The sequence below is a fragment of the Crotalus tigris genome, unplaced genomic scaffold, assembly GCF_016545835.1.
Source record: "Crotalus tigris isolate CLP2741 ecotype Arizona unplaced genomic scaffold, ASM1654583v1 scf7180000017644.4837335, whole genome shotgun sequence".
Classification (NCBI taxonomy): domain Eukaryota; kingdom Metazoa; phylum Chordata; class Lepidosauria; order Squamata; family Viperidae; genus Crotalus; species Crotalus tigris.
Genome location: NW_024096536.1, coordinates 1,681,211 through 1,825,389, shown reverse-complemented (window position 1 = coordinate 1,825,389; position 144,179 = coordinate 1,681,211). Strand labels below are relative to the sequence as shown.

General features: G+C 39.1%; 2 protein-coding genes and 2 long non-coding RNA genes across 5 annotated transcripts in view; 1 reads left to right on the top strand and 3 right to left on the bottom strand.

Moving 5' to 3' along the window:
* Positions 1 to 34,683: 34,683 nt before the first annotated feature.
* LOC120304671 lies at positions 34,684 to 57,261 on the bottom strand. The gene is made up of 5 exons (XR_005555789.1): positions 56,787 to 57,261; positions 51,871 to 51,943; positions 49,952 to 50,037; positions 35,769 to 35,836; positions 34,684 to 35,410 (listed from the first exon to the last, which is right to left on the bottom strand). It is a non-coding gene; the product is annotated as an uncharacterized LOC120304671 (long non-coding RNA).
* On the top strand, positions 55,522 to 107,419 carry LOC120304672. Of its 2 annotated transcripts, XR_005555791.1 has the most exons (4): positions 55,522 to 56,247; positions 104,249 to 104,440; positions 105,779 to 105,830; positions 107,102 to 107,419. It is a non-coding gene; the product is annotated as an uncharacterized LOC120304672 (long non-coding RNA). The 2 variants fall into 2 exon arrangements; XR_005555790.1 differs by lacking the exon at positions 105,779 to 105,830.
* Positions 68,360 to 104,664, bottom strand: FAM83F (family with sequence similarity 83 member F). The gene is made up of 5 exons (XM_039335525.1): positions 104,024 to 104,664; positions 91,795 to 91,962; positions 85,667 to 85,788; positions 74,744 to 75,432; positions 68,360 to 68,808 (listed from the first exon to the last, which is right to left on the bottom strand). Exons 1-5 carry the CDS (start codon positions 104,477 to 104,479, stop codon positions 68,744 to 68,746), a joined length of 1,500 nt encoding a protein of 499 aa, XP_039191459.1. The 5' UTR covers positions 104,480 to 104,664; the 3' UTR covers positions 68,360 to 68,743.
* A 16,765-nt stretch (positions 107,420 to 124,184) lies between the features above and the next one.
* GRAP2 (GRB2 related adaptor protein 2) overlaps positions 124,185 to 144,179 on the bottom strand; it is a 68,374-nt gene continuing 48,379 nt past the window's right edge. Inside the window, exons 5-8 of the mRNA XM_039335523.1 lie at positions 138,848 to 139,034; positions 131,675 to 131,797; positions 125,915 to 126,031; positions 124,185 to 124,433 (exon numbers count right to left, since the gene is read on the bottom strand). Of these exons, the coding sequence (XP_039191457.1) occupies positions 124,257 to 124,433; positions 125,915 to 126,031; positions 131,675 to 131,797; positions 138,848 to 139,034 (604 nt within the window). The 3' untranslated portion in view covers positions 124,185 to 124,256. The remainder of the gene's footprint in view (positions 124,434 to 125,914; positions 126,032 to 131,674; positions 131,798 to 138,847; positions 139,035 to 144,179) is intronic.

Sequence of the window (144,179 nt, the reverse complement as noted above, 5' to 3'; positions counted from 1 at the left end):
AAACATAATACAGAAAATACTCAAAATGCAAATACTAATGAAATCTGAAGCCTTTCTTCTAGTTATTATGGACAAATAGATAAAAAATAGTTTGGGATCTTATTTCTTTATATGGTGACCGCTGCAAGGATTGTCTTTGCCAAGTATTGAAAGAAAAAGGGATGCCAACTATTAAAGAATGGATGTTAACATTGAATGAAGTGGCTGAGATGGTTTAATTAACTGCATTGATTAGAGATAATGGATTAGATTAAATTCATACCAGATTAGAAGCTGTTTGTGGACTTTCTGCATGTTAAATACAATAACAAACTTTTAACAGAGGGCTTTGAAGACTAGTTTTTGGGGATTACCTGTTAACTTTTTTTTTAAGTGAGTAGATGATGGTGGATTGACCTGACATTAGATTGTTTTTTACTACTGTACTGGAGCTGCTAGGTCTTTGATTTACTTAGGATGTTTTGGAGGATTTTAGTTGGTTGTGTATTAGAGTGATGTCATGTAATTGTAATAATATGTTTGTGGTTTCTCAGATGTTTTTGGTGTTATGGCAGTGTTATCCTTTTCACAGCTTGTGTTGGTTGTGCTATATAGGGTTAAACAGTCATGCTCTTTTCCTGGAAGTTGGTTTTTTTTTTTGTCATAATAAAGGACCAGAGAACACACATGAAATGGTCATCATCTTCAAAGGAATAAAATTCACTATGGGAAAAGAAAACAATAACATGCTACTCTTCCTGGATATCCTTATCAGCAGAGATATTGATGGCATATTAGAAACAAGATCTATTTTAAAACTACCCACATCAACCAGGTGCTCCACAACCCTACAACAGAAGCTGTGCAAGAACACTATTTAGATGAGCACAAATGCACTACAGCAACCCTGAGCATTAGAAAAAGAAAATATATCAGCTATACCAGGGCTTTTCAACCAGTGGTACGGGTACCACCTGTGGTACACTGGCACCTGGCAGGGGGTACGCGACCATCCTAGAAAAGTGGTAGCGGGGGAGGGGAATGAGCTGAACCGGTGGCAGCACTGCACAAGCCTGAGCGACAGATGGCTGGAGCTGCAGGGCTGTCAGGGCTCAGCGGAAGCGCCAGGATCAATGCCGCTTTCCAGCTGATTGGCGCTTCTTCGGGGCTGTCAGGGCTTAGTGGAAGCACCAGGATCAGCGCCAGGCTCGAGCTGGAGCGGTGCTGATCCTGATGCTTCTGCTGAGTCCCGAAGAAGCACCAATCAGCTGGAATGTTGCCTTATCTCCAGGGTCTTGTGATTTACACTCAGATGCATGGCAACTGATTCATATTTATGACGGTCACAGTGTCCCAGGGTCATGTGAAGTGACCAAAACCTGCTACAACCACCCATCAGATGGGGAGAATAAAAACCATACACACCCCACCCCACCCCCGCTGCCAATCCTCAACAGAAATGCTCACAACAATGAAAACCCCAGACAGGAGGAAGAGCGCCGCCGGGTGGGCAGGCAGGTGTCTTGCTCGGCTGTGGCTTGGGGAGGCACTTTTTTCAGTGCCCTTATAACTTCGAACAGTCACTAAGTGAACTGTTTTAAGTCGAGGACTACCTCTACTTTATCACTTTTTTCTGGTTTTCTTTTTTTTTGGTCATCAAGTTTTTGACACCTTGCTAGGCGACTGATGGTACTTGAATATTGCCATATCCTAAAAGTGATACAATGGGTGAAAAGGTTTAAAACCCCTGAGCTATACAACATCTTCTAACAAAATGGATAGCCATACAATTTCATCAAAAAGTCCTCCTCACCAGCAATCAGCACCCAGATGAGCAGAGATTAATACCAAGATTTAGGCAAATAATCAAGGAGCAAACAATACTCCAATCAAGAAACTGCCAAACAAATGAATAGTAAACAACCTAATCAAGGAACAACCAAAACCACACTCCCACCAACACTGACAAGACAAGCCATATGAATATAAAATGAGAGCAAACATCACTCCCTACTAACACTGATGATGTTACCTAGTTTGGTAATGAAACATCTGCAAGAAAACAACCAAACTCAGAGAGCATTATGGACTCCACAGTTCATTCCTGAACTATAAATATTCTCTTCTATCAGTATACACAAATATATACAAAGGAAATGAGCTTAAAATGGATCAGCATCTTACAAGGCATTACAAAATGCACAACTAAAATCAATTCAAGCAAGGCTAATAAAAGAAAACAGAAAACAATATTGCTGCACAGGAATTTTTAATGAAAACCCAAAAGAGTATACAGTATATGGGAGGCCAAAGAGGCAGAGGCCACTAAAATGAATAAAGATAGCACAAATTTGTAGAGGTTTAGGGAAATGAAAGCTCAGAATGTGCTTAGTTTGGAAAACAGAAGAATGCTAAAAAGAACAAAATTATTTTTCAGTATGTTTAAAATAAAGGAGAAAAACCCCAGTATACCAGTTGCACAGCAAATGAGTTACAATTAAAGGCAGCTCCTAGTTTGATAGTCTTTTCTAAGAAGAAGATGTATATACCCCAGGAAAACGTCAAAATCTTGACGGCTAAGATTTCAGTTCAAATTTCATAGTATCTGGTCCTCAGTAGGTACTCCTTAGTTGTCTAGATAGGACAAGTGGAAAATATTGGCTAGTTGCTTATACATCCAGGCCCTATGTAATATAGAGCTTTATATGTAGTGCCAAAGCACCTCTCTTTATTAGCCAAGTCAGGCAGAGGTCCAGTGCACAAATGGTAGAGCTGAGAAGGCTTGAAACATAAACCAAGGTTTTCACTCATATTGACTGCCTTAAATCTTAAAACTGGCATATTTCCTGATTAAACCTCATATAAAAATTTGCACCTGAGAAACAAGCTATTATATTTAATTAGACGCAAAAGGATTTGCATGGGGATAACAAAATCAATTATTAAAATTGACAATGAATATAAATGGACATAAATGAAGAAATGTTGCTTCTCCGATAAAGTTTACTGTATTAAGTTATTCTGTGCATGTTATATGGATGTTTACTGATAATTTAGAAACATAAGGAGAAAACTTTTAAATAGTTTTTTGTTTAATGGTAAAGGTTAAATAAGTTTCCCATGTATCTTGCTAACTTTGGTTTATTTTCCTTTAGATCAGGGGTTCCCAACCGGGGGTGCGAGATGATATTCCAGGGGGTGCGAAAACTTGGGTTTAGAAACTTCAAAATTATAGTGTATATACATAATTCATTGCCATTATTTTGAACTTTTGTAAGGGATGCGAGAATATATCAGAAGCATTCTAAGAGTGCAGGGTATGGAAAAGACTGGGAACCGCTGCTTTAGATGAATCAAAGAGAAATTAGTATTAACTATTTCCCAGCCTTTAATATTAATATTTTTTCATCCTCAGACAACTGATATTCAATAATACTAATAAATAATCATGGAAAGTTTTAAATGCACCAGGAAACAAAAGTAAGAACTGAAAAATCACTGCAGCCATTAGGCATCACTATAGTCCTTGCTTTCCTGAAACTCCACGAAGAATCCTGTGTACACTAGAACAATAATCAACTTTTATACTTGTTTATTGGCTATCTTGTTTAGAGATCATCAAAAATCATTTCTGATAATGTGTGCATTTACAACCAAATTTTCTGTGCTGACTACATTGGCTGGCATGAAACCAGCATTGTCATAGTCATACAAGAGAACTGTATCCAAGAGCTTGGCAACCAGTGACCTTCAAGGCTTCTTTCTCTTAGTCACATGTTCACTTAATGATTTAGAGAGCAAATTGCAGTCAGTAAATAAGGAGGCTAAATTCCACAAAATTAAAGATCCCATGTTCAACATAGAGTCAAAACCACAAGTACCTAACATCCATCACTCCATCAAATTAAATCATATATTGACTGGGAAAATACAGAAATAGCAGAACAGTCAGAGAATTCCTTGAAGCAAAGCACTCAATTAAAGAAATCATTAATAGACTGAGTCAAGCTCCTGATTCAAACCATAAATAACGCAGAGGAACAATCAGAATACAACAAACTCCATTCCCACCTGAGAATCAATTGGTATTTCTCAAGATGCATCCAATCACCAACCAACCATACAGTCACAATGAGTTGGATAGCCTATAAAGTCTCTTAATTAAATCGATCAATCAATTTGTACAGAATTCTAATTCCATATATTCAACCTCAGCAGTGTTGTATGAACTTCAATTCTTAAAATTCCCCAGCCAGCATACTGGCTGAAGAATTCTGGAAATTGAAGTTCATGCATCTTAACGCTGAGGTTGAGTAACACTGCATAGATTTTATTTATATGGTGAATGCCTACTTCTGAACCATTGTGCTGAGAAAACCTTGTTGGAATAAAGGCAAAATATTTGCAAAAAGCATGAGCTGTACTTTAATATGTGATCTCCCTAATACTGTGGAATCCCCGCAACTAAAAGGGGCGTTGTCTTACCTGAACGCCTTTTCTCAGCAGGATGATGTAGAGTCCAATGGATGGGTTCTATGACAGCCTTCCTGCCCGGCAGACTGGGTAAAAACTTTGGCCACATCCCTTCCTCTGGGCGTGACCCCCGTTTTGACTTAGGCGAGAAACTTTGTTGGAATTAATATTGTAGCTCTTCATTATATACCTGCCTAGACCTAACCCCTGGGTGGGCTTGGACTCTACATCATCCTGCTGAGAAAAGGCGTTCAGGTAAGACAACGCCCCTTCTCCAGCAGGATGGCTGTAGAGTCCAATGGATGGGACATACCAAAGCCCTCATGTCCCCCTGGGAGGGAATGTCTAGGCTACCGAATTCTGAGTAGATACGACTTGCTGTAGCACTCTTCTACCAAAGGCAGCATCTGCTGCGGCAAGGGAGTCTAAACGGTAATGCCGGATGAAGACAGACGGTGAAGACCAAGTTGCGGCCTTGCAAATTTCTTCTACCGGCGCTTGTGTTAGCCACGCCGCAGATGTGGCTGCGCTCCGTGTTGAATGGGCAGTCACATGGGTGGGTACTGGCAGTTCCTGCGAGACGTAGGCCTGGGTTATGCAGGCTCTGATCCACCTACCTATGGTGGAAGAAGACACCTTCTTTCCCATAGTTGATGGCTGAAAGGAAACAAATAATGCTTCTGTCTTGCGGAAGGCCGAAGTGCGTTTCATGTACAAACACAGCGCTCTACGCACGTCCAGCTTGTGCCATCTATGCTCTAGCCTATGTTTGGGTTTTGGGCAGAAGTCAGGAAGAGTCAGTTCCTGAGATCTGTGAAAGACGCTGTTTACTTTTGGAATGAAGGCCGGATCTGGCCTAAGAACGACCTTGTCCTTGAAGAAGGTACACAGATCCTTCCTTACTGACAGTGCCGCTAGTTCTGAAATTCTCCTTGCTGAAGTAATTGCAACAAGGAAGGCAACCTTCAGCGATAGGTGATGAAGGGAACATGATTCAAGAGGCCCAAAGGGCGCTGACGTCAAGGCTAAGAGGACTTTAGGCAAGTTCCAGGATGGGTACCTGTGTATGACGGGGGGTTTTGTGTTGGTCGCCCCTTTTAAAAAGGCATTAATCGCTGGATGTTGCGCTAGGGAGGTTAAGTTGTCGCAGGAGAGAACCGTTGAAAGAGCCGATATCTGTCTGCGAATAGTGTTGACTGATAGGCCCTTATTAAGACCCTCCAAGAGATAATCTAGAATCTTGGGAATAGATACTGCGACTGGATCTAGGCGAAGGGAAGCGCACCACCTACAAAACCCTTTCCATGTAGCGTCATAAATCCTGTTGGTGGGCGCTCGTCGTGATGCTTGTATGATCGATATCACCCCTGCCGAGTAAGATTGCTTGGCTAAGCTTTGCCGCTCAAATGCCAAGCGGCTAGTTGTAGCCACTGGGGATCTGGGTGCACAAACTTGCCCTGGCTGAGAATTACTCTGTCCGGGGGAATCCTCCACGGGGGTGATATTGAAAGGTCCACGAGGTTGGCAAACCACGGGCGCCGTGGCCAATGCGGGGCAATGCAGACTATCTCTGCGCCTTCCAGGATCAACTTGCGTATGGTCGCCGGTATTAAGGGCAACGGTGGGAAGGCGTACAGGAGATGTGCCGGCCATCGACACCTGAGACCATCCGTTCCCTCCGACCCCGGAGACGGGAATCTGGAGAAGAACCTGGGGAGTTGTGTGTTCTTGGAATTGGCAAATAGGTCCAGATGCGGTTGCCCGAATCTCCGGGAGATCTCCTCGAACAGAGCAGGATCCAGGCGCCATTCCGACTGATCCACCTTGGCTCTGCTCAGGGAGTCTGCCTGGGTGTTTGTCTCCCCTGAGATGTGTTCTGCTCTGATGGAACTCACATTGGTTTCTGCCCACCGAGCCAGAGCTAATGCCTCCATCATTATTTCCGCTGATCGCGTTCCCCCCTCGTTTACGTGTGCCTTGGCTGCTACATTGTCTGTTAATACGAGGACGTGTCTCCTTGTTACTAGGTGTGAGAAATGGCGTAGAGCCAGGTGAATGGCCCTGAGCTCTAGCCAGTTGATGCTGTGTGAAAGGTCCTTCTGGTCCCACTGGCCCTGTGCTATCTGTGTTCCCAGGTGGGCTCCCCATCCGAACAGGCTCGCGTCTGTCGTGAGTGTGACCCTGTCTGGTTCCCTGAATATGCTCCCCTTGAGTACCATGGGGGATACCCACCATTTCAGTGATTTCATCACCTGTACTGGTACCAAGACTTTCCTGTTGGAAGTACTGAGGTTCCTTCTCTGGTAGGGTAGGAGGAACCACTGCAACTCCCTCGAGTGGAGCCTTGTCCATGGTATAATGCCATGCAAGATATCATCTTTCCCAGGAGTTTCGAGAGCTGTATCAAGGGCACTCTCCTGATTCTCTGAATTTGGTGAATTTGCTTGGATATGCTGATTTGTCGCTCCTGGGAAAGGTATACCCTGCACTGTGACGAGTCTATCACTGCGCCTAGGTGTTGCAGTCTCCTTGAGGGAGTGAGATGACTCTTGTCCATATTGACCGAGAATCCATGTCCCTGTAGGGTTCGGATTGTGGTCCTGAGATCTGCCTTTGCTTGTTCCTGAGATCTGGACTGAATCAAGATGTCGTCCAGATAAAACTGTACGCGAACCGGCATCAGCCTGAGATGGGCCGCTATTACAGCTAGGATCTTGGTAAATACCCTTGGCGCTGATGATAGCCCGAAGGGTAGGGCCCTGTATTGGTAATGTCGGCCCGCGTAGGCAAATCTGAGGAATTTCCGGTAGCTGTGATGAATGGGAATGTGTAGGTACGCCTCTGTGAGGTCTATTGAGGATAGGAGATCGTCTTCCCTGACGCTGGCTAGGATGGATTTCAAGGAGTGTATCTTGAACCTCCTGTATTTTATGTAATAATTCAGGCCCTTCAGGTCCAATATTGCTCTCCAACCTCCTGATGTCTTTGGGATGACGAAGAGGATGGAATAAAATCCTCTTCCTTCCTCTCCCTTTGGTACCCTCTCTATGGCTTGAATTGACAAGAGGTGAACTATGGCCAAAGTTAGCAACCTTGCCTTGTGTACCTTTCTGGAGATGGGACATCTGATGAACCGGCTTGGTGGGGGAGAACAGAAGTCTAAGGTCAGACCATATCTGATCGTCTCCAAGACCCAGGCGTCGGTAGTGGTCTGCTCCCAGACCTCGATGAAGTTTCCTAACCGACCACCGACGGGAGTGTCCTGTTTGGCGTCACTTGGTGCGCTTAAAGGATCTGCCTCCCGATCCCCTATATGGACGTCTGGGCTGGAACTGGCCTCTGGCTCCCGTGTTTTGGCGATCCTGGGGACGATCCTGTCTCGGGTAGAAGGATCGCGAGCCTCTGGGCCAGTCCCAGGATTGCCCTGACCGAAAGGGCTGTCTCCATTCCCAGGGGCTTCCTGGGCGGAAGCCCTGTCTCCGGAAATCTAGACTGCCTCTCCTATCCAACTTCTTTGATGGGTGTACTAGGATTTTTCTCTTATCTCTGCCTTCACTGACATGTGGGTCCAGTATGGATCCAAATAGGAATGCTCCACTGTATTTGGACGTCGAGAGACGCCACTTGGACCTCAGGTCTGTCTTCCAATTTTTGAGCCACAGTAGTCTACGCGAGGCCACTGTGGCCGCAATGGATCTTGCCGCATACTTTGTTGCGTACAGTGAAGCGTCAGCCATGAATTGAGAGGCCGTGAGGAGCTTGGCCAATGTTTGGTGTACTCTGACCTGATCTGGAGGCACCGTGCCTTGCAGTTCCCTCAGCCACATAATACAGGCCCTCACGAAGAATGATGATGAAGTGGCTGCTTTGGCCGCCCAGGCTGCAGCCATGTGGGAACAACGGAGGGAGTGTTCAAATTTCTTTTCTTCAGGTTTCAAGGCCTCCGCCATGTCTCCTGGAATCGCGGAGGTAGAAAATAATGAGATCAAGGGGTTATCTACAGTAGGAACCTCTAACATGTTCGAGAAGGAGGGAGATAGGTTGAAAAGCTTTCTTTCCACGCTATTGGGTGCCGGTGGGCTTACAAGGGAGGACCATTGTTCCTCTACCGTGGTCATGAAGACCTCCGGACATGGAATGTACTTATCCTGTGGTACCTTTTTGGCAAATAGAGGATTGGCCTCCTTACTTGTAGAGGGCTTCTCTTCCTGTACTGATGTCAAGCTGACCGTGGAGACTGCCTTTATCAGAAGTGATTTGAGGAGCGCTGGGTCAAAGAGGCCAGAGCTTGTCGCCTGCTCAGGTGCAGTGTCCTCATCCTCCGAAAGGGGCATGTCTGACATGTCAAGGTCTAATGAGTCACCCTCTCCTATTTGAGAGGAAGTCTCAGAAATGTTAGTAGGGGGCGGCCTACTTCGTCCCTTATGGGGTGTGTGAAAGGCCACTTGCCCCTTAGAAGCCATGAACTGGGAAAAGGCATCCTGCATGAATGCCTGAAATTGTGCCGACCATATGCTCTCCTGTGCCTTGTCACTGGACTTGGCAGCAGGAGGAGTGTGGTCGGGTGAAGAAGCTGGTGAGGAGGGGTTGGAGGAATCCAACTGTTCAGTTTCCCCGGGAGGAGACCAAGTTTTGAGAACCTCCTGTGCCCTGGTAATTTGTCGTTCTAAAGCCAAATGTCTCCTCAAAGCCTCTCGCTCAGCCGTTTTAGATTGTCCCTTCTGAGTAAGGTGCTTTGTTTTAGCCTTTCCCCCCACATCTGGTTCAGAGGATCTGCGTTTTTGTTGCTGTTGTGGGGGGGACAATTGAGGGACCTGTGTGACTGAATAAGAGACATTGTCTGCCATTGTGCCAGGTACCCCGAGTAGGCAATACCTGGAGTGGGGGAATAGGTTATGCAGATCAGTCGCAGATAATTGGGACTGAAAGTCCTCCTCTGCACAGACAAACAATGGCCGGACTGACAGGATCCTTGGACAAGAAGATCCTGCAAGGCGGTGACTAAAGGTCACAATAGGAACAGTTAGATAAAAATTATTCCTCCTCACCTCCTCACCTAAGTCCACTCAATGTAGTTAATATATCTCTCCCCAATCTGTGGCTGTGGCAACAGACCACAATCAGAACTGATGGCAGTTCTCTTCCTTTTCCCTCTTCCTTCCTCTTGCCCCAATGTGTTAAGGTAACCTCGGTCAGGCAACTTGCATAAAGGATCCTTTCTTTATATGCAGGGTAAAAAGGCCCGGATGGTAGACCCACCCACAAAGGAAAGGTGGCGGGTTGATCCGCTCGTTTAAAATGGCGAATGGGAGGAAGCCACACCTCCCAATAGTAGCTGGAGAAGCCACGAGGCTCAAACAATGGCGGATCTTTAAATCCAGCAATAAGGTATTCCCGGTTCAAACGATTCTTTTGGCCTTAAGGGGGCTGCGCCTCTCCGCTGAGGAGAAAGGACGGCTCTAAGGCTCTGCCGGCTGGTCAGGGCGTGCTTCTCGCGCCGCTCAGCTGATCGTGCCGAGCGGCGCCGCGGTTTGTTGTTTCCCACGCCGCTCGGCTGCTTAGCGCCGAGCGGCGCCTCGGCTCCGTCGGCCGAGTGGAGTCGGCCACTCAGCTGTTTGGCGGGCCGGAGAGCGGCGAGCAATCCGGTGTGAAAGGACCCCGCGCCAAACAGCTGCTTGGCGGGCCGGAGATCGGCGGGCGATCCGGCCCCAGCCCAAGCCTCCCCGGCTAGCCGCCCTGAAGCCCCTCTCACCACTACGACGATCCTGGCTGCGTGCCCGTCAAAGGTCCTAGTCCGCTGCCAGAGCTCCCTGCTTTTAATTCGGAAGGAAGAGATTTTTTTTTTTGGAGTGAAAATTCTTTTTGTTCTAAGAGCTGATTCTCGCACTTCTACCAGGCTTCGAGACTGAGTCAAAACTGGGGTCATGCCCAGAGGAAGGGGTGTGGCCAAAGTTTTTACCCAGTCTGCCGGGCAGGAAGGCTGTCATAGAACCCATCCATTGGACTCTACAGCCATCCTGCTGGAGAAGTACATATATACAATTTTAAATATCAACAAAATGCATGCAATAATTTGATAATGCTCATAATAATTTGATAATGCAATAATTTGATAATGCAACTTAAGAAGCAATGTACAGTTTGCTAAGGCAACAAAGCTTTAAAATTCTGGAAAATTTAATGGTTTGTATTATGAAACCATATTTAGAATATATGTCCCATATCTCCTGTTTCTATGAATCTGGTAAAATAGCATACCATTTTGATACATTAACTATAGCTGGGATAGATTAATTGCACTTTTAAATTTGCATTAATTTGTATTTAAAAGGGGCGTTGTCTTACCTGAATGCCTTTTCTCAGTACGGAGATGGAGAATCCACCAATGGGTTTTCTCTGTCTGCCTGCTCTTGAGACCAAGTAGCCAAATTAGCCACGCCCCCTCTTGTCAGGAGATCCAGTCTTAATGAGGACAAAGCGGCTGAAGATGAACTTGACGTTGGCTCTCAATTTCCTAGAACGGCCTAACTGACCCTAGGGTGGGTGTGGATTCTCCATCTCCGTACTGAGAAAAGGCGTTCAGGTAAGACAATGCCCCTTCTCCAGTACAGGAGATGGATAATCCACCAATAGGACATACCAAAGCCTCACTGTCCCGATGGGTGGGAAACAGATAAGGTCGGAATAGATTCCCCAGAGATCACTTGCTGAAGGACCCTCCTACCAAAGGAGGCATCTGCTGAAGCAAAACGGTCAATTTTGTAGTGGCATACAAATGGAGATGGTGAGGACCATGTCGCAGCCCTGCAAATCTCCTCAATGGATGCCTGAGTGGCCCAAGCCGCAGAGGTTGCAGCACTGCGAGTGGAATGGGCAGTAAAATGACTTGGAGGCGGCAGCGAAGCAGACTGGTACACTTCCGCTATACAATTTCGGATCCACCTGCCAATGGTGCCCGCAGAAACCTTCTGTCCCATGGAAGCCAATCGGAATGAAACAAAGAGGGTTTCTGATCTACGGAATGGCTCCGTGCGCTTGAGGTACCGTCTCAAAGCCCTGCGGACATCCAGTGTATGCCCCTGCCGCTCCAAGTCATGCGTCGGATTTGGGCAAAAATTTGGTAATATTACTTCCTGTGATCTGCGGAACAGAGAATTTACCTTTGAGACGAACGAAGGATCTATACGTAGGACAACCCTGTCACTGTGAAAAATGCAGAGGTCATTCCTGACCGATAATGCAGCCAGTTCTGATATTCGTCTGGCTGATGTGATGGCTATCAGGAATGCCACTTTTAGGGACAGGTGTTTCAATGAAATGGTTCCTAGAGGTTCAAATGGGGGTTTTGTGAGAGCACAGAGGACTCTCGGTAACTCCCAAGTTGGGTACCTGTGAACAACAGGAGGTCTGGTGTTGCACGCCCCTTTGATAAATGCACGAATCCTGGGATGGTAAGCCAAGGAAACCAAATTCTGACACGAGAGAAGAGTGGACAGGGCTGCTACTTGTCTGCGAATAGTCGCAGGGGCAAGGCCTCTGTCCAGTCCGTCCAACAGGTATTCCACTATTTGGGGGATGGTTAATTTGGAGATGACAAGTTGTCGCCTCCTACACCAAAGGCAAAAATTCTTCCAAGTGGAATCATAGATACGATTGGTCGCAGGACGGCGCGCAGCCTGAATCATGATGATGGCTCGCGGGGAAAATGATTCTTGTGCCATTATGCTACGTTCAAGCGCCAGGCGGTCAGTTGCAACCATTGGGGATCCGGGTGACTGAGGGTCCCCTGGTGCAGTGACACCTGATGCGGGGGAATCCTCCATGGGGGTGACTGGGACAGGTTCATCAGATCGGCAAACTAGGGTCTCTGTGGCCAGTAAGGGGCCACGAGTATTAGTTCCGCCCGTTCGTGAATTAGTTTGCAGATGGTCGCCGGAATGTGTGGTAGCGGCGGAAAGGTGTAAAGTAAGCCTTGTGGCCACCGGGTCCGTAAGGCGTCTGTCCCTTCCGCCTCCGGAAGGAAGTAACGGGAATAGAACCTGGGGAGTTGGGCATTGTCCTGTGAAGCAAACAGGTCGAGAACTGGGTGACCGAACCTGCGAGAGATGTCTGAGAACAAGTCCGGATGTAGGCCCCACTCCAAAGTGTCCACTGTGGTGCGGCTTAGGAAGTCCGCTTGTTCGTTGTTGACCCCTGAAATGTGTTCCGCCTTGAGTGACTCCAGGGTGGACTCTGCCCAGGTGAACAGGAGCCGTGCCTCGGACATGAGGGATTTGGACCTGGTGCCCCCCTGCCAGTTGATGTGCGCTTTGGCCGCCACATTGTCTGTGAGGACTAGAACGTGACGACCTTTGATCATGTGTTTGAAGTGTTGTAACGCTAAGTGGATTGCTCTGAACTCCAACCAATTTATATTGTTTCTCAGATCTGCGGCGGACCAACGTCCCTGCGTGAAATGAGAGCGTAGATGGGCTCCCCAACCGTACAGGCTGGCATCTGTTGTGATGGTGACTCGTTCCAGTTCCTTGAAGAGTGACCCTTTGGTAACTGCCTGAGAGCACCACCAGCGAAGTGTCCTTCAAATGTGAACCGGAACCTTCACCAGGCGGCTGGATGCGCTGGTATTCTGTCGCTGGTATGGGAGAAGGAACCATTGAAGGTCCCGCAGATGGAGTCTGGCCCAGGGAACTATGGCTATGCAGGAGACCATCTTGCCCAGTAACTGAGAGAGTAAGACCAGTGGAACTGTGTGTTGCCTGTATACCTGGCGAGCCAGTTCCTTGATGCTGACCACACGCTCCTGGGAGAGATAGACAATGCAGTTTGATGTATCTATGATGGCTCCCAGGTGCAGTAATCTGGATGAAGGAGTTGTCTGGCTCTTTTTGAAGTTGACTGAGAACCCATGTTGTTGCAGAACGTGAATGGTGGTCATCACGTCCGCCTGAGCTGTCTGGAAGGATGCTGCCTGTATTAAGATGTCGTCCAGGTAGCATTGGACACGAATTGGGATTTTCCTCAGTCTGGCTGCTACCACTGCCAGAATCTTCGTGAACACCCTGGGTGCTGAAGACAGGCCGAAAGGAAGAGCCCTGTATTGGAAGTGGTTGCCCTTGTAACAGAAACGTAGGAACTGACGGTGAGCTGGGTGAATTGGAATGTGAAGGTAAGCTTCCGTGAGGTCTATTGATGCCAGGAAGTCGCCCTGCCTGATGCCTCCCAGAATGGACTGGAGGGATTGCATCTTGAATTTTTTGTATTTTATAAACCTGTTGAGATTTTTTAGATCCAGGATGGCTCTCCATCCTCCTGAGGCCTTGGGAACCATGAAGAGGATGGAGTAAAACCCCTTGCCCCTGTAACCTGTCAGAACCTGTTCTATGGCTTGAATGTACAGATGTTGGATGGCCTCCTGCATAAGCCTGTGTTTGCTGGGATCCCGAGACACTGAGCAGACTGTGAATTGGTCTGGAGGTGTTGCAAGGAACTCCAGGGACAACCCGGACTGTATGGTCTGTAGGACCCAGTTGTCCGTGGAGGTCTGTTCCCTCTGGTGGAAAAAGTGGGCCAACCTTCCCCTGATTGGGAGATTGGAGTAGAAGTCATTTGGTTTTACGGAAGGGGCGGCCTGCTCCACAAAAAGGCTGTTTTGACTGGTTCTGTTGCCTGGGTCGATAACCTGGCCTGTCGTAGGGACGGTCATACGACCTGTCCTGTCTGGGGACATATGTTCTGGGGGGTTGGCTGGCGGCTGTGGCCGCCTGCTGATGAAAGGACTGTCTCCGAAAATAAGGTGTAGGCCATTTTTCAGCTTTTCTATTTAAATGTCCCATGACCTTACGTTTATCCTTATTGTCGACTAGGTAAGGTGTGAGGGCCTCCCAAAACAAATTGCTGCCTAGACAAGGAGCGGTTGCTAGGCGCCACTTGGCCTTGGTGTCAGCCTGCCAATACTTTAACCACAACATCCTCCTAGAAATTATGTTGGACGCTATGGATCTGGAGGAAAATATGGCTGACTGGAGTGTTGCGTCTGCCGCATATTCTGTGGCTGCCACCATTTTGGCCAGGTCCTGATGAGTGCGCATGTCCTCAACTGGGACCCTGGCCTGAAGTTGTTGCAACCATAAAAGGGTGGAGCGGACAAAAAAGGAAGCACATGTGGCCGCTTTGACGGCCCATGCTGCAGATTGATGTGTTTTGCGGAGTGTTTGCTCCCACCTCTTGTCATCTGCCTTTAGTGCCTCCAATAAGTCCCCCGCCATGGCAGTTTGGGAAACCAAAGGAGTCCAGGCTTCATCCACCTTGGGGACTTCTAGGGCATCAGAGAGATCCGTGGATGTGGTGTATAGCCTTTTGTCCGTTCCACTTACTGAAGGGAGGGAAGATGGAGTGTCCCATTGTTTCTTGATCCCCTTCAGAAACATGGCAGGACAAGGAACATGATGTTCAGTAGCCACCTTTTCAACAAAAAATGGCTGTGACGGGGTGCCTGTTGTTCCCTGCGGCTGAGGGAACTGGTCTGTCCCTATATTTGCCGTCAGGGTGGCCTTGCGAAGTATTGTTAGGAACAGGTTGGCATTAAATAAACTCCCTGAAGAGGAAGACTCCAGGGGGAGTTCCTCATCCTCCGAGAGAGTAATTTCCGGTTGCTCCTTCTCCTGAGGGGAAGAATATCCATTCATGGAGGACTGGCCAGGAGAGACGGGTTCCTGAGGTGCTGGGGGCTCAATAGGGAGCTCGTAGGGTGGCATGGTCGAGGTGGAGGCCTCCTGCTCGGAGTGGACTGAGCACTGAGCCAGAGCTCTGTCCACAACCTTAGTTAACAATGCCTCCAAGTGTCCGTCGGAGAAAATATCTCTGATGTCTGGACCCGAGTCCCGCTGCTGTGGGCGTGAATGTGGACTCAGGGTTGGTGCCCGGGACAGGTGTCGCTTGCTGAGCCGATGTGGAGGGCGAACCCAATGTTACCGGCATTCCCGGGACGGACCACACCCTTGAGATGATGTTGATGGGCCCAAGGGAAGTTCCATTTCGGTGGCCGCCATTTGATCCATGTCCAATTGGGCCTGCCTCTGTGCTCTGGAGAACTCCTTCTCCAGAGCCTGGTGCCTACGGCTGGCTTGTTTTTCCGCCAACTTGGATGTCTTCTTTAGCGTATGTTTTGTCTTAGCTTTGCACTTGCCCACCACCTTCTGTTCAGAAGGTTTATTGCAGCCGTAATTGGGTGATGGAGAGGGCGTGCCCAAGGTTTGAGGCAACGGTGATCCCTCCATCCCACTTGAGCAATCTCAGTAAGAAAAACACTGAGAAGGAGCTCTGGCAGACAAGTAGTTGGCGGAAGCGAAATTGGAGCAAATACCAAGACTGCTCCCCTGACCACCTGACCAAAAATAATTCTCTCTGACTATGGTCACGGTAAATGAGGCAGGTACCAAAGGCACATTTGGAACCACTCTCTGGGCTCCGCCTGGAGGCCTTAGGTGGCCAGGCAGTGTGCACTAGTAATAAAAATTTTTGCAAGCAACCCCAATTAAGGTACAAAAAAAAATATTTTTGAGCAATTGGAATTATTTTCAATTGGCGGCTAACGGATGGAGAACAGGCCTGTGATGGTGGCTTGTTTTTCCCCTGCTTCCCAAGCCGAAGGGAAAAACGGCGGGTAGATCCGCTCGTTCAAAATGGCGAATGGGGAAGAAACCACGCCTCCCAATGGTAGCCCGGGAATCCACGAGGTTCAAACAATGGCGGATCTTTGCATTTAGTAATCAGGGAGACTCCTTTAGTCTTAAGAGGGCTGCGCCTCTCCTCTGAGGAGAAAGAAATTTTAGCGCTAGTTCTGCTCTTGTCGGGCGGCTTCTCGCGCCGCTCAGCTGATCTATGCCGAGCGGCGCCGCGGTTTGCCGCTTCCCGCGCGGCTCAGCTGTTTCGCGCTGAGCGGCGCCTCGTTCTGTCGGCCAAACCACTCAGCTGTTTGGCGGACCCGGAGGGCGACGAGCAACCCGGTGTGAGGTCCCCGCGCCAAACAGCTGCTCGGCGGGCCGGAAATCGGCGAGCGATCCGGCCCCGCTCCAAGCCTCCCGTTAGTCCCTGACGCCCCACTCACGAGTCCGCCGATCCTGGCTGCCTCTCTCAAGTCTTATCAGCTGCCAGGAAACTTTTCTTTCAACTGGAGGAAGAGGGGATTCCTTTCCTCTCTTTTTTTTTTTTTGAGTTAAATTAGTTTTGTTCTGAGAGCTGCCTCTCGCACTTCTACCAGGCTTCGAGACTGAGTCAAAACTGGGGTCACGCCCAAAGGAAGGGGTGTGGCCGAAGTTTTTACCCAGTCTGCCAGGCAGGAAGGCCCTCATAGAACCCATCCATTTGGACTCTACATCATCCTGCTGGAGAAAGAAGCAAAATCCGGCTCCCCGGATCGTTCGGGCTTTCAAAATAGCGGCCACGACCTAATTCCGCCGAATTTAGGCTCCATGGCCTCCACGGGGAGATCTGGGCTCCCCCGAACAATTGGAGCGTTCTGGGGGCGTTGCGATGCGATCACGCAGGCCTCCGAATGCTCCCTGTGCTGTGCACCAAACAGGGAAAGTTAATTTCACAGCCGAAATTTTGGCTGTGAAAATGGCATCTGCGAGGGCTCTGGGTTGCTTATACAGCCTCCAACAGTCCAGATTCAAGCTGAATCCGAGGCAGGAGACTGTAATCCACTCCCAAATTGGGGAAGGAAAGCTGGGAGGGCATGAGAAAAGGCGCAGCAAGCAGTCTCTGCTATTGCCTTCTCTCCCCCCCCCCACCAAGGGCCCTGGGGAAGAGAGAAAGGGAAGGGAAAGGAGATGAGATTTACCAGTGTTTCACATGGTATTGATACCTATGGCCAGGCCTGTTAGGCCTGAATAGGCCTCCACATGGAGCTAAAATGGCCGCCGCTGTTAGAAAGAGGCCTAGTCAGTCGAGGGATGCAAAAATGACCACGAGGGAAGAAGACAAGGTTTGAGGAATCCTGCTGCCAAAACTGGGGAATTCCCCCCCCCCTTGGCTGTGGATTCCCCCCCCCGCTTATGGGAAATTTCCCCCCCCCACGCACCCCCACCTCTCAAATAGGTTTGAGATCAGAGCTGATCCCAGCCCTGGTGGGGAAAAAAATCAAAGATGACAATTTAGAGTTGCCAATAATAAAGAAATTGTAAGAATCCACCAAAGTAATTCTATCTAACCTGCAATTGATGAGAGCCAAGTCACAGAAGTCTTGCAAGAGCGGAGACCAAGTTAAGACTGGGTCTCCTGGCAAGAGGGGGCGTGGTTAATTTGGCTACTTGGTCTCAAGAGCAGGCAGACAGAGAAAACCCATTGGTGGATTATCCATCTCCTGTACTGGAGAATTACCGGATTTCAGAAGGAAATTTCAGGTCACTATAAGCCTATTAAAATATATGTATTAGCTTGGATCTCAACTACAGTATTTTTATTGATAATTTTTACAAGGCAGTGCAAAAGATTTAGTTCCATAATTGATCATGACACCAATTCAACGTTCAAATCTGTTTAAAGAAAATTCCACAGCATGAAAGCTATTCTTAAAGAAGTATGCTATAGATTCTAATGATAAACCAAAAAAAAAAAAAAAAAAAAACTTGCTACCCATGGAAATCTTTTAAAGAAAATTGTACATTTATAAAGATAGGTAACCTGGTCTAGACATTTAGGGATTAAACATCCAGTATTCTGAATGGGACCCAGAACTGTAGTACTAACCCATGCAGTTGATACAAAATCAGCTAAAATGATTGACCATCTAAGATCAGGGGTGTCAAACTGCCAGTCCGCGGGCCAGACACGTCATTTGGAAGCTGCGCCGACCCCATTACCAGCAATGGCAAAACGGTCCCGATACGTTGCGTAACGCCATGTGACGTTGCGAGTTTGACATGTCTGATCTAGATTCCATACCACAGAGGTCATCAACCTTTTCATTCTGGCGGCCTGGAGGGCAAGAGAGCAGCTGGGAAATTTGGGTGCATGCATGTGGAAACAGGGTCGCACACACCCGCTAGCGGCCCCGTTTGTACAGGCGCGCAGGTGCTAGCTGCCACGGCTGCTAGCACCTGCGCACAGGTGCAAACTGGCTGTGCAACCCATGTGTGTCCTAGCGGCCCTGTTTGCACTAGCACTGGCCACTGTTAGCCCTGTGCGTATGGACAAATGGGTACACCGGTGCTAACGTGAGTGGGGGTGAGTGCGCGCACTGTCCTGCGGCCTGGTAGTGGGCCACAGCCCATAGGTTGGAAACCCCTGCCATACCTCATGTTCCAGCTGAAATTTCTGAAATGCCTTCAAAAGCAACTCTACACAAAAACACATTATAGTAAACAAGACTGGGTTCTAGCAGATAGATATATAAAGCTAAGTATGTTTTTTATATAAAGACTACCACTGATATGCCAATAATATTTAATAAAAAGGCACTTGTGGCTACTGCTACCATCTCAGCTTCAATAGTAAGGAATCAAGAACTTACAAACTGGGCTTAATTCTACACAGGCAGTAGCATACCAACTAGTATCCGGCAAAACTCTTGAACCATTTAAGCAAAAGTTTCTTCAAAGTATTTTCATCTTGTCTGAATTAAATACTGATTCAGATATGCTAGTCTCACTGCCTCTGTACGCTATTTGGCAGACCTTGGAAACTAAATTTACTTAAATTGGACTGGGCTAGACTTGAATGGGAGAAACCTGGGAAATACTAGGGCTGTAACTAGATGAAATATAACTAGGATAATAATTATTTTCACATTGTTGCCAATAAAGCGCAAATCTCTCATGATCTTCCCCTCTCCTTCTTTAGCATGGTTCATCATCTATATCAGGCATGTCAAACTTGCGACATCACGTGACATATCACAACTTTTCCCCCATTGCCGGCAATGGAGTGGGTGTGGTTTCAGCGTGACGCATTCAGCCCGCGGGCTGGCAGTTTGACATGCCTGATTCTATACAATGAACTATGCAGGTGACAAAATGGAATATTTCAGTACCTCATAATCCAAAGACCGTAACATAAAAAAGTCTGCCATATTCATGTTTTGAGACTCAATTCTCAGACAGGATTGGCGCCCTCCTGCTACCCAAAGCCAATTTGGAAGGTTATTGCAGTGAATGGCATTGAGATGATTTGAAGAACTAGAACAGGGGTGTCAAACTGCCAGCCCGTGGGCCAGTTTCATCATACCGGAGCCGCGCTCACCCCACTGCCGGCAATGGCGAAAAAGCTCCGATATATCACGCGACGTCACGAGTTTGACATGCCTGAACTAGAAGGATCAGATTACCATGTCCTTTCCTTATACAGCAGTGGTTCTCAACCTTTTTAATGCCGCGACCCCCAACCGGTCGTAAGTTGAGGACTACTCAACCGGTCGTAAGTCGAGGACTACTCAACTGGTGCAGCACTGTTTGCAGAATGGGACTTTTGGCAGGCTCAGCAGGGCAGAGACAGCCTGGACAATTCCTATTGGCTTTTGAAAGCCAATAGAATTAGACTCTATTCAAGAGAGTCTATTCTATTGGCTTTCAAAAGCCAATAGAATAAAAGAGAGTAGCACAGCTAAGGAAAGGGGGGGGGAATGGCGGACTGCGTTGTTTGGCGACCCCCGTGAAATGGTCATTCGACCCCAAATGGGGTCCTGACCCACAGGTTGAGAACCACTGTTATACAGGTTGGAAGCAATCATTTACTTTCATCTCAAAACCAGACTTGTACCTGGATTGAAACGGATTCAGATAACCAGCACTCTTATTTCAGATAACCTGAAATACTGATGTGCTCTTTCACATACCAGAATGAAATGTTTCTGGGTTTTGTAGAAGTTTGATTCCCCTTTAAATCTGAATAGGATCTTAGTTTTATTGGAATTTGAACTAATTTTCTACACATGAGTAAGAAATAATGTACTCAAACCACAATATTTTAACACAATGTGAAACAAAAGGGAATCAAATAGTTTGTTTACACTAGTTCTTAAATAACATTTTGCTGATTTACAGCACATCTTGCTCAGAAAGAATTACCATCATCAAGAATACTTTTCCAGGTTGAAATCAGGAAATTATAAAAGGGAAAACTGTATGTTTGAAATGGAACATTATCAATAATTAAAATAAATGAAATGCAATTATTAATGAAATTATACTAAATCCACACATCCATTGTAGGAATTCTGCTAAACCCAGGTATTAAGTCATCACAAATGCTAGAATCTAGGAAGTAACATTTTGCATAGCACTACAATTATTTATTGAACAAATATTGCAAGCTGAAACTATATATGCAAAGAGTCTAAAGAGAGATCACTAAATTGATCAGAGTCTTCCTTCTAGTGAAAGGCTAAAGAGTTTGAGTGTTTTTTTTAATTTAAAAGGATAACAAGGGCAAGGGGGAAAAAAGGCATGAAAATCCTTTGGTTAGAAGGATTTTGAAAGAAATTTGAAAGAAGCCACAATTGTTGTGTTTGCCCATGGTAATTCAATGGAACCTCAATGTTCAAAAGATACTATGCCACCGAAAACTAATTACCGTAGAGCAATATTATAGTAGCACTATTACTTTTATTTTCTATTATGATCTCTGAGGAACCTGAATGACTGATAATCAGGACCCTGGAGCAGACATCAATCTATTTTTTATTCTATATTCTTTTTACAACACGCTCAGTAGGAATGTTTTTATTTAATTATAACTAAGTATTATGCATATTTGTTTCCATCTTATGACTGTGGACCAACTCTATCTATTTAAAAGATCTTGCTATACATTTCCTGAGAAATACATATTTCAATTTGGAAAACATTCATTAAGCATCTAGATTTTCACAGTACTGAAGCTGTAGATTTCAAGGGTAGACAAACTGTCCCAGTATTTTGACAGCATTCTGCAGCAATGTCAGCTGCTTTTCCAATTATTCTGCATTATACCTATAAAATTTATAAAGCCTCCGCTTAGTAGTAAGACATTTTTAAGTATTAAACCAACCAAAATGTATGCTTACTAAAATGATATTAAGTTACCATTATATAAAATCATCATTTTTAAATTCTTAACTGCTCAGACCACAATTTTTTGCATCTCTCCCAAAGAAATGACACAATTAAATTGTTAGGGTGATAACTTTTCTAGCTCGAAACAGTACCCATTATCTTTGTTAAGCTTCCACACATTGTTTTTCAAATGGTTTATTCCATTTTCATCACTAGAGTTAGTGATACAGAATTGTATGACATGTACTAGAAGCACACAAACTGCAATTTCATACTTAATATACTAACCCTCAAAACCAAACCAAGGATATTTGTCTTGAGTAAATCACTCATACACCTGCATGTCAATACATTATAACAACCTGAAAGAATAATTTCACTTTCAATATAATAGAGTGCTTCTCAATATAATAGTTTCAAAAACAGATTTTATTTTCTCAACACAATACAGACTAACTCAACATACATATGAGCAATTGTGGAATAAGCTCAAAATGTAATAAGATCCTTGTTTTGTGACATAATAGAAGTTTAATATCATTGCATGGGCTAGAATAAAATGTGAGATTTCAAGCAATATTCTGATAATTGCGGTAGAATCATTAGGATTAGCCCCACCTATCTTACAATATCACCATACAAATTAAATACAAGGCCCTTTAGAAAAATGGGAGAAATGTATGACAATCAAAATGTGCATTGCTCTATTCAATTCTATCCACAGAGAAATACATTATACATCACTCTCAGTGAAAAAAGAAAGGGCTTCCTTCACAGAAAGTAAATTTTAAAGTGCCTACTATTCTGGTCCCTTTGATGAGACATTTCATTTAAGAAAAACACCTGTTTGGGGGTGGGGAACGCCTCACTTTTCTTCCCATATAAATTTCACTTGCAATAGCATATTGTTTAAAATATATTCTTAAAATAATCTAAATTGCATTAGTATTTCACCTTGATACTTTTAAACTTAACCTTTCCTAGCAAAGGCCAACTAGTAACAAGAGTTTCCTCTGAACTCTGTCATGTTTATAGTGAACAAGCATTTGCTTCCCACTGCAATCCAAAACGTAAGAGAAGTAAAATAATTTTGGGGTGTGGATAAACCCAGACACAAGAGATATTTAGGTACATTTTGCCTGATAAGATTCTGAAATGTAAGCTCCTTCCAGAAAAACCCACAAGCTGTGTCATTAATTACTTCAAATCCCTTTTAAAAGCTGCAATGCTGCATTACTTGATTTTTGTAAATCTCTAGAATATAAAGCATTATAAAAATATGCACCTCCCCCTTCCCTGGCCAATCATAACAGCAAGAAAGAATATAAGCACATTTAATTTATGCTAATTTTTGCACCAGAGTTAAAAGCCTCAAAAGACACGAACGTTTGCAGAAAAAAAGAAAAGAAAAAGAGAAAAAATAAAAGTCTCAGATGAGATTAAGATTTAATATAACTAAGCACATTCAGCTAGTTATATTCAAAAGACTTTTAAAAGTCATTTGATGTTTCCAAAATTTGCCACGTATACCTTTTAGCGATCTTCTCCTAGATCTGGCAACTGCATTTGAACAAGATCAAACCATTTATGCGAGGCAAACATCGTGCTGCAAAATCAAATGAAGCAGCCACGCTAATCTGCACAAAAATCACATATAAACTACTGACCTCATAAAGTGCAACAGTGCTTAAATCCAGCAAGTTGAGGCATACAGGGATAAAAATGGAAGTGACGAGATCTCAAAATAATTCTGTTTTATTTCTATTTTCTCAAATTGAAACGTTCAAAAGCCAGCACAAGCTCCGGCGGCCATTTTGGGTTGAACTCACTCGATCACAATCGCGATTGCGCGGCCGCGCGCGCACAGAAGCGCGCAACTGCGCGCACCCTTCGGATTTCGTCTCTCTCTCTCTCTCTCTCTCTCTCTCTCTCTCTCTCCCCTCCCCCACACCCATTAAGGAAACAGCTTTTTCTGACCTTCAAATAGAGACAAATCATGTGACCAGCGTACACTGTCAATCAGGAAGAGGGTAGGAAATTTATAATCTTAAAGAGAACGCAGTTTACTTTTCTTTCATACGCTTCGTTTTCTACTACTTCTCACCAATATACCTTACAAAGCTCCACGTTTTAATAAAAATTGGCCACAGGCTGAAATTATTTTCTCTCAAATGAAACCTTTAAACTTACAATTAATAATCAATTCACACTTTTTCTATTTTTATTTTTCATTTAAATGGATGGAAAATACAGGCTATATCTAAGTAAAAATGTCTGGCAAGGCACAATAATATTTACCTGTCATTTAATGCCAAATGTAACATTAAATCTGTATATGCTGAAAAATTAGAGCTTGTTACTGTTGCAATCCATATTCTTACACATCCTGTCCATTAAAAGGAAAAGCAATTTCAGAATACTGTGCTACTGGTTTAAAATAAAAAGCAGGGCACATTTGCAAATTTAGAATTACAAACTCCTTAACAGAAACACTTAACATTAATTCCTGATTCAGTGAATAGAATTTAGTTTCTGTAATAAGTAAATAAATAATATATTCTGTAATACTATATCACTTCTGTAATATTAGATATGGCACACAACAGCTTGAAAATAAAGCATGCAATATTATAAAAATTACACAATCCATGTTGAATACATAAAAACAGGATGAAATATTACTAGCATAGCCTTATAATTTATTTAACCAAATTAACTGTTTAGCGCCCTTCATACTCAATTCAGGCTAGTGGAATACACTTATCTTCCTACAGTAAATCCCACTTTGGAAAAAACTTATTGAGCAGCTAGATTAACAAACTCCTTTCCTTTCCTTTCCTTTTTTTGCAATTATGTAACATTTATTTTATAGGTAATTTTCAAAATACTTGTGTCTATATTTACAGTTATCACAAGTGTCTCTTAATTAAGGAAATAAATCATGAGCTACAATAAAATTTGTAAATGAAACATTTTGAAACCAGGTTCCCTTAAAATATGACTATCTACTAATGTGTCTCTTCATTTGGCCAACAGAATACTGAACCAGGAAAATCTAGATACAGATTTTATTATTAACTCGAGTTAATGACCACAATTCAGCCCAAAATTTATGTTGCTAAGTGAAACATTTGTTAAGTGAGTTTGCTCCATTTTACAACTTTTCTTCCCACAGCTGTTAAGTGAATCATTGCATTTGTTAAGTTAATAGCATGGCTGTTAAGTGAATTTGGATTCCCCATTGATTTTGCTGCTCAGGTCGCAAAAGGGGATTGTGTTCTAGATCGTATAACTCTATGTAACCCTGACTAGAGCATGTAGGTTTGCATGTTGGAATATCTGGCATTTATTAGGTTAAGTGCTGTCTCCTTAAGAGATGGCTTATGGGAAATGTAGTTTAGCTAGTCAGTCATCCCATGTTAATGGGTCAGTGGGAGGAGTTTCTAAAGAGCATTGGGAGACTTCCTGGACACAAGCCAGATTGGAATGTCTTTGTCTAAAGAGAAGCATGGGCCATCAGATGTCACCCGATGACCCTGTTCCGCTATAAAGATGGTATGGAGAGAGCATTATCTTCTCACCTATGGGAATGAACAGAGATGTATTTTCCAGAAGCCACCAGCATAAATGCAAGTAATCTCTCTGAATAAATATATTTTTGTTATGAAATTATTCCTATTGAGTTTATCTATCTGACCTGGGTTTACAACGCAACTTAATTCTGGGTCAGAATAGATTGCATGACCCCAGGACACTGCAACCACTTGCCAAGCATCTGAATTTTGATCATGCGAGCATGGGGATATTGCAACAGTCGTAAATGTGAAAGCCACGCCCACCCCAGTGCCGGCAATGCAAAAAGAGTCACGACACGTCATGTGACGTGCCAAGTTTGACACCCATGGTGTAGGTCATCAACTTTAAAGTGTGTGGATTTCAACTCCCACAATTTCCCAGTGAGTATACAAGGTAGAGAACTTTGGGAATTGAAGTTGTGAAAACTTCATTGCAAATGCTCAGTAATGATGAGCACACATTTGAAGGAAAACTTGTTTCTGTCATTTGTATTTTTTTCTAAAGAGCAATAGGGATTCTCAAAAGACCCAGATTCCTTTTACTATGTTTTAAAGAGCATTTTAACCTGTTTCTAACACATAATAACAAAAACAATAATAAAAAAGTTGGACGGGGCCTTGGAGGTCATCTAGTCCAGGGGTGTCAAACTCAATTTCACTGAGGGCCGCATCAGCATTGCGGTTCCCTGGGGGGTGCGCGGGGGTGTGTGGCCAGAGTGGGTGCAGCCTACTGGGTGGGCGTGGATGGAGTGGGTGTGGCCTACTGGGTGGGCATGGCCAGTTCTACATCATTCACGTCAAGGGTGCCTATGGGGGCCTGGGCAGGAGTGGGACAGATCTGAGGGTCTCTGGCAGAAGGGGGTGGGACCGGGGCAAGTGCCAAGGCATGGTCCACCGGGGCAAGTGCCAAGATGGCCACCACAAAATTGTACATTGGCTCCCGGCTGGCCTGGGCCAGGGCCAAGGCAGTGGGTGCCATTCCCTCACTGTTTCCAGGATGGCTTTGCGGGCCAAATGAAACCACTTCACGGGCCGCATCTGGCCCCCGGGCCTTGTGTTTGACATGTCTGATCTAGTGCAACCCCCTGCTCAGGCAGGAAACCCTATACCATTTCGGACAAATGGCTGTCCAGTTTCTTCTTAAAAACTTCCAGTGTTGGGGCATTTACAGCTTCTGGAGGCAGGCTGTTCCACTGATTAATTGTTCTAACTGTCAGAAAATTTCTCCTTAGTTCTAGGTTGCTTCTCTCTTTGATTAGTTTCCATACGTTGCTTCTTGTCCTTGTTCAGGTGCTTTGGAAAATAGCTTGACTCCCTATTCTTTGTGGCAACCCCTCGTCCTTCTCTTCATTAAACTAGACATACCCAATTCCAGCAACCGTTCCTTATATGTTTTAGCCTCCAGTCCCCTAATTGTCTTTGTTGCTCTTCTCTGTACTCTTTCTAGAATCTCAACATCTTTTTTATATTGTGGTAATGTAAATTGGATGCAGTACTCCAAGTGTGGCCTTACCACGGCATAGTAAAGTGGTATTAACATTTCACGTGATCTTGATTCTATCCCTCTGTAAATGCAGCCTAGCTCTGTGTTGGCTTTTTTTTTTTTGGCAGCTGCAACACACTGCTGGCTCATATTTAAGTGATTGTCCACTAGGACTCCAAGATCCCTCTTACAGTTGCTACTATTGAGCAAGGTACTACCTATACCAGTGGTTCTCAACCTTTTTAATGCTGCGACCCCCAACCGGTCGTAAGTCGAGGACTACTCAACTGGTGCAGCACCGTTTGCAGAATGGGACTTTTGGCGGGCTCAGCAGGGCAGAGACAGCCTGGACAATTCCTATTGGCTTTTGAAAGCCAATAGAATTAGACTCTATTCAAGAGAGTCTATTCTATTGGCTTTCAAAAGCCAATAGAATAAAAGGGAGTAGCACAGCTAAGGAAAAGGGGAAAAAATTGGCGGACTGCATTGTTTGGTGACCCCCATGAAATGGTCGTTCGACCCCAAATGGGGTCCCGACCCACAGGTTGAGAACCACTGACCTATACTATACCTGTGCATTTGGTTTTTCTTGCCTAAATGTAGAACCTTACTTTTTTCACCATTGAATTTCATTTTATTAGATAGTGCCCAATGTTCAAGTTTGTCAAGATCCTTCTATATCTTAAGCCTATCTTCTGAAGTGTTGGCTATTCCTGCCAGCTTGGTGTCATCTGCAAATTTGATGAGTTCCCAATCTATCTCCTTATCCAAATTGTTGATGAAGATGTTGAATAGCACTGGGCCCAAAACAGAGCCCTGGGGCACCCTACTACACACTTCCCTCAATGCAGTTCCATTGAGGACCACACACTGAGTAGTTACTGTAATTTACTGCAGCATGATACTTACTTGCATGTACATCAGAATAATATAAAAATATATAACTCAAGGATCAGATTATAAAACATATTTTGATATGTAAAAATTCATGATAAATGCAATGATAAAATCTATTTCTTCAATAAATGAAGATGCAAATGGAAAAATATTGTCACTTACAACCACCAATTATAGTAGTTTATACTAATGCTCAAGTTAGATGTTTTAAATCTCTCTCTTTGGGAAAAAGGGAAGGAACATTGTTCAATAAAGCATGTCACCTCCACTGTGATCGTAATACCTTTCATATCTGAACAAAAGATGAGTGAGATACTGACATCTCTCTAAAGTGTTCTATTTTCAGAAAAAACATAATTCAATTGTACAGAACTTCCAAAAAGAACCCAGGTCCAATTCACAGCATAATCAAATATGATGGAAGTAATCTTCACTCAAATCCTTGAAATCTACTGCTATTAGGAGTTTCCAAGACAAAGTTGGTAGAAAAATTGCCGCACTATAAAGCAGGAGTTTACATTTGTCCATCTACATCAGGCATGTCAAACTTGCGACGTCACGTGATGTCATGCGACATATTGGAGCTTTTTCGCCATTGCCGGCAATGGGGTGGGTGCGGCTCCAGTATGATGAAACCGGCCCATGGGTGGGCAGTTTTTATACCCTTGATCTACATGATTGCTAGGAGTCAAAAAAATGATCTGAAGGCAGATAATCAATCAATCAATCAATCAAGTTTATATAAAAACACCACACACTTTTACTTAAAAACTGTATATGTATCTCTAGGAAAAGGCACCTACCTATCTATATTATTCAGGATTGTTTTTCTTGTAATTTGGAACAGTGAAGCCAAACAATGGAGAGATTTCTAAAATTAGTAGACAATGCTTGTTTGAGAAGCCACAAAGTGCAAACTAAGTTTTTACCTTACACAAAACAAAATAAGCATGATTCTGTTTGAGCAATCTAAACAACATTATAGAAAAATAAATTTAAGAATAGACTCACTTTAGTCTCCCCTAAAACCCCCCCCCCCAAGAAGAAAAGAAAGAAGAGTTTTAGTGCAGCTGAAAGCAAGCAAATAAGTGGTTATTGGTTGGTGTGGGCAGCATATGAAAACAGTTATGCTTTGCTATGAACCAGTTTCCATGGATTTTGGCTTGAGATATAACTGTCTAGGCCAAGCTAGCTACTTATGTGTAAACAGTAAAGTATTCAGACCTTTAAAATTAAAACTGTTTCACCATGTAATATGAAAGACTTAGTGCTGTGGACTGCTCTCATGTACCCTTACATATTAGGAGGAAAAGAGATACTTTACTATTAGAATTGCAACAGTTATAAAATGCTATAATTCATGTTAGCCAAAACCCAAAGAATATTGTATTTCCAGCATTTGCTTCCACAACACAGCAGCTTTGAACGAGGCTTACAATGCAGATAAAACATTTATTTCAATTTATGCTTGTTCAATCTAAAAATACTTAAGAGGTCTGATTAATTCTAATCAGGACAAACAGCTTTGCAGACAGATTAAACTATTATAAATGAATATTGAAGTAATATCAAACTTGCTTTAAAAATATTAGTACAATCCTTTTAACATATGCAGTAAAAATATTAAAAAGCTTCATGAGATATACACACCATCAGGCTAATCCCATCAATCAAAAACATTATTCAAAGAACAGAATAACAGTAGTAAACAAAAGAAATACAAGGGAAAAAATATATAAAACCTAGTTTTTACACCAATATTCTTTATTGTTCTTCTTCATGCTTATTTAACAATGCTTCTAGCATGTCCACATACTGCTTGATCCACTGCCTTAACTTCTTTAAACATTTCTCTAAGGAGCTCATTGACTCCATTCAACTATAGCTTTACTATATTTTCCCTTTCTTCTTATCTCATTCTCCCACTCTATATATTTGTTTGTGATTCAATTCTCATTCATTCTCTATCTAAATGACTGAACTAAAAATTCAATTCACCACCCTATCAAAAATCTGATAAAAACAACAAAGAATTTATATACTACACATATTACTATTGTAGATGGTTAGCAGCTGCAGGGAATGAATACTTAATTTTAACAGATTAACATAAAATCTCTCATTTTTAAACTAGCACTGAGTTTTTCTCCCCTTTCTCATTGTTTATTATATTATATTGAGTCACAAAATATCCCTAGGGATATTGTTGCCAGATGCTTCAGTTTTCAGCTGAGAACAGTTCTAGTCTTATTTGTAACTCTTGCAATCTATATCTAGAGAGAACCAAGTTGTATTACATTAAACAATTCAATGCAGCGAATTTCACAAGGAAGTTTGAATTTGACCATAATTATTGTTTTAAGTAAACCACGGGTGTGCCATTTTTCTTGGACCGAGGGCTACATCTGACCTTTGGCAAGCTGAGGTATATAAGTCAATTAGCAGAACAAGCTAAGACAAAATCTTAATTTCCTTAAATGATTTACAAAACTTTCACTGGAACCCTAGGTTATGATTTCTATGTGTGATTGATGTTTGAGTTCTACCATGATCACTTGAAAATTTTCCTCAAGGCTATACCTGTTGCTCACAAGCCATGGAGAAGTACGTTCCTGTTTCTAGACAGTATACACATTTTTCTTCTAATAAAAAATATTCTACACAGAATATTTCTCATCTGGAGAAACAGACAAGACCAGTGGTTCTCAACCTGTGGGTTGGGACCCCGTTTGGGGTTGAATGACCATTTCACGCTGTCCGCCATTTTTCCCCCTTTTCCCTAGCTGTCCTACTCCCTCTTATTGGTGGCCACACCCACTTGGGGGTCACCACAACATGGGGAACTGTATTATGGGGTCACGGCATTAGAAAGGTTGAGAACCACTGGACAAGACAGACAGATATGCTTTAACTTTGGAAATACCAACATCACCATGTTTAGTAAGAGGAAGGTGAAAATGGTGTTTTAGGAGATGAAATTCTATGCCTCCCTAAGTGTACAATCAGCATTTTTGCCCTTTCAAATAGACTGAGGCAATATAGATCTTCTTGTAGACACATGTAATCATAGAACTCATCTGTAGCTGGTTTATTTTCAGAAAGCCTAAAGGGAAGAGCATGTTTAAAAAAAAGGGAGGGGGGATTTGAACTGTACAGCAAGGCACTAATTTTTTTTTTGTCATTAAAAGCAGAAAAAAGCCATAAAGAGAATAGGATTGATGTTACAAGAATTCGCATAGGAAGAATGAAGCTGCTATCTATCTATCTATCTATCTATCTATCTATCTATCTATCTATCTATCTATCTATCTATCTATCTATTTTGGGCTTAGACGTTGCTCTTGTAGCAGATAACTATTGGCAGAATTTGGCAGATTTAGGAAAATAAAGCAAGAAAGCATAATGTACCCATAATAAAACTTCCAACAACTTTTTAATTAATAGAAGCCAGTATCAGCATGTGGTAGGATTTAACTGATCTTAGATGATCTAGAACAGAGTTCCCCAACCTTTTGGGCACCAGGGACTGGTTTCATGGAGAGAGGGTTTTCCGTGGACTGGGGGGGGGAGGGTGCGTGGTATTGTACGCTGCCTGCATCTCGTGGATGAGGCTTTGTTTGTTTGTGCGGACCGGTTGCTGGCATTCCGTGGACAGGGGGTTGGGGATCCCTGATCCAGAAAGCCGAACAGAAACAGATCTGGTTAGCATATGGAGGGGAACTACCAGGAAAGACTAGGTGATAGACTATTTTGGGAAATTAATAGCAAATCACTTCCACTTTACAGGTTTGTTATTATGAGGAAAATAGACAGGAACATTATGTATGATTCCTGGAGCTGTATACAATAAAGGCAGAACCATAACCTAATAAATTAAATTTAAAAATTGAATAGATATGTCAGTTAACAGGAGTTGTGCTTCACCTGAAGGCAATTTTGGAAGGAGGAGAAGAGGAGAAAATAGTATTTTCCAAAGATAAATACTGAGAAACAGAATGGTCTTCAGTAAGAATTTCTGCATATGCCAGGTATGACATGAATACATGGTTGTGCTAGTATCCAGACAACTTTTCTTAACTAGTGAGATTGAAAAAAACAAACGATTACTTGCATAAGTAATAGCATGCATACAAACACACACACACACACGTGTGTGTGTGTGTGTGTATGTCTTGAGTGTTTTTTGATGCACCTTGTTGGCCCAAATATGGGAGGAAGAAATCTTTTGCCTGTATCAGCCCAATCTAGGGCTATCCAAAGGCAGCAGTCGCTACTGCGACATCATTTGTTCGCTAAATTTTTTTGGGATTGCTAACAAAAAGTTAAAGGGGGACTGGGACAGCTATTTCGAGCTAATTAGCTCTCATCAGCCAGCCATACCCTTCTGAGACTCGAACCTGGACTGCTTGCACGCCTAGGGGTCAACACAGCTGCCTAATGTGCAAGCAGCCCAGGTTCGAATCTCAGAAGGGTATGGCTGGCTGATGAGAGCTAATTAGCTCAAAATAGCTATCCCAGTCGGCCTTTAACTCTTTGTTAGCAATCCAATTTTTTTTAGCATATATATATGTATGTATGTATGTATGTCTTTGGTTATTCGGGTTTTCTCCCGTGTAAAATTGGAAGTGTCTTGGCGACGTTTCGACGAAATCCCATTCGTCATCTTCAGGGTGGTGTTTTCAGCTTCGTGCTTCGAGAAGCAATCATGTTTTCAGCTTCGTGCTCCTCGAAGCACGAAGCTGAAAACACCAGCCTGAAGATGACGAATGGGACTTCGTTGAAACGTCGCCAAGACACTTCCAATTTTACGCGGGAGAAAACCCGAATAACCAAAGACCTACATACAAACACGCGCGAAAACCTCAGCATACATACATACATACATACATACATGAAAGAAAGAAAGAAAGAAAGAAAGAAAGAAAGAAAGAAAGAAAGAAAGAAATGAATGTTTGGAAGATACATGTTTCCAGAATGTGTTTTGAAGCAATGAAGCTTCTAAAACAAGCCTATTATATTTGAAAAGGAAACAAAGAAATTATCCTGCTCTTTGTATTTAGAATAGTTTGTAGTAAGTATAGAAAAAGTATAATTTATATTATTATTGGAGGAGAGATTATCTTAAAATGCTTAAATTAATCATTGTTTCAAAAGAAGAACTTTTAGACTGAAAAACAGAGTTATAGTATTGTGTAATGTCTACAATTTGAGTCTTTGATCAAAGAATAAGGTTCATCTTCCCCATCCAGACCTTAAAGTCTACTATTCTCTTTCAACCACATCTGTCTAGGAAGTTGTTGCAAAAAATAAAGTAAAATAAAATAAAATGGGAGTAACCTCTTTTAAGTCTGCTATTTTAAGGTAAAAGGGCAGCAAAGTAAGTGTGAATTCTGAATGAATTAATAAAATATATATCAGTTCTTTCAATATAATTTTGTTCTTAAAGTACAAATAATGGTCTTCAGATCTTGGTTTTATGAGTTTTGCGCTCTTGTTTCCATAAGCCAAACAAATTAAGTTTATATTTATATACTGCAAGACCTTTTATGACTTTTCTGGTCGAATAGAAAGTAGTCAAAGTAAACATGTAGGCAATTATTAAAGTTGTATGTATAACTTTACATACCTGTATTAATGCTACATAATAATCTAGTCACAATGTAGCAGAATTCTTCCATCAGTATCAGTAATTCAAAGATATTTTTAACATGCTAACACATGACAGTTTTTTTTATTTTCCATTTATTCAACGTATACAGCAAAATTCACTTTACAAAATAACCATAACCATAATCATAGGTGCCGCTTGCTCCTTCCCCCCACGCTGCATCTACCCTAATACCTTCCCTACTTCCCTCCTCCTTCTCTCCTCCCCACCTATTCTCTTCCCCTCCCCTTCTCCTCTTGCCATCCTACTTCCTCCCTTCACCTTCCTCCCCTCTCATCCCTCTCACAGGAATACAGCATAGGGGAAGTGCCCAAGCAGCACCTCTCTCGTAAATTACCATATCTATATTATCCTATTCTACCTATTTACCCACCCACCCACTCTCCCACCCACCCACCCTCAACCCCCCCTCACTTCCCAGAGCAGAGTACAGGGTTATTAACAATATACAATAAAGAAAAAAAAAGAAAAAAAGAGAGAAGAAAAAAAATCATACTTAGCCCTTAACTCCCCTTAAATTACATCATTATAAACAAGTCTGTTATACAACATTTACTATAAAATTTACTCATAAAATAAATGAAAGAAGTAGTCCCGTACTTCTTCTGAATATAATCTATCCATCTTCTCCATACAATAATATATCTTTCTTGTGTATGATCCTTTAAATAAGCAGAAATTTTTGCCATTTCTGCAAAATTAGAAACTTTAGATATCCATTCTTCTAAAGTAGGCAACGAATCTTTCTTCCAATATGAACCTACTAGTAACCTTGCTGCAGTTAATAAATTCAACATTAAAATAGTTTTTTTGTCATCTAAATCCACAAAAATACCCAATAGGAATAATTGAGGAGTAAACTTTATCTTCCTTTTAAAAATCTTTTGAATTTTCCACCAAATCATAATCCAAAAAGCCTTTACTTTTTTACAATTCCATCAAACGTGAAAATATGTCGCATCTGTATTACCACATCTCCAACATTTGGGTTGTAAGTTAAAGTACATACAAGATAATTTTTTAGGATCTAAATGTCACCTATAAAACATTTTATAAAAATTTTCCCTCAAATTTTGGGCTTGTGTAAATTTAACATTTGTGATCCAAATTATCTCCCATAAATCCAATGGGATCGGTTCCTGGATATTCTGAGCCCATTTAATCATACAGTCTTTAACCAATTCTGTTTCCGAATCTAATTCTATTAAAGCATTATAAATTCTTTTTATATGAGCCTGATTCTGATCTTTAATCTGAATTACCAAATTTTCATCTTCTAATGTAATTCCCTCTTTCTTATCTACAGTCCACCTATCCACTATTTGTAAATATTGAAACCATGACTGTAAAATATTTTCTTGCCTTAATAGATCTAAAGATTTTAAATGCCAGTCCAAACCTGACCAAATTAATAATTCTTTATACGAAATTTTTTCAAAATTCATCCCCTTAGAAATTCCCTCAATTGCATGTCCAGGAATCCCCCAGATAGGTATTTTATAGTTTAACCTATAATAATACTTTTTCCAAACTCGAAGTAGAGCATTCCTCAAAATATGTGATTTAAAAGCCCGGTCAACTTTCTTGTTAAAAATTAAATATGCATGCCAACCATACATTAAATCTCACCTTTCAAGAGGAAGAATATCCTTATTTGTTAAATTAAGCCAATCACTTATCCAAGTTAAGGTGGCTGCACATGACAGTTTTTAATTCAGTGAATTTCAGTTCACATGAAACTAAAAGTGCTAAAAGTATGGATTGATAAAAAAGAGTTTGTAGTAAAGATGTCTAGAAGGCATAAATTTCATTAACAAAACACTCCATATCCGATGGGAAACTAGAGACCAATATAATTGATGGAAAAGGAATACATAAGAAAGTGGACTTTAGACTGTGAGAGGTAAGCAAAAGCCTACTGATCGGAGGATATAATGTCACTACAGCTCACACTGATCTGAAATTCATTCAGTCAAGTCTTAAGATAATGATAACAAAAGTACTGAAGAATTGCTGTGAACTGCCTTAAAACAGTTGTTTCATGATGCAATACTGGGAGTCTCTTAAATAAATCAATACCGTTTGGATTACAGAATATGTCAAAAGAAAAAAATCCCATAACAATTAAATTTAACTGCATTATCTAAAGTAATTCACTATGATCTTTATGCACTTTCATTAGACCATAGTATACTGCTGCAGAGTAACACTATAGTTTAATTACAACTCCTAGTGCATATAATAGTACTTACTTGGATTTGTTCAGGACTGAAATGCTAAGACTCATATTTCATAACAAATGCACCTGAGATAAATATAGAACATTAATAGAGATCTTAGTTTGTATACTACTGCAATTCATTTTGCAAAAGGTGGTAGCTTTTCAATGCTGTTGGTAGTACACTATACTATCAGACTATATCAATCAAAAAACCGTTTGATGGTTTGTTCCAAATCTGATGCTTACTCAGAAGTAAACCATCATGTTCAATGATACTTACTTCCTGGTAAGTATGTTTAAAATTGCATATACTAGCAGTGTAAGTTTAACATTAAAATAGCTAAATAATGAATTCCTTAAAAGGGAAGTAAGAGTTCATCCATGTTTACTCACAAGTGCTTTATATCATATTCTATTCCCTTTTTAAATAAACATGACTCACTGTTTGTTTTCTTCACCAGGAGGTGGAGTCTTGCCATGCCCTTCCATTACAAAATCCTCATGTTCCATCTGCGAAGGCAAGCATTGTAGGTCAGCACGGATGAAGCAAAATACATGCTGTCCTATGTGTCCCTCTTTCTTGTCAGTCAGTTATTGCATATATGCATTACCCCATTCAAAAGACTGTTAATTCAATTTAACAAGATCCATTCCAACAGTCATTATACCAATATCATACATGGTTTTAGTTATGTTGATAGATGATACAGCCAATAATGCGGAATATTTTAAAGTAATGGATATAGAATTACACTTTTTCCATTATAAGGAAGGTATTCTTTTTGTTGTTTTGCAGCAACTATTACCTCCCTTAGCAATACCCAACAGAGAAAGAGCATGGGCAAACCAACAGTGCAGAAGTCTGGAAAAAATATAAAAAACAAAGATGGGATGGTACTAGTTACAAAAACACTGTATGGAAATGGATTGGGCTACAAGAAGAAGTGATCAGTGACAAAAATCATTTTCTCCATAAAAAAATTAAATCTTTTTCTTTGCAAACGCTCTGAGATCAAGTTCTACATTCTAGTAGACCAAGCTGCACTAATATCTAAGATTGACTACTCTGAATATTTTCTATATAGAACATTCTTTGGAATAGGGAATATTATGTAAAGGAAGAGCCAAATTTTTACCCCAATATTAATATGCATCAGGAGTAAATATATAAAATGTAATCATATTGCTTTTGATGTGTGCAAAAGTAAACAGTTTTCTCTCTTGCAATCCCTTTCTCTCTAATCTCTCTGTTCCACAAGGGTAGGAAATAATCAGGCAAAGGAGAGATTGTCTCCTGAAATCCTTGCTTTTTTTTCCTCTCCCACCACCTCCCAAACTGAGAAATTGGAGAAGAGATTTCAAAAGAGTACTGTAAGATTTTTGTATAGTGTGCCCGCAACTCCCAGCCCTGTGCTGCATTACTTTCAATGTGTATCAAAACAATACAGGTACATATCTATGGAGATTCTCAATCATCCAAGACATGATGGTCCCAAAGGTGGTTTTTCAAAATGCAACTGGACTTTCTTTTTTTTCTTTTTTTCTTTTCTTGAAGATGTTTTGCTTCTCATCCAAGAAGCATCCTCAGTTCTAACTGAATGCTGGGGAGTGGTGGGATTGATATTCCTTACAGTCATGTGGTTATTACATGTTCCTACATGTACAGGTACATGACTCAATTTACAATCATAACATAGCCTGTCCATTACAGTCATAAGTCATGTTGATTGTAAAATAGGTCATTATGTGACCAACATAAATTTCATGACCTTTCATTTTCTGGAATTGTCATTAAATAAACCCACTGTTCACTCTAGGTTGTTTTTGCCAAAAGAAAATGGAAGTAAATCACAATTTTTAACAAGAACATTGTAAATTGCAGTCTTGTGACTCTGGGATGTTGCAAATGGCTGTAAACGTGAACCGGATGCAGAGTGCCAGAAATGCAGTCATATGACAGCATGGGGAGCCTCTGTCAGAACTTCGGAACTAGGTCATAATTACCTTTTGAGGCATTCATAACTTTAAACAGTTGCTAAGCAACTGGTTTAAGTTGAGACCGTAAACAGGTACTGTACTTAAGTATTCCAAAGAGCAGTGAAGACCGATTAGTCTTGTTTCTTTCCAACCAAAAAGCACAACTAAGGCCATTCACACTTAGTGACTGCTTCGCTTAGTGGTGAAGTTGCTAGCCACAATTGCTTCCACTTGTGTGATTCAGTCTATCTAGATTTGTTATAGTCATTTCCAAATAGATGTTCCACTATGAAAATATGTTTTCTTAATATTTCACAATACTCTGCACAGAAAGGGGGGTCAGGAGGAGAAGATTACAGACAGAAATTACTTTTTTCTCTTCTTCCCTCCCTGATAAAGTGGAAAGATTGGAGAAAAAGACACTTTGAGAGAGTAAACTGTTATTTTACATATTGAAAACAATGTAATCATAGCAATGGAGGGGAAAAAATCAGGCAAAGGAGAAATTGTCCATAGAAATCACTTGCTTCCTCCCTTCCCGCAGAGCAGAGAGATTGGAAAGAAAGATATTTCAAGAGACAAATTGTTGAAATAATGCACCCATAGCTTCCAGTGTGATCACACTGCTTTCAATGTATAGAAGAGCAAGTAATTTACTTATGATCTCTTTCTCTCCAATCTCTCTCCTCTGAAAGAGGTTAAAAAAGAAGAAAAACCTATAGGTCCGGTACAGGGTAACATATACTGACTATAATGGTGATCACAACAATAGCACTTACACATCATTCCATAGTGCTTTACAGTACTCTGACAGTTTTATAATGTCAGCATATTGCCCCCAATCTAGATGTTTATTTTTCCAACCTCGGAGTCAACTTTGAGCCCTGTCAGAATCGAACTCCAGGCTGTAGGCAGTTAGCCTGCAATACTGCATGCTAACCACTGTACCAACAGGGCTGACTAGGTTCTACCATCATGACTAAGAGACATTGTGAAAATCTAAGTGGTTATAAATGGGCCATAAATTTATTTTTTTCAGCATTATTATAACTCTGAACAGTTGCTGAACAAATGGTCAATAAGTAAGGACAACTCATGTATATCTTAGATGTTTACACTCAATTTTTAATAGAAATTGAAATATCTTTTGATACCATTTTGTGGCAATAATTTTACATACCAAACTGATGTTGCTTAAAGAAACTGGAATTGCCTGTAGACTTCAATGAAGATCTATCCCATTCCACATTTAACTAGATATTAGCAAATTGTAAAAACAGTTCTTAAGGGAAACAGAACTTTTCTGACTAAATCAAACTAATATGGACATAGAGCATTGTACAAGTGCAATGCTAAAGACGGATTATGACAGTTTTTTTTTAATAAAGCACAGTAGTGTCCTTACTGGTACATTTCTGAAGAGATGGAATAGCACCAAGAGGAAAAAAGTAATAATAATTTCCATCTTCTTTTTTGCAGGCATCAACAACACAGCATTTGCAGGCACCATGGACATACGATTGTCCAGATGGTATTCATGGAACCCCATGAACAAAATTAATTTGAACCCTTTGTTTACAAAGTTTTACCAATTCATTTTCATGAATGTTAAATGATGTAAATAAATGCCCAGTTAATTTTGCCAGTGCAATTTTTAGATTACACACAATCTATAAATGGAAATAAAACAAAAGAAATACATGTAAGTGTCAGAGTAGTCAGATCTATTGTAGACTGTTTAAGAAAATGCAATTAAATGTGAGAATTACTAGAAACCAGAAAGCAAATACACATTACAGTATTTCTTCATTTTCTGAACAATGAATGGCTTTATAAACAGTTCCATTCTATCACTTACTTACTTACAAATTTTCACACAGTTCATTGGGCTACTACTTCTCTCACCTCTTCATCTCCAAGTATTGACAGAACTCTCAAGACTCATAAAGAGCTATGCTTTGAAGTCTAAGTTGTCGCTGAGCTTAGTGATAAGCCCTTATCTCCAGCAGACAAACATTATTTGGTTGTATAACATAAGATGGCTAATTTTAAACTCCTCTCTTACAGAACAGATGGGAAAATTGTTAAAAATGTTAAAAAGTTATAAATTAGAATCCAATTTATCTGAATTCACTTTAAAAGCAAATTCCAACATTCAAGGAATTGTTATATATGCAAGTGCATAGAAAAACATGATAAACATGTCTGGATACTTATTATGATAAGTATTTTAAAAGTGCTAAAACTGCTAGATACTATATATAAATTATATACCAAAATATACTCCAACAGTTTATCATCTGTGTTTTATAATATATTCAACACATAGAAAGAAGAATGTTAAAAGGGAAGGACAAGAGGAAAGGTTCAATTAAATTAAGATAAGGAGATAACATTTAAATATTTGAATATAAATAGAACAAAACAGTATATCATATGTAAGAGCATTTGAGAAGGAAGGAAAGACAGAGGGAAAGAGAGCAGACAGAGAAAAACTTAATTAGAAGACTGACTCCTGCAGAGTAAATTGCTTCAGGGAGAGTATTTAAAGAAAACAAGACACAAAAGAGCAAGATCAGTAATGTAGGGCAGAGATGATTTCATTTTAATAAATACTTTAATAAAAAAGATATAATTCTAGTCAGATCTAAAATCCAAATTATTTAATTTCAGGCAACTGTCTCTAAAAGCCAAATATTTATGAGCATAACCTTTAATATTTTTTCCTTAAATGCAAGGAAAGTACAATACATATTTTATATACACATATATAATATACATATGTTATGTATACATATTTTAAGACAATTTTCTGAAGGGAGAGGAAGGAATGAAGGGAAGATCATTCCAGAAATGCTTCCCTTTCCCAACTCCAAAGACCCATTATTATCAATTGACCTTTTATGTAACCTATAGGTTAGTTTGCTTTTAAATACTATTTATTATATTTTAAATCTCAAATGTTTATCAATGCTTACAAGTTGTTTTAGGAGGATTGCTATGTTGACAGATAATGTATAAAGAACTGTAGTATTAAAAACAAGAGTTGAAAACCCTACATCCCAGTACTAAAGGATTTATAATTTTATTCCTGAAACTCATACTTGCACAAAGAACTAGTACACAGAGACTACTAAACCAGTTAACAGTGACAGTTTTGATATGTATAAGAACAAGTATAACTGAAGTAAAAAATAAAGTCTCTGCAATTTTACAGTCAATGCCATTTAAAGACCTACACTAAAAAGTTAGTTAAATACTTCAATGAGTCTGCTAATTATCTTCCCACCTCCCATTTCAGAAAATACTTTATACTGTTCTTTGGTATAAATGTCTATGATAGTCTTATCACAAGTTGAGAAATGATCTACTCATTCTAGGTTTCAAAACAAGATAGCATTCTATTTTTGAAATAAAAAGAATAGATTTCTGTACATTGATCATTAATAAGACCTTCTGAAAATGAAAAAGCAGTTCACCTTTGCAATTTGATTGCATAATGAGCTATATGACTTGAAAGCTTTACTGTATTCAGCTAATATAATAAACTCTGATCAATTAACTATACCTTCAAAATTTTCAACTCTTCTACAGTCATGAAGAATATGTAATGAAATTAAACATTTGTATACAAGTATCCACTGTTCAACCAATATTCCTCTCCAACTTTTCTAGCCTTAAGTAACATTAAATGTGAATCTAAATATTATTTAAATACTTTTTATATCATACACTGATCTATAGCAATCAAAAGTTTTGTGATAAAATATAAAACTTGCACTTGCTGGACATTCTAACTGGAAATGTTATTGTTTTAACTCTAGTTGAGTTGGATTCCTGGTAACTTAAATCTAAGTCATTTTTGGCATGATTCATACTATTGCCTTCGAGGATATATATATATTTTACTATGAATTCAGACAAAATTAACTTGCTTCCTGCCTTCTTTATCTGAGATACAAATAGTCAACCCCAATGTAAGGCATTGTAGGAGTTATAGGGATGAAGGAAAGTAAATCTTTATACCAATTTTACTGGAAATGGGGAAAAGTCCTTAAATACAACACAAGAAATGTTCTTTAGATAAGTATTAGATTTTTAAAGCAAAGTAATCTAAAATCAACATCCAACTTGTTGATATTGTTTTAAGCCATTAATATATTTCAAAAATATTAAAAATATGCAATGAACAGCAAAATTTCATAAATTGGAAAAAGGGTGATACGCAGCATATAGAAAGCAAGTTATTCTCCACAGATTTTTAAAGAAAATAATGAACTGATGGGTAAAACAGATTTTGAACTTTATTTTTCTCTTTCTATTATACAGTATGGCATTTAGGCAATGCAAATGAATTTGCTTTTATTTTTCCAGGCTAACTGAAACAAAGAACTTTTGCATTATAGATGAAAGATATAGGTAGATAATTAAACTGGCTAGTTTGAAAATAAATTCTAGCAGGTCTGGATATCAGATAAAAGTATATTCTTCTAAGATCAGAAGAATGTCTAAAACAATTTGAAAAGTATTTCTATACTTTAAGCTGCTGCAATCCTACAATCAGTAAGAAGACACGCTAAATGATAGATTTCTGGTAATTCTCATCAGTGGCGCAGAGCAGAAGGAAAGCTGCCTATGTATCTTGCCCAACATCAGAGTTGTTATTATTGATATTATAGGCTTGATTGAGAGAAAGAGGCTAGCCCAAGTTACCTTTCACGCCTAGAACTCAGGGGTTCCTGGTTTCTATAGGTCAGCAGTTTAACCACTGCACTGAAATGGCTCTTCAGTTACACAAAAGACAGTACAGATAAGCTTCGGATCTGCAAGATTTAGTCCCCACACAATGATAATGTCAGGGAGAAATGATATTTGTTTAAAATATTTTTATTCCACTTTAAGTTCAGTTAGTTTTGTTTTAAATTAGTTGCCATCATTTCTCCCTTTCTCTGACTATGCCAGCAGGGCTTTAGATATGTGGAAATGTTCTAAGATTTATGAAAGAGTAGTTAACACTACTCTGTCTGCCAAGTGTTTGCCTCATTCATCTTAACAACTTAAGCCTGAGTTTATTTAACCAAATGAATTCCACAAGAATATTCAATTAACTGCTAAGAACTTTAAAACATGGCAACCCATACAGTGTAGCAGATAGCAATTATTTAACAGATAGTTGCTAGTAAAACTCTCCAGTTAGGAGTTGGGGGAGGGGGAGAGTCAGTGGTGGGATTCAGCCAGTTTGCATCAGTTCAGCAGAACCGGTAGCTAATTTTTTGTTGCCCAGGCCCAGAATGGACTTCCAGAAGTGGCATCCACAGAGAACTGGTTGCTCATATATTTGAATGCCACCACTGGGGAGAGTTGAACCTTCTAGTCAATGTTGACGTCTGGGAACTTCCTGGATAATTCCCTTCAGTTTTCTTATCTACATTTTTGGAAGTGGTATGTTGTTGCCTTCTTTGAAGCGTTTGAGAGAAAATGACTAGCCCAATGTCAGCTGGTTTTGTGTAATTAGAACTCATGTTCTAATTACACAAAAACTCAGTTTCTAGCCTGACACTTTAACTACTACAGGAATCTATATCTTAGGAGTATAATATGCAAATCAATTTTTAGATATCCAAAGACTGATGTACATGTGCATGTCTTCTTTCAGTTCCTTTAATGTAGTGGTTCTCAACCTGTGGGTCGCGACCCCTTTGGGGGTTGAATGACCCTTTCACAGGGGTCACCTAAGACCATCGGAAAACACATATTTCCGATGGTCTTAGGAACTGATTGGTGCGGCTCGAGCCCAATTTTTGAAATGCACTCAAATCAAAGGCGGCGACGTCATGAAAGCAAAGGCGGCGAGGGTGGGAGAGGAAAAGTCAGCGAGCTCCAGCCAGCAAGTAAGCTGAGCCAGCCAGCCAGCCGGGCTGAAAAGAAAGAGGCGGGGTCTCCCGAACCCCAACTTTTCCCCCCCTCCCCTCCTTTCTTTGCAACTTGCAATGAAAGGGACCCCCAGACTGAAGCCGGGAAGGCTGGAGAGCTTTGCATGGGATCCTGATTCCCCTTTGCTCCACCACCAGCACCGTCGCCAGACCAGCCAGCTGCTGGGGAGAATTTCCCCCGCCCGCTTCTCTCTCCCTTTTTTTTTAGTGCAAAAAAAAAAAGTCCTAGTCTCCTTATTTTTTCCTTTTCTTTCCCTCTTCTCGGCTTTTTAAAAATAGCAGCCGGGGGATCTTCAAGCCAAGAGTCGTTGCTGGGGCATTTTTTTTTTTTAAAAAAAAAGTCCTTCCCAGGCAGGGAATCCTGCACTTCTTCGGCTTCTCTGAGCCGGGGGAGGGGAGAGCTGATTGGAGGGGGGTCCTAGGAAGAAGGGAAAGACCCACCGGAGAGGTTTGGCTGCTTTTCTGCTCAAGCAGCCAGCAAGGAAAAAGCCCCGAAGGGTCGGGTGTCCGGGTTCTTCAAACCCTTATTAAATAGGCAAAGGCCTGGCCGTTTAATAGTTTGCTCAAACTTTTTAACCTCCCGGATTTATTACCTTCAAATATCAATGAATAAATGGCATATTAAAAAAAAGAAAGAAGTAAATCATAGGAAGAGCCCGTTTAGGAACGCGAGAGAAATAATATTCAAGAGGAGAAGAGTGGGTGAATTTGATGCCCCCTGACAGAAGGTGGGGGAGAAAAGTTGGAGAGCGGCTTGTTTTATTTGCTCAAAATGCTTTTCAAAGGCTCCAATATGCAAAAGAGGGGAGGGGGGGTTGTCAAAAGAAGGCAGCATACCCAGACTTCTGCCAGATTCAGACTGTGTGATCCCCTCATTTTTTCCAGCCCAGCCTCTCCCCACCTTACTTTTTCTGCAGAGAAAAACCAAGCCTACTTATTTTAGAAAATAGTTTCTTTCCATCAGGAAGAGAATGTAAAATGAGAAAAAGAGCTGACGAGTTTCAGGAAAAAACCCTTTGGAGAGGTCTGAGGGTTTAAGATTGGGAGGCTTTTGTTGAAATTCCCTCTCCACCCTCCCCCCCAGCCAAATCTATCCCACCTGGAGACCTTTACCTAAGGCAGAATCTCTTTATCCTTGAGGATTCCCTGGTAAAAAATGTCTTTCACATTAACCCAGTTGGTCACCGTCCGGGACAGGATCCTGCTGACTCTATTTGTGTTATTTGCTAAAGTTATTGGCCATCATTTTAGGCTTTAGGGTTTTTTTTCTTTTGCAGGGAGGGGATTAGATGCCGTGCAAAGCCAGACCCTCCCCTGCTTTAGTTTACTGCTGGATGCATTAAACCAGCGGTTCTCAACCTGTGGGTTGGCTTTTTACACATACTGTTGCAAAATGTAGCAATGTAGTTTACTGTTGTTGTATTAAGACTGTTACCCATGCTACACCATGCTTCAAGACAAAATTTCATTTATTTGTAATTAGAAATAAATATTTCACAATATATAAGTACATATTGTTTTTGTGATTAATCACTATGCTTTAATTATGTTCAATTTGTAACAATGAACATAATTAACAATCAACACCCTGCATATCAGATATTTACATTATGATTCATAACAGTAGCAAAATTACAGTTATGAAGTAGCAACAAAAATAACTTTATGGTTGGGGGTCACCACAACATGAGGAACTGTATTAAAGGGTCGCGGCATTAGGAAGGTTGAGAACCACTGCTTTAATGGGATTGGACAAGTCAAGAAGCAAGGAGTATGGGAAACTGTTATATGACCACAATTTGAAAAAAAAGAGCTGCAAACAATTTGTTATGACAAAATGGCATGAGCAAGAAATAGGTTTTAAAGTTTTTTAGATTCTACAAAAGTTGTTTTACTTTACCATTAAGGCTATTTTGTATCACATAATAAAATGTTATCTGTTCAAGTCTAGTATTTAACTTCCTTTAAAAGCTCTTCATTTAGTGGAATGGAAGTGCCACTGAGATATTAACTGTGTAGGTCAGAGGTCTTCAAACTTGGCCTTTTTATGATTTGTGGACTTCAACTTGCAGAATTCCTCAGGAGCTGAGGAATTATGGGAGTTGAAATCCACAAGTCATAAAAGGACCAAGTTTGAAGACCCCTGGTGTAGGTAGTCCTTATCTTACGATCACAATTGGGGCCAGAATTTTGGTTGCTAAACAATGCAATCATCGAGTCATCACATGACTGCGCCCTATCTTACAACCATTTTATCGTGGTTCTTAAGTGAATCACAAGGTTGTTAAGCAAATCCAGATTCCCCAATTGATTTTGCTTTTTAGAAGCTAGCTGGGAAGGTCGCAAATCATGATCATAGGACCACAAGACACTGCAACTGTCAAGCAAGCAAACTGTGATTGTGTGTGTTGCTGCAGTTGTAACTTCAAGGATAGATCTTGAGTCACTTTTTTTGAGGTCTTCATAACTTTGAATCATTGTTAAATGAATAGTTATAAATCAAGGGTCTATTGTAGCTTAGGTCTTGATCTTTAGTATTTGACTTCCAACACTACGCTGTCCTTAATACAATTTACTCCAGTTGGTGGACTACAGGAAGGAGTATTTTAATGAAATATCAATGCTTTTTAGTTAGAAAATCATTACAGGTTGTCTCGACTTACAACCATTTGTTTAGAGACTGTTTGAAGTTACAATGGCACTGAAAAAATTGGGATAAAACTCACTTCACGCCTTGCTTAGCAACAGAAATTTTGGGATCAATTGTGGTTGTAAGCTGAGGATTACCTATATGGAAAATATCTAATTTCAATGTTATGCTAATGCAAGTAGACAATATCAACCCAGTTAGATTAATGTTCTGATTAAAAATATAAAATACTTTAAATTAGCAATTGACCACAAACAACTTAGTACACAAATATAACATTCTATACATTAAGACAAGGTAATCTCAATGCCATAAAGCAGGGCTTTTCAACCTTTTTACCAATTGTACCACTTTTAGGATATGGCAATATTCGAGTACCGCCTAGCAAGGTGTCAAAAACCTGATGATCAAAAAAAAAATCTGTTCAAAGTTGCAATTGCACTGAAATGACTTATGACCATTTTTCACACTTATGACCATTGCAGCATGCCCAGGGTTATGTGATTTATATTTGGATGCTTGGCAACTGATTCATATTTATAATGGTCACAGTGTTCCAGGGTCATGTGATCCCCTTCTGCAACCTTTTGACAAGCAAAGTCAATGGCAGAGCTGCTGGTGGCCAAGTGCTAAGGCGGGACTTCCCTTCCCTGCCTCCCTTTTTCTCATTCCCATCTCCTTCTGAAGGAAGAATTTGAAACCTCCCCCCATATTTTCCCTCTTCCATATATTGATCAAACAAGGAAAGGTCTCCAGAGACAGAAAAGACAAGCTGCTGAGTGAACTAGCTTAAAAAGGCACATTCCCCTTTAAGAATTAGCTACTGGCTAGAAAGAAAAGTAAGGAGCGCAGCACGTAAGGAAGAAAAAAAAACATAAGTACTGGCTGCCAGCTAAGGCAACCTCCCCAAATGGCTCCATTCATAAGTAAAGGAATGCTACAGGCAAAATCCATTCAGGAGAAAAATACTTCAAAATCCCTTGCAGCAAAACTTACATCTAACAGCAGAGCAATAGAAGCTAACATGAGACATCAGCCATCAGCCAAATAGAAATTGCCAAACACTCCTTAAGAACACAAAGCCCTCATTGCATAAATCCCAGAACTTCAAAGTCACAAAAGCACATAAGAATCCTTCCACTCTCCATCTCCTTCCCTTCTCCGTGCCTCACCTCCAGCCACTGCTGTCTTTTTTTCATTCCTCTTGGAGGGCGACCCCTCCCCCACTGCATTTCTTGCCTGTTTGCTGCTGCCAGCACAAGTGGCTGCCACAGCAGTTGTAGATCGGCTCATGGCCAGCCTGCTTGATCTCCTCTCCCCCCCACCCTCCCCCTCCCTCTTCTCCTCCCCCTTTGGTGCAGCTGACTTTGCCTCCTCCCAAGGCTGCTGCTTTTTCTCTCTCTCCCTCTCCTGCCCAAACTGCCTCCTTTTATAGGCTCGCCTATCTGCACCCCCCTCCTCCTTTCTCATGGGAGAAGGTGAGCCAGAAGTGAGCCTGGGGCCTTTGCAGCTCCAAAGGACTCTCTCACTGTAAGTCCTTGCCTGTGCTGCTCTTTCCCTCCCCCACTACACTTGGTTAGGCAGGGCTGCATACCACCTGCCACTCATTAATGTACCACAAGTGGTACACGTACCACCTGTTGAAAAGCCCTGCCATAAAGAACAGTGCAATCCTTTTTACTCAGTCTCGAAAATGACTTTGAGATCTCAACACAGCACTTTTCTACAACACAGGAAAAAAAGGAATATTTTAAGATGTTTCAAGCTAAGTGTTTTGTTTGCATTCCTGCACACTGGCAGTATCTATCCTTTCTGGCTTAATACAACTATCACATGAGTGAATTTTAGATAGTACAGAATAAACTCTATAGAAATTTAAAGTTTAATCAGAACACAAATTCAAGGAAACAGGGCAGGTTTTAGAGACTGCAATCTCTCAAAAATTATTAGCAATAAACAGTTGTCAAAGCTGCTCTAGAAGTAACACAGAACAATTTGATAATAATTCTAAGTTGTTTATCACAGCAGCTTAAACTTTTTATGTCAATGTTACAAATCCACAAAAGTTATTAACTGAATATCTACAGGTAGTCCTCGACATACAAAAGTTCGTTTAGTGACTGTTCAAAGTTACAATGGCACTGAAAAAAACTGATGATTATTTTTCAAACTGAATGACTATTGTAAAATCCCCATGGATTTTGTGATCAAAATTCAGATGCTTGGCAACTGACTCATATTTATGACTATTGTAGTATCCCATATCATGTGATCTTGTGACCTTATGACAAGCAGTCAATGGGGAAGCCAGATTTACTTAATAAGTATGATGCAACTTAACAACTGCAGTGATTCACTTAACAACTGTGGCAAGAAAGGTTGTAAAATGGGGCAAAACTCATTTAACAATTTCTGCTTCGCAACAGAAATTGGGATCAATTGTAGTTGTAAGTCAAGGACCACCTCTAATTAGTCCTAGCAATTTCTACTTTACTGGAAAGACAGTAAGTGGGTAAAGGATTGAAGCTATGTTGGGTGCAACACTATTTCAGATACCTGAAACATACATCCCTCTCATTATTTTCTTCTTAAAATTGAACATTCCTAATTTTTTTTTATCTTTCTTCCCAAGACTTAGTTTCTAGTTCCCTGATCATCCCTATTGTCCTTTCTTTACTTCTATTCCAGTTTACACAGTTTTTTCTTTTATATTATGCTATCTGAATATTCAAAGCAGGATTTGATCTATGAAAACAGAATAGAAGAATTGCTTTTCATACTTTTGGCAAGTATATTTCTGCTGATGTGTCCTAAAACTGAATGTGCCTTTTTGAAAGCAACATCACAATGCATCTTGTGATCAACTATAATTCTAAGTTCTTTTCCCCACAACTCTTTATAGAGCCAGACATCCCCTATTCTTTATCTATACATTAAATTCCCCCCCATGAGGAATGTTAATTTATCTTATACAATTTCATTATTTTCAAGCTATTCCTCCAACCAAAGGCATTTTGAGCTGCATCTTTTCTAGAGTTTGATCTATCCCATTTCATTTTGATTCTGTAAATTGCAAATTTGATAAATATTTCTTCCCTAACTTTGTCCAAACAATGAAGAAAAATACTGAAGAATATCTGGATGAAGCCCCATGGTCGTCCAGTGTGACGAGGAATCACTGACAACCTTAAATAGCATTCAAGTCAAATATTGCCCAACATTTAAAATCTTTTTTTAGGGTTAGGTTATTGTGACCTTGTAAATTATCAGCTTCTTTCTTTCCCTTGTCAGTCAACATTAAATAGTTTATGCGTCCTCTTCCCTTCCCATGTCTCCTTCTTTCCAATTATCTGTGTAACCTTTTGCCTTTTCAAATATCTGGTAACTCTAATTATGGGGAGAAGATATAAGAATCCTGAGTGAATTTAAAACTGAGTTACCTACCCAAGCTTTATTGGATCTAAACTTATTCTCTCCCTGACTTATATATTGCTTATCAGAAAGTTGACTGTCTCAGTCACAAACACCAGAAGGAACAATGTCTTAAGAAAAGTTTTTTTCAACAGAGCTTCTCTAGACATATCCCTCTGTGTTTCAGTTTTCAACCTTCATTACATGAGGAGAGGGATAATACAGGCAAAAATAAGGAATGCATATTTAAGAAACCAGTCTTTACTATACCAGTACAAGATTATTTTTTTTTAGTAACATTTCTTTTGTAGTACTGGGAGGACTGAAAACCTGTCAGCCAAATGATTGTTTAACTCATGTGCTTCTGGCACCTAAAGAGGAGAAAACTGACTGCAAGAGAGAGGATAGACGGTTCATTTGCCAGTTGTGTACAAGCATACCATTCAGCCCACCTATAACTAATTACTTAATCAGAATGTTATGGGATACTAATTTTTTCTGTAACTGTACTATTCTAGACTAGAGTCAATTAAATAAATTTCATCTGCATCAGTGCATGGAATATTTGAAAACAAGTTACAAACTGGAATCAAATTCATATAAGAACAGTAAATAATGAAGTTTATCACAACCTCATTCTACTATTTCACTAACCTTGGAACTGCCTTCTTCCAAAATTTCTCCCTCATCAGTTTGCATGGGAACAGAATCTGTGCAAAATTCTGCTGAAATATGAAATTCTGCCAAAGAAAAGAATGGAAGAAAAATACCTTAAAAAAACAAATTATAAGATTTTATAAGTTATACTGCATATTATAATACAGAAATACCATTACAAATTCATATAACGTGGCTTTTCATATGTGGGGCAATCAGTATATACCAATACCTCACAGCAAAATAAAAGATCATTCAAGGGGGAAAAGTGTTATGTGCACACATATGTTATCAAGAAATTTGAAAATGGGGTGGAGATTATGTCTTAATTAAATTAATTCCTTAACAAATTGGCCACAATAATCATGAACCTATTTTATTTAATCATTTATTTAAGAAATTTGTAGGAAACTTTAATATTTGTCATACAGATTGTGGACCTTGAACTCTATTTCTAGTGGTAGAAAATGAAGTTATCAGACCCCAGAAACTTGAAAGGTACAGAATCTTAAATTACAAAATTCAAGTCGCATCAAGTGAAACAAAATATAAAATAAAAAAGACCTCCCACAAACATTTAGCTTATTCACAATTACTTTGTTCCTACTGCAGAAGTATATCTAGATCTTCCACTATGGATTAAAGAACAGACATACTATCTTAATATATTTCTGTTTTTGTACTGATTTTTGTTCTTAAATGTTTATAACTGTAAATGGCCCAGAGTGGCTGGGAGTTGGGCAGACTATTAAATTTAATAAATCATTGTTTTTTAAAATCTGCATTCTTACTAAAAAGTTGGCCAATGAGCCAACTACAATGAGCTTAACAAGGCAGAGGAAAATAGAACACAGCAAAATAAAGAAGACATATCCTATCTTCTTTCCTTTCCTTCATATTATACAATCAATATTATATCCAAAGCACCATTATGGCTAATTTAACTTTCAAGAATCCTATGAAAACTAAATGTTATTGTTATTAGATAATCTATATGGAATACCTACGCAATATGGTAACAGATATGGGGCATTTTTTTGTAAGATTAAGTAACAGCAAGGAATCATATAGCTCTAAAAAGGCATATTCAGCGTAGATTTTAGATTTTCCCCACCATTTTCTATTGTGTTAGCTAAAACTGGAAAGAGTTAAATTTCCTAACATATGGAAATATTTAAATTTCAAAACAACCACTTGAGAATAAAAGAGGACCTGGTCCTCTACTGCCAGGTATGCAATACTGTGCCATACTTTAACTCAGTGGTTCTCAACCTTTTTAATGCCGCGACCCCCAACTGGTCGTAAGTCGAGGACTACTCAACCGGTCGTAAGTCGAGGACTACTCAACTGGTGCAGCACCGTTTGCAGAATGGGACTTTTGACGGGCTCAGCAGGGCAGAGACAGCCTGGACAATTCCTATTGGCTTTTGAAAGCCAATAGAATTAGACTCTATTCAATAGAATGCACATAACATGCCAATAGAATAAAAGGGAGTAGCACAGCTAAGGAAAAGGGGGGAAAAATGGCGGACTGCATTGTTTGGCGACCCCCGTGAAATGGTCGTTCGACCCCAAATGGGGTCCCGACCCACAGGTTGAGAACCACTGCTTTAACTACACCATTTCAGCTGTTGAGCAAAATAATTATGTGAATGATTGTATCATTTTAATACGTTAATACTGATCGGGAGATCTATCTTAAGTAAAATCTTTGTATTCACTCAATATAGCCAAAGTTAAAGAATAGTATTTCTATACTGACAAACAACTCTTCTGTGGAACACTTTTAAATTATAATCAATATATTCAGCAAAAAAAAAATCACATCTGAAATGAACATAAAAATCAGTGTTGTCTACATATTTTCCATATGTTCGACTTTATGCAGTTATATATTTGTATTTTAATCAATTTACCTTGATAGCTTCTTAGGGCTATTGAAGCCCACTAGGACCTGTCCTGGCTACATTCAGTGCAAAAATCAAATTACTGTAGAAAGAAAAACAAAAACAAACTATTGTTTTCTATTGTTCATAAAAAGGGAACAATTATAATATAATAACACTTCACCATTATTAATGTTGTTTCAACTCTAAAAAAGTTTTTGAAATAACAAGGCACCACAATAAATATTAGTTTTATTTTGACAAGTACTGTACTATACATTTCACCTTAAAGACAACAGTAACACAATTGTTGATTTGGAAAAAGAAACATAAAGACAGACATTTATGCACTACATTACTATTTTATGAATTGCCATACAGGTAATCCTTAACATATAACCATAATTGAGCTCAGAAGTTTGGTCATAAGGCATTGTGGTCACAAGTCATCATGTGATTGGACTTGATATTACAATTGTTTTACAACAGTTATTAAGTGAGTCAGCATTGTCATTAAGTGAATCATGCGGTTGTATGCTCAAATCCAGTTTATCCAATAGATATTTTTTCCTCAGAAAATGGCAAAAAATGGTGCAAAGTGCAACTACATGACTATAGGTCACTCCTACTGATTGTGAATTCAAGTCAGTTGCCAAGTGCTCAAAATACAATCATGTGACTGCTGTCATAACTTTGAGGGCAGGTCATATGTAACTTTTTTCAAGTCAGTGGTAACTTTGAACAATCTTTAAGCATCTGGTCGTATGTTAAGGACTATCTTGTACAATAATAATTACTCTGGTAAAATATAGAATGGCTATTAAAAGCAGAAAGTTCTACATATTGGAGAACTAATTTATATCCCATAGCAGAAAAGAATAAGCAAAGCAATGTAAAGATGCCAAATAGTAAGCCATGATATGAACTCAGAATGGCAGTTGGCAAAATGCTATTAATAAGAATCAAATTGAAGTTCCTGTTCCAGAGATCAGAACTATTCAAGGCAACCCTGAAAACCATTCAGAACTATGTACTATGTGACTGGATCCCCAATTTTTGTATTGCATTTTCATTGTTGATAATATTACAAGTTACCCAAATCTGTTTGAAGTTGTGCAACACCTAAACTAAATGAAATCAAAATCTAATCAATCAGTAATTATCAACCACAAATAAAAGGCTGGTCCATTTCAGCAATTACAGCAGAAATCAGAATACAGAAATAACCATCTCAGTCCACTTTCAGTCAGATACATCTTTTATTTATTATTAGATTTGTATGCTGCCCATCTTGTAAAGGACTGTTGTATAGTTAACCATACTTTTAAAACATAACTGTACTAGAGGCATAGTGATTTAACCAACGTGATACTTAATCTTACGTACTTTTATCTCTATAATATACTCTGATCTATGTAAAACACATCATATAAATTGCTATAGCTTATTACTACAGAGGTGTAAGTCCCAGGGCCACATAAAGCCCTCCAAAAGCAGCTATTATGGATCTTTAAACATTGCTGCCAAATTGTGGCTTTTAGTATGAAAGGGAGGATTACTACTAGTAAAATGTTCACATTAAAAACATTTAATCTTAAATTTAATTTGAATCCAATCCACTGTCTATTTGAGTGTGAGTGAGAAACAGAGAGAGAATGAGAATGAAGTCCCTGGAAAATCAATCAAAAGACAACTATTTTGTCACCAATACTGTCATTCCCTTTGCACAGCAAGGGAGCACATGCATGAGTTAAGCAAAACAGAGAGACTACCATATATAGACATAGCAAGTAATTCTGTGGAAAAATCTTTATATCCTAGTAATGCTATAGTAAAAACTTCCCTTAGATAGATGCTTTCTATCAAAAAAACATCCAAAAGCATTTGCAAAATTTGCTTTTCCTGACTGAGAAAATGTAAAACACAGCATAGGAAATGCATGTACTTATAGAAGTTGACAAAATCATATTGGATAACAAGAAATGTATCCTATATGTATCTTAATTAGTATAACAGGAGTTTAACTGATAACATTTTTCAAAAGAAACCATTAACTTCATAATTTGGTATGTACCTGTAAAACAAACCAATAAATCATCTAAATTTTTACCTGCATTAAAATCCTGGTCTCATCAAAAGCAGCTTCAATTATCTACAGATTTTATATAATCCGTTTAAGAATCAAAAACGCATTTACATTTAACTATAAATTCAATGTTAGCACATTTTTTCTCTTTGCTTTACATATGGATATATGATAGATTCATAAAATTTTCTAAGTCAGAGAAGGCTACTCTAAACATTTTATAATTTACACACTATAAGGTTTAAGACTGGGATAACTAATGTTCCCTTTGTACATGAAACACATTGTGATATTTATGAGCATTTTATTTTTTAATCATCAGGTAACTTAGGAATAAGTTCAAACTAAAGAGATTTTTTTCAAAAACCTGTCACCCCACAGATTGCCTCAAAATCCAGGAAGGCCATATAGATGCTGAAAAAGTAAAATGACGGGTATCTGTGGAGATCAGCAATTCTTTCCTTCAACAAAAAGAAAAACTCTATTACTGCTGCTTGGGAAGAAGGGTAAATTGGGATGGTATCAGAGCAACTAGGGACAGCTGAGAAGTATGCAGGATGAATCAGTAAGAGGAAGCAGCATGACATAACCAAACATACAAAGAATAAGAAAAATGGGATTTGGATAGGCAATGTTGAACAGAAAGTTGATATAGGAAAAATTGTGGGAAATTCCAATTTGGTAAGGTGATTCTGTGTAATGGTAATGTGGACCATTACACAGAATAATGGAAGTAAAAGAAGAGGGAAACATAGATGATCCAGAATATAGAGAAAAAACTACAGTTTCATAGCAGCACATTTGTATTTTGAGATTTAGATATCGTTTTTAATTTGTACTTAGATTCATAAGCAAGTTGCTTCTTTTAACCAAACCTTTTGATCTTTTAAGAAACATTTTTTGCATTCCAGAAAGTTTTTTAAAAGCTATTTTCTGCCAAAGTGATTCCAATTATGTTATATGACTAAAAGACAATTACAGAATTCTATAGCATATAACACAAATGCAAGCAAAGAACAAATTCTTATCTAAGCAACACAGGAGAATGTGTATTATTTTCTACAATCTTTCACTCCATATTTAGCAATAATTAAGGGATGTTATTATCCCTTAAAGTTGATATCAATTTTAATCTTTGCTAACATAGCAAATACTAGCTTTACATTCTGGTTTTCAGGGAACTGTGCTAATACTAAATGTTCTTCCTAACACAACCTGATTCTTCAATTTCAGGTGAATCTTCCCCTTAATTTTTTTTTAAAGCTAGCCAATGCAGCCAGTAATTTCCAAATTGCACCTTCATACTAGTTCAGTGATGGCAAAACTTTTAGAGACCGAGTGCCCAAAAACTGGCCCCGCTCCTGCCCCGCCCCACCCTGCCTGCAGGGTCACTCACCGCCTCCAGGGCCCGCCGCAGATCGCCCAGGCAGCCCAGCAGCGCCATGGCAGCCATGCCCTCTGCCCACGCCCTGCAGCATCAACTGTGCGTGTTGAGCCCTGAGGGCAGAGTCTTGTCCTTGGCTGCGCTGCTCCACGTGGGCCACGCTCAGGGGCGACTCTCCTCCAGGGGGGTTGCTGGTGAGGAAGGGGCTGCGGGCAGAGGCAAGGCTGGGGCAACGGCACGTGTGCCCACAGAGAGGGCTCCGAGTGCTGCCTCTGGCACCCATGCCATAGTTTCACCACCACTGTACTAGTTATTATATTGATATGGTGCAACACCATATTACTGATCACAAGGGGAAAAAGAGCACCCAAAGGGTCACTTTTCTTCATGGCAGGTAGTAATCTTGCCTCAGCAAACATTTAATATTATCAGAAGGAACTCATCAGACGTTTGTTACACTTCTTTCTTATCATCCCATTATCTGCATATGTTGATCCAGCATGACTCTATAGTGCTACATTTAAACGATTTTATGAGTTTCATTTTTCCATGTCGTTAGTACAACTGAGAGAAACATGCTGCCTTCAATGTACCAGTTCCAATATTTCTTAGCAGGACCAAATATTTACAAGGTAATACTCTAAACTAGCTACACTAGAGGCAGCGACTAGCCCTTTGGTGGAGCGAGTGTCTTGTTGATAGAAGAGGGGAAGAAGGAAACAGAAAGAGAGCCAGGCGATGACATTTATATCTTTTAGGATCATTTTTCACGCCGTATTTAAAGGACTGGGGATTGCTGCAACCAACGGTGCTATAAATAAGACTTTACACCAACATTCAGGGTACTCGGCTGGCTTGAGAAGCAACTCCCGTACTTCACTGATAGCCCTACGTGCAAAACTCGGGTCCAGAAGCGGATGAAACCGCGAAAGAGCCGGTATGTTGCTGACGATTTTGCAAACCTCTAGCTCCTTTCACTACTCCTCCAAGCGGGAAGCTATTCAATATGGGTTCTATAGGAAACTTTTCCTCCGGTGTTGAAGCTCATTCACCCCACAAAAAAGGTGTCGCGGGGGGGGGAGGGGAACCGTTTCTTTAAGTACTCGATCTACTACGAATACCCTCAGATAAGCCGTCAGTGCGCACGCGCAGCTGCGGAAACGCCTCTATAGCCCCCCGCCCCCCCCCAGCACTAGCCAAATAGCTCCGATTCAGGGAAGCTTTTGCAGCTACAGACGATAAATAAGAAAAACCCTCCTGTTACGAAAAAAAAAACCCTAGTGAAAAATACGACTCGCGACTGAGTGGAAGGGAGGGGAAATGAAAGCGATGCAGCCGTTCGTTTCCGTTCAGGATTTATGTCGTTCCCGGCGGAATGGCGAGGATGCCGTGGAAAGGCTCCATGGCGTTACTTCAAGACGCCCGGCTACTGAAACGAAGACAGACCGTATCCCCGAGGCCTGCGTCCCCACTCACCCATAAGAAGCTACGATCGTCGCCTCTCCGTTCGCTGCGGTGCAGCCGCGAAGCCCACCGCCTGCTCCTTGGCGCTTCGCAGGAGCCGCTTTACCCGCCTTACCAGCTTATCTCAAGATCCAAACAAATTGCAGGGGGAGGAGGGGAAACGCCGCCTCCAAAAAAAATAAACTTTCCCAGTCGCCGCCGTCTCACTCCCTGGAGAAGCACGAACCTAAACACATAAGAGGCCCGCCTTCCGAGTCGCCTATTGGTAGCCCTGCAATAACGCTCAAGTCCATTGGTTTAGTTTCCTGGCTGTCTTTAATACGACCTTCCCCTTTCTCCCGCCTCCCCCTCTTTTCCATTGGCTAACTGCTTAACTATCCCACGATACAATGGTTAAAAGTTTATGTCTATCAATTTTAACTCCACCTTGTAAGCTTGTGATGATTATTGGACGGTGTGTAAACCATCCAGTGTCTTATTGGTGAAGCTAAGTACGTATATTGCTTTAAACTTGAACCTTTCGACTTTTTTTTCCTCCTGGTTTTTCTCTAATTCGCTAAAAATACAGTCCTTCAAGTTAAAGTGCATATTGTCCCACCCACTTGATTCCTAAACCTAAATGATTGGTTATATATTTCGTCACCGTAACTAATCCACAGCACTCATGGAACCCGCTATAAAATCAGAAAAAGGATATCCAACACGCCTATGGCTTACAATTTGGAACTTTTTGCTTTTGATGTTTCCTGTCGCGTTTATAAATATCATAGCTGGGTGGTTTGTATGTCCACTTATTAACCACTTGAAAACGGTTAACATAATGAAATGGTTAAGATAATGAAAATGCCACCATTATACTCCTGCGTTCAAACGTAGAACAGCATAGTTCTCTAGGCGTAAGTAAAGGAGTTAGCGCTATCACTTGTTTGCTAATCGGAATTGTGCTGTTTCCACATTAAAAGGCAATATGCAATTCTATATCACATTTTGTTCGCTCAAATTGTTAAAAAACGCCATCCAATACTTTTCGCCCTCTAGTTAGCCTGGCGCAAGCGCAGTGCCAAGTGCTCTGCGCAGCTGTGGGACCACGTGGGCGTTTGTTGCTGATCCGGCACGTGGCCTCAGGCAGCCTCCGCGTGACTATGACAGCAGGAACCGTTTAGCGCGAGGCTTCTTTCGTTGTAATCCTGACTGACGGGAGTCCTCTCGCGCCCCCCCTCCCGTTTGGGTTTACTTCGTGAGATCGCGAACGGCTGTTGGTGCCGTCGTGGCAAGTTTTAGGGCAGAGGTGAGGGGCCCCAGTTAGTAGAACAAACAGGAGGGAGAGCAAGTGAAGCAAAGCTGGCTTGTTACCTTTGGAAAAAAGCCAAGGGGCAGTAGTGTCTCCCCAGCTTCGGGTTTCGAGTTAGCAACCTAATCATAAACTCTTCCAGCGGATGCATTTATATAGCTTGGAGGTAAAATCCCTCTGGAGTTGAGCTCTGCTTCTTGTGACTTGGTAGATGTGAGTATTCCCAAAGAGACCGCACTGGAATTACTATATTCAAGGAGGTTTACATGAAATCCAAGAACTAAAGCAAAATGAAAATTAGGAAGCCAATAGCCAAAAGAATTTTAGATAGACAGATAACCTTTATTACCATTTTTTCCTGTGGGCACAATGTCACATTAAAAATGAAATTTAGTTGCTTCCTCTCAAAGTGTACACATACATAACACATTTAAAACATACTATATACAACATATGTATAGACCTATACCCTTACATATAAGTAACATATAAATATTCACTGTCCATCTTGAATACATAAGGGAAGGAGGAAGCTTTAGACTTCATAAGGTTAATACTGTATGGAACAAAGCTGAGACTGAATCTGAATGTTCTGCTTCGGATACCACTGAACCTCCTCCCAGAAGGTAACAAGGAAGAGGATGTGTGGTGTCCCAGACAATCTTGCGGACCCTGTTCAAGCAATGCTTACATGCTATGTCCTGGATGGAAGGGAGGGAACTGCCATCTTCACCACTCTGCACTGCCTTCCTGTCTGAAGCAATTGCCATTTAAAAACAAGCCTTATATATAGAAATGTTCAAATAGAACTGCGTATTTTCCCCTAGCTATGTAATACTTCATTGCTTAATCCCCACCACTGAGTTGGTGTTCTTTTTTCAAGTCTCCCATGTATTTGTAATTGCCAGATTTGGTCTGTTTTTCATGGTTTGAAAACTCTCATATGTGTCAGCCTGGAAGTGATTTGCCATTGCCTTTTTTAAGGATGGTTTTTTGATAGTTTCCCATTCATTAGTCAGGTTGCCTGCTGTTTAAATGTTTCTGGATTAGCCAAAATTACCAAAATGCTGCTTAGCCCGCCCCCCCCCAAGACTTACAAAAATAAATTGGAATGAAGTTTAATATGTGAGGTAAATGCATCTGGGTTTTACCAGGCTTTGAAGCATGTTTTATCATGCCTATTAGCTCAGATCCAAAAAGTTATATCTAGAGTAGACCCATTGAATCCAGTCCAATTCAGATAATAACTAATCTGTAATTGGTTTCAGGAGCTGTATTATATACAAGAGTGGTGGCGAATCTATGGCACAGGTGCCAGAGGCAGCACTCGGAGCCCTCTCTGGGCACACGTGCCGTTGCCCCAGCCTTACCTCCTCCCGCGCCCCCTCCTCACCCTGGAGGAGAGTCACCCCTGAGCGTGGCCCATGTGGAGCAGCGCAGCCAAGGACATGGCAGCCAGGCAGCGTAGTCAAGACTCTGCCCTCATGGCCCAACACGCACAGTTGATGCTGCAGAGCGCGGGCAGAAGGCGTGGCTGCCATGGTGCTGCTGGGCTGGAGGCGGTGAGTGACCCTGCAGGCAGGCAGGGCGGGGCAGGAGGCAGGGCAGGGGCGGGGCCAGTTTTTGGGCACTCGATCTCTAAAAGGTTCGCCATCACTGATATACAATATGTTGAAATCCAAATTAATTTTGTTACCACCTAAATGAAAATGATGAAGCCATTGAATACTATGGACATGCCTGTCCAGCAGGCATAATGTTGCAATGGCTATACTACATGATTCTACAGATTCTCATGATTTGTCACTGGCCAGATTGGCCAAATTTATCATGAAACACAGGTTTCCACAATGCATGATAAGCATGATTAATAATTTCTTATTATTAAGCTTCAAATGTGTACATGGCATTTGTTCCAGTATCTAGTCTTTATAACAGTCACAAACCACAAAAAAATGTACATAACATATTACAAATTATTTAGAATAGTTTCCTTATAACGTTCCTCTCCTCAAAAGAATCCTTCTGCCTTTTATTTAAAGATTGAATAAAGTATTTAGATAAATCCATGTTTATGTAACATTCGCTTTTACTTTGAAATATTAGTTTAAATTTGAAGATTGCTATAAGATCAACAAGAAATATGAAGTTTTACTGGAAGCCTTCAGAAGTTGTGCTTTTTCCTTCTGAAATCCTCTTTTTCATTTTTGTAAATAGTTATAGGTCAGAATATTCATATAGTCTGTTAAAGAACATTTTCTACTTGCAAAAATATTATTTTTCATTGTTGATGGCAGTCATTCAGTTTAAATGTGATAGTGTTAATTATATATTTACTGTAGCTTGAAGGTATACATTCTTACAGTTAGCTATTACTTGGCTTAATCAAGATTGATATGTTTAAATTATTGAAGTGTGAAATATTTGATATTATTTGCTTAAGTCAAAAATTTATCTATTTGCAAGCAGTTAAGGAAATGTCATTGATGCTGCCATTATCCAGAAATCATAATCAGACATGGTGAGCTCATCTCTGAGATTTCTTCCTTCAGTTCCTGCTTCATTTATTTTATTTGTTAAAAATAAAATGTAATTACCCACCTTTCCTTTAGGAGCTGGAGATGTCCTGCAATATTTTTCCTTAAGAACAAGCCTATAAGGTAGATTTATCTGGGAGAGTAAGAAATGCACAGAGATGGGAGTAAACACTTATGATATTAGGCAAATCTGTTGGCAGCTTATTTCATAAATAACAACTCAGTCCAGGTGGCAATATATATTTGAAAGAAGCATTTGAGATCATTCAAAGAGATTCCACCTAAGTGAACTGTTTGACATAGGCTTGGAAGTTTTTCTTGCAGCTTCCAAGAGTCTACAGCAGACATGTCAAACTCGTGACATCACGTGACATTGCACAATGTATCGGGACTGTTTTGCCATTCCTGGCAATGGGGTAGGCGCGGCTTCCGCGTGATGTATCTAGCCCGCAGGCTGGCAGTTTGACACCCCTGGTCTACAGTTATCTGAGATTAGCATTAATGATAGTTTACTGAAATCTGTACTTCCCACTTTCTTAATTTGGTTCAGGTGTGTTGGCTTGATCACCCAGTGAATATCTAAGATGATGGGTAAATGTAACTTGAGTCTCCCAAGTCCTAGCCTGAGCCTTAACCATTATACCACCATGAAGGCCTACAACTGCATTTCTCAATGCAATGGTGACATATTTTTTTGCCTTCACAAGTTGCATAATCTAAATTCCAGGCAATGGATCTTCTTGACTTATATACTATTTTTCTAGCCAATCATTGTTTAAATTGTATTTCTCAAACTCCACCATAAAGAGAGGTAAATTATTTGCAAGGACAACAGGTGAAGAAATGGAAAGATGATCATTCAGGTTGGAAGAATAAACAACAGTACTAGTTTGCTTAAGTAGCCAAGAAATTCCTAGACTGCAAGGCAATAGGCTGAGGTAAAAAAATTAGTATAGGATTGCCAGTCCTAAAATGGAGATATTTATTCTATTCCTAGGAGGAGCTGCTCTGACCATGATATTAACTGATACAGAACAGAATCATAGGGCTAGAGGTCTTCTAGTCCAACCCTCTGCTCAAGGCAGGAGACCTTATATCATTTTAGTCAAATGGTTGTCCAGTCTGTTTTTGAAAACCTCCAGTAATGGAGCACCCACAACTCTGGGAGGCAAGCTATTCCATTAATTGTTCTCACTATCAAAAAATATCTCCTTCTAGGTTGGATCTCTCTTTAACAAACTTCCACCCATTACTTCTTTTCCTGCCCTCTGGTGCTTCAGAGAATATGTCAATTTCCTCTTCTCTATGACATCCCCTCAAGTGCTGGAAGACAGTTATCATGCCCCTTCTAATCCTTCTTATCAATAGGCTTGACATACCTAGCTCCCTCAACTGTTCATCATGATTTAGCTCCATGGTTTAGTCCAACCCTCCGGCCTGTGTGCTTCTTTCCATGTAAATGTAGTTCCATCCAGGACTACAAGTTGGGTGCAGTTGGTCAAACAGTCTTGTGGTGGTACTGTCTATCCCCATCTTACCAAGAAGTATGCTACATCAAATGTCTTACTGAAGTCAAGTGCACTCTGCCCATAGCATTTCTCTGATACATTAATTTAGTCACTTTATCAAAGAAGCCAATAAGGTTGGCCTAGCATGATCTGTTTTTAAGAACTGATGCTGACTCCAAAGGACTTTCTATCCTTGCCTGCATCGGAATGCTGCCCCATGCCTACTACTTTTTTGCTCTAAGGATTCTGCTAATTTTCCTAAGGAGGGAAAGAGGAGGCCTTATGTGTAATTGAATATGTGGTAGAGACAGTATTGGTAAAAGGAGTTATTCTTTTTATTTATTCAGATTATTAATTATTATAAGAGATGACTTGTGAATAGTGTTCCTTCATCACGAACAAGTCAAGGCAGTACTAAATCACATTGTCCAGTAATAGAGGCAAATTTATCCGATGACCTTGGCAACAATAGTCATTATTTCTAGGTTTGCCAACCACAACACATTTCTGTGGGGGCTAGCTTTAAAGGTGACTCGGAAATTGGAAATTTTAATTGGTAGAATGCATTTAGCTGCTTATCGGTGAGAACCCATCACATTACACATGTATTGTAGGTTATACACTGGCTGCATCTATGCTTTCAAATGCAGTTCAAAATGCTGGTTATGGTTACCTATTGGATGGTTTTCTTGTGCAGAATCTGTCTTTTATGTGCACTCAGCTCAGAAAGGATGCTTTGGATCCCTGGTCTTTGATAGGTGAGATCAGGGGCAGGAATTCTCTGTCCAGCAATCCCTGGTAAAAATAGTACTTTATCATCATGCCTTTGCTGGTTCCTTTTTAGTAATTTTTTTAATATTTACCATAGCATAATGGATATATTGTATATTATAAATAAATACAATATTTTACTATAATAAAACTAATGTTAATTTTAATTGTTTTAATTCAATTCTTTTTTTTTTTAATTTTAGAGGTTGCTTTCTTGTGATCCTTATGAAAGCTACCAGGAGTGTATTGAATGAGACAGGGTACAAGTTAGCAAATAGATAAATAATAAACATAACTCTACTGAAGGAACTCAGAAGATAAAAGAGCTTTGACAAAACATTTTTCTTAATACACCTAGAATAATTTGTTGAACTATCTGAGATTTTGTGTAAAATAGGAGATAATTGCTAACCTAAAATCCTAGCTGCGTTTTAGATTACGGTAATTGTATGTATTGAAGACCTTTTAGGACTTTTTAAAAGAAATATCATGGATATGCAGAATAGGTGTGATTTTCATTAGGAGTACTATATAAAGAGTGGCTTAATCCATTTTTCCATAATTCCTAATTAACTATATTGACAGTGCTGGCTGAAAATTCTAGAAGTTACTATAATTGGAAGAAATCAGTTTAGTAAAAGTTGATTTCCTGATTAAATGAAACCCACTGCGCAAAGTTTTTATTTTGTATTACTATTGTAATATGCCTATGCCCAGAGAATAGTTTTTTTGTAATTTTAAACTGTTATATTACTAATAGACTGAAGATTGATTCCACTGAAATATGATAGGTTTGATGCATTTGTTGTATTGCTTTTCCTCATGGGAAGAAAAAAATACTGTTTTTTTCTTTAACCACTGTGTGTCAGTATTGTTCTATATAGGATAGTAACTGCTACATTTTCAAATAATTTGTGGTTTAGCCCAGTCTTGAAATAAATGAGAGCAATGGATTACGCAAACATCACCAACAAAGGAGACCAGGGATCCAAGTTTTATAATACTGTGAAAGGAGGAAATGAACTATCCTGTTAGAAAACTGTTTGTTAATCTCGGTCAGTCAGATAGTTTTCATATAGCTTACAACACTATATAGTTTATTTGTCATATTTAAATTCTGCCTCCCTTCCAGGGAGCTTAAGGCAATATGTGAATTTCCCTTGTGTGTTTTTGTCACCATAACAACTCTGAGTGTAGATCCAAATGAAAGATAGAGGCTGGCTCAAAGCCACCAAGTGAGCTAGGCATCTGAGTGAAGATTTAAATGCTATTCAATTCTAGTCCTAGTCATCTGATATTCTGAGGTAACAGCACAATAGCTCTCGCAATGCCTGAAGAACAAATTGGCCAACTGTTACATCTTCTACATACTACTAAAATTCTGTTCATTATCATTAAATAGGCAAAACAGTGCATTATAGAGCAACATTTTTTGAATCAATTTTTGAATTCTGTAATTTGAATACAGAATGCATCCAAAATCTGGGACCCTGACTCCCAAGGAAATGAAATTTGGGAAAGTTATAGTTACTTCAATCTGCTACTGTGATTCGGATGCTGTTGTGGTCACTTGATGGTCATTTGGAACATTCTGTGAGTTTCCGTCATTCTTGCAATCCTTTGCTCCTTCCCCCACCTAGAACCAAGGTACTGACTCATCATGTGATTCTTAAAGAGTGACCTTAAGGTACACAAAGAAAAGTCTGGATATTTTTATTGCTTTACATGTCTCTTCTCTGGCATACAAACATGCACATGTATATATATCCCATCTTTGTTAGGCCCTCAAGGCACATACATAGTGCTCCATCTGCCTGTATTTCTTCATAGCAACCTTGTGAGATAGGTTGGCCACCAAGTTAGTGCTATGGTTGCAGATGGAATAGAAACTGGATCTCTTTGGTGTCAGTCAAATACATTAGCCACTATACCTTAATCCTTATCCATATTGTTTCACTTTTCAACTATTTCCTACTCTGAAACTGAGTTTGGACTGGCCCCTCCTTAAGCCACTGGAGATCAGGTAGACTGTCCTGCTGTCCTCTCATGTGATTCTCTCTAATGACTAGAACTCATTGGAGAAGCTGGAAGGGATTAAACATTTCTGAAATGAGAACGGCAATGTACCATTTTATTTTTTGTAGTAAAAATAAATTAAAATATCATCAGTATAATAATGCCATGTGGAAAGAAAGGGTCATGGTCAAGAGATGACATCAAATGTCAGGATATGATAAGGAAGAGAATGAAGAAACAGAGGATGAAAGGACTGCATGTTTCCAGAATAACAAGGAAAGGTCCAGAATAAAGATGCTCCCTGCCACCTTGCACAAAGAAATCAATGAGGAAGCTTGTTGGAAGTTAGAAGTTACTCCTCCCACTGATTTTTTGTCCACTAATAGGCAGGTTGTGGGTTGTCTAGTAACATAATAAATGGATTCAGACCTGACATTTAAAATATTCAGCTGACATTTCAGTCCTCCAAGGTACATTGCTTTAACTTAAGCTCATAATTTAGAAAATATAGAAGAGTCCTTCAACACTGAAATCAACAAAAGCCAGGATTAAAATGCATAATGGGAAAAGAACAAAATCCTAGTGTTCTTGGACATCCTTATCAAACAACAAGAACTACTACTACTAGGAGCCATGATGACATAGCAGTTATAATGCAGTAATGCAGGCTAACTCTGTCCACAGCCAGGTGTTTGATCCCGACCAGCACAAGGTTGACTCAGCTTTCCATCTGAGGTCTGTAAAATGGGGGCTTTTCATGTTCTCCCAAATTGTTTTTGAAACCTAGTATTTTTTCTAAAACTTTGTTTTAATTTCCCAGGCCGTACCATTTTGATACATATTGTATCTGATCTTAGTTTCATGCCTACTATTCCAATCATGCTTCTTTTGGGGTTGAGTGACAGCTGAGATATTGAGCAATGTAGATTGATTTTTCTGGACACTAGACATTAGTAGCAATAGCAATAGCACTTAAACTTATATAACACTCCATAGCACTTTACAGCACTCTCTGAGCAGTTTACAAATGTCATCATATTGCCTCAAAAACAATTTGGGAGAACATGAAAAGCCCCTCTTTATTCTTTATAAATAATAAATAATGCATTATCTATCTATCTATCTATCTATCTATCTATCTATCTATCCATCCATCCATCCATCCATCCATCCATCCATCCATCCAGGTAATCCCCGAGTTACAAGCATTCACTTAACGCTCGTTCAAAGTTATATGATGGGCACCCAAGTGCCCTCTAGTGCTTACAAGCAAGTCCCGAAATTATGAATGTTGCTGCACCACGGCAGTCATTTGCCCTTACAAGCAACCGCAGTGGCACTGCAACATTCACCTCTTCCCCACCCCCACCCGGGTCTCCTAGGTACCAGGCCTTCAATACTCACCCTGCAAAGATTGAGATCCTTCACTTTGTTGGCTGTTCCAGGTCTTCGGTGTGTTCACAGAAAATAGAGGCTTAAAGTAACGCAAGATCACGCGAGATCAGTGGGGTGAGATCTCACGCTACTGATCTTGCGTGATCTCATGGTATTTTAGGCCTTTGTTCTCTGCAACAGAGAATGGAACTGAAGCCGGGGGATGCTTCCACGTTCCTCTGGAGGCTGGATCGGGGTATCAGAGGCCTTTTCCAAGCCTCTGCCACCCGGATCTGAGGCTTTCTGCTCCCCCCCCCGGTGGCCTGGATCAGGCTGGGGGATGCTTCCGCAGCCCACTGGATGCCTGATCAGGGTGTCGGAGGTCTTTTTCAGGCCACTGCCATCCAGATCTGAGGCCAGGGGATGCTTACATAGTCCTCTGGTGGCCTGTTTCCGGGTGGCAGTGGCCCGGAAAAGGCTTCTGGTGCCTGGGTCGGGCCGTGGTGGGGGTGCGACAGCAGCCTGGAAAAGGCCTCTGGAGCCCCGATTGGGCCGTGGGAGGGCTGCAGAAGCATACCCCCGCCTCAGATCCAGGCAGCAGCAGGAACTGTGGCAGAGAGGAAATGGATCTTTTCCAGGTGATTCCAGCGCAGCAGGAAGGGAGGGGGAAGCATGAGGTACCTTAGTGGGTCAGGGAGGCCTTGGTGGCCTGTTCCATCACTAGGTCCTCGATGGCCTTCCCCACCCTGAGATATCTCATGATCACTTAATGAGCCGCGTGCATTTTAACGAGCAAGGGAATGATCTTCGAGGTATGAGATTCTATCAGTTTTTGAGTTACGAGTGGAATTCGCAGGCTCCATTACACTTATAAAACTCAAGGACTACCTATATCTCCATCTATCCATCTTGTGCTTTGATTAGCATAGGTGTTAGAAGATGCATTCAATCAAGGAGAGAAGCAACCTAGAACTAAGGAGAAACTTCCTGACAGTTAGAACAATTAACCAGTGGAACAACCTGCCTCCAGAAGCAGTGAATGCTCCAACACTGAAAGTTTTTAAGAAGAAACTGGACAGCCATTTGTCCGAAATGGTGTAGGGTTTCCTGCCTGAGCAGGGGGTTGGACTCGATGACCTCCACGGTCCCTTCCAACTTTATTATTATATTATATTATATTATATTATATTATATTATATTATATTATATTATATTATATTATATTATATTATATTATATTATATTATATTATATTATAGTATAGCATAGTATATTATATTTATTATATTATTATATTACACTACATTACATTATTATCATATCATATTATATTAAAATTCACCACCTAGGTATGGCAGAAAATGCAATGTAATGCCATTTATATAATCTGTTATACATGCATTGTACCTGTATATAATTGTATAAGCCCCTGGCCTATCGGTCTGGAATATATCATATCTGAAGCTATTCACAGAGCATGAAAGTAGAAAGTTGCAAAGTCCACATAATGCTGTATCTACAGGACATAAAACAGTTGGAATCTGTGAATATTTAAATGGAGATTTTAGCTATGTAATAAATACATTTAAAAAGGGATAAGGAGGGATGAGAAGAATTAAATATTATAAATATTATTTATAATAGCCAATACTTATTGTTTACTACAGGTCATTACAGTCTGTTCTATTTATGGAGGCTATGTCGAACTTTGCCTGTCCTGTACATCTCAGTAGGCATCTCTTGTACTGATCTTCATTTAAATAGCCATTCTTACATCCTATGTTGGCTTAAGAGTCAAGTTCTACATAGAATGAAAGGAATTAGAATGGTAATTTCATTGTTAACATTTCCCCCTAATTCATAGTCTTCAAGCCTATGAATGTAGGCCCATTTGCTATTCTGTGAACATGGTACTTTGGGAAGGCTAACTATCCATACATTAATATTACTGAAAAGGATGAATAACAGGACAGAAGATTTAATTTAAAAAAAGTATAGAGATGTTATACATTTAAAAATATTTTATTCAAACTAGTTTTGTTTTTAATTTTCTATCCCAGCAAGTTAATAAAATACAGTGCAATTATCAGTGATGCAACAACATTCTTTTAATCTGAAGCCTGACAAACTAAAACAACATCACTAAAAGAAGGAAACAACCTTGACTTGTTATTTATTTAGACATTTATAAGGCCACAACTCTTCAACAGCTACATTGCAATAGAGTTAAATCCAAAATGAAGTTGTCATATTTTTTTTAATTAATATTGCTACCATTATGCAATGATCTTCCAGAACACACATTTACTCAGTAGGTTTGTTTTAACTGGCAAATCCAGCTCTGTCTTGGAAAGTGCAGTGGTTACAATGCAGCATTGTAAGGATGTCAGATTGAAACTTTGAAAGAATGCACTTATTGTATATTCCAGTAGATGCCTTTTGAATTCTAATTTTCCAGTAGTTTTTCTTTAGTCATGAGACCACACAGGTTGACTCTTTGGTTTTTCCTCCAGGGAGAGAACTTGGACTCACATTACCTGTAGTAGAAAATATACAAAAATAGACATACATATATTTTAAAAAGAAAACTGGTATTTTGCTATCCTGAATCATACAGACAAGATTCTCACTTTTTATTTCTGCTGAGGTACTCATGACTCAGTGTAAGAGAAACAACTCTAAAAATACTTTCACTATTGAGCATCTTTCTTGCAGCTATTCCTAATTTGTATATTAATACCCATTTAAAAACCTTCAAAATATCATGAGAATTGTTAAGTATCTTTGAGGCTCTTTAATAAATTTTTTTATAGATAAAGAGTATAGAATTCTCTGGTTCTGAAGTGTTATTTTAAAACACTTTTAAACATTATATCAACTTTTTCAACCTGATGTCTCCTCAACAATGTCCTTTCAACACCTTTCATCTCTTGCTGGACATCCTGGGTATGCTAGTGAACAAACTTAGGAAAGACAGCAGCAGCCCACCCACATTAATTCCACCTAAGATCACCCCCAGGCTGTTCCTTTCCTCTAGAGCTGTTGCCCCAGCAACTGTGATGCTTGCTTATTGCTGCCAACAATTTTGCCTAATTATTCCCTACAAGTAAATCAGAGGCGTTGATATGCTGGGAAAGGCCCCCAACTGAGCAAACAGGAAGAGAGGGGGTGAAGCCTGAGCCACATATTCAGCAAGCTGTTCATGTGACACTAATGCCACAACTGCTGCATTGCAGCACTTCCTTGAAAAGCTTAAAGACAGATTTGTTTATTTCTTTACAATGTAGATTTGTAAGGCTGCTAAACTCAGCAATGACTCTGGGAACTGTATAAGTAAATTAAGATCAATCATCATTTCTGAAACCAAAACTAAAACCATATGAACACAACATGAGGAACAAACATGCATCATAAAAATGTCATAATATGATCTGGATGAACAGAGCCTAACCCAGGGGTAGGCAACCTTGGCTGTTTTATGACTCATGGACTTCAACTCCAGAATTCCTGAGCCAGCTATGCTGGCCTAACCTAACCTGAGTTTGAGGAAAAAGCCAAGTTTACAAGGTTTATTTAAAGAGTTGCACAGGTCATTTAAATAATGGCGTAGTCAAGGCAGTTTGAACATATGGGGGATGCAGAGGGCAGGTGCTGCAACAGAGAAGGCACACTTCATGGGTACCATTAAGTGCAATTCTTAATCGATGGGATATGAAGTGCATATCCTCTATCAGATTTTATGGAAAAGGAAAAAATGATGTGAGTGAGGTGGCCACTCAGATAATCAGGCCCTATTCCATAAGGAGCTTTATAGGAGATAATTAGCACCTTGAACTGCACCCAGATATCCAGTGCAACTTGCATAGCAGAAGTGCTATATGGCCATATTAAAGTGTCCACACAACTGCTTGTGCTGCTGCATTCTAGATACATAGAGCTTTCAAGTGGCCTTCAAGGTCAGCTCTATGAACAGTCCATTGCAATGATCCACAAGCAAGATGACTATGATGATAAAACTCTAGGAAAGGTCATGCCAGGTGAACCTACGCAAAGGCCCTCTCTCCTGTTGTAGAGTGATACTGTAAGGTAATAGAAAACAGAACAGTGTGTAACATGCAAATTAGTTTACATTCTCAGTATAGAATGGTGGTTTGCTATAAATCCTTAAGAAAGATTAAATTGCCAGTCCAATGAGTTTTTGTTCACGTAAGGAGGAGTTTTTTCCCCTCTTGGTCACCAAAGATAGCAAATTGGGCCAACTCTTTTAATAAGATTATTTTTTACATTTTAGAGTTGTCTTTGGGAATTAGCTAGGTAAATGCTCAGAACATGATCCTTTAAAATTAGTGTTGGAAAGAGAAAAGTAGAGGGGAAAAGACAGAGGTTTACTGTTTTCCTTGTTTGCCATTTTCACACTCTAAATAATAAATTTTAAATTATTCTACATCCCCACCCCTGTAATTTATATTGTTACCCACTAGTATAGGGGTGTCAAACTGCCAGCCCAAGGGCTGGACGCGTCATGACGAAACTGCCCCCATTGCCGGTAATGGAGAAAAAGTTCCGATATGTAGCACGACGTTACGTGACGTCGTGAGTTTGACATATCTGCACTAGTATATCCAGCTAATTAAGTTTCTGGCTTATTGGAACTCCAGTGATAGGAAAGGATCATAGATGAAAGTTTAAACAAGCAGAGTGGCTGAATCACTTCCCTGGGCTGTCCAGTTAAAAGGACTTGTTAATGGAGAACATCTTAACTCACGAGACATGTCACGTCACATGACATGTCGCAACATATCATGGTTTTTTTTGCATTGCCGGAGCTGGGGTGGGCGTGGCCTCCGCGTGATGCAACCGGTCTGCAGGCTGGCAGTTTGATACCCCTGTCTTAGCTGAAGATCTCTGCACAGCTTCTGTCAGTTACAATAGAACACTTCCAATCCGATGATATTCAAATGTTTTCAACTTTACCTTCCCTAGTAATCTTGAACTAACAGTACAGTCCTCAACTTATGACAATTGAGACCAAAACTTGCATTGCTAAGCAAGACAGTTGTTAAGTGAGTTTTGTCCCATTTTATGCCACAGTTGTTAAGTGAATCCCTGCAGTTGTTAACATGGTGACAAGTGAACCTGGCTTCTCCATTGACTTTGCTTGTCAGAAGGTTGTAAAAGGTGATCATATGAACCTGGGACCCTGCAAATGTCATAAATACATGCTAGTTGCCAGGTATCTGAATTTTTATCATGTGACTATGGAGATGCTACAACAGTTGTAAGCATGAAAAGCAGTCATAAGTCACTTTTTTAGTACTGGTGGAACTTCAAACAGTTCCTAAATGAATGGTTGTAAGTTAAGGACAGCCTGCAGACAAAAGACAGTAGTACCTGTACAGTACAGTATGTCTAGTAAATAACAGAAGGCTAGATAGATATACTTTTTCCAACTGATGGCCATATGGACTATTATAAGGAGCTCAGGCCAGCAACCTGCTCTAGAGTTAATGGATGAGCCACTGCCTGAGGACCTACAGGCATTTGAAGTGGAAAAATCTGGTAATCAACAAGAACACCTGCCATAAGCAACCTGCTCTAGAGTGAATGGATGAGCCACTGCCGGAGGACCTACAGGCATTTGAAGTGGAAAAATCTGGTAATCAACAAGAACACCTGCCATTGATCTCTGAAGAAGTCTGAGCTGCTATGTCCACCCAGTGCAAGGGCTCACCAAGCAAAGATGAACAAAAGTACTCTGCAAGTTTCCTTGCAAGAATGAAGCTGTACCCTCCCATAATGAGCAACACATTAGTTCTTAAGTGAAGCAGCAACCCTAAGCCTCTCCATTGGAAATAACTATTTGCTAACCCAGACTGTGTGCCTCAGATATTAACTCTTGAATCCTATGACTGACTTTGGATCTTGGACCACCTGCTGAAACTTCTAGGCTTTGTCTTGGACCTTATTTCAACTAATCTTTTACCTGCTGCTTTGACCTTGGAAAGGTCAAGGAATTAATGAAGCAGAAATTAACACATCTGGGGCCATTAGATCGGCAAGGATGAATTAAATCTACACAGTATATAAGATATTTTCATCTAAGATTCCAATTTAATTACTGGTCAAGCAGCCTTGCGACTCCTAGAAGAAAATCTTACTGTTCACACATTATCTTTGAGTATTGTAATCAAAGATGAATAAAAATATCTTGTTGTATTAGTATTCAGTTGTTAGACTCCTTCAATATTTTCATCTATTCTGGGCGATTACTCTTGATCTTTAACTTTTATATCACATACGTATTAAACATTGGTGCTGTTATATAAACTTAGTCACTATACAGCAGCACTGAAAAAAACTCTAATGCCAGTTTATAGATTTCTCTTTCAAGCTGACCAGTGGTTACTTTGTGGACATATCCATGCACTTAAATATGGCAACAATATGGAAATACAGCACCAATTAGACACGGTTGGACTACATACATATAAAAATAATAAGAATATGCTAGAGAGTAGAAAACAGCATAGTTTATCTGATAGATATCAAATACAAATTTATCAGGAAAGATAGGCAGACATAGCCCCTGTTATTTTGTAATTCTGTCACTAGGGGTTGCTACATGCCCTCTGGTCAATTAAACAAAATACATTTACTTAAAAAATGTGTGCAGTTTGTGCTATAAAGATTTCTATTCAAACAAGATAGACTGCCAATCTCCAAAAGAGGCCTTAACAGCAGTCAACTGAAACATAAACTCTGCAACTCACTGAAGTTTTAATAATATATTCCATACAAGAATAAGCTGTGAAATGTAAAGGGAACTTTAACCCCTTGCCTGCTTTTCCTATGATCTGAATCTGCTACCTCCCGTACATAGCATTGTAATTTTTATTATCGAAAAATTATTCTTCACATTTTCATTAATTATATTTTGCAAAGTAGGTTATATATATGTTTACTTCACTGATCAAATCTAATTTATCATTTATTACAAAGCTGTATAGACAAAAATCTCTTCAGAATGAAAAAAACAGAATGTCATCAAGTACATTCATATGAATTTACTTCAGTACCATATATAAACTGAGTTGAGAATCCTAAATAAACATTTGTATTTAAATTTTAGCTGAGGCAACTTTTATATAAAATACATTATTTTGTTGCTGCTGTAAAGGAACTAGAAGTCATAAGCCCTTGCAAATCTATATTATTGTAAAATTAACAATTAACAACTAATTGTTAACAAGGAAAAAGAAATATATAATGAAGGATAAAATATCCATGGCTAAATATAAAATATCCATTATGATAATGTAAGTATTACCTTCCATAGTGGGGCAAATGTCTCTGAATATCAGTAATTAAAATATAGCAGTAATTAAAATGTGCTCATAGTTTTCTGAAGTAGTGCTACAAATATGAAATTAGCTAAACTACGTTTTTGTAGCCCCAGAATTTAAATGTTGTGAGGGGCTCCTTAGGTCACTTCAAAGTTTTGTGCAAAAGTTAATATATTACTAGCTAGCTACTAGCTCATTTGTGGCTTAATTGTTTTTTTATTTTCTAAGTCCCTTACACAAATTCCTTGGCAGTTAGGAAGGAAATTATCTCATTTGTATTAGATTGTGGAAAACTAAAAAGAAAAATTGGATCTTTCCCAGTATTATTTTTATCTTCTCCAAACCATTATACAAATTAGAACAAAAAAAGGATTTGTTTTTTGTGGAGTCTATTTATCACAGGATAAAATGCATGAGAGTTACAGTCTCCATAGGTATGAACCTGCCCTGATTTATCTTGTTTATCTTGTTCCTAATCCCATGTAACCTTTTACCATTAATAATGGGTAAAGAAGCCAAAATTAACTTATTCACACTTTTGGGTGTAAGAAAGCAAATAAGAGAAAATGAATCTATTTAAAATTCAGCTGCAGTAACTCAAGGTACTTTCTGAATGTCAATAACTCCAAAATCTGCATCAGCAATTCTAACTGAAGTACTTTACAGCAGTTTAAGGACATATACTGTGTGTGTGTATATATATATGTATGTATGTATGTATGTATGTATGTGTATGTATGTATGTATGTATGTATGTGTGTATATATATGAATGATTCGTATTCATAGACCTCTAGATGACAATCTATTTCCTTCTTAAAACCAAAAGGATCATTGTATTTAGCTTCTGTCCTACTCACTTAAAAACAAAGTTATTGAATGAGGTCACATATATAGTGCCAGGTTTCCAGAACATACTTTCATTCAGCAACCCTATTCCAATTTAATGCATAATGTCAATAAAGATACTACATTCCTACTGCTCAGTAAGATAAATTTTAAAAAAGAAAAGACAAAAGAGAGGGAGAAAGGAAGGAAAAGGTATGCCTTTTTAAAATGAAAGCTGATTGTGTGACATGTATTCATTGATAGAAACAAAACAAGTCAGAATATTTTCTAGGAAAATTTACCTGAATTGTCTCCAGTATTACGAAAACTGGCATGGCATTCCTTTGGTACCTTCACACCCATCAAATCTTCAGCAGTCTCACTAGTAGCAGAACTGGCATCAGCATTCAAAAGTGGAGATCGCTTGGCCTTTCTGAAAAATACACTGCCAAACCTCTTACTTTGTTTGGAATTGACTTCCCTATCGGCAAATTCATCCTTCCTACGGTCACAGACAGACTCTTTAGATTTAGACTTAGATTTCAGGTCTAAGTGGAATCGGGAAAATAACTTTTGAGGTTCTGCTGTGCTCAAGTTCTCAAGTGGAGGTTCTATATCCGGCAGCACCTGCTTGACTGTTATAAGGTCATTTAGAAAACTATCTAGTCGTTTATTTGATTCATTTTGTTCTTCTCTTCCTTCAAGTTTCTCTTGTGACTTATCCCTCTGACGGCGTATCATTTCTCCTGGAGGAATACCTATTACCAGTCCATATTTTGGGTTGATAATTTTCCGGGCCACAGTAGACGAAGAAAAACCAAGGTTCCCAATACTATGACGGAAAGGACAGGGAATGTTCAACTGCTTGTAAAGATTAACTTCCTCTGAAATGGCATAGAGTTCACGGAATTCAGTATCAAACATTTCAACATGCTGTCCACTTAGGCACAAAAGAATATTTCTGTTTATGTGGGATGAGGTCCATGTGAAACTGTAAAGCAGGGAAAAAGCTGTGAGTCTTTTGCTGTCAGGGGAAAAAACTGCAATCAGAAACCACTATTTCCTAAAACTTTCACCTTTTGCTATTCAGAAATACATAATAGTTTAACTGATTTGACCCAATCAAATACTTAGGAAAAAAACTTGATTTTATATTTATTATCAGAAGAATCACAGGAAATATTTCATAAGACTAGATGTATGGCATTCAAATTAGTATATCCAACTTCATTACTAGGAATAATCCATGAACCAAAAAGTCCACCATCTCCTGATATAAGAAGGAAATGCAAAAATAGAATGCCTTTATGGTGTACTTGGTTTCCTTCTTCCCTTTTTCTTTGGCACTTATGCACATTCTTCCAAGGGACTATAGAGAAGATAGTTAATACAGAATATGATAGCAAGAAAACAGATATGGTGTCTCTGCATTTCTGTTTTTCTGTATTTTTGTTATACCTGCTTGAGTTTTAGTTTCTGTTATTTTTAAACATCTATTTAACAGTGATTTTAATTTTTTGTGATTTTTATTGTATGTCATTTTCTGTACATCACAGATGATGCCCTAACCTTTTGCAGTATTGGCCTTAGTATACTGCTAGGTGTGATAATAGGTTTTAATCTCTATAGCAGTGTTTCTTAACCTTTTATGTGGACATCAACCCCATTCTGGCTGTGTAATTCTAGGAATTGAAGCCCACATGTCTTAAAAGTTGCCAAGGTTGAGAAACTGATCTACAGGATGAATTGACAATCTTTTTAGGCAGCCAGCATCCTTGCTGATCTTGGTGACCTAGAAATTTAAATTTAAATTTAAAATGATGACTAAATTTTGTGAGATTTCAATGTATTGAGAACACTAACATCTTCTGAAATTTTAATGCTTATTCTTTAAAATTAATTTTTATTTAGTTTTTAAATATTTTTTATTTTTCAAATTTTAAAACTCTCCATCTCCCTCACATAGGGTCTCTAGATGGTGCACCAATTAGTTTTAGAGTGCTATGGGAGGCATCTACAGTGAGGGAAAAAAGTATTTGATCCCCTGCTGATTTTGTACATTTGCCCACTGACAAAGAAACGATTGGTCTATAATTTTAATGGTAGGTTTATTTTAACAGTGAGAGATAGAATAACAAAAAAATTCAGAAAAACACATTTCAAAAAAGTTATAAATTGATTTGCATTTTAATGAGCGAAATAAGTATTTGACCCCTTCGTAAGACATGACTTAGTACTTGGTGGCAAAACCCTTGTTGGCAATCACAGAGGTCAGACGTTTCTTGTAGTTGGCCACCAGATTTGCACACATCTCAGGAGCGATTTTGTCCCACTCCTCTTTGCAGATCTTCTCCAACTTATTAAGGTTTTGAGGCTGATGTTTGGCAGCTCGAACCTTCAGTTTCCTCCATAGATTTTCTATGGGATTAAGATCTGGAGATTGGCTAGGCCACTCTAGGACCTTAATGTACTTCTTCTTGAGCCACTCTTTGGGGTCATTGCCATGCTGGAATACCCATCCATGGCCCATTTTCAATTCCCTGGCTGAGGAAAGGAAGTTCTCACCCAAGATTTGACAGTTCATGGCCACATTTATCATCCCTTTGATGCGGTGAAGTTGTCCTGTCCCCTTAGCAGAAAAACATCCCCAAAGCATAATGTTTCCACCTCTGTGTTTGCCAGTAGTGATGGTGTTCTTGGGGGTCATAGGCACCATTCCTCCTCCTCCAAAAACAGCAAGTTGAGTTGATGCCAAAGAGCTCGATTTTGGTCTCATTTGACCACAACACTTTCACCCAGTTCTCCTCTGAATCATTCAGATATTAAATGGCAAACTTCAGATGGGCCTGTACATGTGCTTTCTTGAGCAGGGGGACCTTGCAGGCGCTGCAAGATTTCAGTCCTTCACCGCATAGTGTGTTACCAATTGTTTTCTTGGTGTTTATGGTCCCAGCTGCCTTGAGATCATTGACAAGATCCTCCCATGTAGTTCTGGGCTGATTCTTCCCTGTTCTCATGATCACTGAAACTCCACGAAGTGAGATCTTCCATGGAGCCTCACACGTAGGGAGATTGACAGTTATTTAGTGTTTCTTCCATTTGTGAATACAGTCCCCGAGGTACAAGCCTAATAGACCTTGCCCATTAGGCTCGTAATTGTCAAATGAATCAGACTGAATATTACAACATTTTAAAATCAAACTCATTAATTGAATCAAATGGGTCTTTAAATAAATGAAGATTTGACTTATTATTTTCTCTGATGGCTGCCTGAACTGAGAGACTTTTCCCACTGCTGCTGCAGGCTTTTTCCGGCTGCAAATCAGCTGTTTCAGGTTTCAGGAACTACGGGTATTGTAAATTACCTCCCAAACAGGCAGAGCAGGTCTTTTTTTTTTTTTTAAAAAAAAAAAAAACACCATTTGTTGCTAAGCAGCTCAAGCTTCTTCAGAGGGGGGTGAGGGGTGGAGAACTCTCCAAATTGCAATTGCCACTAAAGTATGTAGCTTTAGCTTTAAGTGTCTCCAGGCAGGCATGCAGAGGAAGATGGGGGTGGAGTTTACAGAACTGTCAGCTTGCAACAGTAACTGAGATGGAAGGGACCTTGAGGTCATCTAGTCTAACCCATTGCTCTCACAAGAGAGTACAGTACTGTACTGTTTTTCTGATAAATGCCTATCCAGTCTCTTCTTAAAACCCTCCAGTGAGGGAACACTCACAACTTCTGGAGGCAATTTAAATTTAAAACCTTTAAAAAAAAAAAAAACCACTGCCCCTAATCAACACAACCCTCTCCAGGCAAAATCCAAAATGGGGTGGGGGGGACTTCCTTCCAGTAAGTGTCAGCAGAATCTCTGGTAGGTCTATGCTAGGGAGAGGAGTAGCAGCAGCCACATGCTATAAGTTTCAGGCAAATGCAAACAAACTATCTTGCAAAGTACTGTACCTACAAACACAATAAAAAGCAGAGCAGTTCCCAAAATGATTACAAACAATACAGTACAGTTCTATAGAGTAATAAAAAAGAATATTTTAGGACTTCTGGTTTGACGTCACAATGTGACAGGTGCAGGAAGACAGGGCTCTGACTTCTATGTTCAATTTTGCCCTGCTGGGGACCCTAAAAAGTGTCGAAAATCACCCTGAAGAGGCGACGGAGAAGGAGGGGACCCTTGTAATCACAGGAGAGTAGTGGCCCTTCTGTTTGATTCAAGGAAGCCCTCCAAACTGGCGGGGAAAATTCGTGTGGCCAGTCAGAAGCTGCTGACAACCAAAGAAAATAAGCATTAACCAGCAACTTTTGAGCAACGTGGATGGAACTGGGTGAGACCCTATCCTCTATGACTTTAAGACTTTTTTCCGGGAAAAAAACACCCAAAGCAAAGAATCATCCCTGATGAGAGAGGGAAGGGGAATTTCCATCCCATTCCCTCAGGAAAAGAAAAGCAGTGAATTAATTGCTTGGGGGGGGGGGGGAAGAGAGAAAATTACAAGATTAATTTGGAAGCAACAGTCATATATAACTTTGAAATTTGGGGACTTTTTTTTTTTAAAAAAAGAGACTTAAAAAGTTTGTAATAAACTCTGGATGTAAAAAGCTGGAAGATGGTGTCAATGACATCTAGTGGTGAACTACAGCACTACAATTTATTATGCCTAAAGGAAACTTGGTTGGAAACCCAGACTTGAAATACTTTCACTCAAAAACTTTCACTTTTGAAGACTGCAGCTGGGAAAGGGGGGGGGACCTCTTGGGCTGCTTATCTGTGTGGCAGAGGCAATAAACTATTTTGAAACTGGCCTGCCTGGACTATGAATATAAATACTGACTTTTAGAGCTGTGTCATGGAGCTATTTCCCTATAGAAGACACATGCATTATTGATTGTGATGATGGAATACTTTGGACTATAATCTTTGATTGATGAACAATTTTTAATTGCTCTTCTCTCTCTGGACAGAAAGGATGTGTTTTCATTGGATAGAAAAAATTGAAAAATTTGAACTTTACTTATATTTGCTGAGAGGGGACTTAAGAACGGACTGATAGGCCGGCTAGATAATTAGAAGTTCAAATGACAATTGACTGAAACTTTTTAAATCCCTAAATAGATTGGACTATGAAGACTACATACAAAAACAAAATGAATGTTCCATACTTAGCTTCAAATGGTAAAAAAAAAACATCCCTAGCATCTGTCTCCAAAGTCCCCAGCTTGACATACCAACAAGAAAATGTTGATGAATTTCACAAAGAAATTTTTCTATGTTATAATCAATACAAGAGACAATTGCCTTAGCTCACGATGAGACTAAAAATAACACAAAGGAGATAAAAAAACAATTTTAATCTAAATCTAGAAACTCAGAAAATGACTACAAAGAAGGAACTAGCAACCCAGAAAATAGAAGAAAAATCAGAGGAAGCAGATCCAAAGATGGAGGACCTAAAGAAAGGAACTAACTGACAGACTCAGACAAACAAAGATTTAGAAGACGTAGCAATAATATCAGAAATGGAAAAGATATTTTACCTGTCAAGATCTCAGAACACATTTGAGGATAAGAAAGAAGAGCTGGTTGAATGGAAGATAGAGCTGTTAGGAGAATTGTGGGAAATTGGAGAAGGAGGGAGGCTGTTTAATGAATATCAATGGGCTGAGCATCCTTCCAAAAATACTTTAATCGAATTGTCTTTCGTATTCCAAACAATATACACAAAAATAGAGGAAGAATTACTTGATGATTCAAATGCATTGACTTGGAAAGTTAGTAGGGAAAGGAAGAAAGCTAGAGTAAGACTGAAGAAAATAGACGTTTTGACCCATTAGATGTTTTGACCCATTAGATGTTAATCAGATGTTTGAACATGGCTGAGAATAGATAATTGTTAGAAATAGAAGTATTATTATAACTAGAAAGATAGGATTTATAACTAGAATATTATATTTTGGTATGAGAAGGAAAATATGAAAATGCTAAGAGGGTTTGAATAAAGGAAGCTTTTGGTTATCGAAATATAACTTATGAGAAATTATAAGCGATAGAGACATTTTGAACACTGTTGGAAAATTATTTTTTTAAATGCGGGAAAAACAGAATATTAATTGAACAAATAGATATTAAGTGCAAATGCAATTAAGATATTTTGGTTAGAAAAGATATTTTAAACTGACATTATTGATATTATTAGGAAAATGTAACAAAGATGTTGATATTCAATTGTATATGTATTAACAACAATAAGAATTGTATTTGCCTAATGTGGGAAAATATACCGTATATTCCGGCGTATAAGACGACTGGGCGTATAAGACGACCCCCAACTTTTCCAGTTAAAATATAGAGTTTGGGCTATACTCGCCGTATAAGACTACCCCTCTTCCAACGCACACCAAATAAAAATTAAAAAACATCAGATCTGATTTCAATATGGTAATTTTAATTCAAATGCTTATGACATACAGGTACTTAGCAGGAAAACTGTCACTTATAAACATAAGGCTGTTTGTCATCAAACATGTAAACATAAAACAGTGCAAGTGATTAAACTTTTCCTAATTCACTCTAAAGCTGAAAGGAAGGATAAGACAATAAACCCATTGGAACTGCCATGCTGTTTGTTTTCTAAGCTGTCAATCAAACTGGAACTGATGATGATAGGAGGAAGATAACAAACAATAGAGAGAGCAAGTGCCAGGCAAGTCCCTGGCGAGTCAGCAATGCCCATCATAACTGCAAGCTATTTTTACAGGTTTTGCTGACATGATACTTTCCCTTTAAAAGCCTTTAAAATCATCCTGTTCATCATCTGATATCATAAAAATATCAATGACATCTTGTGATACATTTGCAAGGCAGTCATCGTATGGATCGAATTCCGTATCAGATGGTGTGGGTCTCAGCTTCGGCTTCCTCTTCATCTTGCCACAAGTAGTCGTCCTCCATACCATCTAATGAATTTGATATGCCACACTTCTTGAAAGACTTGATTATTGTTTCTGCATCAATATCATTCCAGGCTTTTATGACAAACTTGCACAAAACATCCAACTGTGGAGCACGCATGTTTCCTCCTTTTGTGAATTACTTTTCGCCGCTAACCATCCATTCATTCCACTGCTCTCGAATGTGATCTTTAAATGGCTTGTTTAGGCACACATCCAGTGGCTGTACTAACGATGTCAATCCTGCAGGAATAACTGCCGCATCTGTGTTTATACTTGCAAGCCTTTGCTTGGTGCTGGGAGTTAAATGAGCCCTGAACATATCCCACACCAGTAGACTATGTTTTTGAATAAGTCCACCTGGTCGCCTGCTCCATACATTATCAAGCCATAGCTTTACCCCTTCTTCATCCATCCAGCCTTTTTCATTCACATGTACAAAACAACCAACAGGGAACTTGAGTTTCGGCATTGTTTTTCTTTTAAAAATAATCATTGGTCTCAGTTTGGCACCATCAGCTGTGCATGCTAGTACCACTGTAAAACTGGACTTCTCATGTCCTGTTGTTTTAATTAAAATTGTTTTTTCACCTTTTTGATGGACAGTTTTATTTCCAACCATATCAAAATTCATTGGAGTTTCATCCATATTTCCAATACTACTTAATGCATAGCCATGTTTAATGCGCTGTTGTATTATGTATTGATGGAAACTAATTACTTTGCTATCAAGATCTGCAGGTAATTTTTGTGCAATTTTCGTCTTTTGCCTCAGTACCATATTATGCCTTTCCAAGAATCTAGTACACCAGGATGCAGTGGCCTTAAATCTGTTGCTGTGATCTGGGTTAGATTTTGCCCACTGAAGTGCAAACAAACGTATTTTATTTCGTGTCACTACATAACCGTTTTGGCGATGCTCATTCACCATATCTGCTACATGTTTTTCGAGTTCTGGCCAATGTGGGGTGCCCCTTCTTAATGCACACTTACCCCTTGGCATACACTTTAATGCTTTTTCATTTGCTTTCCAGTCCCGAACCATCTTTTCTGTTACTCCATATTGTCTTGCAGCAGCGCAGTTATTATGTTCCATGGCAAAGTTTACAACTTTAAGTTTGAAACTGGCTTCATATTTCTTTCTTCTTGCTGGTGGAGCCATGATGGGGTCTTGACTATTGGACATTTGTATACTGTACTGTATGAACTGGTACAGATACTGGTGCTGTACTGTATGTACCCAGTATACAACAACTAGCCAGTCACGGCAAGCGATGAACCTTACCAGTGATTGGCTGGTTGTTGTATACAAAGCCTGCTTGGATTGGGTGGGTCAGCTCTCCCTGCCTGCCCAACCCTTCCTGTCATCTTATAGGCCAGGGGTAGGCAACCTTGGCTCTTTTATGACTCATGGACTTCAACTCCCAGAATTCCTGAGCCAGTATTCAAAATGTCTCTATTGTTTATAATTTCAGAGTAAGTTATATTTGGGTAACCAAAAGCTTTTCTTATTCAAACTCTTGGCATTTTCCTGTTTCCCTTCTCATACCAAAATGTAATATTCTAATTGCAAATCTTATCTTTCTAGTTATGATAATACTTGTATTTCTAGCAATTATCTATTCTCTATATATTCAAACATCTAGTTAATAATATAATATCCCATCTAATGGATCAAAAGGAAGGTCAATTTTTTTCTAAGTTTTGTAGTTCTCACTTTGTAGGTAGTCCAGCTGCTCTTTGTTTAATCAACACTATGAAGGTCACGACAACAGGCTTCTCTTTCTGGGCTGTATATTTAGGGAAGTATTTTCATCCACCACTAGATGTCAGCACCAGTTCATCTTTCAATTTTTCCCCATAAACCTAATTCACAGCTTCCTTTCGGAGGATTTTTACTTCTGGCTTTTTTTTTCTCAGGAAATCAGTCAGGTAGAAGAGAGAAAATCAATATTCTTACCTAGTTCAGTCACGCTGTTTACAATCACGCTTAATTTAGTGCTTTTTAACTTTGGCTGCATGTAGCTTGGGCTAGATTCATGAATGACACTAATCTTTTTTCTGTCGGTTTTTGGAGAGCTTTCCCCAGATGTCCGGATTGATAGCCATCTCCCCAGGATTGACAGGGCTTCCCTCCTTCCTTGCCACCTCTCTGGGGTGGCTTTGGGCGCATTTAGGGTCCCCAGAGAGAAATCAGCCATAGGGATCGGATCATCTTGATCCCTTGGCTGGTGTGCTAGCTGCGCAAAACTGGAAGGCTCCCCTTTCCTCTCTCATCGGGGAGGGTGCTTTGGGCAGTTTTTTCAGGAAGAAGTCTTAGAGTCATAAAGAGAGGATAGGGTCTCACCCAGTTTCATCCACGTTGCTGTAAGGTTGATTATTAGTGCTTATTCCGTTGTCAGCAGCTTCTGATTGGCTACACGAATGTAGGCAGTCTTTCCCTTGCAAGTTTGGAGGACTTCCTCAGATCAAATGGAAGGGCCACCGCCCCACCACGATCAACAAGGATCCCCCCCTTGCTTGTTGCCTCTATGGGGCGACATTCGACCCTTTCCAGGGTCCCCAGTGGGGCGAAATCGAACATGAAAGATGGAGCCCCGTCTTCCTACGTCTGTTACACTGCAACGTCAAAACCACAATTTTTAATTTCTAATGTAAGTACCCTTTCTGAATAACCTTGTTTTTGTGAAATCATCCTCATATCTGGAGGATTACCTGTAATCGCACCAACTGTTGTCAACTTCTCACCAAGCAGCTTGGCGATAGTCTTGTAGCCTATTCCAGCCTTGTGTAGATCTTGTTCGTGACATCCTTGGACAGCTCTTTGGTCTTGGCCATGGTGGAGAGTTTGGAAGCTGATTGATTGATTGATTGCTTCTGTGGACAGGTGTCTTTTATACAGGTAACAAGCTGAGATTAGGAGCACTCCCTTTAAGAGAGTGCTCCTAATCTCAGCTTGTTACCTGTATAAAAGACACCTGGAAGCTAGAAGTCTTGCTGATTGATAGGGAATCAAATACTTATTTCACTCATTAAAATGCAAATCAATTTATAACTTTTTTGAAATGTGTTTTTCTGGATTTTTTTGTTGTTATTCTGACTCTCACTGTTAAAATAAGCCTACCATTAAAATTATAGACCGATCATTTCTTTATCAGTGGGCAAATGTACAAAATCAGCAGGGGATCAAATACTTTTTCCCCTCTCTGTAGGAATATTGAATTTAGAAATTTATTTTCTGCTCTAAAGTTTGATTTGGGGTTATTTGAAGTTCAAATAAAATTGTAGTAAAAATTTGACTGCAAATTTTCAATTATGTTTTCTAAACTGCTTAACATTGACTGCTGCTTTTCTGGATCTATTTAGATGCTACATATTTAGCTTTTGCATTGATGAAAGTGTTTTCATTTATGTGAATGGTATATATGTTTTATTATTTTAGTTGATTTTTATATGTTGTGGCTGGTATATATTTATCAGATGTACATAATAGAATTTTCTCTAAAAAGGTTTTTGCTCAGTTTAACATATATAGAGAAATCCAACCTATCTGTTTACTTTTCTCCTCACAAGAAAGCTTTATTGTTATTGTTTATGATGAAATCTATCAATTTAGGAAATTACAGTATATTAACATTTTGTTGTTTTTTCATTGGTCCTGCATTGTTACACAGTGTTTTTTTTATTCGAACTGGGTTCAGTTTTTTAGGAGCAATGTCAGCTGAAATATTACAGTAAAATAGTAAAATGTATATTGCAAACATAACATCCTTCCAAGCACTAATTGCCTATGGGAAGTTAAGAGCAGCAACACCCATGTGTATCTGCAACCTTACAAACTGTTCCTGGAAGAATTCTACTTTGGAAAATGGAATATATAACTATCATAACTTATAGTATAGCCTTCAATAGCAAGCAAAAAGATTATAAATCCATTCTAAAACTATTTGAGAGATCTTAGATAGAAGGACTAGGAAAGATGCTGACATAGAGTACACAATCCGGAATCCTACTGATGTTATTGGATTTGAACTCCTATCAGCATCAGCCAACATACCAATGATAAAAACAGGAGTTGCAGATCAAGCTATCTGGAAAATCCAGACAGGGGAAGTAAGGTGAGAAAGTACTGACAAAATATTGTTTTGAGCTATAATAAATGAATAATTGTCTGATTTTAAATGCTAATTTTTTAGGGAAAATGAAAGTGCCAAGTTTCGAATATTTAAACATAAATCTAGTCTTAAGCTCTGGTTTCCTGAAGGCAAGTCATATATACCTATAAGATCCAGTGAGGACTTTTTCACCATCTACCATTAAGAAACGAGAGGCCAAATTGCCTTGGATCTTCCCTGATGGCATGTAGAACCCAACTCCAGTCACACAACGTACACGAATATTCTGACAGAAAGAAAAGAAACATTAAATAATGCACAAAGGGAAGTTATGATCTCTTATGTTAGAGATAGGCAAATATCTTGGGTTGAGGGCACATTTGGAGTTTTAGAGAATATGGTAGATATGCTCACAAAATGATTGCTGTGGTAGACAGGGCTATTCACCAAACACCCGTCTATCAGAATTAGTTTTCCCAATCTTATCACTTGATCATTACATCATACTGACTTAGGTAGACTAAGATCCTGAGTGAACATCAAGATAGGTGTGTGGAGGTAAAAAAAAAACTATACCTGTTTGAACTTTAGATCATAAAATGTCTAAAAGAAAACATTTAAAGCTAGTCCTCAACTTACGATCACAATTGAGCACAAAATTTCTGTTGCTAAATGATATTTACCCCATTTTATGACCTTTCTTGCCACAATTGTTAAGTGAATCACTGCAGTTGTTAAGTTAGTAACACGGTTGTTAAGTGAATCTGGCTTCCCCATTGACTTTATTCGTCAGAAGGTCGTAAAAAGTGATCACATGACCCCACGACACTGCAACTGTAATAAATATGAGTCAGTTGACAGGCGTCTAAATTTTGATCACATGACCATTAGAATGCTGCAATGGTAGTAAGTGAAAAATAATCACGTTACTTTTTTCAGTGCTGTTGTACCTTTGAACGATCACTAAATAATCTGTTATAAGTCAAGGACAACCTATATTTAAAGGAGGCAATCATTAGACCTTTTCTTAAGAAACCTGTTTTGGACTCCCTCAGAAACAAGCAATTATGACCAGTACCTAACTATCCATGATTTGGTAAGATGATTGAGAATAGTGGCTTCTCAACTGCAGGGAGTTCTGAAGAAAGTTCTTTTACCCATTTTAAACTGACTTATGGATGGGCACATGGGGAGAATGCCCATGACAGTCTAACGGATGGGATGGGAACTGACAGAAGCAATGTGACTCTTAGGTCTGATTGATCTTTCAGCTACAATATCCCACTGGATAGGTTTGATAACTGGAGTCACAGTTTTTAAACGTTTCCCTTCCTCTCTCTCAGGTACATATCAGATAGTATCAAAAACTATTCTTCCTTGAAACAGGAGCTATTATATGGTGTCCCTGAGGGCTCCAGTCTGCTTGCAGTGTCTTTCAATATCTACATAGAACCAGATGATTGGCAGATTTGAAGCCAAGGGCTATCAGTATACTGCTGCCTCTATATCTTTTTCTCTGTGATATCTTCAGGAAACAGAAATACTTCCCTGCACATATACAGCATTCAGTAAAGGGTTAAATGAGGGATAATAATCTGAAACTGAATCCAGATGAAATAAGAATGTGAAGCGCAATTAGGCAGAAATGTACTAAATTTGCTTGTTCTGAATACATGTCACCCTCTTATAAAGTGCAGGGTTACCATTTCTAGACCTAAATTCCTCTCTTTGGTTTCCCAGATTGAGGCAAAGGTCTAAAGTATCTTTCAACAGTTTTAATTTATATGCCAATTATATCCTTTTCTGGAAAATAATAATCCTAAACCTATGGTGCATGCTAGCACTCTCCAGGCTTAACTGTGATAATGTATTCTATATGGAGCTGAGTTGTTCAGTTGATAGAAAATTCAGCAGCCAAGTTAGTTTTGAAAAAAATTCAATCAGATCATATTATGCCTGTGCTTAAAGCATTGCAGTGGCTATCAGTTCATTTTTGGACAAAATCAAAAGTAGTTGCTACTATCTTCAAACTCTCCATGGTTTAAATTTATTTATTTATAAAATTGATTGGCTGCCGTTTTACCGTAGAGTAACTGTGGAGGGCTTACAGTTACATATATAGTTAAAACATAAGAAGTTAAAATCAGACATTAAAACCAAGGACACATGGGGAGGGTGGGGGCGGAGTGGGGGGAGGATGGATCTGTTATTACTCAACCACCTCCATTACCCCAAGCCAACTGACAGAGCCAGGTCTTTAGGCTTTTATGAAAAGATAGGAGGTACTAATAAAGGAGAATATTTGTAGATCATGAGAAGTCCTTGGTGCTCTCTGAACTTGCTTATTTTCTTGCAAACGTTTCATTACCCAAACTAGGTAACATCATCAGTGCTACTAAAGTGCTAGTAATATTTAGCACTGATGATACCTAGTTTGGGTAATGAAACGTCTGCAAGAAAACAAGCAAACTCAGAGAGCACCAAGGACTCCTCAAAAGTAGAAGGGCTGGGGCCAACCTCACATTGAGGAGCAAGATGTTCCAGAGGGCAGGAGCAACAGCAAAGAAGGCTCTCCTCCTGGCCTCCATCAGCTGCAATAATCAGGCTGACGGGATCCGCAGCATGCCTCTTCTGCCAGCACAAGTGGGACAGACCAATCCCAGTGGGTGAGACAGTCCCTCAAGTAACAGGGACTCGTGCCACAAAGAGATTTGAAGGTAATCATCAACATCTTGAATGGCATCTGGAAGAGACCAGTATCCAATGCAGTTCACAGAGCAGTGGTGTTACAGGAGCCATTCTTGGGACCCCAAAACTGCCCATTGTGTTTGAGAGAATGCATCATTCTGTAGAAAACCATAGCTACATGTGAGGTCTTTATTTAATTGCTCATGTCAGTCTCTACTAAGACCTGTGGTTACATCTCGGAGCTAGTTTGAATCTGTAGAGTAATTAGAATGACTGGGCATTGATGAGCAGCTCAATTTCTGTTTGCTCCAGCCTCTAAGCCTCTCAGGATCAAGACTGCCTTGTTTCTAAAAAAGCCAAATTTAGAACATTTAGGGCATCTGTTTGCAATATCCCCTTCTCCTCCCAAAATGAACTTTGTAGTTATTTTGAGAAAAGGGGAGGATGCATGAAGTCTTAGCCAAGCATTCATATTGAAAACATCCTGTGTCTAAATTGTGAAGAACTTGTGCACAACTTTCCTCAAATAGAATAGAATTGTGGTGTCTTTCCTACTTAATTTTTTCAGATCTGAATTAATTCGAATAGTGTTCTGATCAATGAATTCATCTCTTATTTTATCTGCTAGTCCGTCAATGAAGCCTCTTTCATTTCTGCCCATATCCTGAACTAAAAGTTGGGAATCAGCAGCATAGTCTTACATTGCTTATTCTGTCAGAAGCAATGGATCACTTTCTTGACTGGCTCATCAAAGATAGTCTTTGGGTTTGCCAAAGTAGATCCAGGTTTGGTGTGTTCTACTCATTTTATAGCTTCTTCCATCATTGATTGATTGATTCGGTGCCATCAAGTTGTTCTCAATTCTTAGCAATCAAATAGGTTTTCTCCATTGTGATCTTCCTGTACCTGATTTTTCAGTACGTTCATTAACTGAGTCCATCCACTTGCTGCTTGTCATCCTGTTCTCTTTCCTTTCACCTTTCCCAGTATTAAAGGCTTCTCTGGAGAGTTACAACTGTATAATTGGAATATTCTTTATTAATGGACCTAAAGCAGAATAATTTGAGCCTGGTCATTTGTGGCTCTAGTGATAACTCTATGACAGTTTGTTCAATTATCCATTTGTTTGTTTTCTTGATGCCTACAGTATTCTCAGGAATCTTCTGCATCATTAGATCAATTATAAACTTAATCTGGGATTTTCATTGTCTTGGTTAATGGAAAACCCCCAGGTCTAAGAAATCTGTGGGATTAATTCTCATAAGGAAATAGCCTAATCCATTACTAGAACAAAAGACAGATGTTGTCTTGCCTTCTTACAATAAAGTAGCTTCAATCCAGATATAGTACAGATGAAAGAAAAGAGGCACAGAAGGTAACCCTTGCTTTCTCTATAAATAGGGCTTATTTTTGAGACACTTGAAGTATTGGAATTTTTTTGTATTGACTTCATTAGCTTTTCTACAACAAATCTATTTATCAGGCACCTTTAAGTCCTTGAGCTTATTACATTTGTTTCCAGTGTCACTTATTAGAGAGGTCTGACAGGCATATTGTTTATTTTGAACAAGGAAAGTATTAAATTTACTTTAAACCTATCATATTTATCGCACAGGGGAGAAGGTTCTCAACACTGAAGAGCAGCAGTGGCTGCCGCTGCTCCAATAATGGTTTCCATCATTAGGTCAGTGTTGGTCCTAGAATTGTCAATTGTGCTAGTCTGTGTGTTGTTGCTTAGCTAATCCATTTGGGTCAATATTAGTTTGGTTACTGGCAACTTGAGAATTTGGAGAGAGGTCAGGGGTTGCAAGAGATGCTATAGCTATAGTATATCATTAGTCTCCTAGAGCAGGCTCTCCTCCTGTAATGATCACAGTAACAGCCAGATCTTTCTGCTCTACACCCTGACCACTTATTCAGGAACTGGTTTCTCAACATGACTCAGCAAAATTAGTTACTTTATTGCAGACTATTATATAATACAAATATTATAAATGTTGCATGCTGCAGTCAAGGGATATATAATGTAGGCAATCTCGGCTCTTTTATGACTCATGGACTTCAGCTCCCAGAATTCCTGAGTCAGCTATGTTGACTCAGGAATTCTGGGAGTTGAAGTCCATGAGTCATAAAAGAGCTGAAGTTGCCTACCCCTGCCCTAGGGTTAAATCCTAGTTTTCTTCCTCCCAACTTCCTGGAAAAAGAGGTTTTGTTCTTCTTTTAGGTCATAGGATGCCTTAATTATTTTGACTTAAGATTCTCTGCCTAAAAAAGGTCATGGAGGTAAGAAAGGAGCCACCAAGGCTCTTATTTCTCTCTAGGTCTCATGGTGATTTGATAAAAAGTACATGAAATATATTGCAGATACATAATTATCTGTAACAAAGAAGGCACTATATTCTGCTGTAGTTGTAAGAAAAGTGCTGGGAATTAGTAAAAGATATTCTCATATTGTCTCATCCTAAAAATTTAGTAGAACACTTTATTTTGTTGCCTTGTACAAACAAGCTATAATGCTACCCTAGGATTGTGAGTTCCTCAAATTCCTATGAATTCTAACAATTCTATGTTACATCAGGATTAAAATTCAGTTTAATCATTGTCCTTTAATACAAAACCACCTACAAGAGGTTTACAACTTCCATTCCCTTCCTGAATTCAAGTAGGTTTGCTCCCACAGGGACTAGCTTATCCATCACTTCTATCCAAAATGTTCCTTCTGAATAAAATCTTTTAAGTTGATATACCAGAAAATAAACCTGTGTCCTCTATTAACAAAATGTAGGATTTTTCAGCACAGAATTCTATGAATTATAGGAGACCGGACAAGATGAAGCAGGAATTTAGGGCCAGTGATTTATGATCAAACAGATTATGTCAGATGGTTTTTGCAATTTCTTTCAAGCTCTCCTTAGACAAGATGCCTTAAGACTTTCTGACTATCATCAAGGTTATTTTGAACTTTTGCATGCGCAAAATTAAAAAAAAAAATCTGATGAAACATGACAAAAAAGCAAACTGTTTAAATGTTATTTAACTGTAGAATCTTTCTTGACTTGTGGTGTATATGAAATGCTGTTAACATAAAAGTTGATGTTTACAGTGTATTTGGTTTAAGTCCTGAAATTTGAAATAACTTTATGATTTCAAAAGGATTAATATTTTCCCTCTATATTTGTCTTTACCTTGTGATTGGCCTATAAATAGATTACACTCTGAAATATTTTAGATCACATCACTGTCACTATCACAATTTTCCTTTTCTTTTAGTAAAGGAAAAGGATGAGAGAAAAAAATTAAGGGAAAATAGAGACGGCAAAAGGAGGAAATCTGAAAGTCAATGTGAGAACTTTTTTTTTTTAAAAAAGATACTACACAATAGATTTGGTTGAATTGTGATTTTAAAAAAGTTGTAGACTTTGTATTTATCTATATTAAACTATCATATTTGGTAATCACAGCATCTATAAAATATTATGGAATATTCAAACCCTCTGTCAAAGCAATGGTTTTTTTAATCTGTCCCAGATAAACATGAACAATATGCTGTAGTATTAATCAGGTATGGATTATATTAATTATTGCACAGTAATTATACACTTACCCTAATATGGAAATCATTTAGGTCCATACATTTGCACATCTCCAGGAAGAGTATGGAGCCCTCTTCATCTAAGATCATATAAACTGGGATCTGGCGCTTGTATGCTGCATCTACTATATCTCGGAAGATGTCCCTGTCAGTGAACTGATCCATGACTACTGCAATTATCTGAACATGCACAAGAAGAGAACACACATTTACTTTAAAAAGTAATGTTGAAAAAAGGTACTGATGTAGGCATGTCATATCATATATATCCATACTCTGTGCTATGAGAAACAAATGCTTTAACCTATTCAAAAACCCATTACTTCATAGCATAAGTCTTCCTGCCTGTAGAAACCAGTTTATTTTTGTTAAGAGTCATCTTGGGGCTTGCATGGATTATTCTGTGTTAAATAGCATCTGATCAACACCAAAATAATATGTTTCAATCTCTTTGCAATACAGTGCACACCAACCCCACTTCATTCCATTCCTTAGAATAATTTAAACTACATTTTGAAAGATCCTTTTTTCCATTCACTAATATATCATCAGGGTGCAGTACTTATTCATCTAACAATGATTATATTTTTTTAAAATATACTTCATATATTTAAAAATAATCATTTTGGCTCATTTAGTCTCAGATAAAACAGTACAGGTTAGTTATAATAGTAGAACATATGTTTTGCGTGCTGAAGATGCCAGGTTCAAGCTTTAGTACTGTGTTTCTCAATTTTAGCAATTATAAGATGTTGGACTTCAACTCCCAGATCTTGCCCCCAGCACTGGTCTAGTATCACAATTAATCAGTAGCAAATAATGCAAAAGATCTTTGGCCTTAGAACAACTATCAATCAGAATGAACTGTACTGGGACTGATAGTACAAATAATCTAAACAGAAGTAAGGCAGATTCAAAATGAAATATGGATGATGCTATTTTGCAGTGAAATATACATTCAAATATATGAAATAAACTTCAAATATCTATCCCCCCCTTGTAAATTTGTTGGGTTTTTTTTTTGTATGTGGTGCCTTTTGGGTCAATTCTGATTGCTACTGAGTGGCTGAACTGGCCCTGCAGTTCTCTTGACAACTTTTTGGAAGTGATTTGCCATTGTCTGATTCCCAGAGCTGAGAGAGAATGACTGGCCCAAGGTCACTCAGCTGGCTGCATGCATAAGGCAGGATTAGAATTCAGTCTCCCAGTTTCTAGCTTGATGCCTTAACCACTACACTAAACTGGATTTAAGTTTTTTTTTAAATTTTTTAAAGTAAATGTATTTATAAACTTCAGAATTAATATACCATCTTAGTTTCACTCATTTTTCATAAAATACTACTTTGAATGTTATTAGAATGGTTATTTGTCTGGCTCATCATTTTTTTGCTCTTTTTCTTTTTTTAAAAAAAGGTTAAATTACAAAACTGTAATAAATTAAAAAAAAAACTAACATGACTGCAAAAAATACATTAAAAAATAGAACAAACCCCACACATATACACATATTATGCTACCTAGTTGGATATTGATTAACACATTATTACAATATTGGTTTCCCATCCCCTGTGAAACAGGCCCTTTTAGATGTAGATATTTTTCGTTAGTCTTTTCTCAAGGCTGAATATCCTTAAGCTTTGTTTCCAATTACCTAAGTTCCAGCCTCTCAATCTTTCTGATTCATTGAGAACAGGGCTTTTCAACCTTTTCACAGATTGTACCACTTTTAGGACATGACAATATTTGAGTACCAACAGTGCTTAGCAAGGTGTCAAAAACTTGATGACTAAAAAAAAAGGAAGGAGGAATTTTGGGTTTTACTGATTAGATTCATTTGTTGTTATAGAAATGGCTAATTTATAATATTATGGAAAAGTAAAAAGTTGAGGTTCAATGTTAATGTTTCCTTCTACTGCAACAGAGGAAGTCTGTTCTTTTCCCCTTCTCCCCTTCACTTCTCTCCCCTTTTTCCTCCCCACTGTGTCCTACTATTTGCTTTTGTATTTTATTCTATCATCTAATAAAATATTACAAACTGTAGAAAAAAAGGAAAAAAAGTACCAGTTTTAATTTCTTCGGTGGCTGTTCCTTTGCTGAATTACTTTCCCTTTGCATTGATACATGAATGATGAATTTATTCATGTTTATTAATATGCACCATTACCAACTAGCTCAGGGCTCTTCAAACTTGGCACTTTTAAGATTTGTGGACTTCAACTCCCAGAATTCCTCAGCCATCATGGCTGGTTGAGGAATTCTGAGAGTTGAAGTCCGCAGGTTGCTAAATTTGAAGAGCCCTGAGCTAGCTGGTTGGCCCTTCTTCTCTGTCCCTTCTGAGCTCTTTCCACAGTGTAGTAAGAATGCACCCCCCAATCCCTTCCCTGTACCCTTAAAGACACAGGAATCAAGTGCAAAGCAAGAAAGGCTCACAAAAAACCCTCTGTTTTTTTAAAAAATTCAAATTTTATTAAATGTACATTTAAAAACAGAAGTGGACATGATTCAACTTCCCTGGCTACAACACTGCTATTAGTATTACCTTATGTTATAGAAAGAAAAACAGAAACTTAAAATACATTCTATAACAGGATAAGTATAACAAACTGTACATATAACATCTGTAAATTTTTTGGTAAACCATCTTTCAGTCGTCAACGTTGTATTTACATATCTTTCAGTTGTGTCCTAATATAGGTGTTAATAAGAAGTCCTTACGATATCAACTAATCAATCGATAATCATCTCAGCGATCCTCCTTATCTCTAACCAATCATACAAATTTTTCCAAATTTCATAATACTCCATTTCAGTTTTATTTTTAATCTCTAGAGTTAACCTGTCCATTTCGGCACAGGATAAGATTTTATTTATTATTTCTTCTTCAGTGGGGGTTTCCTTTCTTTTCCATTTTTGGGCGTATGCCAATCTTGCTGCGGTTAAAATATGCAATAGTAAGTAGAAAGATGCTTTGCTGAGTTTATCATTAATAATCCCTAATAAGAAGGTTTCTGGTTTTAAATCAATTTTTTGTAATAGTATTTCTTCCGACCAATTTTTTATCTGATGCCAAAAATTTTGCGCTTTTGAACATTCCCACATGTGATAGTAAGTCCCTGGAAGCCTTCTACATTTCCAGCATGTTGGTGAGGTTTTTTTATCTATTTTTTTATCTATTTTTTTTCATTAAGCTGTCTCAGGTGTGTCACAATGTTGCAATCCGAGACTGAAAATCTCAGGCAATTGCAAAAAGCTTTAGTTTTAAATTAAGCCTGTTTACCTTCAAAGAAAACTTTCTAAAAGCCATAGACAGACTCAATTAAAGGGAGTAAAACTAATTATATTTGTTTAAACTTTTCCCTGTTGTCTTTTGTTCCCCTTTCCCGCCCAAACCACCTCCTTTTATAGCCTCTCCTCTCCTCCCCCCCCTTTCTTCAGTTCATCTCCAGCTCCACGCTGCTTCCGGAAGCGCAATCAATTGGAGCCCTGCTGGCTTCTGGGGCTTCTGCTGAGCCCAAACAATCCTGCAGCTGCAGCTGCCTCTCCCTCAGGCTTGGGTCGTTTCGGCTCATTCCCCTCCCCTGCTACACTTCTCTAGGACAGTCGCGTACCACCTGCCATGTGGCAAAGTACCACAGGTGGTATGTGTAGCACCGGTTGAAAAGCCCTGCTCTAGAGCAGGTTGCTGGTCTGAGCTCATGATAGTCCATATAGCCATTAGCTGGAAAAAGTTGATATATCTAGCCTGCTGTTATTTACTAGAAGTACTGTACTGTACAGGTATTACAATCTTTTGTCTGCAGGCAGTCCTCAACTTACAACCATTCATTTAGGGACTGTTTGAAGTTACACCAGTACTAAAAAAGTGACTTATGACTGCCTTTCATGCTTACAACTGTTGTAGCATCTCCATAGTCACATGATCAAAATTTAGATACCTGGGAACTAGCATGTATTCATGACATTTGCAATGTCCCAGGTTCATATGATCACCTTTTGCAACCTTCTGACAAGTAAAGTCAATGGAGAAGCCAGGTTCACTTAACAACCATGTTACTAAGTTAACAACTGCAGGGATTCACTTAACAATTGTGGCATAAAATGGGACAAAACTCACTTAACTGTCTTACTTAGCAATGCAAGTTTTGGTCTCAATTGTGGTCATAAGTCGAGGACTGTACTGTTAGTTCAAGATTACTAGGGAAGCTAAAATTGAAAACATTTAAATATCATCAGATTGGAAGTGTTCTATTGTAACTGACAGAAGCTGTGCAGAGCTCTTCAGCTAAGACAGGGGTATCAAACTGCCAGCCTGCAGACCGGTTGCATCATGCGGAGGCCGCGCCCACCCCATCTCCGGCAATGCAAAAAAAGTCATGATATGTTGCGACATGTCATGTGACGTGACATGTCTCGTGAGTTAAGATGTTCTCCATTAACAAGTCCTTTTAACTGGACAGCCCAGGGAAGTGATTTAGTCACTCTGCTTGTTTAAACTTTCATCTATGATTTTTTCCTATCATTGGAGTTCCAATAAGCCAGAAACTTAATTAGCTGGATATACTAGTGCAGATATGTCAAACTCACGAAGTCATGTGACGTCGCACTATGTATCGGAACTTTTTCCCCTTTACCGGCAATAGGGTGGGTGCAGTTTCGTCATGACGCGTCCAGCCCGTGGGCTGGCAGTTTGACACCCCTGTACTAGTGGGTAATAAAATAAATTACAGGGGGGGGGAAATGCAGAATAATTTAAAATTTATTATTTAGAGTGTGAAAATGGCAAACAAGGAAAACAGTAAACATCTGTCTCTTCCCCTCTACTTTTCTCTTTCCAACACTAATTTTAAAGGATCGTGTTCTGAGCATTTACCTAGCTAATTCCCAAAGACAACTCTAAAATGTAAAAAATAATCTTATTAAAAGAGTTGGCCCAATTTGCTATCTTTGGTGACCAAGAGGGAAAAAAAACCTCCTCCTTATGTGAACACAAACTCATTGGACTGGCAATTTAATCTTTCTTAAGGATTTATAGCAAACCACCATTCTATACTGAGAATGTAAACTAATTTGCATGTTACACACTGTTCTGTTCTCTATTACCTTACAGTATCACTCTACAACAGGAGAGAGGGCCTTTGCATAGCTTCACCTGGCGCGACCTTTCCTAGACTTTTATAATCATAGTCATCTTGCTTGTGGATCATTGCAATGGACTGTTCATTGAGCTGACCTTGAAGGCCACTTGAAAGCTCTATGTATCTAGAATGCAGCAGCACAAGCAGTTGTATGGACACTTTAATATGGCCATATAGCACTTCTGCTATGCAAGTTGCACTGGATATCTGGGTGCAGTTCAAGGTGCTAGTTATCTCCTATAAAGCTCCTTATGGAATACAGCCTGATTATCTGAGTGGCCACCTCACTCACAACATTTTTTCCTTTCCCATATCTGACAGATGGTATGCACTTCATATCCTATCCCATCCCATCATGGCTGGCTGAGGAATTCTGGGAGTTGAAATCCACAGGTCTTTAAGTTGCTAAGTTTGTAGACCCCTGAACTAGCTGGTCGGCCCTTCTTCCTCTCCTCTTCTTCCTTCCTGCCTTCTGAGCTCTCCTTCCACAGTGTAGTAAGAATACACCCCCCCAACCCCTTCTCTTAAAGACACAGGAATCAAGTGCAAAGCAAGAAAAGCTCAAAAAAGCCTCCCAGAATAAAGAAACACATAAACTCCAGTTTTTTTTTCTTTAAGCTGCCTCAGGCGTGTCATGTGTCACAATGTTGCAACCTGAGATTGAAAGGCTTTGGCAATTGCAAAAAGATTTAGCCTTAAATTAAGCCTGTTTACCTTCAAAGAAAACTTTCTAAAAGCCATAGACAGACTCAAGATAAGGGGGTAAAACTAATTAAAGGGATTAAAGGGATTAAACTTACGGAAGTCAACACTGTGGACTCATTGCTAGCCTTTTTGAAACAGACTAGAATATTTCAATAACCAAAGCACACAAAGGAGTCTCTGAATTACAAAATGCTGTAAAAACTGCACAAAAATCCTTATGATAACCCAATCAAGCTGCCAGCTGATCCAGAACTAAATAAACCCACCTCCTTTCCAACATGCTTCTCCTGGCTTTTCATTTCATCAGCGCTGATTGCATTCTCCTGGCTGGAGAAACGAACCAGGGGAGCTTTTCTTCCAGCAACAGCTGCTGCTTCTTCCCTGTCCGTTTCCTCCCTGCCTGCTGAGCTCTCCTTCCACAGCTTCTTCTCCATCCCCTTCTCTTTCCGTTATCTTTTTTCCCCTTTCCCGCCAAAATCACCTCCTTTTATAGCCTTTCCTCTCCTCTCCTTTTCTTCAGTTCACCTCCAGCTCTGTGCTGCTTCTGGAAGCGCCAATCAGCTGGAGCCCTGCCAGCTCCTGGGGCTTCTGCCCAGTCCTGACAGTCCTGCAGCTGCAGTTGCCTTTCCCTCAGGCTTGGGTTGCTTCGGCTCATTCCCCTCCTCCGCTACACTTCTCTAGGACGGTCGCATACCACCTGCCATGTGTTGAAGTACCACAGGTGGTATGTGTAAAAGACCTGGTTTAGGGTTTGACCAATGTGGAATATTGCAAAATTATCATTTCCTTTGATTTAGTAATTATGATTCTATTAAAGCTGCTTAAATTTGTATCTGTTATTTTAGGAGCTATGCCATACTGCTCCTCATATACTTTGCTATCTATTGTTATTTTCAGCCTATTAATTTATCAAAATTGGTTTAATTTTTCTTTCTTTCTTCTAAAGCAATACATCTAGTTTTGTATCATTCACAGATGTGATAAGCATTTTCCTACTTTTTTCATCCAGAAATTAATATGCATGTTGAAGCATAGCTGCCTTTTTTTATTCTTAACCACCTCCTTTAACCAAGTTGCATCCTTGTTGAATTTTGGATTATCCCATATCTGTGCCCAGAACTCTACTGTTTCTTCCTTGTCAGGTACTGACTGATTCATTGCAGTTTCTCTGCCTATACTTTGCAATATAAGCTTCATATCTGCTGATCATCTTGGCTACAGCTGTTGTTTGCTGCTTATTATTTCCAGTGGTTTCTTGATCTTCCTTGTTTCTATATGATATTTCTTCATTAAGTATTCTTTGGTCTTCTTGTTCTTCAGTTTCTTTTCTTTGATCCCTTCTAGCTGGTTTGCATGTGATCTCAGCTTGTTTGCATCTGTTGATCCTATTTTCCATTTTGGTGGTGCGTTGCCTGGCTTTTTTTCTTCTTTGTTGATTTTGCATCCTAGGTATTCAGTTATAACTGCAGCTGTACTGTACATTAATTGGTTTGTTTCTTGCAGTGAGCTGCCCTTACGTTTGATATTGCAGTGTTGGAATCTTTTAATGCTTGTGCTAGCTATTTCTCTGGAACAAGCTTCAACACAGGCCACCTTATTCTGATACTTTTGTGCTGTTTAATATGTTCAGCTAATTTTTGTTTCAATTCTTGCATTTCTTTAGTCAGAGGCTTTGTTGTTTCTGAGGCAAAGGAGAGGCTGCCTGGTTTCCAAATGAAAACAGTTCTATATGTCTGCTGAATTCCTCTACTGCCAACTCCCCTTGGTTTGTCTCTGCAGTCTGAATTACTTCTGGCAAGGCTTTGATTTCTTTGCCCTAGACCTTTGCAATTCTTCCAATTCTGCTTCTGTGAATACTTCATTTCATATTATAAACTGGCATTGATTTACTAGCTTCTGTTATTTCTGATTCTGGATGATGTTCTTTCTGTTCTTTCTGATTCTGGATGATACATTTTTTTCAAATATCCTCTTCTAGCACGGTCTTTCTTAACCTGGACAACAACCGAGTCAGTATGGATTTCTACAGTTTACCTCTCACCATATTATTTATGGGAGACACACACTTTGTCTCCTCTGATGAGACCTGCCCAGTATAGTTGAATCTCTGGCATAGCTCTCATCTTCCTCAGAGCACACAAGCCCCACAACCATATCAAGGTATTGCCTCAATGGGCAATGATAATGATGATATTGCAAATTGCCTTTTGCAATTTGACTGATTGCAAATTATGTCAATGCCAATGGTGTTCAAGTGGTTCTCCCAATGTTTAGAGATTGCACCCAAGGCACCTATTATTATCGGTACTAATTTTGCTTTCTTTGGCATAATCTTTCTACTTCTATTTGTAAGTATTTGTATTTTGCATAGTTCTTTCTCTTCTGTGTCTCCAGATATTATGTTATTAAATTTATTTTATTGTACCATGAAGACAGTATTGATTGTGCGTCTTGAATTTTGGCAGCCTTGAGATGGGAATAGTGTCCTCCTTGATCTCTCATTAGCTTTTAAAACCATCAGTCGTGGAATCTACTAGACCAGTTTAGGGGATTGAGAATGGAAGGCCCAGCGTTGCAATGAATCTCCTTCCTTCTCCAGAACCAGTTCCCAATCATGTTGGGGGGGAGGGGAAATCAAATTCAAGATGGCAGCTTTGTGAGGTTCTTCAAAGCTCAACACTCTTCCTGCTTCCTATTAACATGTACATGAAAGTTCTAGGTATGATTGATACATGGTAAAGTACCATCAGCATGCTAATGAAATCCAACCATACATCTCTGTTCCAGATTGGAAAGTGATGCCACCAAATTTCTTTTCTAGTGTCTGGGAACGGTGAGGGTACACATGGAGAAGAATAAGTTTAACTCAATTCTGGCATTACCGAGTGGCTATGGATTTTGCTGCCCCCCCCCCCCCGAATGCATGGAAACTTTTTATCTTTAGTTCTGAATCGGAAGGCCCTGAATGGCATGCAACTATCATCTTATCACAACCAGATAAGCTAATTCTAATTTAGTGTAATGCTATACTGATAGAATCTTGCAAGTCTGAAAGTGCAATTCTCCTGTCACAACTCCTTTATTACCCAAGAAACTAGGGAGAGTCTCTTCTGGCCACTATCTAGCTGTGGGCTATGCTGTCTCTTATTGGACATTTCCTTTAGCAATGGCTCTTTGCCAAGTCTCCTAAAGTATTTCTCACCCTCTATTACAGGGCACTTCACAACAATGAAATCCAATATCTATGAAACCATAAACCATTCAAAGTAAGTTTACAGATCATATCAGTACTTGCAATTGGACATGTTTTTCCAACTCCAGGTCTTCGTTAACACTTATTCAGCAGTTGCACATTGGCTGCACAAAGTCAAATTACTACCACATGCCAGCAAAAGGTAAAAAAACACATACAAAATTGATGCAACCTGGTGAATAACAGGAACACTCAATCATCAACCCACAGTTCCAGAGACTATTTTTTTTAAAAAAATTGATCAGTGAATGGTATGATAGGAAAGAAAAAAAATTACTGCACAAAGTAAGAGTACTGTGCATAGTAATTAGGGAGACTTTTTAGTGAATGGTTGGCAAATCTGAGATTTTAATTGAGGAAATCACCAATCACAGCATTTTTAATGTTGCACACTGAAGCTGACCAGCCAGAATTACAGCATGGATCTCTTCTGGATGTGCAGTGAAAGTGCACTGTGGGAACAGCAAAATATGGGGCAGCATAATGTTCTTCTGCAATCTTGCTTTTATTCTTTTTTGCTTTAATGGTTGTAAGATTGTTTTAGCTATTAGTTGTATACCTTCCAGAGTTACTTTCAGTGAGGCAGGCAGCTATATACATTAATTAATTAATGAATTAATTAAATCCCTCCTAGCTATGGGGTGGGAGAGCACAATAAAGCAGTTGTGCGCATGTGAGCTTAAAGAGCAGGTTCAAAATGTAGGTAATATTTATTTAGTAACTTTATATTGTTACCCAACTTGCAACTCTTGGCAATATACAATCAAAAAGAACCCCACCCCAAATAGTTAAAAACATTAACAAAATGTAATAGGTGGTTGGAACCCTCATTTCTACTTATGCCCCTCCAGGTGTAAACTCAAATCAATTTGACTCCAATGCCTGGGAAAATGACTAAGATTTTAGAGCCTTTCAAAAGGCCAACAAAATCAGGCTGTGTGTGTGTGACAGTGAGTGAGTGATTGAGCGATCATTCCAGAAGACAGGTACAGCAACAAAAGGGCATGCCTCCTGGGTCCTGCCAAATGGCATTGCCTTAAGGGGAAGATCTGAAACACGCCCATTTCTAGTACAGTATGTGGGATAGGCAGATGCCATCAGGTACAGGAGATCCTGCTTCCATCAGTGGAGGAGTGGATTGTGAAAATGTTAACCACCACTTTGAATTGACCTGAGAATCTATTGGGACCAGAATAGCTCACAAAACAGTGTTGCTATTGTAGCAGGGTGTGAAACTAATTACCTATGGCAATGCATTCTGGAGAAATTATGGCTTCTGACCCATGTAAAGTACATTACAGTAATGAAATTGGAAAGTGATAGTAAAAGTGACAGCAAGCAGAGCCTTCTGATCCAGGGACAGGCACAACTGGTATATAAGATGAAGCTATGCATAGGCCATTCTGACTACTGCTGCCATCTGCTCTTCAAGCAGAAAAGGTGAATTCACAAATTGCACACTGGCTCTGAATAGGGAGCATAATCTCCTCAGAGTCAAAGATGGACTTTAGACTTCCAGTCTAAAACCAGAGGACCCAAACCCCAATGCCATTTATTATCATTACTAATCTCAGATGTATTTCAAATCTCTCTTATAATGTGTTAATATAATGCCAATCAACTGACTTAAAATGAATTCATAATCAAAACTAAATTCTTAGATTCCTTTTGCATATTTTATTTCTTTATTAGTTTATAATTTAAAATACAAAAGAAAATAGTAGGAAAATAAGGGGGAGAAAGGGAAGGGAAAAGTGTAGGGCAAAGAAAAAAGAAGAAAAGGTGTTGAATTCGACTCCCTTTGGCGCAGTAGAGAAAGACAATAGCATCAAACTTCAACTTTTTACTTTTACATAGTAATATAAACTAGCCATTTCTATAAACTAGCTATCTAATTGGTAAAACCCAAAATCAAAGTTTCATTTTTTTCTACCTCAAGCACAAAGTCCAGAAGCGGTTTCCAAGTAGAAAGAGAATTAAAACTGAATTCTTTAAAAAAAATCCATCTTAAGATTTCAGTTCTACTTATCATATTGTTTTAGATAGTTTTGAAGAATGAATGATCTAGGAAAGTTATTTACAAAAAAAAGCTGCGAGGGCTGGATTAATCTTCAAAATATTCTTAAAGTTTTCATATACCTTTTAAAGAAGACATCTCTTTCCTTAGCCCAGACAAAATCAAAAGATACTCTCACCTGGTAGAATAAATCCCCACTTAAATGTTCTTGGAAGATATCTTTTCTATCTTGTAAAATTGTTATGGGCAATATATAAAACCCAAGCTTTCATAAGAAAGGGATGAAAGTGTGGTTTAATAATTTAAAAAATATTGACACAATCTATGAATTCTTAACGTCATTACCATTTATTTCAATTTGGTTGAATGCATAAAGAAAATGGTTGTACTTTGTAATAATTAAAATAGTTCACCTGAATTTTTAAAGATAAATTTAGCATTTATTTAGAATCAGTGTATATTGATATTGAGAAACTTGCATGGAATAATGAAAAATTTGCTGTTGAAAATTACAAACCACCATTACTTCAAATAACATGTCAAGGCTTGTTCTGTAGAGTTGGTTTTTCATAAGATATTATAAGCAATGTCCTTAAGCTCCTTCCAGATGCAAATTAAGCAACCTTTCTTTAAAATAAACAGAACCTTTACGTTAGCTTTAAGCAGAAAAAAAAATAAAGTGCTGGTTTATTAGAGAATGAACTTTAGTGGACATGAAATGTTTAGGGCCTGGAACAACATTCATTCAACTGATTTTGTCCATCTAAATAAAACTTTCTATAATGTCCCACAATGCTTGTTGCACAAGACCCGCGTTCACCATTAGTTTATGCAGCTACTATAAACTTTACCGAATAAATTACAATGGCAGGTTTCACAACACGCTGAAACTGATTAAACAAGATTTCAATTCATGGCGAGGTGCAAACGCTACCTTTTTGAGAGGTAACGTCCGCGCCGGTGAAGGAAAGGAAGAGATCCCTCGCTCAGTTGGAGGAATTATGGGGCAAGTTAACTCATACGTCGAGGTAGATCAGAAGGCAGAGGACTTCGCTGGCCCTGGCTGGCTGGCTGGCTGGCTGGCTGGGGAGCTGCCTTCAGATCTGAAAGGCGCAAAGGCGAACTACCCACCTTCTTCGCTTGCTGGATCGTTTCACGCACTACTTGCTTGACGTGAGGCGCCTTGTCTTCCTTGCGCGGGTGCGTGTACAGAATCAAACGCGTGGCTCCCCGGTAGAAATAGTTATGAGTCCACCCCATGTCCAGCGGAGGGATCTCCGTGTCGGAGCGCTCGGGCCAGTAAGAGAGCGACAGGGGTTTTCCCGAAGGTCCGATGACCGTTTTGCCATTCTCCAGGTGGGCATCGTAAGCACGCCAGCCGTCCCGCAAGACCTCCAACTCTCTGCTGGAAAGGAAGTCGGGCAGCTGCTCTTTCTTCAGCTGCGACTTATACGCTTTCTCCCCGTCGGCCACGAGGACCTCCAGTGCCCGCCGTTGCTCCTCGCTGTAGTAGTATCGCGGATTATGTTCACTGACCCGTTCGTTCACGTGAGTATCCTCCAGGCAAAGAATCTGCGACTCCGCCATGCTCTACGTCGGCGCGATTCACTCACTGTCGAGTTGCAGCTGCCAACGATACCTGGATCCGGGCAGGGCGGGAGGAGCTTTCGTAAACCGCCTCCCCATACCTTGAAAGGTGAAGGCGGATTCGACCTACGTAACTTGTTCTCGAATCTGCCAAGTCAGTAAAGGCTGCCACATTACTGCTGTTCTCCTCTCTGATGCGAAGGTATTTGTTCCAAGAACAAACTTAAAATTTGGGCAAGCAAACTAAGCTAAGTCAGTATTGCTCAACATTAGCAACTTTAACCTGTGTTAACGTCAACTCCCAGAATTCCCCAGTCACACAGGTTTCTTGAAAAACGTTGCTATAAAACGTTGCAGCCTATTTAACAAAAGTACGGAAACTGATAAGAAAGGGAGCACATAATTTATTTAAAAATGAATCTCAGTTTTTTAAAATTCAAAAATGTCTGTTGCTTCAATTTGAAAAAGCCAAATAAACTTCGGGGAGGGGTATGGAGGAGCATTACTTGTATCAGAAGTTCAGAATACATATTCTCATCACCACCTAACGCCACTGAATGCTAATATATAGATTTAAATCTTCTGGTCTTTTAAGGATTTAAATATTCAAGACTGATTATAAGTCAGAATGCATGCTAGTTGATTTTTAACATGTTGAATGAGTCCACTTATATTGATTTATAAACTATTGTGTGAATTCCGACAACTGTGCCTTGTTCAGTAAACTATGCCAAACAACCTGGTTTACAGTGATGTGTGAAACAAGTCTGTAAGATTCATTTTGGCATCTAATGAAACAACTTGTAACCTTACTAAGACCACATCTGCCTGATAAAACAGTGTTGTGGTTAACATAATATTCACTTGATATCCCTACGCACTCAGGGGATTTGGAATTATAATGGCAAAACATTTTGCTAAAGGTTGGACAAATTCTAACTTAACAATATAAAATGTTATAGTGGGCTAGTATAATATGAGATTAAACATGGTTGTTTTATTTGTTTTTAGGAATTAATAATTTAGGGAAGATGAAAAAAGTTGGAAAGCGTTTTGTTATGCCAGGTTTTTAATAGTTTACATGCTGTTCTGAGAGGCTTGAGAAATGAAAGATACCAAAGAAGATGGTCTAGAAGTCAAAACATTGAGGCAGTAAATGAATTTGATGGATACAATTTATTACACTGATTTACAGTTTGTCAGAAAGACTTCTATATAAATTATTATTTATACATTATATATTATGCAATGTGCATTCAGTGTAATTTAGGTCTTCTCCTTTGATTTTTCGTTCACTAGGTTTTGAACTATGGTGCTGGAGAAGACTCCTGCAAGTCCTCTGGACTGCAAGGTGATCAAACTGGTCAATCCTAGAGGAGATCAACCCTGACTGCTCTTTAGAAGGCCAGATCCTGAAGTTGAAACTCAAGTACTTTGGCAAGTACTAATGAGAAGGAAGGACTCACTGGAGAAGAGCCTAATGCTGGGAAAGGTTGAGGGCAATAGAAGAATGGGATGACAGAGAATGAGGTGGCTGGATTGAGTCACTGAAGCAGTAGGCGGGAGCTTAAATGGATTCCAGAAGATGGTAGAGGACAGGAAGGCCTGAAGGAACGTTGTCCATGAGGTTGCGATGGGACGGACATGACTTTGCAACTAACAACAACAACAAGGATTTGAGAAAGGCTATATTTATTTCAGAAGGGAAATAATGTGTCAGTAATAATTCAAGAGTAAATTGCTAATATTTACCATGCTGGATTAAGGCAATAGGTGACGGAAATCATGCATTTCAACTAATCTACTGAAGACAGTACCTCAATCTTAACTGCTCACAGCAACTCTCCTAGTGCTCCTTGAATTCTTGGTGGCTTCCAACAACACATGATATCCTTTTGGATGAATTTCAGGGTTTCTGGACTAGCTGTATCTTTTTGTATTTTTGTATTTTTAATTCTTCCTCCCATTCAAGAACAGGTAGGGGTTCTCTACATACCTCTGGAAGCCAGCCATGAGATCCTAGGAAAAGGCACATATTTTAAGGCATTACTGATATATACAACATGAGAACCTTTGCCTGTTCTTCCTTATTCTTCTTGAATGAGAAAGAGCCCTCTTTCTCCTTTTAGCATTTGAATGCTATGTGTTTCTTCCTTCCAAAACTGCATTGGACACTCCTAATAGAACAGAGTTTGAGTGAATTATATGAATAACGCCCTAATAAGCAAAAAGAACAAATGGGAGAGGAATTAAAATTGTATCTTTATGATAGAATAATGGTATTAATTTAACTATTATGTATTTGAAAATCACATACGTTTTGACTTTATTCTCCCCCTAAAAGATTTACTTCATATGTCCACACCTAATGAGTTCAGTAAATTTAGTAGAGTTATTCATATAAATTGAATATAATTAAAAATGCATCTATTCACACTTCCATGGATTTCCAGGTATCTGGATGTCAGTTTCAACATCAATGTAAGCATGGTGGGCTGGGGAATTCTGGGAGTTGAAACTCACACATCTTAAAGTTACCAAGTTTGAGAAATGTTGATTTAGCTCTTCTAAGCTGTTCGTTACCTACACTTTCCTCAATATTTTCTCCTTTGTCTTCCTTAGGTTGAAGGTTGCTCTGGTTATCACAGAAATAAGAAAGAATACTGGGTGATAATTTCCTTTTTTGCGTGTGTGTGTGTGTGTGTGGAGAAACTACAACAGAAAGAGAACCAGTACGTGGCTCAGACCTGACCTTAGGGAATAGGGTTCCTGGCCTACCTTGTTTCAACTGCCTGTTCCCCTGAGTTTGCAGAAATAAGGACATCTGCCATCGGATTCCAGTAGCCACAGAAACAAATATGAACTACTTATGCCTTTTAAAAACAGACTGCATTAAACATTTGGAGTTCATGTCTGAAATAAATAGAAAAAATAACTGTCTACTTGTCCCCTTCTTCCAGTTCCTGTCCAGTTGTCTTTAACATATAATCAGCTTATCTCTGTATCTGCCGTTCCCAAATTGTATATGTTGGTATTCTGAGAGCTATAGCACAGGACACATAAAGGCCACCTGATTCAGGAAAGATACAATTTTAATACAAACCAGCATAAAATTTGTTGCCTGTTTCCTCATTCTGAATTTTTCATTACTGCACAAAAGAACTCTCTGCCTAAAAACCTGAGCAAGTATGAATTTGCAAAGCTGGCAACGTTTGTAAGTAAGCAATGTTTAGAACTTTGCGCTGCAGATATATTGTTTCATTTTTATTTTAACTAGGTGTCATGATTGTTTCCTGTCAAGGCCTAGAGCCAGCACTGTTGTTTTCATCCAATAAATATACATTTGAAAACAGCAGATTTAGATATGGCTCCTTTAGGAATGCAGCAAAAATGCGTCTTTATAAAGGTACCACTTCTATGTCATTCAATTTTCTTTACTGTGAAATACAAATTAGTTATTTTGATATGAATGAAATGCAAATTCTAGAATCTAGAATTGGCATTTGGCATTACCTGTCAGAAGTGACTGAGATGCCTTTTTAAACCATTGTGGGAAAGTTGTTTTATTTGTCAGTTTTACATGATGCCGTCTTCTTCTGATAGCAGGTATTTGTGGGAAAAGCTCAGTATGTCTACTTTAATAACTCAGAAAAGGAAACCTATATAACTGAGAATATAGCTCACTTTGGAATATCAATACACACTTTGTGGTGCACTATAATGTAAAATTCTGATTCCAGATTTCTACTGAAGCTTTGATAACAGAAGTTTATGTTAAAGTTTAGATCAGGAAACTTTATTTGGCTCCCCAGTCCCTTAACATGCAAAACTCCTTGATGCTTTTGTGAGAGTTTCCATTAAGGGCAGGTTGAGAAAGGGATTTGCAGTTTTCTCTTTTCTGTCAAAAGAGTGTACTATTCTATTTTCTTTTGTGGTCTCTCTCTTTTCCACATTACAGTTCCTTGCTGATAACTAAGTATAGGTAGAACTGAATTAGGGGCTCTTGTGATAAATAGTAGTACATGGTACAAGGAGAAATTTCTAGGCAGATCCTCCAGCCTAACAGGATCTCAGCTCCATGAAAGTAAGCAGTTGATTGGGATTCCTGCATTTGTATGCATTTACATTCAGGAACTAGAATTAAATAACAGGAAAGGAGGAAAGAAATGTATATTCAGATGAATAAACAATTTAAAGATGTAAATAACAAAGAGGGGAGCAAAGTCAAATAATTAAATGATTCATGGGTCTTAATCTCCCCACAAAACGTACTCATGGTTGATTGCACAGAGACTGAGTTGACTGTACTGTAGTCACTGTGGTGCAACTCTGTCAGGACCAAAAGATGGCAGCTTTATCTCATTGTCATTGTTATTCCTTTTCAGAGTCTCTCAGGATTATTAACCTTAGAAGTCCTCCCTGCAGTGCTGCATACCTCCTTAGGGCAGTCTCACTTAAATAAAAAGGGCTGCATTTTGAACAATTAATTTAAAGAGTTTATATGGCTCGAAAAGTCAGATAAGCATTCTCTAAAAATTAGGCTTAAGAAATGCATTTACTTCAACATGCAGGTAAGGGGAGCAAGAAAAGACTGCTAAGAAGTATCTAAACTATCCTCTGCAACATGAGAAAGACAAAGTGAAAAAAGAAAGACAAAAGCTGATTACCTAGAAGTTTGACACTAAAAGGCTGTTCAACAATGCAGTAGGCTTAAGATGGTTAAGATGGTTTCCCCTCCCCAAATCAGCTTGTATTCGGAATATAAATCTGCACTGACAGGAATGAAAACAGAATTATATACATTTATCTCTTGCTTTCAGTCATACATTGACAAATCCTCATCCAGAGTGACATTGGAAAAAATACTCCAACACGAGTAGTGAAGGCTCAAGTGTAAAAATGGAAAAGAAAGAAAAAAATGCTAATTAATAAAAAGTGCTAGCCAATTTAGTTTATTATTTAATAAGAGATACTATTCACCTACCTCATTTTTTATTTAGTTTAATTCTTTAATACAGTCTCTATTTTTAGTCCTATTGCCTTTGACAAGATCTCTGTTGAATAAAATAGGATATTAAAAAGATTCTTTAATACCCCTATATTATGCTAGATTTTTCTGAGGCAACCTTGTTTTATATTTTTGGTTTTTTTCAGGTATATTTTGAAGTCATTATAGTAGATTTTAGAAGTAACAAATGCTTCTGTTTGGAATTTTCCCTTTATACCCATTTGTTATCTTTGAACTTTCTTTCATGAAATGTCTCCCACATACATATTGGTTCCTTGGCCCTAATTACTTCAGTTTTTAGGACATGCAGGTCATATGCTAGATGAAAAATGTGACAGCTTATATTTAAGTTTTAATTGTAGCTGTGTTTGCCTTTAATGCATATATTTTGCCAACTTCTGCCCCTTAATTTCAGTCTCTAAATAGATGGTGTCTTGGTATAGTCTTAGATAAATTTCCTAATGTTTTTGCCCGTTGCAATAGCAATGTCTCTCACAAATACTTACTTTTAAATAAATCTTTATTCATTTAATAAGATAGAGTAAGGAGGAAAAAAAATAAAACAATGGCATATAGAAGAGAAAAAGAATAAAGCAATACAACAACAATAAAAGACAATTAGTATAGCAGAAACACAATAAATTCAATAACATTTAACCATATAAGCAGCATTAGCACTACATAATTGGATCATACATTTATTTTTCCAGTGTTGAAGGGCTAGTCCCTTAGCAATAAAAAAGGTGCAATTTCAGATCCTAGATGTATATGCAGAATCTTCATTTACTGCTTTTTAACTTTATGGATTTCTATTTCATACCAATTTATCAGTAATCATAGAAAATCTGTTTCTATGTCGGCTAAAGGCATTTGTGCACAGGTCAATGAACAGTGAAGATTAAAAAGAGTAGAGAATTCATGGTGATCAGGATAAGTTACAAAACAGAAGAAAACAACATTCTGTATCCTGCTGTATCCATGACCTGATTTGTATATAATCAACAAATATAAAATGTTGATTTTGAACATTATTCCTTTTGAATTATACTGTTTTCACATGAATTTATGTTTGTGACCCAGGCTACTTATTCCGTGCTTCATTTGTTGCTCAGATGCAGTAGCTAAACTGAAGGAACAAAAAGTTATTTAGGCAGAATTATCTCGCTTCTCCTAGTGCACGGGTTGGCAACCCATGGCTCCGGAGCACCTGCGGCTCCCTATCCTCCTCCACCATTTGCAGAGAGAGAGACAGAAAGAGGCACTTGCACTTTGCTTCTCTCTCTCTCTCTCTCTCTCTCTCTCTCTCTCTCTCTCTGTAAAAAAAGAGAGTGGCCTAACGCTGTTCTTCAAGCTGACAAGCTTATTGGGTGGGGCTCCTCCTTTGCTGCATTTCTGCATTTCTGCAGGAAGCAGCAGAAAGCTGCAAGCATCTCTCTTTCTCTCTCTCTCTCTCTCTCTCTCTCTCTCTCTCTCTCTCTCTCTCTCTCTCTCTCTCTCTCTCACACACACACACACACACACACACACACACTGAATGGGGGAAGAGGACTGGCAGACCAAGGGCAGGAGAGAGCCAGACCAATAAGAATGTGTGTCAGCTTGTTGGAGAACAGCGTGAAGCCAGCTTGCCAGGTGAGCAGAAGATCGGAGAGAGGGAGAAAGAGAGAGAGAGAGAGAAAGAGGGAGAAGAAATAAAAGGGGCGAGAGAAAGGGAGAGAAAAAAGGAGAGGGAGAAAGGGAGAGGGAGAGGAAGGGGAGGGGAGAGGAAAAAGAAAAAGGGAGAAAAAAACAAAAAGGGAGAGAGGGAGAGGAAAGGGGGGAGAGAGGGGGGAACTCATGTATAGCACCCTCTATTTCTTTTTAATTAAACTCTTCAATGAAGCCCCTCCTCTGGCGCACGTGTGTGCATGTGCGAGTTTTGCGGCTCCCAGTGTTTTCTGTGGGAAACGGGTCCAAATGGCTCTTTGAGTGTTTAAAGTTGCTGACCCCTGTCCTAGTGGGAGGAAATGTAAGGAAATAGATTAAGTGTATTATTCCAGGCTTTTTTAGTTTGGGTGTCTCTCAGATATATTGGAGCAGAACTCCCATAATTCCTTATAAATGTGGAGCTGTACTCTGGCATATCTGGGGAAAGTATATTAATCTTTTTATCAATCAGAATAGAGCTGGAAGGGACCTTGAAGGTCTTCTAGTCCAACCCCTGCTGAAGCAGGAGGCCCTATACCAGGCCTTTAATCATATTAGTATATGATTAAAGGCCTGGTATATGCAGCTGGGCTGATGGAAGTAGAACTCCAATGTGGAAGCACAGAGATGACTTTGGAGAAACTATGCAATGATAGTTACAAAACCATGCTTTAAGCCTGAGAAATGAAGAAAACTTTAGAAAGAAACTCAGACTCAGAAATCAACCTCATTGATTTATTAGGCTATATGAGGAAGCAAAGGGAAAACATTCAGGCTTTCAGGATTCTGTTATTGTAGCTTAACTCAATAGAATACAGTTGCAGCATTCTTGTAGAGCAGTGATTCTCAACCTTTCTAATGCCGTGACCCCATAATACAGTTCCCCATGTTGTGGTGACCCCCAAGTGGGTGTGGCCACCAATAAGAGGGAGTAGGACAGCTAGGGAAAAGGGAAAAAAATGGTGGACAGCATGGTTTGGTGACCCCCGTGAAATGGTCATTCGACCCCAAATGGGGTCCCGACCCACAGGTTGAGAACCACTGTTGTAGAGCTTGTTTCCTGACCTGGCCTATCTGGAAGGGATTAAAAATGCCTCCCCCATTCTTTCTATGGTTGCCTTTCCATAAATGACCCTGTTTAAACCACCACCCACAATTCTTCTTTCATAAAGCAGATTTGTCCCATCCATGTTTTTTATTGTTAAATATTTGTTGTGAATAAACAACAATTATGATTTAAAAATTGGACAATTAAATATGCATAGTTGATAATGTGTACTGACCAGTAACTAGTCTTGATAATCACACTTATTGCACGAATCTATAATAAAACTTTATGATCACTGAGTTGTGTCAACCCAGCTATTGTGTTGTGAATCTCGCTTGCCAGCAGATCTGGCAGCCAAGTCAGATGAATCAGATGAGGGGGAAGGGTTGCCCGGGGTAACATTGGAGTCTGTGGAAGACTCTGAGGAGCATGAAGACTCAGAGTTAGATGTGACACCGGGCCCATCTACTCACACTCAGGCAGAGAGACAGCTGAGTTGGGGCCCTGAACTGAGTGAAGAAGAGGAGCAGCTAGGGCCTGTTCCAGATGCATGGATGCGCAGGGAGGAAAGACGTGCAGGACAGCGGAGGGCAGTGGGGCGGCTCTCCAGGAAAAGTAAAAAACTCTAAGAAACCATGCCCTGGCTGGACTATAAAGAGGAGAGGTGTGGGAGGGGCTGGTTGCCAAAGGCAACCGTTCATGCTGTGGCTTTGTGCTTCTGTCTTTGGATTTCTTGCCTCAGGATTTTTAGATATTTAACCAGGTTTGTCGGATTTCTGTATGTTTGAGTGACTTAAAGCTTGAGCATTCCAACTGAGAACTCAGAGACTGAATCTTGTTCGTTTCAACAACTAAAGAACTGGTTGGAGTTTTGTTCCATAAAAGCTGGGTCAAAATAAAGGATTTATTTTACCAAGTCCTGCCTTGTTTAATGCAACAGGTTTTTCCTCAAGAGTAAGTGGTTGAGCAGTATTCGCGGAGGCTGGGACAGAACACATTGTAAAGCACAGCATATGAGGTTTTCCCCCCTGCATTAGTTCAACTCCAAATCCTGAGCATGATATTAACCAAGTTACTACACAGTCATTGTTTTTGGATTCCAGCAATACAGGAAATGTTTCTTTCTCAGCATAAGAACAAGAGCCCTGAAACATCCTCTGTATGAACCTATGAGGATGAAAACTAATCACCTTAGTATTACCCTTGCACAATGTTATTGCAGTCTTCATAAGCTTTGTAGTTTGTGAAATATGGTAATCCTAGATGGAAATGGTATGGAAATACGGTAATCCTAAATAGGTAGCAGAATTTTGGTCACTGTCAACTCCTCCAACTTTCCACATTTCTATTATATACTGCCATGGCAAATTTCAGATGCATCTTTTGTTAAAAGTCACATTTTAAAGAAATGATTAAAAATATTTTTTTACATACTAAATGAAAATTTAAAACCAAAGCAGTTCACACTATAAATACAATGCAACAAAAGTAAAAGTCTGAAATTGTTTTTATATATGGCCCTTTAACTTGGGTATTAAAAAATTTAAACATCCTTACCGTGTATCAATAAAAGTATCAACAAAAATAATTTTACTCACAAACCTCCTTGACTTTTTTACCAAAACTATAAACAATTATTGTGAGAATGTAGTCAACATTTTCTTGATGTGTATTTTTCAAAAATATGCCACTTTCTAACACACAAGCTATGAGATTTGATTCAGGCTTGTCAAAACAGTTAACTAATTAAACAGCTTTTCCTTTATGACAATATGCCACAAACACTTTTTTTTTCAAGGTAAGACATGTTTTGGGGTTGAAAGACATGCCTGAAGTGTCTTCATAGATGGAATGACTCCACAGTTCCATCTCCATGTTTAGATTACTGCCAAAAATAAAAAAGGTCCAGATTCTGTGGCCTTTCTATTAAACCTAACATTAACCTTTGCCAGTGGGTGAATCATGAAGGACCTAAAAATCTCTGAATAGAAAAATCTCTATGATATTGTCATTTTAAGTGAACTGTTACAGTGATTTTTTTATGTGCCATTGCTCGCCAAAACAAATCCAGAAATGGATTTAAGTCAAATATGTGTCCTGTCCTGCTCTCTCCTCGCTACTTAATTTTAAGTTTGTCATTTTTTAAAAAGTTAAATAGATCATAGCTTGAATCTGACTTTGAATCAAGCATAATTGCTTCCAGAGTAAATTAGGCATAAACATCTGTGCAATCGGTGAATTAGATTCATGCAGCAAATCTGTCTGAGAACTGCCAGTAGCTAAATGACTCAGCTTATTATGAAACAATATAATGTAGCATTAATTTACTGTAACATAATGATTATGCATCAAGCATATCAGATTGTACACAGACATGTAATGTTTTTAACCTTTTTCTTCCAGATTTAAAGGATGTTAGGTCACATACAAGGAAACAAGGTATTTTTCTGGGTCAATTCCTTTGTTGCTACCACCTTAACTGTTCTGTACCAGACAGAATAGGCTGCTTTAATCCCATTGAGACAGGCAGATAACTCAGTGAAATAAGCAAAAAAGTATTGCTTTTATTTCCAGGAATTCTAAACAATAACTCACGGTTATGTAAAGATACATCCAGAAGCATATTTCAGCAATATAGCTCATTCCACAGGTAATTTGATAATGGATTTTCCCCTCTTCTTCTGCATAAGACTCACATGTTGGCATAGAACCTCCAAGCTGTGGGGCTAGGAGCCACGAGGCTGGATGAGACAAAGGCATTCCCAACTGGCCCATGGCCAAGATATCCTATAAAGAGCTCAGTAACTCCTCCCACATACCTGTTAACATGAGATAGTTGACTAGCTAAATCTACATTACCCATAAGCCATCTCTTAAGGAGACAGTACTTAACCCAATAAATGCCAAACATTCTAACATACAGATCTACATGCTCTAGTCAGGGTTACATGATCCAGAACATTAACAGTTTTATGAACCATGCTCTCCAATGCAGGGAGAATAAGAATTCTTCTCTCAGTCAGCATTGAAAAATCTGGAAGGGGAAGGAGAAATGCCTGCTCATTCTGGGTGATGAGTTCAAAATTCAATATAAAAAAATTCATTGTTTTGAAATTAGGGAAAAATTTCTATAGATCTTCCAAAACCTATATAGAAGAAATGCCTATCTCCGTGGTGGCGAACCTATGGCATGCATGCCACAGGTAGCACACAGAGCCGTCTCTGTTGGCATGCACACCATTGCCAATGATAGAGGGACGCTGGGCTGAGCTGCTGCCCTCCTCCTCTCCACGCATGCGGAATCTGGAAATAGCAAGAGCTCTGGGTGGGGTGAGGCTATAAAAGGAGCAACTTTGGGCGGGAGCAGCATTTGGTGCAGACAGCGAACGAGTGAGCATGAGCCGACAGTGGTAAGTTTCAGTGGCCAGCCATGCAGGGGAGGAGAAGGACGAGGGGTGGTCTGGTGTCTGAAGCTGCCTTGGCTGCCTTGGCTGGCCGCTAGTCTCAGCAGGCCCCAATGACGCAGCATTTGCTCACCGGCTGCCCAGACTTGTGGGGCAGTGGCGATGGCAGTGGTGGCGAGGGTGGTGGTGATGGTGAAGAAAGGCACATAGTGGAGGGGGGGTGGCCTGCCTATGTCTGAAGCTGACTCGGCCTCATGGGGCGATGGCAGTGGTGATTGTGGCAGCGGCAATGTCGAAGAAAGGTGCAGGGGGGTGCCTGCCTGGTTTTTAAGCTGCCTCGGCCTCGTGGGGTGATGGCAGTGGCGATGGTGAAGAAAGATGTGGAGGAGGGTGGGTTCTGTGCATGAGGTAGAGAAGCAACATGGCAGCACTAGCATGGATTAGTTGCTTCCCTTCCTCTGCCAGACATCTGCCGAAGCCGTGCAGGGTAAGGTTGCTGGGCCCGCCCCTGCCCAGATGCCCTCATTTCCCCCAAGCACTTTTTTTTTACTAACCTGCCTTTCAGATGCATTCGGTTTCTCTGTTCGCTTCTCAGCCTTCACCACATATTTGTGGGACTATCGGTAAAAAAAGTTTCATCAAACTTTCTAACTTCTCACGAGATCTTGCAAGAAGTTAGAAAATCTGATGGAACTTTTTTTGTTGTTGTTCCATGGCCACTTTCGGCTGAGCCGCATTGCAGCAGCATTGGGTGCAATACGTGAAGCAACAAACAGCTGCGTTGCACCGAAACTGGCTGTTTGCTGCCTCCTGCCCATTGCTGCTGATGTGAGGCTGCAGAACAAGCCTCTGCGTGGCTTGTTCCGTGGCCTCATGGCAGCGGCATTGGTGTGACACACGAGGCGGCAAAAGACCATAGCCGGCAGCAAACAGCCACATCGCATTGAAAGCGGCTGTTTGCCGGCTCCTGTGCAATGCCGCTGCCAGGAGGCCACAGAAGAAGCTGGGTGGTAGTAAGAAACTGGTATACCAGTTCCTTACCTCCACCTGGCTTGTTCCGTGGCCTTATGGCAGCGGCATTGGATGCGACGCACTAGGCGGTAAATGGCCACGGCCGGCAGCAAACAGTCATGTCATGCCAAAAATAGCCGTTGCTGTCTCCTGCGCAATGCTGCTGCCATGAGGCTGTGGAACAAGCTGGGCAGCGGTAAGAAACTGGTATACCGGTTCCTTATCTCCACCCGGTTTGTTCCACGATCTCATGGCAGCAGCATTGGGTGCAATGTGCGAGGCAGCAAATGCCTGCGGCTGGCAGCAAACAGCCACATCATGCCCAATGCCGCTGTCATAAGGCTGCAGAACAAGCCGGGTGGAGGTAAGGAACCAGTATACCGGATCCCCCTTCCCCTACTCCGCCTGCTGCTGGAGGGCTGGCCCGATATTCGCAGTGGGCTGCAGAGCTTCAGAGTGGGCTGGTTGAGGGGCACAGTTGGCCCCCATGTGCTCGCTGTGTGCAGGGGCCGATGGTGTCAGGTAGCAGCTGCCCCGGCCCCTGCCTCACCTTGCCTTGCCCTGCAGCAATGGCACCCCTGCCCTGCCCCTTGCCTCACCTCGTCTCACCCCGCAGGATGAGCCTCTTGCCCACCATCCCACCCACCAGAGATCCCTGATCTCCCCCAATCCTTCCTGGCCCCCAGAGGCATCCCTCCCCATGAGCAACATCAAGGTGGCCATGCCCACCCCGGCCACCCCACCCAGTCTATTGTGACCACCACAGCCACACCCACCCAATGGGCCATGCCCACCCAATTGGCCACGCTCACCTGGCACCCGATGATATATAAGTGGGGTTTGGGTTGCAGTTTTGGTACTTGGTCTCTAAAAGGTTTGCCATCACTGGCCTATCTCATGATGGTAGGCTAAGCTACTTCATAGAAAGAAGGAAAGGTGTAATTTTATGAGAAATAAAAATATTAGCAACTAAGGATAGAGATGCTCAAAGCATATACCTTAGTTTGCAGGATATTACATGATACAGGATTAATAATCAGATAAGGCAGATTATATATAATCTCTATCATTTAGTTATTATGAAAGAGAAGATTTTCTCAGGTCTTCACAAAATAATGTGTTCACATTGAAACTTCTATTTTATTCTTTTCATAAAAAAACCCACAAGACAATCTTCGCATCTCAGTATGCTGTATAATAAGCATTATCTTCAAACTATTTACTCTTGAAATATTGCTATATGACAAGTAATTAATTATCCCTCTTTTTACAGATGCAAAACTGTAAAATAATTGTTTGTTGTACAGCCACTTCTGTATACTAAAACTTGTGTTATCCAGTGAATACTATAAAATCAAAATAGAATTTCACCCAGTCACAAAAATATGCAGAAAGCATTAATTCGGAAAAGACAACACAGGATACAAGATGTTTATGGCTATTCAAAAGACCAGTCTTGAACAGTTTCGTTACTATATTTTCTTTCTTTCTTTCTTTCTTTCTTTCTTTCTTTCTTTCTTTCTTTCTTTCTTTCTTTCTTTCTTTCTTTCTTTCTTTCTTTCTTTCTTTCCTTCCTTCCTTCCTTCCTTCCTTCCTTCTCTCTCTCTCTCTCTCTCTCTCTCTCTCTCTCTCTCTCTCTCTCTCTTTAAAAACTCAATACAAGTATAGACTACAATCATTACACACCAGACCCTGGTTTGTAATTTGGAAAAAAGCCTTGGACCAATTTTTAGGGCCTCCAGTGCAGATATCTGAATCTTTGTCACAGCCTTTCATATATCAGTCTTTATCTTTAACTCTACAACTGTGGTATGACAAATTTCCAAGAGGCAACTTATTTATATAATTAATTTGTGTATTATCTCAATCCTAAGTTCAACTCCAGGCAGGTTATATATCAGAATTAACAATTTTGACAAACTTACATCTAACAGCACATAGGAAAGAAACAATATCAAATCTAATCCAATAACAGGGAGCAGAGTATAATACATACAGCCTCTGGAAAAGCCATGACTTTAAAAATTTATGAAAGCATAGTAAGTCCCTCCCCCCAAGTCCTGCTGTGCTGCTCAACATGATGGGGATGATGGAGTGATTTTAGAGGTATGAGTGAAAACAGTGGGAGTGCATGGCAATAGTATATACTCCAGCAGATTTCACCCAGTCTGATCCCGTTCATCAGCTAAAGCTAAACCTATATTCTACAGTAGTGATATAAGAAGAGGCAAATGATCATTTTAGTAACAATGGGAAATGCATCATTTGATATTGTATGGGAGAAAGCCATGATAAACTACTTCATTTTATTCCCCCCAAATGTGGATAGATAAGATAAAGCAGTGTCTTTCAAACCTGGCAACTCCCAGAATTCCCCAGTTGTCTGAAGCCAAGTTTGAAAAATGCTGAGATAAAGCAATTGACAATACCAGATTATGAGCCCCTCAGGCCTGATGGCATTCAACATGCTATTGACGAGCTGAGCATCTATCAAGATACTAATGGTTATATCACTTGGCTACATTAAAGTCTTCAGGACTCATTTAGAAGGAGAACATCAGGAATATCTTTGAAATAATGAGCCTCTTTGATACAGAACCAGTAGAATAAATTTAAGTACAGTGGATATAACAGGTTTAGACACCCCTATTAAAATGCCAGATTTTTGAGATATAAAAAAAAATCAGACCAAGATAAACTAATTCAGAATTTTTTCATCTTTAATGTAACATATAAACTGCAATTCAATTGAAAAACAAACACATTTTTAGGGGGAAATAAAGAAAATTTACAATAACGTGGTTGCATAAATGTGCAGACCATTCAAATCTGCTGCTTTAAAGAATCTTCTCATTAAGGTTACTGTGTTTACTTAAAAGGCAGAATTTTGTTCAGGCTCAAACAAACATCTAAGAATGCTGAGCTTCTTTAATGAATAGTAAAGAGCCATGCTTGTGTGAAGTCCAAAAAACTTTTAATCATTTTTAAAACATGCACAACTCTACAATTCATGTTTATTCAAAGTAAGGCAGAATAGGTTCAGCAGGACCTAATCCAAAGTAATTGTGTATATGATTGCAACTGAAAACTCATAACAAGTGAATTAAGTAGCTTAGCTGAACACAGGCAGCAGCTGTAGCTGATACTTTACCTTGATTTGCAGTTCTACACTAGAAGTTACAATAAAATATTAGGGCTGTAGCAATGCTTTTGGAAAGATGAAACTATTTCAAATCCCAGAAGATAATCTGTACGTATAATCTTGTTCATGGTTTGTGAAAACCACTGGAAGGATTTTACAAACTGATCTAGAGACATAGATGACCCAACCCAAAATGGTATTGCCAACCTGAAATACTGGTTTAGCTTGTCAAAAGAAGAATCAGAATTATAATACTTTCGGTAAATGGAATTTGGAGTATACATCTGTACAAATACATTTTAAATTCAATTGGTTTGATTTTTGTGCTTTAAATAGGATTGTGCATTGGGATGTAATGGTATTGGAGAGAGGAAGGTGGTAGGGCTATCACATTAGACTGCAAAATTCCAATTGATCACTTTAAGTACCAGAATTCTACAGCCAATGTTGCTAGTGAATGAAAGTTCTAGGAACTGAAGTCCACGTACCTGGAAATCACTAAGGTTGGGAAACCCTGTCTTAGAGATTGACCTCCCCTTTTTTACCCAATCACAATAAAAACGAAAATGACATCTTGCAAAAACAATCAAACTATACTTTAGAATAGTTTAGACATATTATAAAGAATCACTAAAAATTTAATATATCAAACTAAATACTTAAACAATTGCCTCATTAGTATTTGTTATATACGTACACATTATATTTATTCTATTTAAAAATGGCTAGAATATCTTTCAAGGTGGATTATGTGAAAAATATATAATAAAATAAGAAAATAAATACAATCCCTTGGCATCAACAGTAAAAACAAATCTGCAGTTTAGACAGTACAAACATTAAAGGTATGGATGCAATTCAAAATAAGAGCAGTCCAATAAATTACAATCAAGAAGAAGTTGAAGTAAAGAAGGTTCCCCCCCCCCCCGATTTCCTAACAGTGCACCCTGATCAGACCTAATGTAAACTGTTATAAGGAGAGAGGGCCTATCAGGAAATGGCCAAAAAGGCATATATTTAACAAGCAGAATATATGCATTCATAGGCTGGAACTAAAACCAGGGCAGAAGTCCTTCATTGGGGATAACATTAATCTGCAGCACAGAATGATATGGAGTTTCTTTACTTTTACTTATCGTGATTATTGCATGTGCACAGTAAGACTCGATCTATGTATTAGTCTTGACTATAATGTGGTTTGTTTGGTTTTAGCTTGTGAAATCTATTAATTTAGCCATTACAGTTTGAAAATTGAGAGAATATCTGTAGCTCAGGATTGAACTGTAGGCTCCTTGGTGTTCTCTGAGCTTGGTTGTTTCTTGAAGCCATTTCATTTCCAAACTGGGTAACAGATGAATTGTGGCTTACTCAGTAAGCCATGGTTAAGCAAATTATAGGTTAACATAATGAATCTGATTTGTGTATACTGGTAGGTATCCGGTGCTGAATTGGAAGGTGGCACCTCCTTCAGAAGCACTATATGTAGAATAGTGTTAGTGGCTGTACCATAAAAGGCTAGGAATGAGATTCTGAAACAGTGCCTGCCTTCCTCTCTAGCATAGCCATAAAGCACTGTTACCCATTTTTGTACCAGGTATGTTGGGTTTACAGGTCACAGAATTACTAACCAATGTTAAAGAAAGCTTTTTTAGCTGGAAATTCTTGAAGTCTTAGTCCCAACATAACAGGATAGCACTAGTTTGGGGAAGACTGCTTTAAGGTTAGGATTAGCATTCAATCCATAGGAATTTATAAACTGTAGTAGGATATAATATATCTTTGTATGAGGATTTGCACTCACTTGCAAAACAGACTATTAATATTCAGTAGTAGTTTGGGGAAGACGGGACATACTGTCGGTAGAATGCATTAGAAATATTTGTTCAGTCAAAACAGTAAGGAAGCTAAACTGGAGCTAATGTTTCTTATCATATAGCATGACATTTAGGCAAGATATTGTATATTTCTTTAATTGGCTACTGATGAAATTTTAATGAGTGGAAAGTTGTCTCTTGCAGTAACCTATATATTATCCTTTATAACATTTTGGAGCATTATTTCTTCTTAATGCATATAATATTTTGACTGTATATTTTGCATTTAAGTTCATTGTGAGTCCTTTATTTGTCTGCTTCCTAGAGTAGCTGATATCTACATTTACAGCTGTTTCCACCTGCTGCTTCTATTAATGTAAATAGAATCTTTTATTTTTCATGCAAATGAGGGCACTTCAAAAAGCTTTTACTTACATTAAAGTCACTTCTTTTATTTTGAATAATGATTTTTTTTTTTTGTAATCAGAATGGTTTGGCTGACAGAAGCCATTCAGAAAGTTCAGCTATCATTTAGAAGAGACTACTAGTTGTCTATTTCTACAGAATTATTTTTAAAGCCAGTTAAAATAGTAATCAGAATTATTGTAAAGTAAGCATATCTAATGCTTGTGTAAAGTTGAGTTACAAGGTTTACTCCAAGATCTTTTTGAGAAATATGAATGTGGTTAGAACTGTGTGCAAATTCTGGGAGACATTTTCACTGGGCATGGTAAATGCAAGAGGAAGGTTTCAACAATACCAGAAAATCTTCCACCCAGATTTTACTATAGCAGTGGTAAATATATTTCCTTGCACAATAAGGTTTTGGTTTTTTTAAAGAAAAAAACAAAATGTGGGATTTTGTACTAGAAGGACAGAATCCAGGATCTGTTCAAAAATGGTTATATGTATATGGGGGAGGAGGTCAGAAAGAAATCTTAAGTAGGATGGATTGTGGCTACTGTAAGTAGGCTAAGACTACATAGGTCATGGGTGTCAAACTTGATCACGTCACGTGATGTAGCATGACGTATTGCAACGTTTTTTGCCTTTGCAGAGCTGGGGTGTTTGTGGCCTGTGCATGACGCATCCAGCCCGTGGCCGCCAGTTTGACACCCCTGACATAGGTGATACAATTAGAATATGTAGGCCTGTCATTCTACCCATTTTAAAATCATCATATGCAAACAAGGCTAATGTGAACAAAGGTGGTATATTTTTGGAATCTAGTTTGCTAAAAACTTTATTTTATTATATACTATTTTTCCATAAACCACTCCATTCTTTACACATCTTCTGCTGGAGGATCTCTTAGCAGCCTAGGAAAACTTGTTCAGGTACTACAACAAATTAATAAATGTATGATGGTAAAAAAAATTGACACAAACAGTTGATGCAAATATAATTACTGACGTTTTTCTTGTCATATGTGCTTGATTTCACTTGGAAGGGGACAGGAGGAACTTTTGATAGATTGTTTTCTCTATTAGGGAAATTTACAAACAATAGAATATTTATCATAATTGAATTTCCAATATTCTTTGAAGGAAGTTATTACTATCAGGTATAAAGCTGAGACATGTTTACTTTATGGATTTGCCCTGTGACTCATATGGAGCTATGTGATGGTAAGAGGCATTGTTAGCATAGTGGCCAAAATTCAAATTCTTCAACTCTTGCTTGTTGTTTCCATGTATCAGGAAGTAAAAATTTACTCTAAAATGAAACCTTTGCTCCAGTTCCAGGGTAAATGTTAATATTTTCAGATATTTGTTCAGTGAAATAAGCATGTATATTTTACAATACTTGGAAGAACAATCAGAGCAATTTTGTAAGCTTTCTTACTAGAAATTTATAATCTTACAAAAAATAGGAAATCAAGACAACTCAAACCAAGATAGAAAGAGCACTTAGACTGTATTTTTCTCAAGTGGGCTGAATCCAATTTCTCCAGAAAACTGAATAGAAATAATAGGTATGCAGATCAATAAATTGAATACTACCGGTATTTAAATCATTTTCTTGAATTTTTTTTGTTTGCCTTTGTTAAAAAATTAAAGTTCTGCATGTACATTTGTATAATTAAATATAGGTAGCCCTTGACTTACAACAGTTCATTTAGTGACTGTTTAAAGTTACAGTGGCACTGAAAAAAGTGACTTATGATTGTTTTTCACATTTATGACCATTGCAGCATTCCCACAGTCACGTGATCAAAATTTAGCTGCTTGGCAACTGGTTCTAAGTTAACAACTGCAGTGATTCACTTAATGACTGTGGAAAGAAAGGTCATAAAATGGGGCAAAACTCACTTAACAACTGTCTTCCTTAGCAATAGAAATTTTAGGCTCAATTCTGGTTGTAAGTTGAGGACTACCTATATACTTTAATCTACTTTCTAAATTTTAAAAGTACTGAGTGAATTTAAGAGTTGAAACAGTGCTTCAAAAAGGACTTTTCTGCTATAATGCTTCAAACCAATTAAAGCTGTCTATAGCTCAGTGTTTCCTGAACATGTGAGGTGCAAAGGAGGTGGTATGTTTGAACAGTAATTAATGTCAGGATTGTGGTGCTATGAACATTAACCAGACATTTTAAGAGTATCTGCTATTTATATGATGGCACATTCTTATTAACCCCCCCATCACAAACAATGACAATTTACTAGTTAATTGGCTGCACATAGTTAACGGGAAATAGACCAAGCGTTCCACGTAAACAGCCTTTCCACCAATTTTCATCAGAATTGTCGAGAACTTCTATGACATCTCCAATGCAGAATCCTAGCTCATCGCCCTCTGCCGCCTCAAAATCATACAAGGCACGGACCCATTTTGGCCTCTAGCAATAAAGAGAAAGAAATGCATCAGCCACAAATACAAATCTTAGAGATTATAGTTAAATTTGTTATCACCAAATCATGACCTAACTTTTCTTGTAATGGAGAGATGTTGTACCTTATCCACCTCATAAATTGTTTATTTCCCCCATCAATGTTTTCCCTTAAAAAAAAAAAAGATGTGGACCTTGTTTTATTTCCATACCCAGCTGCCTGTTTTTGTTCAATATTTCTAATTTCTCTAATTTCTGATAACCTTGCCAGGATGCCCTTATAATTTTGAGAACACAGGCAGTTAGAGAAAAAGAAAAAAGTCTAAACTCTTTAGAATTATCTGTAAGCTAGCATGAAGATTTTGAAGGAAAAAGTATAGAAAAATCCAGAGCAGATTAATTGAGGTGGAATGAGACAGTATAGTTCTAATGCTAGGCAAGAGTGGGTTAAGGAAAAAAAAAATAGGTTTTGGAATACGGTAGTAACAAGTCAGGCTAGGCAAGAAAAAAAATGCTTGGGCCACGCTGTGGTTAAACAAGTGTGGAGAGAAAGAAAAAAATAGCAGTTCATAAAAGACAGTATAAGAGCAGAGGTTTCAATAATTTAAATGTATTAATATAGCTTTAATAGAAACATATAAATGCTTGGTTATTATGTACATAAACACAGTCACTAGAATATTTATAATTACATTAAGCTGACATAATATTAAACAATACTGTATTTCATTTCTTAGCTTTCTATGTGTCTGGCTTCATTCCTATCCATACCCACACTCTCATACTTATAAATAATGATTATAACAGATTGGCACTTTGCTTTAAAATATGTCAGCTGCAAGGATTCTCCTAGGAAGGTGGACTGGCACTTAAGGATACAAAGCCTATAGGTATGTAGATTTGTTTTAAAAACAAAAACTAAGAAGACTTTACAAAAGAATTCCAGCAGAGGGATCCACAGATTGTGCTAAAAGAAATCACAGCACACAATAAAAAACAGGTAGAGCTTCAATCACATTGTCATGGCTGCCAGAATGATGTTTTCCATCATTTTTAGATGGAGAAGGAGAATAATTAATAGGCCACTTATGACTACAGATAGTCCTCAACTTATGACCACAATTTCTATTGCTAAGTGAGACATTTATTAAGTAAGTTTTGCCTCATTTTACAACCTTTCTTGCTATCGTTTATTTACATTTGAAATGAATTAAAATAATATAATCAAAATGCATACCCTTCAATTATTTAAATTATTTCAACATTGATATTGTTACATAGCTCCCACCACATTAAGTATTGCTGTTTCTTAGCCATTTTGGAAGTTCCTGAGAGCTTCCCCTAAGCTTTCCATTTTGCTTAATGTCATTTTTCTCTTCCAGTGACATACATAGAAAAATTAAATTGATCTATTTTTAAAAAATCAACATTGAGTTGTATTACCTATAAATCTAAATTCTCTCTCAGAAAAAAAGATGGCTGTACAGTACCTGTAATTGTTGTACTGGATCAGTGTGTCTCCGGAACATAGATAATGCAGTTGGGTCTCTACAATCTTTTGGGCCCTTAGGCCGATCTTGAATATCCAAACTTCTGCCATGTCTATTCTGAGAAATAAAAAAAAGTAACATCACCATTATGAATATAATCCAACATGGAACTCAGATTTTTATGGACACGTACAGCTATTGCAGTAAACTTATATAGTGATTTTTTTTATATACTGTAGTGATAGTGTTAGTTACAGTACATTCTATTTATTGTTATAATTATTAATAACAATATAGAGTAACAGGTATTTCAAGGATAGAGCACAATATAACCTCAATTATACAAACTTTATTTTATAAACCAAATTGTTTAAAATGTCATGTAGGTTAATATCGGGCTCAAAGAACCTAGTCCACACCAAAGAGTTCAAAATTACTGATTTATTGCTCAAGCATATGCACATAATTTTTCTCAAACTAACATTTGCACCTGGGTCAAAATAGATAAGGTTCAACAGCATTCAAGGGGGATTGGACTCCCTTCTCTTTTAACTGCACAGAGACTCTAAATTAGGGGTCTCCAAATTTGACAGCTTTAAGACTTGTGGACTTCAACTCCCAGAATTCCTCAGCCAGCCATGCTGGCTGAGGAATTCTGGGAGTTGAAGTCCACAAGTCTTAAAGCTGCCAAGTTTGAAGATCCCTGCTCTAAATTGATTCCTTTTTTGACTCCTCCTCCTGGCTCTGCCTGTCTCTCTCTTACAGTTAAGTACAATGTCAGCTGCGCCCTTATGCTTGCTTGTAGCTCGCTATATTATGAACTGTGTGGAGGGAGGAGGGTAAGGGGGAAAACGAAAGTAAGTGTTGTATTTCTTGAAGAGCTGCTTCAAGGTCATCTGGCATATCAGCTGCATACCAACTTGTGCTCAGATTGTCAGTTATGAAAACATCCTGCTGGAACATGATTGGTTGTATGGGGGTGGGAAATGGGAGGTGGTCAAGGGAGGGAAAAGTTGAACTTAGGAGTTTTGGCACACAATTCTCAATTCTGCCACAGTTTAAACTCTTAAATAGAAATGATCTTTGGCTCCATTTGCTGAGAAAAACATAGTTTTATTAGAACCATAATTTTATTAGAAGTCAAATGTAATGCAGTAATGCAAAGCCACAACTGAGGCTTGTGAACAGGAGGAGCATGGAAAAGAAGGGAGCTGTTTCTTGAACCCACAACCAAGGCCATGACCAAGCATGCCCCACTTAAGAGAGGAGAAGTTACAACCAAGCTCAAGACTGTGGCAGATAAAGGGGATGAAACCAAAGGGTTCTCTTTACCTTTCAGCAAGAAAGAAAATGCCCCAATGAAAACCCAGAAGCTGGTTGAGGAGCACAGCAGCAACTTAACAAGCCAGAGCACTCAAAATTTTATTTATATGCATCATTACTATAAACATCACAAAAATAAGCTGGAAAAAAACTCAAAAAGGAAATTCTGTGTTTTATTTTTGAACAAAGCCCTGCATTAGCAAAGTTGTGTCTAAAAATCATAAAATACCTAAAGATTGAGAACCTGGTTATGCTTGTATATCAGTCTGGGCCATTGTTCATCATGTCTAGCCATAATTGTGAAGTCATGCAAATCATTACCATCACTATCACTTTTCTCCTATGGAACACAGGATCAGTAGGCATCTACTTAAAGTCTTACAAACAGGAGTCAAATGTCAAAGAAAACACTGGGCGCTATCTAACAAAATGAAATTCAATGGTGAAAAAAGTAAGGTTCTATATTTAGGTAAGAAAAACCAAATGTACAGATATAGTATAGGGGATATCTTGCTCAATAGTAGTAACTGTGAGAGGGATCTCGAAGTCCTAGTGGACAATCACTTAAATATGAGCCAGCAGTGTGCTGCAGATGCCAAAAAAGCCAACACAGTGCTGGGCTGCATTAACAGAGGGACAGAGTCAACATCATGCAACGTATTAATGCCCCTCTATAATGCCTTGGTAAGGCAACACTTGGAATACTGCATCCAGTTTTGGTCACCACAATGTAAAAAAGATGTTGAGACTCTAGAGTCAAGAGAAGAGCAACAAAGGTGATTAGGGGACTTGAGGCTAAAACATATGAGGAACGGTTGCTGGAATTGGGTTTGTCTAGTTAACGAAGAGAAGGAGGAGGGGGGACATGATAGTAGTGTTCCAATATCTCAGGGGCTGCCACAGAGAAGAGGGAGTCAAGCTATTTTCCAAAGCGCCTGAAGGCAGGACAAGAAGCAGCGGATGGAAACTAATCAAGGAGAGAAGCAATCTAGAACTAAGGAGAAACTTCCTGACAGTTAGAACAATTAACCAGTGGAACAACCTGCCTCCAGTAGCGGTGAATGCTCCAACACTGGAAGTTTTTAAGAAGAAACTGGACAGCCATTTGTCCGAAATGGTATAGGGTTACCTGCCTAAGCAGGGGGTTGGACTTGATGACCTCCAAGGTCCCTTCCAACTTTATTATTATTATTACTATTATTATTATTATTATGGATCATCGCACAGTCAGCCAGATGTTCAGACTGGATTTGGCATTTTGTCTATTATTATTATTATTATTATTATACACTATAGGAGAGGAAGAGAGTAACACTTGCATTATATAACTATTCTCAAACAAATATCACATTTATCAAAAGGATGCTGAGACTCTAGAAAGAGTACAGAGAAGAGCAACAAAGATGATTAGGGGAATGGAGGCTAAAGCATATAAGGAATGGCTGCTGGAATTGGATATGTCTAGTTTAATGAAGAGAAGGACGAGGGGGGACATGATAGCAATGTTCCAATATCTCAGGGGCTGCCACAAAGAAGAGGGAGTCAAGCTATTTTCCAAAGCGCCTGAAAGCAGGACAAGAAGCAACAATGGAAACTAATCAAGGGGAGAAGCAACCTAGAACTAAGGAGAAACTTTCTAACAGTTAGAACAATTAACCACTGGAACAACCTGCCTCCAGAAGTGGTGAATGCTCCAACACTGAAAGTTTTTAAAGAACTACATGTAGAATAATTCTGACCCAAGGAATTAGCTGAGCTGAAGGGAACTCATAGTTTATACACATAAAAATCCATTTCTATTTATCATAAACTTTCTTAATTAAACTTAATCTTATTTATTTATTTAAATCAAATTAGACACTGCCAACTCCAACTAACTCTGGATGGTTTACAAATAGTAACAAAAAAGCCTGTACAAACCCCAAACAAGGGTATCTGGGTACAATATAAACAGAAAACAAAAATAGCAAATCCACTCAAGGGTCCCAGCTATCTCACAGCAAAGCCTGGGAGAACAAGATCTGCAAGGCTTTTATGGAACAACAGAGTGAGAGCCAAACAGACCAGCCACCAGCACAGCTTGTAGAACAGAGATGTCATATAGTCATACTGAGGCATGCTCATCAACATTTATGTTTTCATGTAGAATACATTGCAGTAGTTCATCCTTCAGGTAAACTAGGGCAGGGCTTTTCAACTAGTGGTACGGGTACCACATGTGGTGCATTGGTACCTGGCAGGTGGTATGCGACCATCCTAGAAAAGTGGTAGTGGGAAAGGGAAATGAGCTGAACCGGTGGCAGCACCGCACAAGCCTGAGTGAGAGATGGCTGGAACTGCAGAGCTGTCAGGGCTCAGTGGAAGCACCAGGATCAGCGCTTCTTCGGGACTGTCAGGGCTCAGTGGAAACACCAGGATCAGTGCCCCTTTCCAGCTGATCGGCGCTTCTTCGGGACTGTCAGGGCTCAGTGGAAGTGCTAGGATCAGCGCCAGGCTCCAGCTGGAGCTCGGTGCTGATCCTCGTGTTTCTGCTGAGCCCAGAAGAAGCGCTGATCAGCTGGAATGTTGCAGCATCTCCAGGGTCTTGTGATTTACATTCAAATGCTTGGCAACTGATTCATATTTATGATGATCACAGTCCCAGGATCATGTGAAGTGACCAAAACCTTCTGCAACCACCCAGCAGGCAGAGGGAATAAAAACCAAGCACCCCCACCCCACCCCCGCTGCCAATCCTCAACAGAAATGCTCACAACAATGAAAACCTCGAACAGGAGGAAGAGCGCTGCCAGGTGGGCAGGTAGGTGTCTTGCTCGGCTGTGGCTTGGGGGGCACTTTTTTCAATGCCATTGTAACTTTGAACAGTCACTAAGTGAACTGTTGTAAGTCGAGGACTACCTGTATTTTATTATTTTTTTCCTTTTTTTTGGTCATCAAGTTTTTGACACCTTGCTAGGCGACTAGTGATACTTGGATATTGCCATATCCTAAAAGTGGTACAATGGGTGAAAAGGATGAAAAGCCCTGAACTAGGGCATGATTGACTGTCTGAAGGGCCTCTGGATCCAGGAAACAGAGCGGAGGGAAGTCTCCCTTGGCCATAGCTGCCACTTCTTTTTGTATTTTTGTGTTTTATTCTATAATCTAATAAAATATTACAGACTGTAGAAAAAAAGAAAATAAGTACCTAATTTTAATTTCTTGGGTGGCTATTACTTTGCTGAATCAGTTTCCCTTTGCATTCACAAATGTATGATGAATTTATCTATGTTTATTAATATGCACCAATACCAGCTAGCTCAGGGGTCTTCAAACTTGGCACTTTTAAGACTTGTTTCAATTCCCAGAATTCCTCAGCCACAGGTTTAAAGTTGCTAAGTTTGTAGACCCCTGAGCTAGCTGGTTGGCCCTTCTTCCTCTCTCCCTTCTGAGCTCTTTCCACAGTGTAGTAAGAATACACTCCCAATCCCTTCCCTGTACCTTTAGAGACACAGGAATCAAATGCAAAGCAAAAAAGGCTCACAAAATAAAGAAACACATAAACTCCATTTTTTTTCTTTAAGCTGCCTCAGGAGTGTCAGATGTCACAATGCTGCAACTAAAAATCTCCGGCAATTGCGAAAAGCTTTAGCTTTAAATTAAGCTTGTTTACCTTCCAAGAAAACTTTCTAAAAGCCACAGACAGACTCAAGATAAGGGGGTAAAACTAATTACATTTGTTTAAAGGGATTAAACCTTTTCCTATTGTCTTTTTTCCCCCTTTCCCGCCCAAACCACCTCCTTTTAGAACCTCTCCTCTCCTCCCCCCTTTTTTTCTTCAGTTCACCTCCAGCTCCACGCTGCTTCCAGAAGCGCCAATCAGCTGGATCCCTGCTGGCTCCTGGGGCTTCTGCTGAGCCCAGACAGTCCTGCAACTGCAGTTGCCTCTCCCTCAGGCTTGGGTCTCTTCGGCTCATTCCCCTCCCCCGCTACACTTCTCTAGGATGGTCGCGTACCACCTGCTACATGGCAAAGTACCACAAGTGGTCCACATACCACCGGTTGAAAAGCCCTGGTCTAGGGGACAACCTTTTCTTGCTTGCCAACATTGATTGGAGCTAACCATAAAAGAAGGATGAGAATAACCATAAAATGGTGTCCCTGCAGATGGTTCATAAAGATACTGTGGTCAGTGGTATCAAAAACTGGTGAGAGATCAAGAAACACCAGGATGGATGCATCACCTCTATCCTGGCTCTACAATAGGTCATCAGTAAGGATAACCAAGGCTAACTCGGTGCTGAATCCCAACTGAAAACTAATTGAAACATGTTTAGATAAGTTGGTGATAGGTAATTATTTTTATTTTCATTGTTAAAAATTCTGAGAAACAAATCCTTCTTGATATATCACATAGATCTAGATCTATTTTCTGCCTAGCATTGATTGTTGTATTACCTGCTTATGATGCCAAGATGCAAAAGGATCCTCATATTTATTGTGCTCTGATGGTCTTGCATCTTTTATTGATGGATGGAGTGCTTCCTGCTCCTTTTTATATTGGTTCTTATCACATGCTTCCTGGAAATAAACAAGTTTTCCCTGTTATACTGCATATTTATTCATAAGTATTTCTTCCCATAAATTATATCCCTATTTTTCAAATTAGATTTTTTGGTAAGGTTTCCCAGAGTCACCATCACATGAATCTATGATTTAACAAAATGCAATGAACAGTAAGGTGATGTTTAGAAACTGGTTTGTTATAGCATACATTTTTGTGTACTAGAAAATCTTTTAAGAAACTGTATTAATGTGACTAGTCCCATTTATCAGAAAGCAAACCATTCAGATAGCCATACTATTTCTAGCATTTCAAGATATTTTCTATGTTTTCCCTCCCAAACAAAAATCTGAACTGCAATTCTTCATTACTTTTTACTTTCCAGGATGTTTTGGGGACTTTGGGGTCCAGAAACATTCTTAGAAATAAAAGATTATATTTGAGAGCAGAGCTCTCCTTTGCAGCATGTTATTTTCCCAAAAGAAAAATTCAGGGCTGCAAAAATATATACACCCTTACATATTCTTTATGTAGAATGTCAGAACCATGAATCAAGGCAACTTGATGGTGTCCAAGTAAAAATGTCAGGATTGAACATTGACTTTCTGGGGATCAGTCAATTCAAATGGACTAGAATGTGTCACTTCTCATCAGAGGAACAATATATCCATGGCAAACAAGAAAAATGAGAGTGGTACTGGAGTAGCTGTCACTATTATTGATATTTGTTTAGGTTACAATAAAAAATGATAGCAAGATCTCACTTTGAGTCAAAGACAAGGAGATCAAAACGACAGTGATCCATATCTATACTCTAACTACACATGCTGAGGGAATAGAAATTAATTCTGTGATGACATGCAAACCTTGCCCACAAGCACTTAAATAAATAGTCACACTAATTCCTGGCAACTAGAATGCTAAAGCTGGAAATAAAATAGCATCTGGAAATCATGGGAAAGTTTGGCTTCAGAGTATGAAGAAAAGCTGAAGAGGAATAAGATTCTTTGAAGAAAATTCAATATTTATAGCAAATATTGGATGACACTACTTGCAGTTGAATTTATCCTTGTCTTGGAGATGACATTTGACAAATCATGAAGGATTTCCCTTCTATTACTTTACCTGCTGATCTTTTCCCCTCCTTTCTTTATGTTATTCTTTGACCCCATTTCCTGTCCTACATTATTGCTTCATGAATTGTTCTTTAACTATTTGTAGCTTTCCTTTCATTTAAGAACAGGTTTATATTTTGCTAAAGAAACCTCCCTGAATTCTTCTTTATGCTCAAATTACCAGCTTGTGCCCTTTTTAATAAATATATTTATATAATATTTTCATTTGCAAGGATCACATACAGGCACACACACACACAAAGAGGGATAAGTTTTTGACCTCTGCTTTACATAAGGATAAAATGTTGCTTAAACTAAGTATACATACTAATTGGCTAGAATCTTTATCATATTACGTATAACAATTCACACAGAATATATTCAAGTCACTTGAAGCCTGCCATGCAAATAATTTGGAAGGCTGTTGTAGGAGATGACCAGGCTGAGCCCAAGGAAGAGGGAGGGGTCAAATGCATCACCAGCCTCAAGTCCCTTTGTACCTACAAGAGATCTAAGTCCACCTTGAATTCCGTTGACTCTTATCTACTATCCGTTTGCTTTGACTGTTAGTAGTTAAGATTCTTGTAGAGATTAAGCTTGAAATACACCTATATATTCATTTGAGCTGCCTGGATTCCCGATTTCCCATGCTTGACAGCTGTATTATGAAATACTGTGAATCCATTTGTTAAAACTACTTTATCTGGGTTGCAAGAATTGGAATGACCATTAGTTGGCAACAGAAAGATTATTTATCTTTTTTTCTATCGAGGGGTCATCTGGAGTTTTGCTATTCAGATATGGTAACTCTCTGTTATTACTATCTGAAATTAACAGCAACCAGTGAGGTTTACCAAAGCAGCAATAAAAATCTTCAGTCCCAACTGAACTGCATATATTACAAAAAAAAGGACCTGCTTACAGAGTAACATAATTATTTTATTTCTAAAATAAAATATTTCTTTTTAGTATATTCATAGCACATATTTATGAATTGCTTTTTAATTAAAAAGGAATTGCTTATTATTTATGTAACAACTTGTTGCAATATCCATATGAAAGGGAAACATGTCTCTAAATACATTGCTTCCATATTGAATAAAGGTTGTGTTTTTTTAAAAATCATGCTCTTGCTAACAAAATCCCAGAAGCTGTTTTTTCTAAGCTCATGCACTTTATGTTTAGACATCTCTGTCAATCTTACATTCTTTGAGAGAATGGCTCTACAAAATCCTAGAATTTATGCCATTCTGCAACAGAATTGAAGATCTCAACTCTTTGTTAATTTTAATTTATTTAGCTTTATATGACTTCCGGTTATGCTTTGTACCTGATTTCACTTTGGTCTTAAACCTGTTGGCTCCCATTTATATGAACATAAGTTCATTGCTAATTGGAAAAAAACCTGGATTTTTATAATGCTGGTAAATAATTCAAAAGAGATTTTATGTCCAAATCACGAAATAAATTCTTTTCTTTGTAATAATACATACATATGCATCCTGAGACTTTTCATACATTCAGAAGATTCCCCCAGTCTGTAACAGATAATATGTGATGTTTTTAAAAATTAAAAGCAGAACTTCACATAAATAGAGCCTGAGCTGGGAAAAGGTTTTTCTCTCCTTGTGTGTCCAACATCTCAATGTTTGCTAAAACCTATAGTTGGAAATAAATATTTAAATACAAAGATCACTTCAATAATTCTGGTAGGAATTATCCCCAAAGGTTTGGGAGGTTCAGGAAAAGAAGCAGAACATTTTGCTTTGGAGTGCAAGCTGTCTGTAAGACATCAGTAAATATTTTAGGTTGAATGTATTTTAGATTTTAAATTGTTAGCAGTATTCTTATATCTCTATACAAACTCAGTAATTGCATGCTTTATGACAGGATACATCAGATATGTTCCAGAAGTTCGTACTATTTTCCTCTTTAACACAACAATAAGGGAGGGGCTTGTGATGCTGTAATAAGATTGAGAGCTATGTTGGCAGTAGAATATTTCACTAGAAGGGTCAGCCATGCCATGCAGGTCTTAATGGAAAAACCAGACTAAGTGTATCAATCAGCCGATTTAATATGGTAAGAAAACAGAAAAGAATCTTATACTGGATCAGTTACCACCTAAGCCAGCAAGAACCACATTTATTCAGACTCATATATCACTGAACAATAATAAACAGATCAAAGTTATTTATTACCAGAAATAAAATATTCAGGGATGCAGAAGAGATTCAGAAAAATTGTGAAAATACAATTGCAGAAGAAACTCAGATAAGAAGAATTGCTAATATAAAGGAAAAAATGATAATGGAAAGGAAATGATATCTTAGGAAAAGTAACCACACAGTCCTTATAGGCAGCACTGAACTAAACGGAACTGACACCCTGATAAGAATTAAAAGAAAAAATTATGACACATGCAGAATTACTAGTAGAAAGACAAAGACTGCCAGCTTTGAAAGACCTGACAGCAATAATAAAGGATATGAATAAGGTGCATGCAAGGATTAAACTAGCATATATCAAAGAGACCAATCAGCTTGCCAGCTATACAGCTGAGGTAGTTAGAGAAGAACTGGGTGTCAGAATTAGAACACTAAAACTAAAATCACGTTCAATCTCAAAGTGGAAGATCAGACTAGAGGCCAAGATAAAGAAATTAAGATCAGATATGAGTAATTTAAAGAATGCAAAAGAACAAAAATTGAAGAACATAAGGATTAAGACAAGCTTAATAAAAAAATATGGCTGAGTACCTGAAAAATTGAAGAAGCCTTTAGAAAACATAAAGCAACATATAACAGCAATAACAGGGAAAATTGAATGCTATGAGGCATGGATCATCCAATTTAAGCAAAATCAACTATTTCAACCAGACCAGAGATGATTCTGCCAAAGTATAAGTGGCAATAGAAATTCTAAAAATGGAAAACCAAAGAAAAAGGAAACAATCCAGTTTTGAAAAGATCTATGTGAAACTCAAAAAGACTATAATAAAAATGCTAGATAGATAAAAAATGTGAAGATAAATTTAGTAAAAATCAAATGGAAGCCCTAATATTAATAGCAGAAATGGTTAAAAATCTAGTGAAAAGGATTAAAAATTGGATATCTTCTGGATATGATTAATTGCATTGCTTTTGCCCCAAATATCTGAGTAGCTTACATTCAATTATAGCTAAATAACTTAACGACGTCTTGCATAAAGGAAACATCAGCAAATGGTTAATAACTGGCAAAACTTATCTGACTCAAAAAGATCTGGCAAAAGGGACATAACAGGAAATGATAGGCCAATAACATGCTTGCCTACAATGTTTAAATTACTCATAGGCATAATAGCAGGCAACATCCAATATTATTTAGGAGAAAATAACGTATTTCAAGTAGAATAGAAAAGAAATAAAAGAAAAAGCAGAGGTACAAGTGATCTACTTCTGATGAATAAAATGGCTTTGGAGAATTACAAAAAGCAAAAAAACCCGAACAGTTTAACTGGCTTTTCCTCTGCACTGACCATAAAATGGCATTTGATTCATTGCCAAATAGTTGGATCATCAAATGTTTGGAAACTGCTATCAATACAAACATTAGAATATTTATGGAAAAAAATAATGAAACAATGGAAAACAGAATTGTTGGAAACAAAAAAAATATGGGTTTATCAACTTTAGGAGAGGCATTTTCCAGAGTGATTCATTATCACCCTTCTTTGTTATTGATTTAAAAAAAAACAAAAACAAATCAAAAAAATACTAATAAAATCTCACCTTTCTTTTATATGGATGGTTTGAAATTGAAATCTTGATTTTGGCTGCTCAAGAGCAAGCTATTTGTACTAATGCAAACAAGGTCAGAGTGGGAAATTATTTAAAGTGCAGATTGTGCAGTGTGCAAAGAGGCAGAAGAAACAAATCATATACTTAGCTTGTGCAAGAAGATTGTACAAACTGATTATAAACAGCTATATAACACAGTTGACAGAATGTTTCATTGGAACATCTGTAAAAATTATCAGGTGCCAGTAATGAATTATTGATGGGAACACAGAGTAGAAAAAGTAGTTGAGAATGAGTAGGTTAAAATATTGTGGGATTTCAAAATCCAAACTGATGTCTTCTTTTTTTTTCATAACATACCAGATTTAATTGTGATGGAAAGAAGAAAATGTGAATGTGGAATAGAAGATAAAGAATTGGAGAGGATCACAAAATACTTTTCATGATCTGAAAATTGAAGCTGAAAGATTATGGTATAAACTGGCCATGGCAATTCCAGTAGTTATTGACATACTTGCCATACCAAAAAATCTTGGATGATACTTATAAAATCTGCACATTTTCAAAATTTTCATCTATCAGTTGCAGAAGGCCACACTGCTTGGATCTGCACATATACAACAGTGATTCATTATGACATTCTAAGTTCTTGGAAGGGACTCAGTGCAGATGAAGGCCAACCCAGCTAAAGAACTGGCAGCTGTGACTTCACATTGTTACAAACAGATAACAAAGGCAAAGTATTACAAGGCTAGTACACAAATAAAACTTGCATGCAAAGCAGATAGCAACGTCCTGGCAATGGCTAAGAGCAGGAAAGTTGACCAGAGACAGTGTAGTTAATTCTGGCTGCACAAGACAAAGCCTTAAGAACAAATGCATATAAAGCTAGACTTGAGTAAACAGCAACAGCAAGTACTGCCTCTACAAAGAAGCTGAAGAAGCCTAGTCTGCTTTTGCCAGATCACGCAGAATGGCATAACAAAATAGCAACAATTGTGCAATGGAATATCTGCAAGAAATATTTATTTTTTATTTACTATTAAATTTATTTACTATTAAATTTGCCACCTATCTCATGTCAAATAACATTTGGCTACAAGCAAGAATTGGTGGGACCACAAAATAGACAAAGTAATAAAATCAAAGATGCTCTTAGACTTTAGAATTCAAACAGACAATAACACCACATATTTAACAACTGTTGATAAGAAAGATGAAAAGTTGAGATAGTGGACATGGCAGTATCTGGAAACAGCAGAATAGAAGAGAAAATTACAAAATGCAAAGACCTGCAAATAGATGTAGAACAACTGTGGCAAAATAAAGCAAAGTTAGTGCCAATATTAAGGGAGTGCCTTGGGTGCAGTCCCAAAACATCTGGACACCACTTGAATAAAAATCATCACCAGCCAATTGCAAAAAGCAGCCTTATTTGGAATACCTTATATCTTGTGACAATAGCTTTAATATGCACAAATGCCTAACCCAGGTCTTAGAAAAAATGCCAAAACCAGTCAAACATCTGTCTGACTCTGCAATTAATCATCATTATTAAAGAAGAAAACAAAAAAAAAATGACATCTTGTGATCAACATAATGCATTACACTGACAGTTGACTCAGTGGTGGGATTCAAATATGTGAACAACCGGTTCTCTGTGTGGATGCTGCTTCTGGAAGTCCATTCTGGGCCTGGGCAACAAAAAAATAGCTACCGTTTCTGCCGAACTGGTGCAAACTGGCTGAATCCCACCACTGAGTTGACTTCACCAAACCAGATTCAACTTGTTAAACAATGGAAGTTTGCATTTTTATTTTTAAAAGTAAAAAGGATTCTTATTTATAAATAATGCTCTCTATCTAATATTCTCTATCTGTTTCAAATCAGTTTTCTCCAATGTTTTGGGCTATAAGTCTCGTTGTCAATCATCAGACCAGTAGCCATGCTTTCTTGGGATGGTTGATGTAATGATTTAACACCACTGGGGAGCCTTGTGTTAAGGCTTCTATAAAAAAAATGATGAAAGGAGGAAGAACCAACTAGAAACAACTAATGAAAAGGTTGATGGGGTGGCTAATTTCATGGCAAAAGTCACCTTACTGGCTTATAACTTTTACAAACCTTACTGGATTACATTTTTTTCTTCTACGCTATCATAAAAACTGACCTCTCTAAGGTTTACTTGTGATCCTTTTTTGATGTCTTCTCTCAGAAATATCTGTTTGTTTTTGGAGATGGAAACATTCTTGTAATACTCCACAAGTTTGTTTAGTGATTGAAACTTTTCAGTCCATAGAAAATAATTGTTGTTTGTATCCTTCATCACTTTAAAATGCTGGACATCCTCTTCATGCCTGGATACCAAGGGAGAATACAAAACATTTGGCAATCCAATCTAATTTTAAAGTTACAATATTCTATTTGTACTCTGTATTAACTTTTACAAATTGGCATGCTTTAGATGAAAAGCATTATTTCAATTATTTGTGAAAATAATAATACCTATAATTATTATTCTATATCATTCTCCATAAATGGTTCCAGGTGGTTTATGTTTTAAAGTTTGAAATGCACTAAATGTATTAAAGTTAATGCCATTCCCATTAAATAAAATAATTTAAATTTTAAACGATTAAATTATTGAAAACCAGGCAGAAAAGCTAGGTCTATACTATGTTTCCCTGAAAATAAGACCTGGTCTTTTTTTTTGCTTCCAAAAAAGGCACCAGGTTTTATTTTCAGGGGATGTCTTTTCTCCTGTCTCACCTCACAGCGGTGGCACTGACAGCCATACCCACTTCTTCTGTGGCCACTCATCACTGCTCACGCGCGTCACCCCCAGCCTCCATTTTGCTGTCAGAGGCCTTCAGGAAAGACTTCTACAGCTGAGAATGGAATTCCTGATTGACTCGCCCTCCAGCCTCCATTTTGCCATCAGAGGCCTTCAGGAAAGGCCTCTGCAGTTGAGAACCAAGCTCTGGATTAATACTGCATGGGTCAATCCGGAGCTTGGTTCTCGGAGGCCTTTCCTGAAGCCTCTGATGGCAAAATGAAGGCCAGGGGGCACCACCTGCATCAATACAGAGCTCCATTTTCAGCTGCAGAGGCATTTTCTGCAAGCCTCTGATAGTGAAATGGAGGCTGGGAGTGATGAGTGCGAGAGGTGGAAGTGGCCACAGAAGTAGGCCAGTGAGGCAAGGCAGGTGTCAGGGCATGGGAGGCCTAGCTGCAGTGATAAGCAGATGCAGGGCACGTGGGGCAGCTCCACCCCCCCGCCCCAGTTTGATTTTTAGGCATGCGCCTTGCCCTAAAACTAGGGCTTATTTTGGGGGTAGGGCTTATATTAGGTCCACCCGCAAAAATCAAGTTAGGTCTTATTTTTGAGGAAACATGGTAAATGCCTGATCTCTGCATGCAGAGTGTGCCACAATCTGGGGATGATGACTGGGAAGGTCCGATCTCAAGTCACCATTAGAGAAGCTGGTAGTTCTGGTTCTGGAGATGGGTTAGTGAGTAATGAGGATATATACAAAAAAGACATTTTCTCAGGTAACTGAGGCCTAAGCTATTTAGGATCTTAAAGATGATAGCCAACCCCTCAGTAGGGAGTAGGAGGAAAGATCTGCTCAGAAGACTATTTTGTTCAGCTCCTCATGACTTTCTACTCTCTCCATTCCTATTTACCATCTACATAAAACCACTTGGGGATATCATCCATTAGCTCGAGGTCTGGTATCACATTGATGATACCCAGCTATATATCTTGCCCTGGTGCCAGATCCATTGAACTTCCTGGAGGCTCTCATGGTTTGGATAGAGTGGAACAGATTTTTACTGAATCCTTCCAAGAAGGAGTAACTTTGGGTTTATAGACCAAACAATTTCAAGGAAATACAATTTTTGACTTTGAATGGAGTTCAGAGATGTTTTTTTATTTATTTATATTTCACACCTCTTAACCACCAATCTACTTCAGATTCACAATTTGGGTATTCTCCTGGACTCACAGCTCCTGCTTGATGAGCAGGTAGCAGTTGTGGCTAGCACAGCTTTTGCACAGCTGCTCTAATTGTGATCAGTCTTTAGGTTCTTATTCATGCCTTAGTCACTTTCCTGCTTGTGTTATTGTAATGAGCTTTACATAAGGTTGCCTCTGAAAAGCATTCAGAAGCTACAGTTAGTACAAAATGTAGTAGTCTGGTCAGTTATGGGTATATCCTAAAGTACTTGAGTAATTCCACTATTTTAAGAGCTGCCTTGGTTGCTGGTTGGCTTCTAGGCATGATTCATCAGTTATTTTTATATCTCTAAATGGTTGTGGACTGTCATCTGTTGCACTACGACCTCCCATATTCATCTGCCCATCTGATCAAATCAAAGAGCTCCATCTTCCAGTTCCCATCATTATGAAAGTGTTCTCTACAGGGCCTTGAAACTAGTCATTCTAGACTGCTGCCCCATTCTTTGCAATTGTTTGCCTTGAAGATCTGGTCTGCTCCTGTCTTCTTAAGCTTTAGGACAGCAATCAAGATCTGATTGTTCAGTCTAGTCCAGTAGGAAGATATGTTGTAAATGAAAGTTGGAGTCCAACAGATGCACAACCCTGCACTTTTTGATAATTTTTGTTTATATTTGAGGGAAATACTCATTATTTTTATGAGGGCTTCACTTATTTATTTTGCTGTAGTAAGTAAAACACTGCACTAGGACTGGAGAGATCTGAATTGTAGAGTGTCTTAGGTAGAAAGACAGCTGGGTGACCTCGGGTCACACTCTCAGCCCTAGGAAGTAGCCATGATAAACCGCTTCCAAAAATGTTGTCTAAAAAAAACCTACAGTGAATATATGATTTGATTATTCATACCATTTTCTTTAATTAAATTTATAGCAAGTTATTTGGGTAAGATTATCACATTTGGACAACAGAAATCTAGACGACCACTAGATGGCAGAAAAGAATTAGATTCTGAAAAAATTATAATTACTCTGTTGCCATTTTGTGGTCACCTTGATGTTTGCAGCTGGGTTATAGTAGCCCTATAGTTCCACATGAGGATTTAATTATTTGACTTTGTAATAATGCTAAGATGCTTTTGTTTTTTTAATTATGATTTTAAAAAGTTATACTAGCCTGAGCTTCATACAGCTCTAAGATTGAATGGATAGGTTCAAACATCATATTAAGTAGAAATAAATTACATTGTAGAATGCTCATAATCTTTTTACACTTGAAAGCATGCCCTTGTTTCTGTGTATTTTATCTTTATACAAGAAAGGTCTGTTATGAAAGGAAAAAGAATTGCTTCACAGTATTATTGATTGTGTTAGGGAGCATTTGAAAGACTTAAAATTTTATTCATGAAAAAATGTTCTGCCTGAAATCCTGGAAGTTCCATCTCATATGTTTATGAAACCATGATGATAGCTTCTTCATTTTTGTTGTTCCTTTATTCATTTTTTTTGACTGACACTTGCATAGCACACAAGACATAGCAGAGGACTAGACAGTCTAGTGCAGGGGTAGGCAACCTTGGCTCTTTTATGACTCGTGGACTTCAACTCCCAGAATTCCTGAGCCAGCCATGAGTCATAAAAGAGCCAAGGTTGCCTACCTCTGGTCTAGTGGTTAAGGCACCAGGCCAGAAAGCAGGAGACACTGAGTTCAAGTCCTGCCTCAACCATGAAAGGTTTCCAACCACCAATAAACACAATTCAGTCAAGCGCCTATTAAATATGGAATTATTGGGCAGTATTTTCTTGATGTAAAGCAACTCCATTCTCTCAAATTTTCAGCTGTTCCAGTCTGAAATAGGTATAGGTAATTTGCACCACAGTGGTTTCACAAACAGAGAGGGAAATCTGTTTTAACAGGCTCTATCTATTTGAACTAACAAGGCTACTATATTTGGACTGCAAAAATCTGGAAGCTCACTAGATGGGAACAAAGACCTCTTTCATAGACATATTATTATTACTTATTATTACTACTGTGTTTGTGCCTTCAAGTCCGTTTTCAACTCCTGGAGACTGCCTGGATGAGTCCCTACCATTTTCTTGGCAAAGTTTTTCAGAAGTGGTTTTCCACTGTCTCCCGTATTGTCCTAGAGAAAATGGTTTCATGCATAAGGCAGCACTAGAATTCAGAGTCTCCCAGTTTCTAGTCTGATACCTTAACCATTACACCAAACTGTTTCTTGTGAATTATTTTACATGTAATGTAATGCTAATTTTCTCAATCTGTGTTTAATCTCCACCTAAAAATTGCATTGTGCCTCTGGCAAATTAGAAAATAGGTATCTGCCAATAAAGGAATTAAAGTTAAATTACAATATATTTTTAATATAACAAATTGAATAGAATTCTATGTTACATTGTCTGCAGTAGATTAATGCAGGTGAATTCATGGAAAGATTTAGTTTTAAAATATTTGTAGCGCCTTCTATTTGTTTGCTTTGAATTGTTTTGGTACCTCTTTACTCTCCTACCATTGGGTAGGAGATATAGAAGTATAGGCAGCTGTACCAACAGGCTGAAGAACAGCTTCTATCCATGGGCTGTCAGGCTCTTGAATGGAAAATAACTTTATGTATGATAGACTCATGAGGCTGGCGCATTGTACAATTAGCTTACAGGGTGTAATACAGGGCTTTTCAACCAGTGGTATGGGTACCATCTGTGGTACATTGGCACCTGGCAGGTGGTATGCGACCATCCTAGAAAAGTAGCAGGGGAGGGGAATGAGCTGAACCGGTGGCAGCACCGCACAAGCCTGAGCAAGACATGGCTGGAGCTGCGGGGCTGTCAGGGCTCAGAGGAAGCGCCAGGATCAGTGCCACTTTCCAGCTGATTGGTGCTTCTTTGGGACTGTCAGGGCTCAGTGGAAGCACCTGAATCAGCGCCAGGCTCCAGCTGGAGCTCGGCGCTGATCCTGGTGCTTCTGCTGAGCCCTGAAGAAGCACCAATCAGCTGGAATGTTGCCTTATCTCCAGGGTCTTGTGATTTACATTCAGTTGCGTGGCAACTGATTCATATTTATGACGGTCACAGTGTCCCAGGATTATGTGAAGTGACCAAAACCTGCTGCAACCACCCAGCAGATGAGGGGAATAAAAACCACACACACCCCACTCCACCCCCGCTGCCAATCCTCAACAGAAATGCTCACAGCAATGGAAACTTCGGACAGGAGGAAGAGCGCCGCCAGGTAGGCAGGCAGGTGTCTTGCTCGGCTGTGGCTTGGGGGGCACTTTTTTCAGTGCCATTGTAACTTCGAATAGTCACTAAGCGAACTGTTGTAAGTCGAGGACTACCTGTACTTTATCACTTTTTTCCTTTTTTTTTTGGTCATCAAGTTTGGTACTCGGCTATTGCTGTATCCTAAAAGTGGTAGAATGGGTGAAATAGTTGAAAAGCCCTGGTGTAATAAGTTGGTCGGTTTGTTGTCACCGTGAGTTGTGGGGGGAGGACACGGAGGGAGGCTCAGCCAATCTCATAGTATA

Coding starts and splice junctions, on each gene's coding strand:
- FAM83F (XM_039335525.1), bottom strand. CDS start 104,479: ATGGCGGAGTCGCAGATTCTTTGCCTGGAGGATACTCACGTGAACGAA. Junction 91,963..104,023: donor CGATCCAGCAAGCGAAGAAG/GTGGGTAGTTCG, acceptor GTGCATGTTCAG/ATAATTGCAGTAGTCATGGA. Junction 68,809..74,743: donor TAATACTGGAGACAATTCAG/GTAAATTTTCCT, acceptor TTTCTACTACAG/GTAATGTGAGTCCAAGTTCT.